This window comes from Elephas maximus, chromosome 22, assembly GCF_024166365.1.
Source record: "Elephas maximus indicus isolate mEleMax1 chromosome 22, mEleMax1 primary haplotype, whole genome shotgun sequence".
NCBI lineage: Eukaryota > Metazoa > Chordata > Mammalia > Proboscidea > Elephantidae > Elephas > Elephas maximus.
The window spans coordinates 46,561,535-46,705,713 of NC_064840.1; the positions used below are offsets into that span (position 1 = coordinate 46,561,535).

The 144,179-nt window shown below is 40.7% G+C and overlaps 1 protein-coding gene and 1 non-coding gene across 4 annotated transcripts; both read left to right on the forward strand.

Moving 5' to 3' along the window:
* The first annotated feature begins 2,738 nt into the window (after positions 1-2,738).
* ADRA1A (adrenoceptor alpha 1A) lies at positions 2,739-119,128 on the forward strand. 3 transcript variants are annotated; one of them, XM_049866516.1, is made up of 4 exons: positions 2,739-2,980; positions 4,384-5,956; positions 112,648-113,177; positions 118,471-119,128. In XM_049866516.1, the coding sequence occupies exons 2-3, from the start codon at positions 5,074-5,076 to the stop codon at positions 113,163-113,165; spliced, it is 1,401 nt and encodes a 466-aa protein (XP_049722473.1). In that variant the 5' UTR covers positions 2,739-2,980; positions 4,384-5,073; the 3' UTR covers positions 113,166-113,177; positions 118,471-119,128. The 3 variants fall into 3 exon arrangements, with proteins under 3 accessions (XP_049722473.1, XP_049722475.1, XP_049722474.1); XM_049866518.1 differs by having other exon boundaries at positions 112,648-113,033; XM_049866517.1 differs by lacking the exon at positions 2,739-2,980 and having other exon boundaries at positions 4,290-5,956.
* Positions 26,914-27,046, forward strand: LOC126066181 (small nucleolar RNA SNORA13). The gene has a single exon (XR_007515033.1). It is a non-coding gene; the product is annotated as a small nucleolar RNA SNORA13 (small nucleolar RNA).
* Positions 119,129-144,179: the final 25,051 nt, after the last annotated feature.

Here is a 144,179-nt window from a genome sequence, read left to right on the forward strand (position 1 = left end):
GGGTGACTTGAGAACACAAAGTAAAGTATTATAATGTCATGTGCAAAAAGCTGGAGATAGAAAACCAAAAGAGAAGAACGTGCTTGGCGTTTCTCAAGCTGAAAGAACTGAATCAAAAATTCAAGTCTTGAGTTGCAATAGTGAAGGATTCTATGGGGAAAATACTAAATGACGCAGGAAGCATCAAAAGAAGATGGAAGGAATACACAGAGTCATTATGCCAAAAAGAATTAGTTGACGTTCAACCATTTCAAGATGTAGCATATGATCAGGAACCAATGGTGCTGAAGGAAGAAATCCAAGCTACACTGAAGGCATTGGTGAAAAACAAGGCTCCAGGAATTGATGGGATATCAACTGAGATGTTTCAACAAACGGATGCAGCGCTGGAAGTGCCCACTCACCTATGCCAAGAAATATGGAAGACAGCTTCCCGGCCACCTGACTGAGAGAGATCCATATTTATGCCTATTCCCAAGAAAGGTGATCCAACCTAATGCAGAAATTATAGAATATGACTAATATCACACACAAGCAAAATTTTACTGACGATCATTCAAAAGCAGCTGCAGCAGTGTATTGACAGGGAACTGCCAGAAATTCAGGCTGGATTTAGAAGAGGACATGGAACCAGGGATATCATTGCTGATGTCAGATGGATCCTGGTTGAATACCAGAAGGATGTTTACCTGTATTTCATTGACTATGCAAAGGCATTCGACTGTGTGAATCAAAAAAATTATAGATAACATTGTGAAGAATGCGAATTCCAGAACACTTAATTGTGCTCATGAGGAACCTGTACATAGATCAAGAGGCAGTTGTTCGGACAGAACAAGGAGATACTGAGTGGTTTAAAGTCAGGAAAGGTGTACTTCAGGATTGTATCCTTTCACCGTACTTATTTAATCTATATGCTGAGCAAATAATCCGAGAAGCTGGACTATATGAAGAAGAACAGGGCATCAGGATTGGAGGAAGGCTCATTAACAACCTGCGTTATGCAGATGACACAACCTTGCTTGCTGAAAGTGAAGAGGACTTGAAGCACTTACTGATGAAGTGCTTCAAGTATGGATTACACCTCAACATAAAGAAAACAAAAATCTTCACAGCTGGACCAATAAGCAACATCATGATAAACAGAGAAAAGATTGAGGTTGTCAAGGATTTCATTTTACTTGGACCTACAATCAACGCCCATGGAAGCAGCAGTCAAGAAATCAAAAGACACATTGCATCAGCTGCAAAGGACCTATTTAAAGTGTTGAAAAGCAAAGATGTCACCTTCAAGACTAGGGTGTGCCTGACCCAAACCATGGCATTTTCAATCACATCATATGCATGTGAAAGCTGGACAATGAATAAGGAAGACTGAAGAAGAATTGACACCTTTGAATTCTGGTGTTGGCAAAGAATATTGAATGGACTGCCAAAAGAAGGAACAAATCTGTCTTAGAAGAAGTACAACCAAAATACTCCTTAGAAGCAAGGATGGCGAGACTGCGTCTTACATACTTTGGACATATTGTCAGGAGGGATCAGTCCCTGGAGAAGGACATCATGCTTGGCAAAGTAGAGGGTCAGCAGAAAAGAGAAAGACCCTCAATGAGGTGGATTGACACAGTGGCTGCAATAATGAACTCAAGCATAGCAACGATTGTAAGGATGGTGCAGGACGGGGCAGTGTTTTGACGTTCTGTTGTGCATAGGGTCGCCATGAGTCAGAACCAACTCGACGGCACCTAACAACAATGAAAACAAATATTTGAAGAATAGAATATTGCATTTTATCTGAAGAAATAGAAATGAAAGATGACTTAGAAGGTGGGAATTAGATTAGAAAAAATTCTAGTATTTTCCCAAATATTCGGAAACGCATAGGCTTTGTTCAATTATAAGATAAACGTGGAATTTACCAGAAAAATTGCAAATAAGACTGGCTATTTCGGCTTTTAAGAATTCAGCTATTAATGAATTAAAGATAATTAAAGAGAAGCAACACTCTAAAGGATAAATTTTCTTATGAGAAGTGAAAAAGAGTATGTGGCACTTTAAATCATATAAGAAAGTACAGAGGGACTATAATGTCCTTTAATGCAGTTGTTTAAATACATGGAAAACAGATTATATTTAATAAGACTTAGACATGCTTACTTAATCTTGCTGGAAATGTAATTTTATTGCAATCAGGTTTATTGAATTTTATTGACTTCAATTTCTTCTTAAAACATTTGCAAATAATATAATTTACCTGAATATTTGGCATAACAGTTTGGTTTTTCTTGATTTTAACAGAATGTCATCCAAGTGTTAATGGAATCAAGCTGTTCAAAGTAATTTTATCAGACATTTCTTTGAGCATGCCGTAATCACAGTAACATCTGTCCAGCCAGGATGTCAATTTTTCTGTATTTTTAAAATCAGACGATTTAAAGACATTATTTACTATCAAAAAAAAAAAAAAACCATCCTCCCACCTTTTTCAAGTAAAGCGAGGACCCAGCCCACCCTGGGCAAGAGAAAAAAGAAAAATATACGGTGGTAGGCACCGATGTTTGTTGCGACAGAGAAATACGGTAACACCAGGAGATTACGGTACTGGCTGGAACTATTGCCGCCTGTGTTACGTCAGCGAGAGCTGCAAAGTTCTTTGCGGTTCTCTGCTGGTGTCTGAGAGCTGAATATTAAAAGGGTGGTTGTGGAGTTACTGGTTGGCTGTATTTTTTTTTCTTTGCTATTTTCATTGTTTTTTATTTTAAATTTTCCAGGTAAAGTGATAGCGAACCAGGAGCTTAAAGACATCCGTGGTGGAGGGGTGAGTCAGCTGGTGCAAAAGGACTAGGGAGGGTTTGGTTCTTCGGAGAGACTGTCACCTATTTCCCCCTTCCCAGAGGAGGTGGCAGAGCAGCGCCTGGGACCGAAGGCCGGTCCGCTCCTACCCGCGCGCCGCCGGTGGGGTTCCCCATCCGCGCCCCAGGTGAGTGAGCGGCGACGCTGGTCGCCGGGCGCCGACGTCAACCAGGGCTGGGTGGGCGAGGGCAGATCTCTCCCGGCCTGCAGGTGAGATGAAACCTCCACTTTTCCCAAGCCCCTCCCTCTTTTTTCACTCATTTTTATACCAGCACTCTCTTCCTTCCACCCAGTTCTTTCAAGTATTCTGCTAAGTTGTCTCCTAGTTAACAAGTGTCTTTTTAACCCCTTATTTACCACGCCAAGTAGGGAAAAACGGATTTCTCTAGTTGCTTGTTTTTAGGACAATCTGGGAGGTTTGGGGAGCCCTGGTGGTTCAGTGGTTAAGAGCTACGGATGCTAACCAAAAGGTCGGCAATTCCAATCCTCCAGTCGCACCTTGGAAACCCTATAGGGCAGTTCTACTCTGTCCTGTAGGGTCCGTTTGAGTCAGAATCGACTCGACGGCAAGGGGTTTGGTTTTGTTTTGGGGGGAGGTTTTGAGCTCGGGAATCACAGTAGCCTTTGCCGGGGGATTCCGCCTCAGGGAGGAACCCCGGAATCTTTAGAAGGCAAGGTAAACAGGTCCCTTGTTCACCCCACTCCAGCGCGATTCCCTCTGGTCGGTTTGCAAGTTGTGGAAAAAAAGGGTTCTTCCGCAGACTGTGGCCCCAGCACAGAAAATCTGCGAAGCCCCTGTCCGATGGTGCGCCGGCTTGATATTTATGCCTACAAAATCCGCAGTGACTGCCACTTACAAAGGCCCTTCTGCGGAGGGGTGCCCACCCCCAGCCCCACCCCCGCGTCTCCCCAGGAGCCCAGGTGAGGCATCTCGGCTAAAGCGCTATGGGGGATGCTGACCCTGTGGCTTGGTAGAGTCCTGGGTCGACCTGGGGTCGCGTTCAGCCCTGGGGACCCGCCTGACTTTGTTCGGGACCTGGCTTTAAGGCCGGCTTGGCTTGTCCACAAACCCGCGGGCTCCGCAGAGGCCAAGTGTGAATTCCTCCTGCGTGAGCGTGCGCAAGGCACTGTCCCTGCGGTCTCCAGGTCTCAGCGGTTCCTTCTCCCAGGCCGCCCCCTCCAGGTGACTGCGAGGTAACCTGTTCAAAGCGTAACACGATAGATCCTCCAGATTCCTCTGGCTCAGCGTGACACACGCCAGCCGCGTCCCGCCGCGGGGACTTCAGCGATTTTAATTTGGCGGTACTGGAGCTCGGAATCAGGCCGCAGGGCTCTGCAGCTGGGGAGGTTTGTTTCCTTCGAATCTTGAACCTGGCCTGAGGACGCTCGGCTGAGCGTGCGAAGGCAGCTTCCCCGCGACTAGGGAGCGGGAGGGGGCTCCTAGCCTGGGTACGACCGCCCGTCGAGCTGGGCAAGGTCACCCTCAGGGTTCCTAGCTCATACGCAGCCTTTCACTTTGGGCTGTTTCAGGAGGAAGCGGGCAAACGATGCTCAGTAGCCGCCTGGATCTTGGCAAACTTTTGACACCACGACCCTCAGCCGATTCGCCTAAATCTGGATCTAGCAGGAGCCCATTCCTCATCCTCTGCAGTGCCAGGACAGCCAGACTATCGGTGAATATGGCCGGGGAGCAGCACCCAGACGCCAAGAGTCCTCGCCTGTGAACTTCGCGGCAGACCTGGACTTGCCTGTGATTTGGGGAGGAGATAGGCGCTGGATTTTTGAGTTCCAGACTGCACAGAATGCTAACTCTTCTCCCCACCAGGATGGATTAGACAGTGCAGAAAAGCAGATTCCTGTAATTCTCTGATTGCATATTTACAAAGCGTTTCCTTGAGCTTCGCGCCAAGCCTCGGGTAGGAAGGGAGTTGGGGCTCTGGACCAGCTCAGCTGGTGGGGAGCGTCGGCGGGCAAACCCGCGGGTCCCTGGCCATGTCAGTTTTAACGCCTCGTCCCTTTACGTTGCCTTCTGGGGGTTTCCAGGGCTGGCTGGGGTTGCTTCCCACCCGCGCTTTCTCTCTCACCCCCAACCAAACCCAGCCGGCACGACTTCCCAGTGCCGAGACCTTTTGACTCTGCTCTCTCCCTCCGGCCTCCACCCCCGCCCCCGCCCGGGGGTGGCCCTCGAGAGCCGGACCTAGTCTGGCGCAGGCTAGGACCATGGTGTTTCTCTCCGGGAATGCCTCCGACAGCTCCAACTGCACTCACCCGCCCGCACCGGTGAACATTTCTAAGGCCATTCTGCTCGGGGTGATCTTAGGAGGCCTCATCATTTTCGGGGTGCTGGGAAACATCCTAGTGATCCTCTCCGTGGCCTGCCACCGGCATCTGCACTCGGTCACTCACTACTACATCGTCAACCTGGCCGTGGCGGACCTTCTGCTCACTTCCACGGTGCTGCCGTTCTCCGCGATCTTTGAGATCCTGGGTTACTGGGCCTTTGGCAGGGTCTTTTGCAATATCTGGGCAGCGGTGGACGTCCTGTGCTGCACCGCGTCCATCATGGGACTCTGCATCATCTCCATTGACCGCTACATCGGCGTGAGCTACCCGCTGCGATACCCCACCATCGTGACCCAGAGAAGGGGTGTCATGGCTCTGCTCTGCGTCTGGGCGTTCTCCCTGGTCATCTCCATAGGGCCTCTGTTCGGCTGGAGGCAGCCGGCCCCCGACGACGAGACCATCTGCCAGATCACGGAAGAGCCAGGCTATGTATTGTTCTCGGCTCTGGGCTCCTTCTACGTCCCGTTGGCCATTATCCTAGTCATGTACTGCCGGGTCTACGTGGTGGCCAAGAGGGAGAGTCGGGGCCTCAAGTCTGGCCTCAAGACCGACAAGTCGGACTCCGAGCAGGTGACGCTCCGCATCCATCGAAAAAATGTCCCCACAGGGAGCAGCGGAGCCTTCAGCGCCAAGAGTAAGACGCACTTCTCCGTGAGGCTCCTCAAGTTCTCCCGGGAGAAGAAAGCGGCCAAAACGCTGGGCATCGTGGTGGGCTGCTTCGTCCTCTGCTGGCTGCCTTTTTTCTTAGTGATGCCAATTGGTAAGTCTTTGCAACACCTCATCTTAGTTCTTAGGGTCTTCACCCTCTTCCCCTTCTGCTCCCCCAGATCACAGCCAGGGGTAGATTCTAGAAGAAGGATCTGCATTTCAAACAGCAAAGCTTCCCAGGGCAGTTTGAAAAGGCTCCCTGCTAAAAACGTGGGTTTGCATTCTCTCATTTATATTGTCCTAGGGCAATTTTTCAAATACTGTTGAGTGGCTTCCAGCTGATACAGATTAATTGGTCTCCTTAATAAGAATGTCAACTTTTCTTAATGCCTTCAGCATGTGTTGAATTTAAATACATCTGCCCTCTTTCAGGAAGCCCTGGTGGCATAGTGGTTAAGTGCTACGGCTGCTAACCAAAAGGTTGGCAGTTTGAATCCACCAGGCACTCCTTGGAAACTCTATGTGGCAGCTCTACTCTGTCCTGTAGGGTTGCTATGAGTCAAAATTGACTTGAGGGCAACAGGTTTGGTTTTTGTTTTGGCCTCTTTCAAAGGAGCCCTAGTGGCCCAGTGGTTAAGAGCTAGGCTGCTAAACCGAAAGGTCAGTGGTCGTATTCCACCTAGCTGCTTTGGGAGAAATGTGGCAGTCTGCTTCCAAAAAGATTTACAGCCTTGGAAACCCCATGGGGCAGTTCTCCCCTGTCCTGTAGGGTTCCTATGAGTTGGAATTGACTCAATGGCAATGGTTTGGCTTGGTTTTTGGTTGCCCTCTTTCAAGTCTTTCTCCATGTAGGGGCTGTGGAATGACACTTTAATGTCTGCCTTTGAGTTGCAAATTCTCTTGACTTGAAAATAATCAACATGCTTATTCTGGACAAACATGTAATATTAAATTAGATTATCTGGTAAGGGTTAGTTATGATGATCTGCTTATGCTCTATAGCTTGGTTAGTTTTATTTTCTGGATTCAATTGGAAGAAAGTATGGTGAGCCACAAATAGGGAAAAATAATAATTTTATGTCCAAACCAATTTAAGCCTTAAAGAAATCATCATATTTCCAATAAGTAGATACTTATTTCTTTATTTGAATAGTAAGTATTAAAACAAACACTACTCCTACCTGGAATCATTCCAACAGTTGCAGATGCCACTGTTTGAAAATAATACAATAATTTTACAAATCCAATTTTTACAGTTGCTAAATTAGCTGTTGTCAAAGCTAGTTAGCTCGTTTGGAGTATCAGCAAGCTGCTCCGCTTGGAATAGTCTATCTCTGAAAGACTTGAATGAGTCCTAAAATGGATGTTTGCTATTTTTAGTTTGTGAGCTCAAATATAGACCCACACATTGGTTATCTACTAACTATAGCAAACAAAAAGTCATGATAAAAATGAATAAAAGTTGGTTTCCAATGCCTTACATCCAAAGTTAAATGGCCTGTACTTGAACTATTTAAATTTGCAACTCTGTACAATAATAGCAACTATTATTTTTTTGAGTGCGGACTATGTTCCACACGTATTACCAGATACTTTATTGTTTCATTAGTCCTCTCAACAACTGGGTGAGGTAAGTGTCAGCAACCTGAAATCACAAATGGAAAGAGGACATTCTTCAGGCTCTAGAGCTGCAGTGTCTAATATCATAGCTGCCAGCCACATGTGGTTATTTAAATGCAAAGTAAAGTTAAAATTAAGTAAAATTTGAATTTACTTCCTCAGTCCACTTAGCCACCTTTCAAATGTATACTAGCCAGTTATGGCTAGTGGCTACTCTTTTACACCACAGACACAGAGAACATTTCCATCATTGCAGACATTTCTATTCAGCAGTGCTGCTCTGGAAATCCTTCTCAGTCCACTAGCTGACGTTCCATTGTGTCTGCTCGTCACCTTTGCTTACTCTACTCCCAGAATTATAGCACAGCTTTGAATTTATTTAAGTAAGGCTCTTTACCTGGGTCACTGCCTGTTTATCTACCTCCCCACATCTTATCCCTTACTCCCTCCTGAAGTTTGTGCATTTATTCATTCATCTACTCCCTAAACAAGTTTGTAAAGGGATAGAAAACTGGATCAGATTAGGGGACATACAGAGCCAGATGGTGGATGGTCCAGGTGGTGATAGATCGCCTGGTAGTCTGGCACTCTGATGGTGACTGAGCTAAACAGGGATATGAGGCACAACGGGTTGGGTCCTGATGTCCTCTAGAGGAAAGTGGGCCCTTGTTTCTAGTTATAGCCTCCCTCTTGGGACTGGTCTGTCAAGGAGTTAGTAATACTGAGGTGAGGATTTTATGGTGAAAGGGAGCTGTGGCAAAACAGCTTTCAGAATCAGTGAGTTTCCTTTAAATCCCAGTTAGGGTGGGGGTAACAGGACAGATATTGGAAACATGTAGTTAACAGTGTCCTACTAGGCTGCTGAGTAGGGCGAAAGATCCCTAAACTCACCCATCTGTGATCCACAGGTTCGTCTTAACACCAATGAGTCAGGAACCATTTCTTCCAGCATTTATTGACTGGATAATAAGTACCAGGCACCGTGTTAGACAGTGAGAATAAAAGGATGAAAAGATACAGTCCCTGGCCTCAGTGATCTCACAATCTAGTTAAGGAGAGAAACTGTGAACAATTACTATAAGCCTGTAAGATTGGTCCCTAAAGTGGTATTACAAGGTGCTGAAGAATGGAACAGTTATACCTGGGACTCTCTATGGAAGCTTCCAAAGGCACCAACATTGAGCAGGAATTTATGGAAAACCGCATTACTTCAGTTGGGCCATCAGTGGGTTGTTATTTAATTTTATTAACTATCTTATGCACATTTTTTCATGCAGAATGGGAACAGAAGATAAATGTGCCATTATATTAGCATCCACAAGGGACATGAGCTCTTAAGCATGACAAATACTCTCTTGGGAGGAAGAAGGTTATCAGTCTGCCCTAGGCTGCTGGAAAGCAGTGGCATTAGGTGCTGAAAGCGGGGGCCAAGATGAGTGTGGTATACAGAACTGAGAGGTGAAGCACCCTGTGCGGTAGCAACCCGCCAGAATTACCAGGGAATTACCACTCTATTTTAACACTGCACATCCCTCCTGTATTTTGTGAGAAGACTGCCTCCTTACTGCCCCCACACTTCCCTCCTCCCGACCAAAGCTGAGCTCGTTGCTGATTGAATAGTGTGATTGCAGGTAGGAATCTGGCTTGCCTGCTCCCAAGTCTAAATCCTGCTAACCTTGTTTCATTTTGTATCATATATGTTTGATTAAAATTCAGAATCCCTTGGGGAGGGTTGGGATCACGTTTAAAGTTGTTATCAGTCATTTACACTGTAGAGAGAATGTTTTTAAAAACAGGTTTTGATTGTGGAGATGAACAGAGAGAATACAAAGGTGTTAATCTTCAACGTCTGAAACAAGATGAAGGGTAAAAATTGTCTGTCCATGGCCTGAAGTGTGCACCTTCTTGGCCTAGTTCATCCTTTTGTCTGGATAGGACTCACTAGTCCCAGAGACAGAGAGTTGGAAGGAAAAAAAATGTTGACCTGAGATTCAAACCTAGAGTGTCATTTTAATAAAACAAGGGACATAATACATGTCCGCTGGCTAGCATAGTGCTTACCACAGTGCTTAACACACAGACTAGACGACAATAAATGTTAATTTTATCAGAATTCGTATGACTCACAGACCATTACTGACATATGTCAACAAAAGGATGTTGTTATGAAGGGTAGATACACTTAGAGATCTGAGAAAGACAGACCATCAGAAAAAAATAGGTGAAGGGATGCAACATTGATTGAACATATATATATATATATGTATGTATGTATTCTATACCCAATAACTTATTTGAATACAAAATATGGTATCATCGTTGGACCTAAGCCATTGCTGTTATCTCTAAATCAAAGGATGCAATGTTGGACTGAGATGGCGCTCCGGTGGATATAGCATATTTGAGAATTATGTGAGAAAAGGACAAGAGGCAACCCAGTGGTGGTGAGGGAGAAGGCATTCTAAGTGGGTTGTTTGGGGAAGGTAGAGCTGGCAAGGGGGTTATTAGGTAGGAACATTCAATTCATTCAGCAAAAATTTATTGAGCATCTACTATGTGCCAGGCAGCTAGACAATCACTGGAGATCCAGACACATCCCTGCCCTAATGGAACCTGAAAAAACTGAACAAATCAATACACAGCAGAATTTCAGATTGTGATATGTGAAACACAGCAAGGAAAAGGCAGCAAGTACACTGCTGACATAATGATGCTGACTCTTTGTAGATGCCCAAGATAACCAAAGGTTAAGTGTTGCCTTACTGCAGGCACAAAGGGATCAGGCCCCTGACTGTTACCAAAATGGTAGACCTCTTAGAGATAATGGTATGAAGAGAATCTAATAGTCATTATGATTGTAAGATAGAAGTCCAGTTTTTCAGTTACTCTTGCTGTACCACAAGCTTAATGCTGTACCAAAACTTAATGGTTTAAAGCAGCAACCATTTTATGGCTCATGATTCCATGAGTCAGGAATGAGTCAGGGCACAGCCTGCCAGGGCTGGCTGTCAGTCTTGGTGTCACACTCTCTTCCTCCTGTGGTCTAGACCCGCATTCTTACAGGGTGGCAGTTCTCTTCCAAGATAGCAAAGGCAGAAGCTACCGGGCCTTTTAAGAGCTTGACGACGTCACTTCCACTTCATCCTGTGGTCCAAGCAAGTGACAAGGCCATCTAGGTTCAAGAGGAGGGGACATAGGCTCACCTCTCCATGGAGGAGTAGCAGGGATGAGGAAATTGTGGTCATCTTGTAGAGTTCTTCCATTATCTATTGAGAACTTTCCATGTGTCGAGCTTTGTGCAATGCACTGAGTAAAAACAGTTGGGGTCCTTGCCTTCCTGGAGGCTTCTAATCTCCAGGGGGAGATAAACATTAATCAAATAACCACATAAAAAAATTGAAAACTGTGTAAAGTGCATTGAAGGGGATGTGGATGTTGCCTTGCAAACAAAGACTGTGGTAAGAGAGTTCCTACACAGGGAGCTCAGAAAACACTTGCTGGGAAACCAACTTTTGAACAGAGATCTGTAGAATGAGCATGTGTTTAGTAGTTAAGAGGGGAGTGAGGAGACAGAATGGGAAACACCTCCAGCAGGGTGGGCCTGATGTCCATGAGGATTTTCGAGAAGGCCATTGTGGCCAGAGCTAAGAGGCCAAGAGATAACTCATGTCCAATAAAGCTGGAGAGGGAGGAACGAGACCAAACAAGCCTTTATATTCATTTTATGGGTTTTTGCTTTTATCCTAAGCTGACTAGGAAGCAGGGATGACACGATCAAGTTTATATCTCAAAATATCAAAGGCTTAGTGAAACGAAGATGTGGATAGACCAGTCGGGAGACCTTTACATAGGACAGGTGAGATCCTGACAAGGGCAATCCTTCTAATACGCTGATTAAAATATTTATTTCCATGAACTATTGCATAGTTCTGGATGCCTCTTTTGTCATTCCCTCCAGAGCAGATTTACCAGAAAACATTTCTTGTGATTACGAATAGTGTAACCAGACTTGGCTGAAATAAATTTTGACCCCTGATGAGGATTTACCACATGTTCAAAAGAATGTGCTGCGGGCTCAGACGATAACGACAATGAGTTCTGACAACGTTTGGGACCATAGCTGACTTTTTCGAATCAGTCCATAGACAGACAAATTATTACTTTGAAGGCGACAACACTTAGTGACTAATGCATTCCTATGTTTTGTTGCTTTAGAGTTTCACGTTCTGATGTTTATAAAGAATTTTGAATGTAAAATATTTTAAAAAGACACTTTTCTAAGGTATTTTCCTTGTCTAGAAACTGTATTTTAACCCTGGTATTTTATTCGCCAATTTGACACTTGCACATTTCTTTAGAAGCTGAACATTTTTTACCATGTTTTTATTAGTTATTTTTATTTCTTCTTTTGTGGAATCGCACGTCTGTACTTTTTGGCCACTTTTTATAAAGTTGTTTTTCTATTTCTTTTTGACCTGTGCGCTTATTGCATGCACTAAAGATATCCATCACTTATTTATCAAAACGCCAGTTTTCTCATGTTGTGTTCAGATGTGTTGAGAAAATATTTTCTAAAACCTAATGTGATCTTTTTCGTGAACTTCCACAGAAACACACACACGCTTTTTGTTTAATCCTATAAACTCAGTTTGATCTGGTAATTTAAACAATGTCTTTATACGCTCAGTCTCTTTTGGATAACTCGGCCTTTTAGATGTCCTCCCCTCCTCCCTGACACTGTCTAAGGCGATGACCAGGCACAGGGGCTTACAGAACCTCACAGGAGCCGAGAAAGGGTAAAAAGTAAGGGACTTTGAGTCTCAGCTGACCCTTTGCTGTACTTTTTGCACTGTTCTCCCTGGATCAGTTGATTTAGTCTAGTGGCTGTCCCCTGGACTCTAGTCCCCAGCCACCCTGCAGTTATCCTGTGATGAATCCAAGGATGCCCACCCATAAACCCTTGTTCCCACCTGATGACCCAGCCCAATTCAGTCCTTGCTATGACTCCAGACCCTCAAGGACTATGACTTCCATTTGGTTCTGACTTGGGTGACACCCACTCTGTTGCCAGGGAGTCACTTTGCCCCTACAGCCCCCATGATCACCTTTGACAAGCTCCTCAGCCAAATTCTCAGCAATGCTTACATCCCTATCTCAGAGTATGGGGGAGCCCGGTGGGCTTCTTCCATGCCACAGGCATACCAGCTCAGGCTCTCCAGCTCTCCATGTCCAGCCATGCTGAATACCACTTCAACAGGTACGGGAACCCTCCCAGGGATGCAGAAAGGAAAGTGTGGCAAAAACCACTTCTGCTCCCACTTCTATCCCCAGAGTCTCTTAAATGCTTCTACCTTCCTGGTTGAGAAAGGAGCTCAGAACAAATGCCTGATTCCTTCCTACTACCTCCTCTCCTCTTTCCCCCTGCAGTCCCCCAGGAGAGACAGGGAAGGCTTTCCTCTTCCCTTTTCTGGCTAGATGGGACACTACTCTGTAGGATGTCCTTCTCCTTCTCAAGGTGGCTTCCACCTTGTATGGAATAACAATGGCAAATGGGATGCAGAGGGAGAGAGAGAGAAAGATGTACTAATAAGAGAATAAAAGTGAGTATTTAAAAATATTTTAATCTTTACACATGCACACATACATTAAGCAACCGTTTTTCCCATTAAGTTATGTCAAATGGCCATATATTCTTAAAAACCATAAAACATTGGGTTTTTTTGGTTTTTAAAAAATGTATAGACATTTTATGTTTTTATGTAGTGAAATATTTTAATCTTCTTATGGATTGTGCCTGTTCAGGAATGCTTGGAGAGACCTTCCCCAACGTAGGTCAGAAAACCTACATTTTCTTCTAGTTCTTTTAGAGCATCATTTGTAATCTGCCTGGAAATTTTTTTGTGTGTTTTGGTAGATGATGTCTAATTGTATTTATTTCAAAATCATTAGCTAGGTAACCTCAAATGATTTGTTGAATACTGGTTATCCATTCTTTCCTGTCTTATTCAAAAGACTACCTTTCTTATATTAAAAAGAATCTTGAATCTACTTAGAGATTCCCACTTCTGTACCATTTATTTGTCTCTCTACTCTGGCGTTGGTACCACATTATTTTAATTACTGCGGTTTCATAACATTTTAACATTTTCTGATTCAAGGCCCCTGGAAAAGGTTTTTCAAAGTTATCTTGTCTCTTCTTGCAAGTTTATTCTTCCAGGAAACTCAGGTCAGGACACATTTTGTCAAGTTACGCCTTGCTCCCACTGACACCACACACACACGCACTCACACACACAACACTCACACACACTCACACACACTCACATGCACATCCAGTCAGATGTTGATTATAGTTTTTAGAATGTACAGATTAATTTGAAAAGTCATGTCTTTACAACACTGAGATCTCCCCTTAGGAAATACGACATGTCTCTCCATTTGTTTCCCAAACTACCTTTAAACTGTTGTTTAATTAATTGAACACTTTGCTTTTAGTCACATGTATTAACATCTCCTGGAAAATTTATTCATAGAACAATGAAGCTGGAAAATGCTACTTTGGTATTTCAACATTATTTATTGGTTTTAAATCAATATATTTCATTATATTAAGGAAGTGTCTTCCTATAGTTTACAGAACAATTTTATCAAGAATGAATTTTTAATATTACCAAATGCTGCTTTTCTATTGACATTGATTTGAAAAATTTTATTTCACAATATTAACTTATTGATAAATTTTATTTTTGCAATATTAACCTACCCACATATTCTAGGATTAAATTCTACTTGATCAGAAGGTATTACTCTTTTTTATATTACTGCATTATACTAGGTATTTATTTCTGATTTGTAATTCTGTTTCTACGTAAAGTAAGTCTATAATTTTTCTGCGCTGTCTTTGTTACATAGTGGTTTCAGGTTTATAAAGTGAATTGTGACACTTTTCATTTTTTCTATGATCTCTAACAGTTTAAATAGCATAAGAATTATGTGTTCCTTGAGATTTGAGAGAACTTGTCCATAAAACATTTGGGCACAGCTCCTTTTATGGATACAATTCTGTGAGACTGGTTTCTATTTCTTCCATGAATTGTGGTCTATTCTGATTGTCAGATTTGATAACCTTTCTTTTCTTATTTTTCATTTTCTTTCCCACTGAGATGCAACTTTTTAGCATAGAATCTATGTGAAATTTTGTCATTTTTAATTCTTTTCTATCTGGTTATTTCTACTTTTCATTTCTAACATCATGTATTTTTTTTTTTTTTTCAAAGGACCCAGGTCTTGGATTTATTCATTTTTTTTTTTTTAAATCTGTTTCCCAGTGCATTCGTTTTATCTCTAGAAATTGCTTTCTTTTATTTTCCTGGCCTTATGTGTGTGTGTGTTTTAATTAGCTTGAGCAGAAGATTTATTTCCTGTCTTTTAATTCTTCCTTATTTAAGATTAAAAACAATCAAAGCCGTACATTTTCCCCTGAGTAATCTTTTTAATTCTCTCCTTTACATATTAGTAGGCAGTGCTTTCATCCTGTCAGTCTGTATTTCCACTTTCAATGTCTCCTTTGTTCCATGCAGACAGGAGAGGGTTGGCTTTGTTGTTGTTTGTTAATTGGAAAATAATTGGTATTTTTATCCCTCACTTTTTAAAAATTAATTTCTATAGTCAGGGAATATGAACCAAACAACTTCAAGCTTATGGAATTTATTGAGGTTTTTTTTTTATGTCTTAATATTGATCAACAATTAACGTATTTAATAGCATTCATACTTAATGGATATATATTAATTAAAATTTAATAGTGGTATTTTTTCAGATCCTCTTTATCTGTTATTCTGTTTTTCATGTACATTATATTTATCAAACATTGAGAGAGGTATGATAAATTTTTTCACTGCTACTGATGTTCTTCAAATTATTTCTCAAAATTGGAAGTCCTTTATGACTGAATAATATTCCAATTGCTTTATATATGTTGATGCTGTTGTTTGGTACTTAAAATTAATTATTTAATTACTTTTTCTTGGTTTATACATTTAAAAAATTAGTTATAAACTCTAATATATTTTTGTCTATACTTTTTAATATACCTTTGCCTATCTATTCATATATAACATTTTGTATCAGCTTATGTGTCTCACAAAGCCCTGGTGGTGCAGTGATTAAGAGCTCGGCTGCTAACCAAAGGTCAGCAGTTTGAATCCACCAGCCACTCCTTGGAAACCCCATCAGGAAGTTCTACTCTGTCCTATAGGGTCACTATGAGTCAAAATCAACTCAATGGCAATAAGTTTGGTTTTTATTTTATGTATCTCACGTCAAATGGATTTTTCATAAATGATCTATGTTTCTAATATAATAATTTGTCTTTTAATAAGGATGTAACTAATTTCCATTTACTGTAAATGATATATTTGGTTTGTTTGTTTTTCTTCTTGTTTTATGCTTTCTGGATTTGTGTTTCCTTTCTTTTCCTTCTTTTTCTGTCTCTTGCAAAATGGTCCATATATATTTATTTTTCTCTTTTTAATTGTGCAGTGCCTTGGAAAAGTTGTCTTCTATTTTAATTCCACTGGAATTAGCTTCGAACTTTTCAAAGTTGAGCTTTTTAAAAGCAGGTTTAACCTTTCTTTCCCTCTCACCACCACTCCACCAGCCTGCCTCTGCCCATGTAAAATAAGTTTAACATATTTTTATTGTCCCTTCTCTCTGAGACCCACATCTATGTCTTGTGAATAAAATCTTACATTTTAAATATAAACTATTTCTATTAAGTTTTTTGTATTACCGGTCCTGTCTTTTGTATCTTTCTATGATTTAATTTACCAATATTCTACTGCCCTCTTATATACTTTTATTCACTCTTTAGCACTTGATTTTACTTTATCTATCCTATAAAACAGAGGTCAGCAAACTATAACCCACACCCTGTTTTTGTAAAGTTTTACTGCAACGCCAAAACAAAAAACCAAACCCACTGCCATCTAGTTGATTTCAACTCAGTGATCCCATAGGGTTTTCAAAGCTGTAAATCTTTACAAAAGCAGACTGCCACATCTTTCACCCCCGGAGACACTAGTGGTTTCGAACTGCCGACCTTCTGGTTAACTGTCCAGGGCTTTAACCACTATGCGACCGTGCTTCCTTACCAGAACATAGCCATGCCCATTTCTTTATATATTGCCTCTGGCTGCTTTCAAACTACGCTGCAGAGTTGAGTAGTTGCTAAATAGACTGTATCACCCACAAAGCTTAAAATATTTACTATTATATTAAAGAAGAGTATAGAGATAAATAAAATTTTACCAATAAAGATATATGCAAAATACATTTTCTAAGCCCTTACATGCCTGAGTCGAAAAAGATGAAAGACAATTTGTCTGAACTCAGCTTGTATGTCTTTTTTGGGGGGGGGGGGAGGGTAAAATATACGTAACATAAAATTTGCCACTTTAACAATTTTAAGTGTACAAATTCAGTGACGTTAGTTGTATTCACAATGATGTGCAACTAACACAACTATTTGTTTCTAAAACTTTTTCATCACCCCAAACAGAATTTTGGGGGTTGTGTACCCATTAATTCCCCATTTTCTGTTCCTCCCCATCCCTAGTCCCTGGTAACCTTTCGCTTATTCTAGATATTTCATATAAGTGGGATCATACAATATTTGTCCTTTTGTGTCTGGCTCATTTTACTCAGCATGATATTTTCAAGGTTCATCTAGGTCATAGCACATACCAGAACTTGGTTCTTTCCTGTGACTGATCAGTGTTCCTTTGTATGTATTTACCACATTTACAACTTATTGACTTTTTATTTTTAGGCATTTGCTTTATTTATGGAATTATTTTTAAGCCAAGATGCTTATAAAATTTCCACGCTATCAAAATTCAAAATGTCTCATGGGGATTTCTAGCTGGGGGTGTCTTTTCATTAATACTGCCTGCGATCCAATGCACCCTTTTGCTCTGAAGCCAAAGATAGTAGTCTTTGATGATCGCCTCCTCTTTTTTTTTTTCTTTCTCCCAATAGTATTATTAGCCATAACTTGGATCTTCTATATTACCCCCTTGTCCTTTTGTTTTTCTCCCACATTAGTCATGTTTTTGCTATTTTGTCTTCCATTCAGATTCCTCAAGCTCATGTTCTTTTTTACTCGTTTTAGTCATTATTGCCCATCTCCACATTGCCTCCAGCGTACTCCTTTTTACTGGCTGATTGTTCCATCTTCGTTGTTGCCTACGCTTGTGTTGTAAACCAATAATTTCTTTATTTTCGTTTCAGTACAATTTAGAGATTTTCTTCCGTATCGTGGTTTAAAGGTGGACATTTGCCCTGATTCCTCAGGTTGATCTTCCCTACTGAATAGCTGAACCTTCCCATGAGAACAGCATTTTGCTCTTCATTTTTGTTTGACTTTACACAGGGTGATCTCGTATTAAAATTTAAAATGGATTCTCTTAGAAACTGGGTAGATCTCTGTTCAAATCTTCCAGACCCAGATCAAGGGCAGAAAGAGAAGAGTTGTATTTGTTGTGTTTAAGGTTTTCCAGAGTACAGAGCTATTTGTCTCTGGGGAGCAGAGGAGATAGATCTGAAAACAGCAGAAACACAGTTTCACTTCTGCACAGCAGCGTTTCTTCTTGTTTGCTTGGAATGGCAAGTGCAGTGACCTCTCCTCCAATTGGTGTGACTGGTCTTCTGGGAGTCACGCCTGCATAGCCCCCCTTGACTCACCTTCTGCCTAGGAAAGCCAAGTCACCTTCCCATTCTGCGTGGACCCCAGCATCTGTACGCTCCTCAAACAACTCCAGTACCATTGAAATTTGTCTTTGAAATGCCACCCCATAGCCTGATTGTGTCTCCAGCACCTGTTATTATAAGCCCTGGGGGATGTTTCTGAGAAGCAACTGGGAGCATTTACCTTTACTCTTTTTTCTTGAGGTGAACTGAGGACTCATCAGTCCTTCTTTCAGGCTGGTTCTTACCAAACTGTAGCGTCCAGAAATTTCTCAGAGATTCTGGCTTATGGATATTCTGTTGTGATCCATAGGGTTTTCACTGGCTAATTTTTGGAAGTGGATTGCCAGGCCTTTCTTCTTAGTCTCGCTTAGTCTGGAAACTCCACTGAAAACCTGTTCGCCACGTGTAACTGTGCTGATATTTGAAATACCAATGGCATAGCTTCCAGTGTCATTGTTGTTGTTGTTAGGTGCCATCGAGTTGATTCCAACTCATAGCGACCCCTATGCACAATGGAACAAAACACTGCCCAGTCCTGCACCATCCTCACAGTTTTTGCTATGCTTCTGCCCATTGTTGCAGCCACTGGGTCAATTCATTTCATTGAGGCTCTTCCTCTTTTTCACTGACCCTCTGCTTTACCAGCATGATGTTCTTCTCTGGTGACTGATCCCTCCTGATAACATGTCCAAAGTATATGAGACATAGTCTCACCATCCTTGCTTCTAAGAAGCATTCTGGTTGTACTTCTTCAGATTTGTTTGTTCTTTTGGCAGTCCAAGGTATATTCAATATTCTTCACCAAGACCACATTTCAAAGGCATCAATTTTTCTTCCATCTTCCTTATACATTGTCCAGCTTTTGCGTGCATATAAGGTGATTGAAAACACCGTGGCTTGGATCAGGCACACCTTAGTCCTCAAGCTGACATCTTTGCTTTTTAACAATTTAAAGAGGTCTTTTGTGGCCGATTTGCCCAATGCAATGCATCTTTTGATCTCTTGACTGTTGCTTCCATGGGTGTTGATTGTGGATCCAAGTAAAATGAAATCCTTGACAACTTCAATCTTTCCTCTGTTCATCCTTATGTTGCTTATTGGTCCAGTTGTGAGGATTTTTGTTTTCTTTATGTTGAAATGTAATCTATTCTGAAGGCTGTTGTCTTTGATCTTCGTCAGTAAGTGCTTCAAGTCCCCTTCACTCTCAGCAAGCAAGGTTTGTGTCATCTGCATAACTCAGGTTGTGAATGAGTTTTCATCTGATCCCCCATTCTTTTTCATATAGTACAGCTTCTTGGATTGTTTGCTCAGCATACATGTTGAAAAGGTATGGTGAGAGGATACAATCCTGGCACACACCTTTCCTGACTTTAAACCATGCAGTATCCCTTCGCCCTGTTCAAATGACTGCCTCTTGATCCACGTACAGATTCCTCATGAGCACAATTAATGCTCCAGAATTCACATTTTCCACAATTTGACCCATAATTTGTTATGGTCCACACAGTCAAATGCCTTAGCATAGTCAATAAAACACACGTAAACACCTTCTGGTATTCTCTGCTTTCAGCCGGGATCCCTCTGACTTTAGCAATGATATCCCTGGTTCCACGTCCTCTTCTAGATCCAGCTTGAATTTCTGGCAGTTTTCTGTCAATATACTGCTGCAGCTGCTTTTGAACGATCTTCAGCAAAACTTTGCCTGCATGTGATATTAATGATATTGTTTGATTTCTTGGGAATAAGCATAAGTATGGATCTCTTCCAGTCAGTTGGCCATGTAGCTGCCTTCCAAGTTTCTTGGTATGGACAAGTGAGCACTTCCAGCGCTGCATCCAATTATGATGTCCTTGATGTCTGGTCTTCGGTCACTAGTGTTCAACGTGTCCAATCTACTCTTGAGATGGCCTCTAAATTCAGGTGGGATATACTCAAGTCACACTTTGGCTCTCTAGCACAGACTTGTTCTAATTCTCTTCGGTTTCAGCTTGAACTTGTGTATGAATAATTGATGGTCTAATCTGTGGTCAGCCCCTGCTTGTTCTCACTGATGATATTGAGATTTCCCATTGTCTTTTTCCACAGATATAGTCTATTTGATTCCTGTGTATTCCATCTGGCAAGGTCCACGTGTATAGTCACCATTTATGTTGTTGAAAAGAGGTATTTGCAATGAAGAAGTAGTTGGTCTTGCAAAATTCAATCATGTGATCTCTGGCTTGGTTTCTATCACCAAGGCCACATTTTCCAGCTTTCACCTTCCAATCACCAGTAATTATCAGTGCATCCTGATTGCATGCTCGATCAATTTCAGACTGCAGAAGTTGGTAAAAATCTTTAGTTTCTTCATCTTTGGGCTTAGTGGCTGGTGCATAAATAGTCGTATTAACTGGTCTTCCTTGTAGACACATGGATATTATCCTATTACTTACAGCGTTGTACTTAAGGATAGATGTTGAAATGTTCTTTTTGATGATGAATGTAATGCCATTCCTCTTCAAGCTGTCATTCTCAGCATAGTAGACCATATGATTATCTGATTCAAAATGACCTATACTAGTCCATTTCAGCTCAAATGCTTAGGATATCAATGTTGATGCATTCCATTTCATTTTTGACAATTTCTAATTTTCCCAGATTCACACTTTGTAAATTTCCAGGTTCATAGCAACACACAAGCCACCACAGTATGACAAGCTGACAGACAGGTGGTAGTACTCAAGATACACAGTGGCAACAACAAGGGATTTGAACATACCAATGATCATGAAGATGGCGCAGGACTCAGCAGTGTTTCATTCTGTTGTACATGGGTTTGCCATGAGTTGGAGCTGACTCAATGGTAATTAACAACAGTGTTTCTATTGTGATGTAAAATTTCACCTATAAGAATATTCTTTTAGATTTGTTAACAACTTATAGAAAGAGAATAAGTTCAGCTTGATCTAAAAGTCACTGCCTCAGCTCAACCTCAGTTTCTCCATGATATCATACTGTGAAGCAAAAATAAGAATAACCTTAAGTATGATCATTTCCTTTGCTACTTTCGAAGTTTGTGGTTCAAAGCAAAGTATACCCCTCATTCTACAGCCTTTGCCTGTCTACACAGTTAGAACAAGATACCTTTGGGGTGTGATAGTGCCCAAGTCCCTGAATAGTTCAGTAAGCTGAACTTTTTCTTGTGGCACTGATCACAGGAAGATTAGGTGAAATCACATGAAGAGTTGGTAATCTCTTCCCAGGAAAAAGAAGCACAATACATATCTGGGGATATGTAGTGCTTATATACACCAGGCACCTCCTGCATGTAAATTCATCCCCAGAGCAAGTCTGCTTGCTCATGTTAGAGATGAGGGAACTGAGGCCCAGCAGGGATTAAGTGACATCCTGATGTAGCTCCTTAGCTGCCTTCCTTAGAATAGCAGACAGGGATCCAGCTGCACACCTGAAAGCCCTGGTCTCTAACCTGGCTCTGCCCCTCCTCTGAACTCCCATTTCCTTATCTGTAGTAATAGTGGCTCGTATTGGGCCAGTGGCTTTCAAACTTCTTAGCTGCAGAGCTCTTCGTTCAAACAAAATCATCCTCAGAAGCCCATGGTATAAGACGAATAAAAGTGGCCCTGTGACTGCTGGAACCCTCAGTCTGGATGCCCAGTCCTCCCCACTGCTGGCAGTGGCCACTCCAGAGCAGGTCGCTAACAGGATCTGATTCCAGACTCATTAAATGGTATCTGAAGAAATTCTGGAAGCAGTTTGGTTTGCATTTTCAAAAGAGAAGGAGGGGAAGTTGACAAACGGCACACTGGCTGTCATTATTCTGGAATGCTGGCAGAGAAGTAGTCTTTGCCCAAAAAGGGTTTGAAAACGGAACATTGCACACTTTTTTTTTTTTTAAATGTGCTATCCACATTTAGCTTATTGCCAGGGCATCTAGTTGCCAGTTAAAAACCCACTGTTTATAAGTTGCCCATGTAATTTGACCTCTTACAATGAAAATGTTCTTGCAGTTTACCCGTATCTGTAACACTATTGCTTTTTATTTTTTTTTTTTTTGATTTTGCTACCAGTGGGAAATAACTAAAGGAGAATCTCAGAAATGGATTTTGTAAAAGGAAACTCTAGGAGAGGGACGAAACCCCAGACTAGCAAACCATTCCTAAAGAATTTCTAGTGGTTCTCAACTAGGGGCAATTTGGCAATGTCTAGAGATGTTTTTGGTTGTCACAGTTGTACTGGGGACTGCTACTGGCACCTAGTGGGTAGAGGTCAGGGATTCTGCTATACATCCTGTAATGCATAGGACAGCCCCCACAACAAAGATTTATTGGGTTCAAAATAGCAATCATGCCTTTTGTAGTATAAACTCTGGTTTATACTATGCAAACTGTATGTATTCCTATACTATAAACCCTGGTTTAACTCCCCCCACCAAAAAAAAAAAAAAAAAACGCTGCCATTGAGTTGATTCCTACTCATAGTGACCTCATAGGGTTTCCAAGGGTGTAAAACCTTACAGAAGTAGACTACCACATCTTTCTCCCTTGGAGCCAACTTTTCAGTAGCAGTTGATCACTTTACCCATAGGAATTCCAAAAACTTACAAAATATTTAGAAACATCATGTTTAAAGGAGAACATTAATTTTTTTTTTTTTTACTATTATTCGGGCTTTTTAATAGTGATTCTAAAAATCTAAGGTCACCAAATGCCTCAAGGTCTCTAAAGAGGTAACAGTTTTCTACCTGCTACTTTTTACATTTCACAAAAACCTTAATGAAGATTGTGTTTTACTTTCAAAATATCACCTGTTTAAAAAAAAAGTATCAAAAATAATACATAGTACAGGCACACAATTCATTTCGAAATTCCTAAGTTTGAAAGCTCAGTAGACTGACGTTTCTACATTACTAATTTGGGGCCAGAATCTGACCTGAACAGAACTCATTTGGCAGCAAACCCACCTAAACTGTTGTGAGTCTACTTATAGATTTTATAGTTACATGAAGTATCTGTGTGTTTGATTATGGGATGCTGCAGTAAACTCCAATAGTGGTGGTGTACAGTATACAGTATATAAGCCATATTACCTTTCTAAAATCTGGAAAACTCCAAAGCACATCTTGCCCCACAGCTTTTGGGAAAGAAGGTGAGTAGACTGACACATGGTGACCCCATGTGTGTCAGAGTAGAACTGTGCAACTAACATTTGAGAAGGCAACTAACATTTATGTCATAACTGATCTGTGTTAGGCAATGTATTTCCTACTCTGTCTCATTTTAGACCTTTCAAAATGCAGGGTTTAAGGGGAGAAAATAATAGTGACCCTTTACAATGAGAAGTTGGGAGCACTTTTTCTGTGCCTGTTTTTATAAATACGAAGAAACAAAAAAAAAAAAAAAAGGAAAACTGTACTACAAACTCCTCATTGGTTTCTGTGGGTGGGAAACCAAAGGGAGATTCTCCCCTACCACCTGGTGGATGGTGCCAAGCTTGGCCTCTGTGTGGGGACCATTCCTTTCCCTTTACTGCTCTGTTCTGCCTTATTACTTGGTGCGACTCTTGAGAGGAAACCAACTTTAACCAAATCTCCTTTACCCCTCTGGGTTGTCCTCTGCAGCCATACAGGCTGTTTAGATTTCCAGACGATACTCTTCCTTGAGATTAGTTTATACAGTCTGGAATTTTGCACTTGGATCAGTTCTCTTGGTTTAAATATCACCCTTCTGGATCTTCCTTTAAAATGAAAATGCCCAGTGGCATCCTAAGATGTGTGTATTCTCCCTCTTATACATCCAGTCCTGTATCCTTACTCCATCCTTGAACATTCTTCAGGTGTCATTTTATTTCACCCCATAGTTACCCTTTAAGATTATGAACAGATGTTTTTATCCCCATTTTTAAAACCAAAAAAAAACAAGCCCTGGGCTGCGGAGTTGATTCAGACTCATGGCAATCCCAATCCCATGTGTTACAGAGCAGAACCAAGCTCCATGGCGTTTTCTTGGCTGTAATTTTTATGGAAGCAGATCGCTAGATCTTTCTTCTGCCGCTCCTCTGGGTGGGTTCCAACTGTCAATCTTTAGGTTAGTAGTTGAGAGCAAAGTGTTTATGCCACCCACAGACCTTATCCCCATTCTACCTGTCTAATAAATGAGGCTCACAGAGGTTAAATAGTTTACCCAGTGGCACAAAGTTACTAAGTGACAGGTCTGTTCATGAAGTGTTAACTTCTTCAATAGAACTGTGTTGATTACATGGCAAACAAGGCATTTGCTGTGTCCAGTGTCACCAGGAGAAAACAGGCAATCCTACACTCTATACCTCAACCCTGCCATGAGTAGCTCTGATGTGCTCCTGGACAAAAGGAAAAAAACCAAACCAAACCAGCTCCCGTCAAGTCAATTCCAACTCACAGCGACCCTACAGGACAGGGTAATACTGCCCCATAGGGTTTCCAAGGCTGTAATCTTTACGGAAGCAGACTGCCACATCTTTCTCTCGAGGAGCAGCTGGTGGGTTCAAACCACTAACTTTCTGTTAGCAGTCAAGTGCTTAACCACGGGGACTCCTGGACAGAGGGAAGAAGTAGAGTAATGAGAGGATGTGAAGCTGGAAAATGCCAGGGCAAATAGAGGGAGGAGCAGGGAAGTAGGGGGCGCAGGGAGTAAATTATTAACGATGTGAGTATAATGCTCAGAGTTCTCAAATGTTTTCATGTCCAGTTCTTATCCTGAGCTTGCTGATTAATCGAGATGTGCTTGTGAAGCACTGAGCATCCGCTGCACACTAAGTTGTGAGCTAAGTCCTATGCGGGACACTCGGGAGGAGACGTGGTCCCCCACTGCCTTCCAGTCTAATCTGGGAGAAAAGGATGGGACAACAACAGTCATTAGGACAAGATAACATTTGTTATAAAAATGAATTTATAAATTTGTTATAAATTAGGAATGCAGAGGCCTGATATATCAGGAAGTACTTGGCAATCTTTGTGGATGGAGTGAGTGTTCAACTGAAAGACAGGATTTGAAAAGCCAACAGAAGCCGCAAGGCAGGAGTAAGCATGGCATGTTCGTGGACAAGCGAGCTAAGCCCCCTTGTGAGAGTAGTTGAGTGTGTGTGAGTGTGAGTGTGTGTGTGCGTGTGTGTGTGAGTATGAGTATGAGTGGGGGTAGGGGTGAGTCATGGAAGACAACACTGACCAGGCCTGCGGGGCAACATTATCCTGGGTGTGTTTTTGAAAACAGATAAGAGTTTTGACCATGCATAAGAGGAAATAGGGAGCCACTGGGCGTTTGGACAAGTAAGTGACATGGTGGAGCAGTTTTAAAGTAAGATTAGATGGGCAATGATGGCAAGGTATGTTAGAGTGAGAGAGTCAGGCTGACATGAGGACTTGAACAGGTGTGGCAGTGAGATGCAGAGGATGGGGCAGATAGCAGAGACATTTCAAGGCAAAGTCAGTGGGAATCGGAGGCTGCTTATGAGGAATCAGAGAGGGAAGAACAAAGGATTCAAGTTTTGACTATGAGGTGGGCAGGTGGTACGTGGATAGAGAAGTTGGTAAGTGGAAGAAGCTCAGGAAGGCACTTCATGTTGACCATATTCAGCCTGAAATCATGGTGTTTAAGTGAAACTATCTAGAGTTGTGCTATCCATTATGGTAACTTCTAGTCATGTGTAGTGAATTAAATTTTAATTTAAATAAACTAAAATAGTCCTTGGGTGATGCAAATGGTTAACATACTCAACTGAAAACCAAAAACTTGGCGGTTTGCGTCCACCCACAGGTACCTTTGAAGAAAGGCCTGGCAATCTACGTCTGTAAAATCAGTCATTGAAAACCCTGTGGAACACAGTTCTACTCTGACACACATGAGGTGGCCATAAGTAGAAATTGAATTGACTGAAACAGGAAAAAAAAATTACATTAAATTAAAAATTCAGTTCCTCAGTCCCACTAACCATGTTTCAAATGCTCAGTAGCTACATGTGTCTAGTGGCCACCATATTGGACAGCACAGATATAGAACATTTTCACCATCTCAGAAGTTCCATTGTACAGGTCTGCTCTGGAGACAAGTGGCAAATATCAGTGTTTTGATGAAGAGAGAGCTCTTGAGATGGGAGTCATGGGGATGCAGAAATAGTGAAGCCAGACAATGGGTTGTCTCTTAAGGGAGAAGGCCTACGGCTGAATTTTAGGACACGTACAAAGTTAGGAGGAATAGGAAAAAGAAGAGCAAAAAAAAAAAACTTGCCTGAGGTTTTGGAAAAGTGGGAGACTCAGCAAAACGTAAAGTCCTGGCAACAAAAGTAGGAGAAAATTTCAATGAAGAGGTGGTGGTGCCAACGTCAAATGCAGTAGAGAAGTCAAGAAGAAAGAGGATAGGAAGGAAAAAAAATGTGTTTCGTAATCCGAGGTTATTTGTGACCTAGCAAACCTGATGTAGGAAGTGGGTATTGGAGGTGATGTAGTTAAAGATGAATGCCATTAGCTTTGTGTCAGGCCAGTGTAGGAGTTCAAGGTCGAGGAACAATTCCATTGAATGGTGGGGACTAGAGACTCATTAAGGACTTGTAGAGAAAGAAAGTGAAGAAAAGAAGCAGAGCCAACTGCTTGGAAAAGTTTGGGAAGGAAAGGAATGAGGGAGATTGAACTGTAACCACTGAGGACTTCATGGTCAAATTATTATTTTTTCAAGCCTTTGTGCTGTCCATTCACTTTTGGAAGCTTGCCGATGTGGTGTCAAAAAGGTGGAAATTAAACTCTTTGCTGCCATTTTCTGCCCTTGAATTTGGTGTCTTTGGTGTTGGGGCTGCATCAGATACAGCTTGTACCTTTAAGGTAGTTTGTTTACACAGCTGACTTTTAGTCTGCAAAAATTAAATGTATGGTTTTTCTTAAGTAGTTTAAAAAAAATTTTTTTTTCCTCAAGAAAAGTAAGGTGGGGAATAGAAGAAGAATTTCAGGGGTTGGCTGAGAGGATTCGAAGGAAGAGAGTAACTTGGAAAACCAGCTGCCATAACAGTTGGGATGGAATGAGAAAGGGCACAACGTAAGGAGTTGAGCTTTCAAGGGTGCTGTGGTGGGGGTGGGGAGCTGTAGGGGGCTTGGGGTAGCTGTCCTCTGAGATGGGAATAGTCTTAAAGCCAGAGAATATATCAGTTTGGTCTGCTTGCTTTTACTGTCCTGTCTTCCCCATTTCCCTTCCACTGGAGTCTTCCTTTTGATTTATTTTACTTTAGATTTTTATGTATTATGGGCTGTATTTTTTTTAGGTTAATACGTGCAAGCTTATTTCTTGCTCAGTGTTTCAGTTATTGATTTCTGCACTAGTGGCTTCAAACACCTAGTGGCTTAAACAATGAGCTGATAATAAACTCTTCATATGCATGATTTCTTTTAATCCTTGCACACACTTGGAGCACTTGGTATTTTTATTCTCATTCACAACTGAGGAAGTTGTGGCAGGCTGAGGTCACACAATAAGCCAGTGGCAGGTAGGAAGTGGCACCTGGTTCTCTCCGGTGGCATCCTCCCTGTTCTCAGTCCAGCATGCTAAAACCACCAGTCTGTTCCTGCTGTCGTGACTGATGTGGCCACAACTATGACTATGCCCACATAAGGATGTGTTTGCTGTCTGTGGCCATAATTCGCTTCTTGTTAGTAAGTTGTGGAAAAATGGTTATGTAGAAATAACACAAATAACACCTCCCGGTGTCAACCCAGCCCCCATGGGGGACAAGATGCTTAGCAACTCTTTCAAAGTATCCAAGACAAAATTTGACCTTTAAGCAGTTTCTCCATTTAGAGTTAAATTTGTCTTCAGAAAATATGGTTTGAATAAATCAAGACCTCCTGTTTTAGCTGTTTAACTGAGAAGGTAAATATTTTCAATCTGATTTTAAATTCTTCTTTTGCCAAATTCCACAGGGCAAGGGGGAAAAAAAAAGCACAACGCTAAAGTTCAGGATAAAAAAGAAACTTCCCAGGAAATGCATTGGTACAAGCCATAGCTGTGGTCATCATAAATACCACTTTTACTTTCCAAGCCAAAGGCTGGGCTTTCCACAGTAAGTCTTTTTACCCCCCTAGTTTGCATTATGATTTTTATATAGAAGCCAGGACTCAGATATGTCACAAAGTTCAGGTGTCAATATCAAATGGATCCCTTGGGACAGATACCAGCGAAAAAATAGTGCATGCAACACCCTCACCCAGCTGCTACCTTTCCAAACCGTAGCACTTTCCTGTGCTGACCAAGGGTCTTGAGCTTACCAAAGTCAGCCATCCTCTCAAACCGGTAGCTGCATCCAACTGTCACTTCTCTATAAGTCCAACTGTACGCATTTGAAGGGAATTACAGTTTTTAATTCTTTCTTGTGCTTTTAATTTGCTAATATTGCATCCATCAGGGTGCTATTGGGTAATAGTGTTTTATAAGGGTCAGAATGTAGATTTGACAGTCCAAGCCAAACGCAAACTTGAGAAATTGCATATTGCCTTCCTGTGACTCATCCCAGGCCTCCAGATGGAAATGATTTTCCAAGGTCACTACAAAGCACTGTACAAAGGTGTCTCATATGGAGAACATATGGCATGATGGCAGGCAAGTGAGTTTCACCAAGGGTCAGAGTGTCTTTCCCTATTCTCTCCCTTGACCTTGTCAACATTAGCCTGTCTCTGAGAGTGTCCCTTCAATTATGGGGGGATCACAGGGACAGTTTGTGCTTTTCTTCTCCTCCATGCCCTTTCCACCACCTTCACCCCAACCACTGCTCCTATTTTCCAGGCTTATAGAAGGAACCAAGGAAGAAGTGTGCCTCCTTCCATCAAATCATTTCCATTTCTTAAAATAAGCCCCAGCTTTCTTCTTTGGGAAAACTAAACAAAAAAAATCAAATCCATTGCCATCGAGTCATCTGACTCATAGCGACCCTATAGGACAGAATAAAGCTGCCTCATAGAGTTTCCAAGGCTGTTATCTTTACAGAAGCAGACTGCCACACCTTCCTCCCATGGAGCAGCTGGTGGGTTCAAACCACCAACCTTTTGGTTAGCAGCTGAGCACTTTAAAAACTGCACTATCAGGGATCCTTTTCTCTAGGAAACTAGGATCCCAAAATATCCTTTATTTACACTATCCAACAAACATTTGAGAGCTCCCTGGGTGCCAGACACAGAGAGACTCTGACTTTGAGGCAGACAGAGTCATTTAAAAAAAAAACCAAACCCATTGCCATCAAATCTCTTCCGACTCATAGTGACCCATAGGACAGAGTAGAACTGACCCATAAGGTTTCCAAGGAACACCTGGAGGACTTGAGCTGCCAACATTTTGGTTAGCAGCCGTAGTTCTTAACCACTACATCACCAGGGTTTCCAACAGAGTTATTATCCTGGTTTAAATATCTGAATTACTAGGTGGAGCTGAAAATGCAATGAGGTCCGTGGTGGCCTTGTGTCAGCCTTGAAAACTGAGAAAGATAAATCATAGGAAACACAGGGAGTTGCTTAAAGACCCAGGAGTTAGAGGTCACAAACTGGGGCCAAATTGGAACCACAATAAATGTGTACATTTATTCAACGCATACATTGTTCTTAAATGAATTCAAGAGTCGAATTTAAGTATTTTTTAAATGGTGATATATATTCTGCCACAGGCCCCACCTCTCTACCTATTGTCTTCATTCACTTATTTACCTTTCTGGACTTCAGGGATATTTGCATTTTTTATAGGAGATCTAGTGTTATAGCTCTAGGGAGCAGGTGGAGTCTGGGCCGCTTGAGTTTTCAATTGTATACTCTGTCCTCTCTCTTGGTCTGAGCCCAGGAAGAAGGCCCCAGAACTAAGGACATGTTTAGAGTGAGTAATTCAGAGGACCTTCCATCAGCTTTCTCTCAGCTCCCCCCATTTCCTAGGCTGTCCACCCACAGAGCTGGGTGAACCCAGAGTGCAGGCTCAGATAAAAAAAGTAAAGTGTCAAGGGAAAGAAAAAAATATTAGTGTTGAGTACTGGCTGGGTACCAAGCTCTCGCTTTACATGTACCTTTCATATGACTTCATTTATTCTCCTTCTCTTGAACCTCCATGGGATAGGTTTCCATACAGGGGCCTACCTATCAAACTGTCCTCATAAGGATGTGTAGATGGCTGGGGGACAGGAAAGAAGACACGGCATGAGGACAATAATTTGTGAATGCATTTTAGCAATAATACTAGGTAAAATTGTCTGTTGAGGGTTTGGGACCTGTGAAGGCAGCACCGTAACACTCTGGTGTCCAGAGTAAGTGACACGTAACACAACCTCAGATCATCCTTGTAAATTGTGATGCATCTCACAGTTGAGTACAACTTATTCTCTTCCTAGATGCCTAGCTCAGTGGTTTCTCTCTGCTAAAGGAACGTATGTGCATGTTATCAACAAATTTATGTCATAAACTTTAAAACTGCATCTTTGTTTTAAAATTGTTTCTGTTTTTTTTGGTTGTTGTTGTTAGTTGTCATAGAGTCAGTGCTGACTTATGTTGACCCCGTGCACAACAGAACGAAACGTTGCCCAATCTGGTGCCATCTTCAGTGATCGTTGATATGCTCGATTCCATTGTTGCTGCCACTGTTTTTAGTGTCTTCCATCCTAGGGGGGCTTATCTTCCAGCACTATACCGGACAGTATTCTGTTGTGATCCATAGGGTTTTAATTGGCTAATTTTTGGAAGTAGATCATCAAGCCTTTCTTCCTAGCCTGCCTTTGTCTGGAAGCTCCGCTGAAACCTGTCCATCATGGGCGACTCTGCTGGTTTTTGAAATACTGGTGGCATAGCTTCCACCATCACAGCAACATACAAGCCACCACAGTACAACAAACTGACAGATGGTTGGCGGTTCTGGTTTTACTCTCTTTAAATTTTGATGTCCCAGGCCCTAGTCTGGTTATGGGTCAGTTTGAAGGCAGAACCTTGGCAACTCTTTCGTCCTTAGCAGAGAAAACAAAACCACTTGCAAACTTCCAGAGCACAGAAGGTGTGAGTGAAGACCCCGCCATGAGTTGATGTGAGGTAGTGGTCCCTGTGCAGGCAGTGTGGAGGGAGGGGTTCCTTTCCTCTACAGCTGAGTGTGCCGTGTCCAGGTGGGGAAATGGATTGACACATAAGCCCAAAAGCTACAAAATAGGGCACTTGTACATCATACTTCTATTTTCTACCTTTTCTATAAACAACCAATTTCATGGGCCTTGGATAGTGATGGCAGTACATTCTTATCATGATTTCAAACTTCTGAATCACCCAGGGTCTGTCACTCACTCACTGTGTGACTTCAGGAAGATTCCTTCTTCTCCAGGCCTCAATTCTTCATCCCCAGAATGATGTGGCTGGCTTAAGTGACCATCTCTTAAGCTCCAAGTTGCATTCTGCAGACCTAATCTGAATCGGTCTTAATCAGCTTTGAATCCTCCGGGCCTAAGCAGGATAGTAAGTACTGTGTAAATGTTGAATTAAATAAAATAGACCTGAAGTCCAGTTCTACATGTCTAATGATAAAACCAGTCTTAATAAAGAGTGTGGAAGCTCTGATCAGCTGTGCTATATTTTGTATGAGCCCTTGCAGAACCCAGTGTTTGGGTTTTCTACCTGTCACAGAGACTCAGAAGGTGGTGTCAGTGGCTTGAATCTTTAAGTGGATCCAACATTGCTTCTCCAGATGTAAACTCAGACAAAGCCTGGGCCTAGGCCTTATACTGTTAAATATCTGGATGTAAAAGGGGAAAAAAATCAAGTATCCAAAGTTTTTAAACGTGGTCTAATAACTAAAGAAAGTCTCCAAGCAGCTTTCTGGTGCCTGGAAAAAAAAAAAACGCGGGGGCGGGGGTGGAGGCGAGGGTGTGAAACATCTGTGTGATTGAACGCCTGTCCTGGTTATACTCAGTTACTTGGCTTAACTTTACATGGCCTTGAGAAACGGGGCTTGTGTCCTGTGATCAGTACAGGTAGTCAAATGGAACGATGCAAGCCAGAAAAAGGAAATCTGAATTGTCCTGACTGCATGTTGTACCACTTACAGTAACTTAAAGAAGATTCTTTTTCTGTCTTCCATGCTGCCTTGATAGACACTTAATGTGTTGGGGCAGGAATCCAAGCCAGTAAAGTTGGCCACATTCTGAGCTATAGATGGATACATCTTCTACATCCATGTCAGCTCATCGAGGTGGCCATGAGAATAACTGCTGCAGAATTGTTTCCTAAAGCAAACCTTTTTTTTTCTCCCTGTGCTAGAAAATGTCTACATTGTGGACAGTAGTCAGTCCTCAGGCTGCCTAGCTGAAGACCCAGTGGCTATCATAGTACAGTGAAACTTGTGAGGGCCAGAACTGGATGGGACTGCCTTGTTTTTCTGGGTCTCACAAGTTTTCCGTCTTTGACAGGGTGCAGTCTTACCACTTTTCTATCGCTATTAGTGGAAGATATTTGAGTTTGCCTTCACAGACAGATTCCTGCCTTACACAGTTTCTGGCTTTCTCAGCTTTCCCCTTTTATTGATGTTTTTTCATGCATGTTCCTCTCCCCAGCTAAAAAAAAAAAAAAAATTTTTTTTTTAATTCCATGATATAAACAAAAGGAAAGTATAATCAATGCAAGGCAAGATAAACTTGAAAATCTTTTTTTGGAAGGGGCTGGAAAGATGCAGACAGATACCTGGCAAAGGAAGGTGAACACTATATGTTTTTTCCTATTCACAAGGACAGATCTTTTTCAGCACTTATATGCTAGCCATGTTACATATATTTTTGTTTAATAATCACGTTCTCTTAGGCAAAGTGAGATCAAGGTCCATTGCTCAATTAGTAAGCAGCGGCACTGGAATTAAACCCACGACCCTCTGGCTCTGGACTGAGGCCCTCCCCTGCACCATGCTGCCTTCTGGGCTAATCATTTGCTCCCCTCTCAGCAATTTGGGACTGCACTAACTACACACCTGATGAGACCTGAATACTCACTCCAAACACCACTGCTAGCCCGTCCTGAAGAAGACAGAGAAAAGCATCCTCGTCTGAACAATGAGCAGAGATTTTGTTTGAGTTTTCTGAGATCTCCTTGCAGTTTATATATGCAAACTTGCTATATAAGAGGCTATTTCTTTGCTTTAATGTGTTTTACTTATAATTTGGGAAAAAAGCTATCAGATGACAATGCTGCTTTGGTGATGGTCATAGCAATCTGCTACTCTTCTGAAAGAGTTTAGTGTTTTTAGTGACATTGCTGCAGTTTGGCTTTTGCTAGCGTTATTGAGAACCCTTGGTGCTAAGTGATAGATCCTGTGAAAGCAAGATCATCTAGATCACGTTTTTACTAAAGCTGTGCCCCAGTGGAAGAACAACACCATTAGCTCAAGAGCTTTGGGCTTTCTCTTTGGTGGGTTTTCTCTTCATGGACATGGGTAAAGAAAAATAGAAAGGGCCTTTTGCAGTTTTGGCACTTAAAATACTCTATCGGTCGAGGCCATAGAATTAGCCTCGTTTACTAATTCAGTTGCTCCAGCTCTTTGCCACGTAAGTGTCTCCATTAAGGAGTGGGAAGAGCCCGAGATCACCAATCTGAACACTAAAATGTGAGTTCCACCTTTGTCACTAATCACTTTGGGCACTTCTCGGATTGTCTCTGTGATCTGCTTTTCTTATCTGACAAATGGAGTTTGTAAAAAGCTGCCCCAGCTATCTCAGAATATTAATGTTGGAGAGTAACCCGAGGTTAAAGATTTGATTGCTATAAAAAGTTAAGTGTCACGAAGTGTAAGCTTGTATTGTTACCTAGACCACAGGATGCGAAGAATCCTTAGCTCCAGTTGTAGCCTGTCCCTCTGGATGAGGTATGTAACAGTGCAGTTGGTGGACCTGTGCCAGTTCATGAACCATTTGTTCCTGATCTGCCATTAAATTGTGTTTATAAACATTTATAGCAATATGACAGAGTAATTTTCTGTCTATTAAATCTCATAATAAAAAGTCGAGGCTTGTATTTTGTTGGAATTTTAAAAAATCTTTCTTTTTTAGTGATTTTTTTTTTCTTAAAATTTTTTTGCAAGTATTGGTACGTGATGGTTTGGGGGAAAAATATGGTTCTTCACACAAATAATTTGAGAAACCCTGGTATGTAAGACATCAAAAATCCAGGGGACAAGTGAAACATTGGAATTAGAGTCTGCATGTTTCACCTATCCAGCGAAAGGCTGAGAGGAAGTGCGAGACATCCTGAGTCCAGCTGGCTAGTTCCCTTCCTCCCATATGTCTGGTGTCCTGTCGACAGCACCAGAGAACATGTTCTGCTGTCCTAACATTGCAGACTCAGTATCATCAAAAGGAATAAAGGTCCAAAGTGTAGGGCTGCCACTGCTTTTCCTCCTATGGTGCCTGAGAACCCCTTGAGCTGGTGGCTCTTTTTCTGGGCTGATAGGACCTGGGTGGACATAGCCTAAATAATGTTCATGTAGGTCCATGGTCATCTGAGTAAAGAGAAAATGCTAATTTCCATGTCAGGAAACATCAGAAGTAGCTGAAGAAGCAGCAGAAAGCCTCTGGTTACTCCTCACTCAGACTTGTAAAGCTCTGAAGATGCTCTGAAGTCCAACCTGGAAGCTCTGGTACAGGCACTGTATCAAACAGATTGCTTGCCAAATGTTTGGTCTTTATTTGCTTAGGGTTCAGAATCATTTTTCCATAGAAACAATGATTCATTTTATTTCTCTACCCATTTTCTACCTTGACACACCATTGATGATGTTGATTTGGGATACACTCAATTCCAGGTATGCTATCTCTTTCTCTTCCTCTTAAGGAATCTATCATAATACAAGTGAGCAAGAGCAATGCCATTATAATCCATAAAAAGTCAAATTATGAACTTCCAAACTTTCACTGTTATTAGTAGTAAATTACTTTCAATGTACTTCACAGCCAGTTGCAACACACAAGTGTGCCCTGTACCACAGTTGAAAAATTTTGGTGGCTGGGTGTTAGGGCCTGATACCAACCCACAAAATCCATTTAAACCTATGATGTACTTGAATATGTTACTAACACTAAAACCAAACTTGTTGCCATCGAGTTGATTCTGGCTCATGGTGACCCCATGTGTTTCAGAGTAGAGCTGCTCAGTAGGGTTTTCATGGCTGTAATCTTTATGAAGCAGATCCATAGGCTTTCTTCTGCAGAGTCACTGGGTTGGATCAAATCCCAACCTTTAGGTTAGTACTTAAGTGCAAACCATTTGCGCCACTCAGCAACCTGTTACTAACACGACAGAAGATCTAATCACTGTGTGCTACAGTGCTTCTAGAATAAAGTACATGCAGAGTTCCCAGTGGGAGTGTGACAAAGACATTCCCCTAAATTGCCTTTCTTTGCCTTGGGATCGAGTAACCTTTTTCCTCCAAAAAATGAGGTCAGCGACTTTTCCAGCATCAAGTTCCTGATGCTGGGTCAGTTGGCCTGGAGCAGGAGAAACTGGGAAATCCTAGATGTGTGGGGAAGGGAGGTATAGGGAGTAGGAGAAAGGAGCTTAGGTGGATAAAAATGTGGCAAAGCGTCTTAGACATCTAAAAGGAATAGGTAAAGACCTGTTTTTGCACCTTGTCCTTCTCACTTTTGCCAGCACCTTGCATTGGGCTGGGGCACAGTCACAGGTAGAGAAGGGAGGAAGCAGAGGTGGGGATCCCAACTTACCAGTGTGTTGTAGAGTCCCCTCTTTTCCTTTTTTGTTGTTCCAGCCTATTCATTCCTCTATTTTGGTATCAATATTTGTAAATTAATGTAACTTCAAACTACATTTTAATATTGAGTAGAATAAGCCTCTGTCATTTTGGCTATTCATCCATATTTATTCCTCTAGATAAAATTTAGAATTGTTTTATCTAGCTCTAAATAAACATAGTTGGAATTTTGTTAATTTATATATTAGTATGGATAAAATTGATATTTTCACAATATAAAAACTTCCCACCTTCAGTAGACTTTTGAAGTTCCCTATTGTTTATTCTAAGGAGTCCTGGTGATGCAGTGGTTAAGCATTCGGCTGCTAACTGAAAGGTCCACAGTTTGAACCCACCAGCAGCTCCAGGGGAGACAGATGTGGCAGTTTGTTTCTGTAAAGATTACAGCCTTGAAAACCCTATGGGGCACTCCTACTCTGTTCTGTAAGGTCACTATGAATTGAACTGATTAAAAAGCAAAGGGTTGGGTTTAATTTTTTGCTCTATACATTTGCTGTTATAATTTATTCCTAGAAAGGGACATCGTGTTTGAAAAGTAGAGGGCTAACAGAAATGAAATTCTCAATGAGATGGATGGATACAATAGCCACAAGAATGGACTCAAACACCCCAGTGATCAGGAAGATGGTGCAGAACCAGGAGATATTTTTTTCTGTCATACATAGAATGGCCATGAGTTGGAGCCAACAATGTACATTTCTTGCTAAAATTATCCCTAGATAAGTTTGTATTTTTATTGCTCCTGTGAATGCAATATTTTTCTCCATTATATTTTAATTCTGTTTATCGTTGGCATATAAGAAAGCCGTTTATTTTAGATGCATGAGGAAATGCTCACAATCATTAGCCATTAGAGAAATGCAAATCAAAACTACAATGAGATTCCATCTCATTCCAGCAAGGCTGGCATTAATCCAAAAAACACAAAATAATAAATGTTGGAGAGGTAGTGGAGAGACTGGAACACTTATACACTACTGGTGGGAATGTAAGATGGTACAAACGCTTTGGAAATCAATTTGGCACTTCTTTAAAAACTAGAAATAGAATTACCATACAATCCAGCAATCCCACTCCTTGGAATGTATCCTAGAGAATTAAGAGCCTTTACACAAACAGATATATGCACGCCCATGTTCACTGCAGCCCTGTTTACAATAGCAAAAAGATGGAAGCAACCGAGGTGTCTATCAACAGACGAATGGATAAATAAATTATGGTATATTTACACAATGGAATACTACGCATCAATAAAGAACAATGATGAATCCGTTTAACATTTCATAACATGGAGGAACCTGGAAGGCAATATACTGAGTGAAATTAGTCACTTGCAAAAGGACAAATATTGTATAAGACCACTATTATAACAACTGGAGAAACAGTTTAAACAGAAGAAAATATTCTTTGATAGTTACGAGAGGCGGAGGAAGGGAGGGAGGGAGAGGGGTTTTCACTAATTAGATAGTAGATAAGAACTATTTTAGGTGAAAGGAAAGACAACACACAATACAGGAGATGTCAGCACAGCTGGACTAAACTAAAACCAAAGAAGTTTCCTGAATAAACTGAATGCTTCGAAGGCCAGCGTAGCAGGGGTGGGAGTTTGGCAGCCATGGTTTCAGGGGACATCTAAGTCAACTGGCATAATAAAATCTATTAAGAAAACATTCTGCATCCTACTTTGGAGAGTGGCTTCTGGGGTCTTAAACGCTAGCAAGAGGCCATCTAAAATGCATCAATGGGTCTCAACCCACCTGGAGCAAAGGAGAATGAAGAACACCAAAGACCAAAGAGAGAGAAAGGACTACATAAACCAGAGAGTACATCAGCCTAAGACCAGAAGAACTAGATGGTGCCTGGCTACAACCTATGACTGGCCTGACAGGGAACAAAACAGAGAACCCCTGAGGGAGCAAGAGAGTAGTGGGATGCAGACCCCAAATTCTCATAAAAAGACCAGACTTAGTGGTCTGACTGAGACTAGAAAGACCCCAGAGGTCATGGTCCCCAGACCTTCTGTTAACCCAAGACAGGAACCATTCCTAAACCTAACTCTTCGGACAGGGATTGGACTGGACTATGGGATAGAAAGTGACACTGGTGAAGAATGAGCTTCTTAGATCAAGCAGACACATGAGACTATGTTGGCATTTCCTGTCTGGAGGGGAGATGAGAGAACAAAGGAGGTCAGAAGCTGGCTGAATGAACATGACAATAGAGAGTGGAGGGAAAGAGTGTGGTGTCTCACTAAGAGGAGAGCAATTAGGAGTATATAGCGAGGTGTATATAAATTTTTGTATGAGACAGTGACTTGATTTGGAAACTTTCACTTAAAGCACAATAAAATTTTTTTTTAAAAGCTATATTTTAATACACTTAATTTTCAACCTGCTACTTTCCTGCCTACTATACTAATTTTTTTTTTCCAGCTAATCTTTTTGGGTTATTTGAGTGTAGAAAAATCGTCTACGTTTACTAATTCTGCTCCTCCTTTCCAATGTTTATAACTCACCATTTTCTTGTTTAATTGCGTTAGCCAGTATTCCCAGAAAAACGTTAACTAACTGAAGCTACCCTGATGAAACATGACAGGTTGCCAGACCCTTCTTTCTATACCAATGGAAACATGGTACTTTGCCAGCCTCCTCTTCCACTCCATAGTTCATCAAACACTTGCTTATAGGAATAAAATTTTGCTCAAATGACAGGGAAAGACAATAAAATCTTGTTCAAATGACTGTGAAAGGCAATCTTGGGAGAAATATGCAAGTTGGATACGTTGTCTCTTTGTCTTAGTCATATGGTGCAGGAACGGTAAGGTAGGATTTAGGGATTGATTATATGTTTAGTTATGAGGTCTTACATTTTTTATAGCGTCTGAATTGGTCTCAAGAGGGTACCTGACTGAGTCACTGCTGGACTTCCTATTTAGGGTTCGGTCAGAGCAATTGCCTTAATTTTGCAGTATCCTGTACATACCTCTTCCTCCTAAGAACACAGTGGGGTGTCCTTCTGAGGTCTTTAATTTGTATTTTATTCTTGGTTCCAATTTGAATCCACACTCAAGCAAAATGAACTCAAAATTTATCCCTTGGTTGTATTTCCAATCCATGCAAATCCAGGCAGTCAGTGTTCTCAGGTACTGACATTAACTCAGATAGGAAGCTCAGTGCCTGGTTTCCATTGCAGTAAGGTCAGAGGAAGTCATTGGGCCAGTATTACCACCACAGCTGACCAAGCTGTTGAATCTCATCTGTTTTCTATTGGTATGGAGTCAAGATAGGCCTTCAGACTTGCCAGTGTCAGAAATAAATTTTTCACTCAGAAAGTGAAAGAGGCACCTCTTGTCTTCTTCTTAATCTTTTTCTTTATACATGTATTCATACATATATATAATTTTACAAATATACATAAATGTCATCATGTACTCATGTAGTGGATGCTATGATGCACTTTCTGGATCTTTCCCTCCAGGACTGAAGTGCTCATTCCCCCAGCTGTTGGGATCGCTGACTGCTAACCCTTACAGTTGAGTCCCACCTTCTGGTGACTGCCGTCTGCTGATGAGCGCCACCTCCTTCCTGGGGACCAAACCAAACCAAAGCCATTTCCATCAAGTCAGTTCCAACATATATTACAGAGTAAAACTACTCCATAGGGTTTTCTTGTCTGTAAGTTTTATGGAAGCAGATCACCAGGCCTTTCTTCATGGCACTGCTGGGTAGATTCAAACCACCAACCTCTAGGTTTGTAGTCATGCATCAACAGTTTGTGCAACCCAAGGACCTCCTCCTGGGGACGGCTGTGCCCCAGGATGTCCTAACACAGGGCAACTGTGCAGGGCAGTCCCACTCCAGAGCTTCCCCTGAGTTGGCTGTTACTGCACTGCAGCCCAACTTCTGCCTCTGCCCAGTCCTATTTGCTTCCTCCCCAACAGGTATGATCCTGAAGGCACATTTCAATAAACCTTCTACAGGCAAATCTTCACCTGAGTCTACTCAGTGAACCTGACCTTGCTGTCTCCTTGAATTTTTTTTTTTAGGATTTTTACTGTGCTTTAAGTGAAAGTTTACAAAGCAAGTCAGTCTCTCAACACAAAACCCATATACACCTTGCTACACACTCTCAATTACTCTCCCCCCCAAAAAAAAAAAAAAATTTTTTTTTTTTTAATGAGACAGCCTGCTCTCTCCCTCCACTCTCTCTTTTCGTGTTCATTTCACCAGCTTCTAACCCCCTCCAGCTTCTCCTCTCCCCTCCAGACAGGAGATGCCAACATAGTCTCAAGTGTCCACCTAATCCAAGAAGCTCACTCCTCACCAGCATCCCTCTCCAACCCATTGTCCAGACCAATCCATGTCTGAAGTGTTGGCTTTGGGAATGGTTCCTGTCCTGGGCCAACAGAAGGTCTGGGAGCCATGACCACCAGGGTCCTTCTAGTCTCACTCAGACCATTAAGTCTGTTCTTATGAGAATTTGGGGTCTGCATCCCACTGCTGTCCTGCTCCCTCAGGGCTTCTCTGTTGTGTTCCCTGTCAGGGCAGTCATCAGTTGTAGCTGGACACCATCTATTTCCTCAGGATGATGTAGCCTCTGGTTCATGTGGCCCTTTCTGTCTCCTGGGCTCATAATCACCTTGTGTCCTTGGTGTTCTTCATTCTCCTTTGATCCAGGTGGGTTGAGACCAATTGATGCATCTTAGATGGCTGCTTGCTAGCATTTAAGACCCCAGACGCCACTCTCCAAAGTGTGCTGCAGAATGTTTTCTTAATAGATTTTATCATGCCAGTTGACTTAGATGTCCCCTGAAACCATGGTCCCCAGACCCCTTCCCCTGCTATGCTGGCCTTGGAAGCATTCAGTTTATTCAGGAAACTTTTTGCTTTTGGTTTAGTCCAATTGTGCTGACCTCCCCTGTATTGTGTACTGTCTTTCCCTTCACCTAAAATAGTTCTTATCTACTATCTAATCAGTGAATGCCCCCTTCCACCGTCCCTCCCTCCCCCACCTCGTAACTGCAAAAGGATGTTTTCTTCTCAGTTTAAATTATTTCTCAAGTTCTTATAATAGCGGTCTGAGGCAATATTTGTCCTTTTGCAACTGACTCATTTCACCAGCATAATGCCTTCCAGGTTCCTCCATGTCATGAAATGTTTCACAGATTCCTCACTGTTTTTTATCGATGTGTAGTATTCCGCTGTGTGAATATACCATAATTTATCCATTCATCCATTGATGGGCACCTTGGTTGCTTCCATGTTTTTGCTATTGTAAACAGTGCTGCAATAAACATGGGTGTGCATATATCTGTTCGTGTAAAGGCTCTTATTTCTCTAGGATATATTCCAAGGAGTGGGATTCCTGGGTCATATGGTAGCTCTATCTCTAGCTTTTTAAGGAAGCGCCAAATTGATTTCCAAAGTGGTTGTACCATTTGACATTCCCACCAGCAGTGTATAAGTGTTCCAATCTCTCCACAGCCTCTGCAACATTTATTATTTTGTGTTTTTTGGATTAACGCCAGCCTTGTCGGAGATGAAATCTCATTGTAGTTTTGATCTGCGTTTCTCTAATGGCTAATGATCGTGAACATCTCCTCAGATATCTGTTAGCTACCTGAATGTCTTCTTTAGTTAAGTGTCTATTCATATCTTTTGCCCATTTTTTAATTGGATTATTTGTCTTTTTGCAGTTGAGTTTTTGCAGTATCATGTAGATTTTACAGATCAAGTGCTGATCAGAAATGTCATAGCTAAAAACTTTTTCCCAGTCTGTAGGTAGTCTTTTTACTCTTTTGGTGAAGTCTTTGGATGAGCATAGGTGTTTGATTTATAGGAGCTCCCAGTTATCTAGTTTTTCTTCCACATTCTTAATAATGTCTCGTGTACTGTTTATGCCATGTATTAAGGCTCCTAACATTGTCCCTATTTTTTCTTCCATGATCTTTATCATTTTAGATTTTATATTTAGGTCTTTGATCCATTTTGAGTTAATTTTTGTGCATGGAGTGAGGTATGTGTCTTGTTTCATTTTTTCGCAGATGGATATCCAGTTATGCCAGCACCATTTGTTAAAAAGACTGTCTTTTCCCGCGTTTAACTGTTTTGGGGCCTTTGTCAAATATCAACTGCTCATATGTGGATGGATTTATGTCTGGATTCTCAATTTTGTTCCATTGGTCCACGTATCTGTTGTCGTACCGGTACCAGGCTGTTTTGACTTCTGTGGTGGTATAATAGGTTCTAAAATCAGGTAAAGTAAGGCCTCCCACTTTGTTCTTCTTTTTCAGTAATGTCTTATTTATCCGGGGCCTCTTTTCCTTCCATATGAAATTGGTGATTTGTTTCTCCATCTCTTTAAAGAATGTCCTTGGAATTTGGATCAGAATTGCATTAAACGTATAGATCACTTTTGGTAGAATAGACATTTTTATAATGTTAAGTCTTCCTATCCACGAGCAAGGTATGTTTTTCCACTTATGTAAGTCTCTTTTGGTTTCTTGCAGAAGTGTACTGAAGTTTTCTTCATATAAGTTTTTACATCTCTGGGAAGATTTATTCCTAAGTATTTTATCTTCTTGGGGGCTACTGTAAATGGCATTGATTTGGTGATTTCCTCTTCAATGTTCTTTTTGTTGGTGTAGAGGAATCCAACTGATATTTGTATGTTTATATTGTATCCCGATACTCTGCTGAACTTTTCTATTAGTTTCAGTAGTTTTCTGGAGGATTCCTTAGGGTTTTCTGTATATAAGATCATGTCACCTGCAAATAGAGATACTTTGACTTCTTCCTTGCCAATCTGGATTGCCCTTTATTTCTTTGTCTAGCCTAGTTGCTCTGGCTAGGACTTCCAGCACAATGTTGAATAAGAGTGGTGATAAAGGGCATCCTTGCCTGGTTCCCGATCTCAGTGGGAATGTTTTCAGGCTCTCTTCATTTAGGGTGATGTTGTATAAATGCCCTTTATTATGTTGAGAAATTTTCCTTCTATTCCTATTTTGCTGAGAGTTTTTATCATGAATGAGCGTTGAACTTTGTCAAATGCCTTTTCTGCATCAGTTGATAAAATCATGTGATTCTTGTCTTTTGTTTTATTTATGTGGTGGATTACATTAATTGTTTTTCTAATGTTGAACCATCCCTGCATACCTGGTATGAATCCCACTTGGTCATGGCGAAGTATTTTTTTGATATGTTGTTGAATTCTACTGGCTAGAATTTTGTTGAGGATTTTTGCATCTACATTCATGAGGGATATAGGTCTATAATTTTCTTTTTTTTCTGGTGTCTTCAAGTGGTTTTGGTATCAGGGATATGTTGGCTTCATAGAATGAGATTGGAAGTATTCCATCCTTTTCTATGCTCTGAAATACCTTTCGTAGTAGTGGTGTTAACTCTTCTCTGAACGTTTGGTAGAACTCTGCAGTGAAGCCGTCTGGACCAGAGTTTTTTTTGTTGTTGTTGGGAGTTTTTTGATTACCTTTTCAATCTCTTCTATTGTTATGGGTCTATTTAGTTGTTCTACCTCTGTTTGTGTTAGTTTAGGTAGGTAGTGTGTTTCTCGGAATTCATCCATTTCTTCTAGGTTTTCAAACTTGAGTATTGTTTTTCATAGTAATCTGATATGATTCTTTTAATTTCAGTTGGGTCTGTTGTAATATCGCCTGTCTCATTTCTTATTCGGGTTATTTGCTTCCTCTCTTGTTTTTCTTTTGTCAGTTTGGCCAGTGGTTTATCAATTTTGTTGAGTTTTTCCAAAAACCAGCTTTTGGTCTTGTTAATTCTTCAGTTGTTTTTCTGTTTTCTATTTCATTTAGTTCAGCTCTAATTTTTATTATTTGTTTTCTTCTGGTGCCTGTGGGTTTCTTTTGTTGCTCTCTTTCTATTTGTTCAAGTTGTAGGGATAATTCTTTGATTTTGGCCCTTCCTTCTTTTTGTGTGTGTTCATTTATTGATATAAATTGACCTCTGAGCACTGCTTTTGCTGTGTCCCAAAGGTTCCGATCCTCAAACCCAGTGCCCTCGAGTCGATTCTGACTCATAGCGACCCTATAGAACGGAGTAGAATTGCCCCATTGAGTTTCCAAGGAGCGCCTGTGATAGGAAGTGTTTTCTTTCTCATTGGATTCTCTGAATTTCTTTATTCCATCCTTAATGCCTTCTGTAATCCAGCCTTTTTTGAGCAGGGTATTGTTCAGTTTCCAAGTGTTTGATTTCTTTTCCCTGCTTTTCCTGTTATTGATTTCCACTTTTATGCCTTATGGTCAGAGAAGATGCTTTGTAATATTTCAATGTTTTAGATTCTGCTAAGGCTTGCTTTATGACCTATAATGTTCCATGTGCACTAGAAAAGAAAGTATACTTGGTTGCTGTTGGGTGTTCTGTATATGTCTACGAGGTCAGGTTGATTGATTGTGGCATTTAGATCTTCCGTGTCTTCATTGAGCTTCTTTCTAGATGTCCTGTCCTTCACCAAAAGTGGTGTGTTGAAGTCTCCTACTATTATTGTGGAGCTGTGTATCTCCCTTTTCAATGCTGATAGAGTTTGTTTTATGTATCTTGCAGTCCTGTCATTGGGTGCATAAATATTTAATATGGTTATATCTTCTTGGTGTATTGTCCCTTTAATCATTATACAGTGTCCTTCCTTATCCTTTGTGATGGATTTAACTTTAAAGTCTATTTTGTCAGAAATTAATATTGCCACTCCTGCTCTTTTATGATTGTTTTTTGCTTGATATATTTTTTTCCATCCTTTGAGTTTTATTTTGTTTGTGTCTCTAAGTCTAAGATGTGTCTCTTGTAGGCAGCATATAGACGGATCTTGTATTTTGGTACATTCTGCCACTCTCTGTCTCTTTATAGGTGCATTTGGTCCATTGACATTCAGGGTAATTATGGATAGGTATGAATTTCGTGCTATCATTTTGATGTCTTTTGTTGTGTGTTGACAGTTTCTTTTTCCCACTTGATTTTTTGTGCTGAGTAGATTTTCTTTATATATTGTCCTTTCGTTGTATTTATTGTTGTTGATTTTGTTTCTGCTGAGTCTCTATTTTTTTTCTTGTATTTTATTTTGATGAGTAGGATAGTTTGTCTCCTTTGTGGTTACCTTATTATTTACCCCTATTTTTATAAATTTAAAACTTACTTTTATTTCTTTGTATCACCGTATCTTCCTCTCCATATGGAAGGTGTATGATTACATCTCTTAGTCCCTCTTTATTTTAATGTTGTCTTCTTTTATATAATAACATCACCGTTACCCTGTGTTGGGCTTTTTTTTTAATCTTGCTTTGTTTTTTTGAATTTCCCTGTCTGGGTTGACTTCTGGTTGCTCTGCCCAGTGTTCTAGTCTTGGATTGATACCTGATATTATTGATTTTCTAACCAAAGAATTCTCTTTGGTATTTCCTGTCATTTTGGTTTGGTTTTTACAAATTCCCTAAACTTGTGTTTATCTGGGAATGTCTTAATTTCACCTTTATATTTAAAAGGCAGTTTTGATGGATATATGATTCTTGGCAGGCAATTTTTTTCCTTCAGTTTTTTAAATATGCCATCCCATTGCCTTCTTGCCTGCATGGTTTCTGCCAAGTAGTCCGTGCTTATTCTTATTGGCTCTGCTTTGTAGGTGACTTTTTGTTTATCCCTCGCTGTGCTTGTAATTCTCTCTTTATCTTTGGTTTTGGCAAGCTTGATTATGTGTTGGTGACTTTCTTTTAAGATCTACCTTATGTGGAGTTCGACGAGCATCTTGGGTAGATATCTTCTCATCTTTCACAATATCAGGGAAGTTTTCTGCCAACAAATCTTTAACAATTTTTTCCATATTTTCTGTTATACCTCCCTGTTCTGGTACTCCAATCACTCGTAGGTTATTTCTCTTGATAGAGTCCCACATGATTCTTAAGGTATCTTCATTTTTTAAAATTCTTTTATCTGATTTTTCTTCAAATATATTAGTGCCAAGTGATTTATCTTCGAGGTCAGAAATTCTAGCTTCTACTTGCTCAGTTCTGCTACTCTGACTTTCTATTGAGTTGTCTACTTTTGTAATTTTATTGTTAATCTGAATTTCTGATTGCTGTCTGCCTATGGATTTTTCCAGCTTATTAAACTTTTCATTATGTTCGTGAATAATCTTTCTAATTTCTTCAGTTGCTTTATCTGTGTTCCTTCACTTGTTCTGCGTATTGCCTCATTTCCTTCCTGATGTCTTGAAGGGCTCTGTATATTAAACTTTTGTATTCTGCATCTGGTAATTCCAGGAATACACTTTCATCTAGAAGATCCCTGGATTCTTTGTTTTGAGAGCCTGTTGAGGTAATCACGGTCTGTTTCTTTATGTGACTTGATATTGACTGTTGTCTCTGAGCCATCTAGAAGTTATTAGTTTATGCTTGCTTACTGTGTCATAGCTGCTTGCTTTGTTTCGTTTTGGTATACGCCTACAGATTGCTTGAGTGAGCTAGCTCGATTATTTTCACCTTTGGAGCTCTAGTGCCCTGTCCCCAGCTGGCTAGAGCTGTTATCAGGTATATCAGTCTAGGAGTCCATTCAGTTTTCTTGTGTGAATTCAGCTCAGGTGTCCAGGTAGCTGATACCACGTGTGTGGTACAGGCTCTGTCCTACAGTCTTAGAGGGGCAAGGGTGATTGGAGTATATATCAGTATCTGATTGTAGTAGGGGGTCACACTCTGAACAAGGCAGGGGACTGAGAACCAACCCCCTCTGAGGAAAACACGTCTCTGTTCCCTACAGCGTACTGGTGGGTGGGTTCTGCAGAGGGGCCATGGGCATCTAAAGTTTTTGGTTGTGAGGACTGGGAGGTACCAGTTATCTTTGGACCCCTGTTGCAGGTGGCTGGGTGACCTGAGTGGAGCTACCAGTCCTCAGGTCCCTGATGTGGGCAGGTAAGGACCTTGTTTAATAGGAAAAGCAATGTCAAATGTCAAATACCCACCTCTCCACTGCACAGCTGAAATGGTTGGAGTTTGCCAACAAGGGCCTATTCTCCCGAAATAGGCCAACACAGGTCCATGCAGAAGGGAAAGGTGCTCAAGGTCCACAGGCGGTTTATGCCTGGACAGGAGCCGCTTCTGTCCTGAGCTCCCCTTGTTAATGGAGATAGCAAATTAACTTTTCCCTCCAGTTGCAAATTTTTTCCTTCCCCTAGTCCGGGAGGATGGTTCTAGGTGCTCACCAAAGTATATCTCAGGCCCAGGGATTCAGCCGCTGAAGCCGGCTTGGGGAGGGGGTGTGGTAAAATATACGCAGGTACTTAGCTTTTGCCGAGAGCGCTGTTCTCCTCAGGTTCCGGAGGTGTGAGTGGGCTGTGCGGCTGGCTGCTTCTCCCTGAGGAAACTGCAGCCAAACGCTAGGACCAGCCCGCTGCCGCTGCCGCTGCCACCACCAGCGCTCTGGGAATGATGCCTGAGGGCTCCCCATGATTCAGGTCAGGTAACTCCTCTCCACTTCTGAACAGTCTCTTCCTCCCCCTGCCCCTCAGTTCGTTGTCTAAGCTTGCCTTTGATGCTCAGGGCTCCCTGCTTGTCACAAATATACTCGTTTCACTTGTTTTTTCAGGTCTTTGTTGTAAAGAGGGCTCGACAGAAGCGTCTGTCTATTCTGCCATCTTGGCTCCGCCTCCTTTCCTTGAATTTTTAAAGTGCCCTAATGTTCCTTTTTTATTATTACTTTTTGGCACACCCCTCCCCATCTCTTGTCCTGTATAACAATATTGGCCCTATGAACATCTCCGAAGAAAACACATGTCCACAATCTGGAAAATACCTGTCTTAATGTTTATATAGTTTTATACGAAAGCTACCAGTTGTCTCTTGTATTCATCCATTCCTCTGTTAATGAGCATTCACCTGTTTCCAGGCTTTTTCCTTGGTGAACAGTGTACATTTTTTATATAGGTCTTTATGTATAGAAGTGCTTTTACTTCTGTTGGATAGTAGAAGAGTGGTATTGCTGGTTTAAATTCAATAGAGGAGGACTGATTGCTGGTTTAAAAGGTATGCGTGTTTTTAGTTTTAAAAATTGACAGATAGCTTTCTTAAAAGTCTGTTATACTGTTTCACTAGCAATATAGGAGAGTACCCTGCTACCTACATTCCCACTTTTGGCATCCAGCCTGAAGATCCCACCTGAAGATCAAAGGGCTAATCCATGGGAAAGCCTTTAGCTCAGGCTATCATCATTCCTCACTGTAAATCCAACCTTGTCCCTTCCTAACTAGAAGGGAAGAAGAGTTCAGTGAGGGGAAGAGAAGACTGTTGGGTTTGAGGCAAAATTTCTAGGCCTTTAGTTGCTTCCTTATTCTAAATGGATGAGAGACATGGGACAAAGACTTGGCAGGGCCTCTTCCCCTGCATGGCCAGGCCTTTCCCAGGGAGCCCAGCTGGAGCACATGGCTGCCCAGGGCAGGGGAACACACACACAGGGCAACTCTGGGGAAAAGCTGGAGCAAGGATACATTTGGGAAGACACTGCCTGCAGCCTGTTTGTCCCTTTCTCAGGGCCCTAAAGGGTCATTGACTAGTTCCCTGTGAGTGATTTTACTCTCTCCTTGTCCATGCAAATAATAGGATGAGAACTGGGTTTGTTGCTAATCTTCCCAGACTAGAAGGGGGAAGATTGAGACAACTGTTCTTAAATTTATGAAAATTTCTTTAGGATATATGGGCACTGATGGCACCTCCTCCAATGTTCAAGATGTTGGATGTGAACTGGTACTTCTATGACTTCTACACCCTCTCCATGCTGGTCATCATAGTGGTGAGGTGTGTTCAGAAGACTGACACAGTAGCAGACCCAGAAGAGCTCCTTGTCAGGGCTGCATGTCTGTGCCTGAATGGGTGCTGGGCACAAGGCTATGCTGACTTCTGTCTCTCTCTGCCCACCATCAGCAGTATCCTCCACACACATACTTTTTTTGTGTATGATATTAAGTTGACCCTATAGGCTATTATGGAGCCCTGGTGGCACAGTTCCTAAGCACTCAGCTGCTAACCCAACAAGTCTGCAGTTCAAATCCACCAGCTGCTCTTTGGAAACCCATGGGACAGTTCTACTCTGTCTTATAGGGTCGCTATGAGTCGGGATTGACTAGATGGCAACAGGTTTGGTTTTGGTTTATATGCTATTATTGTGATGTATAATCATTATCCATAATAAGTGTGTCAGAACTCAATCTATTCTTGCCAATTGTTTCAAATCTTTCTTGTTAGCTATGTCAGGCATGCTATTATCTTAATCTTCTTAACATCCATGTGAGAGTTTGACAAGTCAGCAGGGGATCTTGCCTTAGCTGCCAAGGATCAGCTCCAGAGACTTATGCCCCCACACAGCTCATCACTCATGCATTTTTTTTTTTCAACCATAAAAAATCTATGTCTCCTGAAGGCTGGGAGGTAACAGTGGATCTGGGAGAACAAAACACATATACACACCAATATCCTGGGCTTTCATAAAATTATTTAATCTTGAGAAAGTAAGTAAATAAAGAGAAAAATATGTGTGTGAGAGAGAAAGAGAATGCAACCCCCAACTGACCCCATCTGGGAGGTGGTTGTAACAACCCAAAAAGTCAGTTCTGATGGGCTGTAGAAACATTTTAATATTCTAAAGGAGTTAACACAAAATCCAGAGGGAGTGGCTGACACTGTGGTAGAACTTGGATCACCTTTTTCCTAGAATCAACTCAGGGTAGGAAAATAATTTTGGTTTTTGGCAGCTGAGATTGCCGTGAGCAGAGGAGCTTATTTCTCAGTTAATTCCTTGAATAAACGATCGTCTCCTCTGCAAATTCTTGCCGAAATCACACTCATGAGAAGATTCGAGTGTGTTTTCTTTCTAGCCAAACCATCTTTGGTTTTACCCTCTTACTTCTTACCCTTTTTTTGTGTTAAAAGACTATTGTCTGGGCCCAGGGGGGTCATTCTTTCCTGGTCATTTCCTATGGTCCAGATGTGTGTAATTCTCACACTAAAGAACAGAGGAGTCTTGATGACTGAGTTAGGGGCTCTGGAGATAGCAGAATAAAATAAGGCTTCGGACCAGGTTGAAGAGAGTAAGATCTTAGGGACCACTATGATTTCAGCCAAGTTCCTCCAAGTCCTCCCTTCTCTTTGAAATAAGAGTATCCAAAACAGCTTCCAAGGTGCAGATGGAATAGACTGTGAAGCACTTTTTGCTAATAGTGGTCTTGACTGTCTACTCAGCCTTTAGCTTTCTCTGCAGGGGACTGAAGGACCTTACCCAACAACAGTCCGTTGATATCTGTCAGGGACAGCTCTTGGTGGAAGTGATTCTTGGGTGAGCAGAGGAATCACGTAGGAAACTTATTAAATGTATAGATGTCCAGCCTCACTTTCCAGAAATTCTCGTTCATTCGGGCTGGGGTGGGTCCCTGAAATTTCTGATACAGATGATTGAACTGAGTCCTGTAGAGGCTCAGGGCAATTCATCACTCTCACATACATCCGATGCTCTGTAAGCATTTGGCATTCCTTCTCCTGCAACACCTCACTCTTCCCACTCCCTCCCTCAACATTTTGGGGATTGAGGAATGTGGAGCTGCCATTTTCCTAATGAAATCATCTCTGCTTGCCTGCAACATGTGGGGTTTTCTGTAAGTGGAATGACATGTTATGGAATTACTGATCTTTTTTACACACATTAATTTTCTGTTAGGGTAATCTTCTGAATCCTGTTCCTACCACTTCGTCTGTGTTCATGATAAACTCTCACCAATTTAAACATAATAAACTCCACCTGGTGCAGGGAGAGCTATATATGTTCAGAAGTAGAATCAAGGATTGTGTCATTTCAGGCTGCATTTCTTTGATATGTGGTTAAGCATTTTATCATATTGCTTATTGTTCATTTTTTTTGTTGTTTCTTTTTCCATTTATTGAATCATCCATCTTTTCCTCATCATTTTGCCTTATGGGTTAACTTTATAGCATCATTTTAAGTGCCAAGGAGAACTCCACTAGAAGTACATTATATTTATTAAAAATATGGGATGAATTGGCATCTTTGCAATATTGTTTCTTTGCTTTAAAGAACTCTCAGATCTCTTCATCTTCTCACCACTTTTTGATGTTTCTCAAGAGCTGTCTTGTTTTTTGTTTGCTCCTTTTCCAGAGAAGCTGTTCTGGTTTCACTGATACCTCTATTATCCACTTCACTTTGTCTTGTTTGTGCTCATTTTTTGTCAGCCCTATATTTCCCCCTTTCTTGATATGTTCTTGAGTCAGACAAGATTTATCCAGACTCTGGCCTTGCCAGTAGGTGAGATAGGTAGGTTGCAGGGGGCTTTGTGGGTCAGTGCAGGTAATGAATGGTTTAATCCCCCACCCAAAGGAAAGCTGGAGGGCACTGCTCCCAGGTGTTTCTGAACTTCCAGCCATCACTTATCTAGGGTGGCTTTGCTATGCTGGAATGTGATACTTGTGCAGAATTATCATGTGCCAGACACTGTACACTCAACATACATTTCCTCTTGTCTTCCAACCCTCTAAGGTAGGCACTATTTTATTCAAATTATAGAAGAAATGGAGCAATCTCAAGATTAAGTAATTTGGTTCAATGAGCTGGTATTTTGATTGGAATCCAGATCCTTCACTCTGACCCAGGATGCCTTGCATGTGGTTATGATTTGTCCCTAGCAAATGGCAAGTGCTCACTAGGTGATAAGCATGATTGTTGTTCTCAGTGTTTAGGTCAAATGAATATAAGGCCACTGACCACAAAGACTTGAAAGAGTTGAAACATTCACTCTACAGCTTTATTTAGTAGATTTCTACAGAGAATGTAATTACTCTTAAACCAAAAGGACTTTGTCATATTGTGGCAATGATAGTATCACAGATAAAACAAAACAAACACACTAAACCTCAGTTTCCTCATCTATAGAATGGAGTGCAAGAACTGAATCCACCTCATGGTGCTGCTGTGAAGATGAAATTGGGTGATTCATGTAAAGTGTTGCTTAATACAGAAACCAAACTAATACACAATACCAAACCATAATACACAAGCCAAAAAAACATAGAAACAAAATTAGACCTCAGTGCCCCAGGCTTTTCACTGTGCTCTTAAATCCTCCCTACTTTCTCCAGCTGATAGAGCCTCCTCTCTGGAGACAACGAGCACATTTATGTTAAGGTGTTGATAACTGATGAAGGATTTAGATGTTACCCCTTTCAAGTGTATAGTGTTTATATTGTAACAGAGAAAAGAACAGGAGAAGGGAACTAACATTCTTGAACTTAGCTCCAAATCTCCTGATCTCTAAGGAGGATTTTGTGGCTTTGGAAACCACAAAGGAGTAGGAGGCATTAAGAAGACAATAATTGTCTTCCTCACCAGCCTGGTGACAGGGAGACCCAAAATAGTTTCTTAGGGAAGCCTTAGAGCTTTGGTACTTGTGAAACAAGTACTATTATTTGATTTTACAGATGAGAAAATGGAGTCTAGAGAGGTTAAATACACATATAGGTCTACCAGCTGGTGAGTGGCAGAGATGAGATTTAAATCCACATCTGTCTTATTTCAAAACCTTTCCATTCAACCTCAATATTTCCCATAGACAGGCTTTGCTTGCAATTAGTCATGAAAACTATTGCCATGGTATCATCCAGTGGAGTTTCTTTGAAAACCCACATATTCTATAAATATTAGTCATTGTTACATTATATTAAAATGATAAAAATTTAGCATTTATTTAGTGCTTACCATGTGCCAGATGGAAACCTTGGTGGCATAGTGGTTAAGAGCTATGGCTGCTAACTAAAAGATTAGCAGTTCAGATCCACCAGGTGCTCCTCAGAAACCCTATGGTGCGGTTTTCGTTTGGTATGTGCCAAATGCTGTATTAAGCAACACTTTACATGAATCATCCAATTTCATCTTCACAGCGGCACCATGAGGTGGATTCAGTTCTTGCACTCCATTTTACCGATGAGGAAACTGAGGTTTAGTGAGTCAAGGAACTTGCCCGGTAGTGCACAGCTGTGTCCTCAATACATTTTGAGTGCTAGCTCTAGGCAAGGCTCTGTTCAAGGTGCTGGAGAGATAGCAAAAGGCCTAAGACCCTGCTGTCTGTCTGGGAAGGCTGATACGTACAAGATTTTCACAGGCGCTCAGACCAGGAAGAGAAGTCCAGACTGACGCTATCAGAGAATGCTTCAGAAGGAAATGCAATTTGCTCTGGACCCTGACAGGCAGAGAACACTAGCTCAGCTGTAATGCATTCTGTTTCATTATCTCCTTAATGAAAATAAGCTCAGCTTGTAGGTGGGTTGGTCATCTCCTTAGGAAGAAGAGGCAAATACTACTCTGGACGGAATTTATGTTTCTGCCATGGCCAGTGCCCAGCTCAGTACTGGAACTTTGGAGGTATTCAGAAAGTGTGTTCTGTGTTGAATTGAACCACTGAACCATGTAAGGTTGTTTCTATGGCTTACCAAGCTCATGCCCTCGTGCAAACACCAGTATGCTCAACTCAGAAGTGGGCTTTCTGTTTTGAACAGAGATCATATAGGCAACGAGCCCTGTGTCTATCATTGTACTAGGACATCTGTGGAGGATATAAGAGAGATGAACCCTTCCCTTAAGGATCATTCAATCAGAATGGGTAGTCTAAATTAACAAGCATGATATAATTGAATATAATTATGAACTAAATTTCAGTTTTTTGTAAAGAAGTGACAAGAGCACTATAAGGGCTGAAGTAGTTAAGGAAGACTTTGGAGAAGGTAGAATTTGACCTGAGACTTCAGGAATACGTAGGATTTAAATGAGAAGGATTAGGAAATTTTGATAAGAATGACTGCTGGTCTGCAGTGAAATAAACATAGCCTTCAGGGGATGACCAGTAAAGAGTACTGTGGTCAGGACAGAAGTAGGAAATGAAAAACAACCACCCTAACTTTTGCATTGAATGGAAGGATAGTTAAAGGCAGAAAGGGAAGAAGAGAGAAGGGAAAGAAGCTGTAGTTAGAAAGAGGGAAACAAGCTGGGAGGTGGGGAGTGATGATTCACAGTAGCCCTTGATGAAGAGGCTTCCAAAACTCCGATCTAAAGGAGAAGCACTCTCTCCTTCCATTGAGTGCAGAAGAGGTGACTGAGGCCCCGGAAGGTACAGCAAGCTCAGGGTGGGGCCCTGCAGACCACTACAGCCAGGACTCTACCTTTAGAACATGAATCTTATCACCAGGATGTTGGCTTCTCTGAAGCCTGCAAGCATTATAGTTTAAAGCAATGCTTGAACCCAGAAAAATCAAATGCTTACAGAATACAGTTGGCACAGTGTTACACTGGTAATTCAGTTCCACACTATAGATCTGACAGCTAGCTTAAAAACAACTATTGATGCCACTGAAATCCAATTTTTAATTGGAAATGAAAGGTACCCTTTCTTTCTGTAAAGAATCAGAAGCAAGCATACTTGTGGATCTGAAAAGTGTTGCTGTCTTTTTTTTTTTTTTTTTTTCCAAAAATAAAGATGGGCTCATTTAACATGATTTCAACCTGTTCTGGTGATTAGTGTTTAAGTGACTTCTCTGGGTATTAGTCACTCCAAGGAAATGAAATGATGCCATGGTAATTGGCCATGTGGGTTTCTTCACTTCCCTGGGGATTACACTTGGCTCAGACAGCATTTTTTTACATGGGCCCTGTCTGCACTCTTTATTTAGCAAATTAGAGGGTTTATGGGAGAGGCTGGGATTGGGGGGTGAGGACGGAGAAGGGGAGAGACTGCATAATATAACAAAAGCACTTGATTGAAACAGTATCTGGCTTCTAGTCCAGACTAACAAATTTTCTCTTCTATTGAACTATAATTTTGGACAGCTATGTTACATACATCATCTCATTTAATCTCACAATAACTCTGTGGTGTTGGTGGCATGGCCCACTTTTCAAAGATGAAAAAAATAAAGCTGAAAAGGCTAAGTGACTTGATGAGGGTTTCCCACCTGGTAAGTGACAGACAGAGATAGGATTGGAACTCTAGGCTCTGTTGTCAATTATTAGTTTCTACTCACCTGTCGTGTGACCTGGCACAAATCACTGCATCTGTCTGTGCTCAGTTTCTTTAACTGTTCATGATTCTGTGAAGATACTGGCTGTCATGGAAGCTCGAAGTCTCTTTCTTTCTGAACAGATGGGAACTGTTAAACATCCCCTCTACCTTCTCGTTGCTGGCTCCCTACCTCTTTTGTTCCATTTTTCTTCTCTTTCCTACCACACCCAAACCAAAGCTCATGTAACTAGCAGGTGTGGGGTTTCAGCAAGGAAGGGCAGAGGAAGGAGAAAGCAGCAGTTCTATTAATTGTTGTTGTTGTTGTTAGCTGTCTTCAAGTTGGCCCCTGACTCATGGAAACCCCACGTACAACAGGATCTGTCTTGGTCAGCGTTTTCATTGGCTGATTTTCAGAAGAACACCAGGACTTTCTTCCTAGTCTTTCTTAGTCTGGAAGCACCATTGAAACCTGTTCATCATCATCAGAACACACAAGCCTCCACTGACAGATAGGTGGTAGCTCTGCTTAAGGTGCATTGGCTCAAAATAGAGCCCAGGTCTCCAGCATAGAAGGCAAGAATTCTACCACTGAACTACCACTGCCCTCTCTATTCATTAGATGCTCCATTTTTCAGCCCTGGACAACACTTTCTTCTAAACAAGTTCGCAGCAACACAGTGTGGGGCAAAGGCTCGCAGTCTGGTAGTTTGAAGATCTCAGTCTCAGTTCTTCCACTGTCTTATTGCAGGCCTTGACTGAGTTGCAGTTTTATGGCACGTACTATTCCTCATTGCTACAGCTGTAACTATAATATATAATACATCAGGCAGTGGCTGTCCCTTTGAAATGATAAAAATGTTGTACAAATGTCAGGTATAAATAATGGAATTATGGTCCTGGTGGGAGTCTTAAGTCACTAGTACTGATCCTCCATTTTACAGAGGAAGAAAGCAAGCCCTGAAGAAGGGAGGTGAATTTCCTGGTGCCACGCAGACAGTTGATAGCACACATATGTTGAGAAAGCAGGCAGCCTAATACCCGTTCAGAGTCAGTCTATTTGTCCTCACTTCCCGGACGAGGGAAGGTTCTTTTTCTTCATGGAATTCACCCCTTTCATGGTGGGATAATGAACTGTTTGTCAATGAACCTCCTCTACTTTTCCTTGCTAATTTTTTTTAGAGGAACCAGAGAGAGGACTCACTGGGGACTAGTGTTTCATGCCACAGCTCATTCCCATTGGTGACTTACCCTGACAATCAATTCTGTGAGGCGATGCTCTCTGAGAAAAGGGTAGAAATCACTGCTCCTTCCCACATCGGCACAGCTATCATGTAGGCAGAACTCCACAGGTGACAGAGTATGACGGTGGAAGCCACGCACCATGTGGAGGCCTGAAGGTATGTCAGAGAAGGGGCACAACTTAGGGAATGGTCAGCCACACTCTTACTTCCTGACACTGTCACCATTTCATTCATTTCTTGCTGGTATTTATTCTTTTATTCAGACTCTTCATTCCTACAACAAAAAATGTCAATTCTCCATTGGAAAGAAAGAAAAGCTTTCTTGGCCTGTATCCAAAGCTTCCCTGAGTTATTATATTAACTATAAACAACAACAGTTTAGGTCATATACCACAATGTCTTCAAAGCACTTGTCTACTTTTTCATTTATTTGGCATCAATGCTGGGAGGAGTATTGTTTTCCTCAGTTTATAATAATACAAATTTCTGCTTTTAATACAGTAGCCACTAGCCAGATATGGATACCTAAATTTAAATTACTTAAAACTGAATAAATTTAATTCCTCAGTTATATTAGCCACATTTCAAGCACTCAATAGCCACATGTATGTGTAATCTCTTAGCCCTCAAAACCATTGCTGAGATAAATACCTCTTTACAGATGAGGAAGTTAAATCTTGGAGAGATTTACTCACTTGCCAAGATCATATACAGCTGAAGAGTAGTGGATCTTGGTTAGTCTGGCTCCAAAATCTCCTCTTTAAACCACAGCACTGTACTGTATTCCTGATGGAGAAATAGCAACAAAAAGATATTTATAAAATGTGACTTCTGCTTGAGGGAAGATGGAGTAGAGATACTTTCACCTATTTCTCCTACTAATTACAACCTAAACTCCTGGATATTATGTATAAAGCAAAAATAAGAAGATTTAGAAGGGTGAAGAGAAGGCAGACCAGCCAAAGACCTTAGGACCCAAGGAAGGATGCAGTCTTGAACTCTCTGGGTTTTCTTTTTGCCTATCATATCCCAGACTTGGAGCTGAAGGAGCTAGCAACTTGGAAATACTAAAAGGCACAGACCAAAAGAGCCCCAACCAAAGTTTGATCTCTCTAGTGAAAGGACCAAGAAAGGGACAGGCAGAACAAAATAGAAAACATTCAGACAGAAATTGTTCTACTCCAGCAAACACTGCAGAAAAAACTGTGGCCCTACACCAGCAAAGGCCCAGTGGGGAGCCTAGACTTCCAGTTTCACCAGGCTGTAATGAGGCACTCAAACCTCCCCACTAAGTAGTTTCAGAGAACTCTGGATAGGTACGTTCATCTCCACTGAGTGGTAAGGAGAACCACACAACTCCACCACCACCCAGTCCCTGCCATGGTGTAGTGGAGACCATGTTCAAAGTCTGGATTCCATGCCTTCCTGGCAGTAACAAAGCACCCTTTCTTCTCCCTGCTGGGGTGGTGTCAGTGGTGGCCAACTAGGGACCAGTAATGAAGTAGGTTGTGTGTCATCTTGGCTGGGCCATGATTCTCAGTGGTTTGGGAGTCGTATGATGTTGTGATCACCTCCATTTTGGGATCTGCTGTAAGTAGCCGGTCAGTTGAAAGGGTGTTTCCTTGGGCGTGTGGCCTGCATCAAATATAGGTGGACATTCTGGCAAGGCTTGGGGGCTTTTGCTTGCTCTGGATACTGCAGCTGGCTCCTGTTAATCTGGCCTCCAGTTCTTGGGACTTGAGCTAGTGGCTTGCCTGCAGTCTTGCCTGCTGATCTTGGGATTCCTCGGTCTTCGCAGCCTGTGAGTGACAGCCCTGCTCTCTGATATACTGATCTTGGGTTCACCAGCCCCTGCAGCTGCGTGAATCAGAAGAGGCCTCCAGCCTGACCCACTGACTTGGGATGTTCCAGCCTCTACAACCATGTGAGCCATTTCCTTGATATAAATCTCTCTCTGTACATATTTATACGCTTTACTGGTTTTGCTTCTCTAGAGAACCCAGCCCAAGATGAGGTATTACCATTCCTCCCATCCAGGGGGAGATATCAGTGGAGGTCTAGTAAGGAATGGGAACTCCAGCTCCCACCCAGCAGTAATGAAGATTCTACACACACATAAACAAAAACAAACTGCCTAGGTGTCAGTAAAGGCTGAGCAAGAACCTGAATTTCTACTCCTACCTGGCAGTCACAAGTCAGCACCCCAACCCTCCCCTGCTGGAGCAGTGCCAGAGGAAGCCAGCTAAAACAGAAAGCTTAAATAAGATCTTGAGTCTTGTAATGTAATAGCAAAATATCCATGTTTCAATCAAAAATTGCTCATCATGCCAAGAACTGGGAAGATCTAAAACAGAGTGAAAAAAAGACAATCAATTGACTGTTAGGGATTGAGTTGTGTCCCCTCAAAAAGATATGTTTAATTCTAAACCTCTGGTATCTGTAATCATGGCCTTGCTTGGAAATAAAGTCTTTGAAGATGTTGTCAGCTAAGTTAAAATGAGGTCATACTGGAGTACGGAGGGCCCTAATCAAATCTGAGTGGTGTCCTTATAAAAGAGAAGAGGCACACAGAGACAGAGGAAGTGTGGCCATGTGAAGATGCATCTACAAACCAAGGAACTCCTGGGGCTAATAGAAGCTGGAGAGACAAGAAAGGATTTTCTCCTAGAGACTTCAGAGGAAACGTAGCCCAACTGACATGTTGATTTGGACCTTTAGTCTCTGGAACTGAGAAAATAAATCTATGTTGTTTAAAGCCACCTACTTTGTGTATTTTTTTACATCAGCCATAGGAAATTAATACAGATGCCAACATTGAAATGACAGAGATGTTATAATTATCTGACAGAGACTTTAAAGCAGCCATCATAAAAATGTTCCAATGAGCAATTATGAACATGCTTGAAACAAACGAGAAAATAGACTCTGCAAAGAAGAAAAGCTACAGCAAAAAGAAAAAGAAAGAAAGGAAGAACCAAATGGAAGTTTTAGAACTGAAAAGTGCAATAACAGAAATATAAAACTCAATGAATGGGCTCAAAAGCAGAAAGGAGGAGACAAAGAAAAGAGGCAGTGAACTGGAAGACAGAATAGAAATTGTTGCTGTTGTTAGATGCTGTCAAGTTGATTTTGACTCACAGCAACCCCATGTGATGTAGTAGAACTACCCCATAGGGTTTTTCTAGGCTGTGATTTTTATAAGAACAGATTGCCAACCCTTTTCTCCCATGGAGGCACTAGGTAGGCTTGAACCTCCAACTTTTCAGTTAGCAGCTGAGTGCTTAACCATTACACCACCAGGGCTCCTTTAAATAGAAATTACCCAATCTGAATAACAGAGAAGAAATAGACTAAAGAAAAAAAAAATGAGCAGAATCTCAGAGAGCTGTGAAACTATGACCAAAAAAAAAACAACGTTTTTGTCACCAAAGTCTCAGAAGGAGAAGACAAAGAAGATTGGGTTGAAAAAGTACACAAAGAAGTAATAGCTGAGATTTAGCAAAAGATGTAAACTTACAGATTCAAGATGCTAAATGAACCCCAAATAGGATAAGCCCAAAGAAATCCACACCAAGACATATCATAGTCAAACTTTTGAAAATTAAAGACAAAGGAAAAATCCTGAGAGCAGCCAGAGAGAAACAATGCATTACCTATAGCGGAAAAACAATTAGAATGACAGTGGATTTTTTTTTATCAGAAAACATTGAGGCCAGAAGGAAGTAGCACTTCATTTTCTAGTAACAAAAGGAAAGAACTTTCAACCAAGAATCCTATATCCAGAGAAAATATCCTTCAGGAATGATGGAAAAATCAAGCCATTCTCAGAAAAGAAAAACTAAGAGAATTTTTCACCATCAGACCTACCCTAAAAGAATGACTAAAGGAAGTTGTACAGAAAGAAAACAATAAAAGAAGGAACCTTGGAACATCAGAAAGGAGAAAAGAACATGGTAAGCAAAAATCTGGGTGAATACAATAGGCTTTCCTTCTCTGCTTGAGTTTTATAAATTATGTTTGATGGTTGCTGCAAAAGTTACAACACTGGCTAATGTGATTCTCAATGTATGGAGAGGAAATATTTAAAACTATATTATAAATGGAGGAGAGTGAAGGAACGTCAACGAGGTAAGCTTTCTACACTGAAATTAGTGAAATGTCAACACCAGTAGACTTTGATATGTTATGCATATATGATGTACTACCTACAGCAACCACAAAAAAGTGTACAAAGAGATATACTCAAAAAACACTACAGATCAATCAAAATAAAATTCTAAAAAAGTTTAGAGATTCATTATGTGATACCTCATTTTATCAAAATATTACTTATTTTGATACCTACTTTGACAGTAATATAACATTATTTTGATCAGTATTTGCATAGTATATCTTTCCACCATTTTACTTTTAACCTATCTATATCTTTATATTTAAAGACAGTGTGTAGTTAGGTCTCGCTTTTTATCCAGTCTGACAACCTCTGTCTTTTAATTGGTTTGTTTTTCATTTAATATAATTATTGATATTAAAAAAAAAAAAAAATTGCCATTGAGTTGATTCCAACTTATAGCAACCCTACAGGACAGAGTAGATTCGTTATTTTTTATTTCAGTTCATCTCCACTATTGACTTACCATTTATGCTTCATTTAAAAATTTTAATGTGTACTCTAGCATTTACAGTATACATGTTTGGCTAATCATAGTCTGTCCTCAAATAATATTATACCATTTAGGTATTATACCATTTACCTGTAGTGTAAGAATCTTACTAAAAAAAAAAAAAATACTTCCAACCCCTCCCTCCCATCCTTTCTTCTATTGTTGTTATATATTTTACTTCTATATATGGTATGAGCACATAATACATTGTGACTGTATTTGCTTTTATGGTTTTCTTTAGAGCAATTAAAAATTAATTTTATACATTTTTTCATTTCTAATGCTTTTTGATTTTTGCATATATTCAAATGTCGGCTTTTCATTGAGGATATAGCCCATTGAGAGTTCCAGCTTCCATGCAGAGATTTCATTTTGTATTTGCCTCAACATTATGCAGGCCTAAGACCTCATCTTCTGTCCCCGTATAGTTCATGAAACCCATGTCTCTTGATTATCAAGATCAATAAGTGCTCATAATACAGTTTTAGGTCAGTATTATATTAATACTCTGGTTTTCAGCTACCCCTTGTTTGGGGGCCTTTGGAGAAGTTTTTACTCTCTTTCAAGCTTAACTATGCCTTTAAGAGGGATCTTATTAAATTTTATCCATTATGTCTAAGTGTTCTGCTGCAGGAAGTTTGTCAGTATATCTAGCCTGTCTTGTTTCCAGAAATGGAAGTCTGCATATGATCTTTAAGTGTCTATTTGAGTGTGATTTTACTATCTTTTACCATAGAATTTAATCCAGTACATCTTGATGAGAATTTGATAGTGAACATTTTTTACATTCTGGCTCATGTGCCTAGATGTTCTTGATCAATAAAAGAAATAAAACCTATACCTTTCTAAAATTTTAAAATGAGTAAAATACATCAGGCTTGGTATTAGGGGAGGAGGCTATTCAACAATGGAACAGGTTTTTTAATTTTTCTTACAATCTGAAAAATGACATTTACTATTAATTTAGATTTCACTGAATCACATCTGTTACCTCCAAAATTATAAGTCTCTCTAAGAGCTCAGGTCAAGAGATAAAAGAAAAGAGATGTATTTGACTTTTAAAGGATTTTTTTTAAATGAGAAGTACTATTATGTTAAAATGATATGTGTTGAATACTAAAAATACAAGAAACTCAGAAAAATGCAAAAAGAAAGTTAAAGATCATAGAAAATCTCACCATCCAGAACTAATCAACTGTTAATCTTTGGCTGACACAAGTCTAAACATCTTGTGTTATTATAAATTATAAAATATAGTCTTTTTTGTTTTAAAGATGTATCAAATTTAATTTATTTAACATAAGACAAGAACACTAAACTGAAATAATAATTTTATTCCAGAAGTATTTTGTTACCATATGAGACAGTAATAACTAATGATACTCTTTTAAAGTTAAAAAAAGATCATTAATATCATTATCAAATACGTCAAATTTTATGTGAAATAGTCTAATTTGACAACTAATTCAGTATATTAAAAATATTGTTCTGAATGTTGCTGGTAAAACTGGATGTCCATCTGCAAAGAAATGAAACAAGACCCATACCTCACACCATATACAAAAACTAACTCAAAATGGATCAAAGACCTAAATGTAAAGCCAAAACTATGAAGTCCTTAGAAGAAAAAATAGGATCAATGCTAGAGGCCCTACTACATGGCACTAACAAGATACAAACCACAACCAACAATACACAAACTCCAGAAGATAAGCTAGATAACTAGGATCTTCTAAAAATAAAACACTTATGCTCATCAAAAGAATTCACCAAAAGAGTAAAAAGAAAACCTATAGACTGGGAAAAAAAAATTGGCTATTACAAATCAGACAAAGCTCTAATTTCTAAAACCTACAAGAAAATCCAATGCCTCTACAACAAAAAGACAAATGATTCAATGAAAAACTGGGCAAAGGAAATGAGCAGATGCTTCACCAAAGAAGACAATCAGGTGGTCAACAGACACAGGAGGAAGTGCTCTGGATCACTAGCCATTAGAGAAATGCAAACCAAAACTACAATGAGATACCATCTCACCCCCTGGCACAAATCAATAAAACAGGATATAACAAATGTTGGAGAGGCTATGGGGAGATTGGAACTCTTATGCACTGCTGGTGGGGATGCAAAATGATACAATCATTTTGGAAAACAATATGGTGCTTCCTTAGAAAGTTAGATATAGAAATACCGTGTGATCTAGCAATCCCACTCCTAGCAATATATCCTAGAGAAATAATGGTCGTCACATGAATAGATATATGCACACCTATGTTCATTGCAGCATTGTTCACAATAGCAAAAAGATGGAAAAAAAAATTTAGATTCCCATCAACAGGTGAATGGATAATCAAACTGTGGTATATATGCACAATGGAGTATTATACAGTGATAAAGAACAACGATGAATCCATGAAGCATCTAATAACATGGATGAAACTGGAGGACATTATGCTGTCAGAAGTGGGAACCCTGGTGGTACAGTACTTAACAGCTTGGCTGTTAACCAAAAGGTCAGCAGTTTAAAGCCACCACCTTGAAAACTCTTTGGGGCAGTTCTACTCTGTCCTGTAGGGTTGTTGTGAGTTGGAATTGGCTCGATAGCAACAATTTTTTTGTTGTTATTGTTGTTTGTTTTTGTCAAGAGTGAGTTGGCTGTTTGGCTTCTGTGAGTTCACCCCTCACTAAAAAGACTCGAGCATAGATTGCATGCCTAGAGTATGGAATCCTGTCCTGGGATCCAAGTTTCAATAGATGGATGATGGATGAATGGGTAAATGGATGGATGGATGGATGGATGGATGGATGGATGGATGGATGGATGGATGGATGGATGGATGGATGGATGGATGGATGATGATGATGATGATGATGGATGGATGGATGGATGGATGGATGGATGGATGGATGGATGGATGGATGGATGGATGGATGGATGGATGGATGGATGGATGGATGGATGGATGGATGGGTGGATGGGTGGATGGATGGATGATGGGTGGATGGATGGATGGATGGATGGATGGATGGATGGATGGATGGATGGATGGATGGATGGATGGGTGGATGGATGGATGGATGGGTGGATGGATGGTGGATGAACAGATGGATGGGTGGTGGGTGGGTGGATGGATCAATAGTGGGTAAACAGATGGATGGATGGTGGATGGATGGATAGATAGTTAAGATGCCTTTCAGTCACAAGCTTCTCTCCAGGTAGGGTCTTCATTTATTCACTTCGTTGTGAGAAGGAGGGGAAACAGTGAGGCAGAAATTTTAGGCAGTGGGACTGGGAGAGGAAAGACACAATGGTGCCAAGTAGTTGTTTATTTTCTTCCCAATATTGCCTAAAAAAGACTGTCCCTAGCATGTCACTGAAAATTATTTTACCTACTCCTTTGGTGTCTTGGGTTAGGTTGCCAACTATGGTTATAATTTTGTTGTTGTTGCTAGGTGCCATCAAGTCAGTTTCTACTCATAGCAACCCTGTGTACAACAGAATAAAACACTGCCCAGTCCTGCACCAGCCTCACAATTGTTGCTATGTTTGAGCCCATTGTTGCAGCCACTGTGTCAGTCCATCTCATTAAGGATCTTCCTCTTTTTCTCTGACCCTCTACTTTACCAAGCAATGGTTATAATAGAAAAGACAAATATTTATCAATTTGTTAGAGTCACTGGACAGCTTTAACTGCTCTGAAACTTTACCTGAACAGCTTTCTTTTAGTATGTCTTACTATTAGAATGTGTACAGCCATCCTTTGGTATCCATGGGACATGGGTTCCAGGATGCCTGTGGATACCAAAATCCCAGGGAGCTCAAGTCCCTTATACAAAATGGTGTAGGATTTGCATAAAACCTATGCACATCCTCCTGTATACTTTAAATCACCTCTAGATGACTTGTAATACTTAATACAGTGTAAATGCTGTGTAAATAGTTGTTTCATCACAATCGAAGACTTGCTCTGGGTGGTAACCTTTCTCTTCTCTAAGTTTCTTGAGCTCTTCTGGGAGCATTAATGCTGCCTGGGCATCCAGCAATGCCAATTCTCCCATGATCTTGAAATTCTTGAGGCTGTAGTGCTTTACAGAGCATTTTAAAATTTAGATGTTTTGTAATAAGGCAATTATTTTTTTGGATGCATCAAGAGTTGGTCTCACAAGAAAGAAGGTATGTTAGTTTATAATTTTCTGGTACTGAAAAAGTCTCTCCCCCACTCAAAAATAAGCTCCTGAACTGCACCAACTTCTAAATTTTCTCCATTAAAGATACATCACTTTTCATCACATTTATATGCACAGCGTCAGGAAAATGATATTTGGAGTTCCTGGGTGGTACAAATTATTAAGCTCCTTACCTACTAGCCAAATAGTTGGCAGTTTGAAACCATCAAGAGGCTCCTCAGAAGACAGTTCTGACAATCTGCTTTAGAAAGGTCACAGCTACGAAAGTCCTATGGAGCAGTTCTACTCTGCACGAGTGGGGTCACCATGAGTCAGAATCGACTTAATGTCAACAGCAATAACAATTATTTATTTAAACCTAGATAGTAGTTATTTGATCAATGAATAGATATTGGCAGGAGTATAGAGAGAGAATAGAAAAAGTGCCAGAAGAAAAATGGGTGAATAGGAGATGTCACTGCTGGGAGTGGCAGTAGAAGGGCAGGAAGAGGCAGACCTAGGAACATCAAAAACAGAAAAGACAAAATTTTGCAGTTACATCTGGATTCATCTGACTAGTGGGGTCCAGTTTTCTGAGCCTCCCATTTCAATGGATCCCATTGTCTTCCTTTTCCAAAGAGAAAATATATGAAATTAATTTATCAAATCAGACATTTTGGGTTAAAAAAAAGTAGGCTTATGTCAACTAAAAGATATGTATAAGAATATTCATAGCAGCTTCATTGTAATAGCCCAACAACCAGAAAGCTCAAATATCCGTCACCTGTTGAATGGGTAAACAAACTGTGTTATAGTCCTGTAGTGGAATGCTATACAACAGTAAAAAGGAATAAACTACTGGTGCATATAACGTGTGGATGATCACAAAGACACAACGTTAAGTGAACAAAGGCAGACAGAAAAGTATACATACTGCAAGATTCCATTTGTATGAAGTTCACAAGTAGGTAAACTAAGTTCTGCTGTTAGAGATCAGTATAGTAGTTACCTCTGTGGGGATTGTTGACTTGGAGGCCACGTGCGGGAGTCTTCTTAGGGGCTAGAAATGTTCGACCTGGGTAGTAGTTGTTAGGTGTATACACATATGTATATAAACCATTGAGTTGGGTACTTAAGATTTGTATACTTTACAAATATTAAGTTGTATTTCAACTTTTTAAAAATTGAAGATATTTGAGAGTGAATCTCCACTTACATGCTCCAAGGGACTGACGAAAGATTTTATGAATGGAATGTGAGTGGGCTGGAGTTTAGTGGCAGTGACTGTAGAGAGATTGGTATAAGACCCAATTTATCTTCATACCAGCTAGGTGGGGAGGCCCCTACAGCCCCTCCCAGAGCCTCCCGTGTAATGATAAACAAATGATGATAAACAAATGCACCCAGAGTCAATCTGTGCTTGTTAGTGGACTTAGTGTATGACATATAATGTCATAAGGAGTTAAAGTTATTTCCTTTAAATTTATCTATTCATATTAGCTAACTCCAAAAAAATGGGTGAGCACAGGAAGCTACATTTGAAGGAAATGGTTAAAGGATAAAATATCGTGCCAGGTGAGTCCTGAAATATTTGTGAAGTAATTGGTAATCATAGTTAAAGTTAAGACAGTTTTTTTTTATTCACTTTTAAACCATTTGAAGTCAGTTGTGTAGAAAGCATACTAGTTATGAACTATCACAAAACCTGACATGCAAGGAACAAAGATATGATGTCCATATATAATTCTATGGCAGTGGGCATATTGGGATTGGAGGATAGACCCAAAAATGAACGTTGTTCTCCTCTATAGCCTCCATGCCAAATCTCTAATAAACTAACAAGGAAAACCACAGGACATATTCTAGGCTGGAGCATGCCAGCCAGGTCCCCCTCATCAGTGTGACATAGGAGCAGGATGATAATAAGGACTTGCCTTCATATTTGAGATTTTCCCAGTTATACCAAAAATACTCAGTTACTTTTGGCCAAGCTTCTTGAAAGAATCTCCACCATATCATTCTTTGACACACTACAGAAGATTCTAGCAGACAGTTTCATTCAGGGTACACATGAGACCTCTCTCCCTAGTGAATAGAGCAGCTATTTTAAGTTTGATGCCTGTCACCAACTATTAAGATGGAGAGAGGAAAAATCCACAATCATGATTACATTTGGTAGAAACTGTAGTGGTAATTCAGAAATGCAGCGTGAAATTAACCCAAAGTGGAATTTGCCAAATTACTAGAGCTTGCATGACTAATTTTTTATAAAAATTGTTTGGTACTGGAGAGAACCACAGCTGGTCAAGACCTTGGTATTATTGACTTGACCTCTGAGTCTAAAGGATTAGTAGTCAGCAAACAAGGCTTGCACAAGCCAGTGGAACTGTGATTAAAGGAAGAGCAGGAAGTAATGCGGCAGCCAGTTTTCACAGAAGATCTCAGTCTTAGAACTAGAGTTCCTCTGCTGTAATAACAGTTGCAAGCTGAGACAAAGAATAGGGTGTAATAATCTAAGATGGAAGTTCCCTCAATGATCTAGGAAATACGAGGACCAAATTACCCAGGGGACTCTGCCAAATCCGTATAGCAAGCCATTTGAAGAGTTAAGCCGTCTCCAAGGTCATTCTTGCGTTTTTGTGTGAGTAGGTGACATCATTTTGCATTTCTCAAGGTTAAATCAGTGACCCTCTCTCTCAGCCTTTTGAGGGCAGATACCACGCCTGTAGCCCTTGTATAGCACAGCGCTTAGTGTATAGTAGAATAGAAGCTTAATGTTTATTTAGTTGAATTTAAGTGTACTATATACTTTATTGGCTGAAGCCCAGGTGGCAAAGTGGTTAAAAATTCAGCTGCTAACTAAAAGGTCAGCTGTTCAAATCCACCAGCTACTCCTTGGAAACCCTATAGGACAGTTCTAGTCTGTTCTGTAGGGTTGCTATGAGTCAGGACCAACTCGGCAGCACTTAACAACAGCAATATATACTTTATTCCACCACCCATCTGTCAGTCTGTCATATTGTGTTGGCTTGCGTGTTGCTCTGATGCTGGAAGCTATGCCACTAGTATTTCAGATATCAGGAGGATCACCCATGGTGGACAGGTTTCAGCAGAGTTTACAGACTAAGACAGACTAGGAAGAAAGGCCTGGCCATCTACTTCTGAAAATGAGCCAATGAAAACCTTATAAATCACAACAGAACATTGCCCAATTTGCTTGCTTTGGACACATCATGAAGAGAGATCATCACTGGAAGAGGACATCGTGTTTGGTAAAGTAGAGGGCCAGTGAGGGCAAGGGAGACTCTCAGTGTGATAAACTGACATGATAGCTACAATAGTGGACTCAAACGTGAAAATAAGTTCACCATGAGTCAGAGTCGGCAGCTTTTTATCAACTTTATTAAATTATATAAGATTTTTTTACTTTTACAAACGATTATCTGTTATTCCATGTTATCCTCACTATTCTCCAATAAAGTTGTAAGACAAGCAACTTTCTAGCCTTCAAGAACAGGATGCCATGACTCACTAGGAAATAAAGATGGGTAATTCCAGGTCTTACAGTCTTTAGACTCATGATTGCTGAGACACAGGATTCTGTTCCCGTTTCCTCTACTAAGTAAGGCACTTCTTTTTGGGCTGCAGTTTGTTTAGGATAATCAGACAGCAGGTCTCAGAAGTGCTGGGCTGTGAATACTGATTAAGTTTTTAGTATGTGGCCAGGGGTCATATAGGGAAAAAGAGAAGAACATTCTAGGCAGACAGACTGGCGTAATCAAAATTATGAAAGCTAAAAGACATATTTGGATACTAGTTCAAACTGGCTTTGGTACAAAACTTATTTTGGGGGGAATAATGGGAGTTAGGATTGGAACTACATATTGAAATTATTTGTAGAAACAAATCCAGGAGTTATTTATTTATTTTACCACAGTCCATATGCTCAGTATCATGCGAGGTGGTAGGGTTATGATGGTGAACAAGGCAGGACCCTACTCTTACAGAGCTCACAGATCAATGGAGAGACATGTAAGTCTCTGACTATGAACAGCAATTTAAACTTTCTTCACACAGTAGTAAGATACCCTGGATGGCAGGAAAATGATTCCATCAAAACTGTGGAGGTTTTTCCCCCAAAAGCTTTCTGATGACCTAGTGACTGTGTAAGAGAGAAATAGAAAAGTTGATTAGTGTATTGTTTAAAAAAAAAGTCCAGGTAAGGGTTAATAAGTGACCTTATCTTAGTTACCTAGTGTTGCTGTAACGGAAATACCATAAGTGGGTGGCTTTAAAGTACAGAAATTTATTTTCTCACTAAAATCTAAAGGAGGCTAAAAACCTAAATCCAGGTCTTGGTACCAGGCATTCCTTGGTACCTTAGAGATCTTCACATGGCATCTTTCTCCTCCCATGTGTCTACCCTTCTCTTTTTATAATTCAGAAGTGATTAGATTTAGAATTCGTCCTGCTCAGGTATGATCTAAATTAACATATCATAGAAAACTCTATTTCCAAACAGGATTATATCCACAGGTATAGGGGTTAGAATTCCAATACATTTGGTTGTAGTGGTGGTACAATTCAATCCATAACAGACCTGAACTAGATAGTGGCAACGGGAATTTTTAAAAAGGACACATGACCAAAATGCTGTGCAAGAAAAAAAAATTCAGTTTGTTGCTCTACAACAGACTTGTAGAGGCAAGGGCGGGGGGTGAAATCATAGGCAATAGAAGTCTCACTTCTTAGAAAGTGGGAGAGTTAGTATGGTATTTAAGTGTATACCTTTATACTACGAAAACCTAACAAGAAGAAGATGGTGGGAGGAGAAAATGAGGTCAATTTTAAGGGTTGTATTTGAGATGCTTGTGAGATAAGAACATTGTAATATTAAGCAGACAGCTGGAAACAGGGATGGGTAGCATATCAACAAGAGGACTTAGTCCTCAGCATTGAAGTGACCTGCAGAGACAGAATGACTGAGATCATCATCTTAGTTATCTAGTGCTGCTGTAACAGAAATGCAACACATGGATGGCTTTAACAAAGAGAAATATATTTTCTCACGTTTGGCAGGCTGGAAGCCCAAATTCAGGGTGCCAGCTCCAGAGGAAGGCTTTCTCTCTCGGTTGACTCTGGGGGAAGGTCCTTGTCATCTTCCCCTGGTCTAGGAGCTTCTCAGCACAGGAACCCTGGGTCCAAGGGACATGCTTTGCTCCTGGGTCTGCTTTCTAAGTGGTAGGAAGTCCTCTGTCTCTCTGTTCGCTTCTCTCTTTTATATCTCAAAAGAGATTGACTCAAGATATAAAATAACCTAATCTTGTAGATTGAGTCCTGCCTCATTAACATAACTGCTTCTAATCCTGCCTTATTAACCTTATAAACCAAAAAAAAAAAAAAAAAAAACCCATTGCCATTGAATTGATTCCAACTTATAGTGCCCCTTTTTTATAGGACAGAGTTGAGCTGCCCTGTAGGGTTTCCAAGAAGCACCTGGTGGATTTGAACTACCAACGTTTTGGTTAGCAGCCAAACTCTTAACCACTATGCCACCAGGGTTTCCTCATTAACATCATAGAGGTAGGATTTACAACACATAGGAAAATCACATAAGATGACAAAATGATGAACAATCACACAATACTGGGAATCATGGCCTAGCCAGGTTGACACACGTTTTGGGGGGGCACAATTCAATTCATAACAATTACTAAGGGAGAAAAGGAGATAAGAATCAAGTAAAAGACCAAGTTCAAAAAATACTCAGAAATTACTGTTGTTGTGTGCTGTCAAGTCTATTCCAACTCATAGCAGCCCTATATGAAAGAGTAGAACTGCCCCACAGGGTTTACTGGACTGTAATCTTCATAGGTACAGAGTCCCAGGTCTTTTTTCGTATGGCAAGTCTCAACACTGACCTTTTGGTTAGCAGCCAAGTGCTTAACTTTTGTGCTACCATGGCTCCTTATTTCCACAATGTACATAGTAGAAAAAATAGGGAGCAATCCAAGTATCCAACAATAGCAGAGTGGCTGAATAAATTCCTTAAATACACAATGGAATAATACATAGGTATAAGAAAAAAGAATGAAGAAGGCCTTTATATATTGATAGGAAGAAAGTACAAGGATGAATTACATGAAAAAAGAAAGGTACAGAAGTATATATAGCATGCTACCTTTTATTGACTATGCAAAGGCATTTGACTGCGTGGATCATAACAAACATGGATAATGTTGCGAAGAATGGGAATTCCAGAACACTTAGTTGTGCTCTTAAGGAACCTGTACATAGATCAAGAGGCAGTTGTTCAAACAGAACAAGGGGATATTGGGTGGTTTAAAGTCAGGAAAGGCATGCATCAAGGTTGTATCCTTTCATCATACCTATTCAATCTGTATGCTGAGGAAGTAATCCGGGAAGCTGGACTATATGAAGAAGAATGGGGCATCAGGATTGGAGGAAGGTTCATTAACAACCTGCGTTATGCAGATGACACAACCTGCTTGCTGAAAGTGAAGAAGACTTGAAGCACTTACTAATGAAGATCAAAGATCACAGCCTTCAGTATGGATTACACCTCAACATAAAGAAAACAAAAATCCTCACAACAGGACCAATAAGCAGCATCAGATAAATGGAGAAAAGATTGTAGTTGTCAAGGATTCCATTTTACTTGGATCTACAATCAACACCCATGGAAGCAGCAGCCAAGAAATCGAAAGACGTATTGCATTGGGCAAATCTACTGCAAAGGGCCTCTTTAAAGTGTTGAAAAGGAAAGATGTCACCTTGAAGACTAAGGTGTGCCTGACCCAAGCCATGGGTATTTTCAATCGCATCATATGCATGTGAAAGTTGGACAATGAATAAGGAAGACCGAAGAAGAATTGACGCCTTTGAACTGTGGTGTTGGCAAAGAATATTGAATATACCATGGACTGCCAAAAGAACAAACAAATCTGTCCTGGAAGAAGTACAACCAGGATGCTCCTTAGAAGCAAAGATGGCAAGACTGCATCTTGCATACTTTGGACATGTTGTCAGGAGGGATCAGTCCCTGGAGAAGGAAATCATGCTTGGTAAAGTACAGGGTCAGCGGAAAAGAGGAAGACCCTCAAAGAGGTAGATTGACACAGTGGCTGCAACAATGGGCTCAAGCATAACAAGGATTGTAAGGATGGTGCAGGACCGGGCAGTGTTTCGTTCTGTTGTACGTGGCATTGCTATGAGTCGGAACCGACTCAATGGCACCTAACAACAACAGCAACCTTTTGTGTAGGTAATGTAGGCAAGTAAGAATATACAGTTATACTTACTTGTATTTGCATAAAATAAAACACTGGAAGAATAAATGAAAAACTAATAAAAATGTTACCTTCAGGGGCAAAGGGAGTATATTAGTTTCCTAGGACTACTGTAACAAAGTACCTCACCCTGGGTGGCTTGAAACAATGAAAATTTATTCTATCACAGCTCTAGAGGCTAAATGTCTGAAATCAAGGAGTCAGCAGGGCCACACGCTCTCTGAAATCTCTAGGCGAGAATCTGTTCTATGCCTTTCCCTTAACTTCTAATGTGGCCACAAATCCTCGGCGTCTCTTGGCTTGTAGAGGCATCACTCCACTCTCTGGCTCTGTTATCATATGGCACTCTCCCAATGTGTCTGTGTCTGTGTATCTTCTTTTCAGGACACCAGTCAAATTGAATTAAGGGACTACCCTGCTCCAGTATGACTTCATCTTAACTCAGCTACATCCTGAAAGACCCTGTCAAAGTCATGTTCTAAGATTCCGATAAGGACATGAATTTTGGGGGTACATGTTCAACCCAACATATCGGGAATAGGGTAAATGGAGTCAAGGAATATGACATTTCAGATATACCTTATTGTATTATTCTAATTTTTGAACCAAGTAACTGTATTAGCTACTCAAAATATATACTTAAAGAAATAAAGAAATACAAAGGACCTAGCTTTATGTCTCACAAAGAGAATCAGAAACTACTGTTGTTTTTAAAGAGGTGAAAGAGTTAATAGAGAAAAGAATTAGCTATCATATGGGCCTTTCTCTCAAGTAGCAAAGTTTTCACAGAAAGTCTTGGGACCTTGAAAAAAAAGGAGAGAGCAGAGGTTACAGGTGAGGAACAATGTGTAGGGTCCTGGCGCCTTTGGCATATCTCTTGCTTAGTACTCCCCAACCCCTATTCTGTAGCCAGGTTGCTCACCCCTATCTTTTCCTAAACATTCTAAGTATGTTTCTTCTTTTGTTCATGCTGCATTTCTACCAGAGGGAATACCATTCCTAATGCTTCCTACCAATACAAATCTTCATTCACTCCTTTATTCAATAAACGTTCAAGTGTCTCCTGTTCATTAGACGCTATGGCTGGCCCCAGGCACAAAGACCTAAATGAGTCATAGCCCCTCTCTTTAAGAGGTTCACTGCCTATGAAGAGAGACAGACACTAAGATCAATAATGCAGTGTGGCATTCTGGAACAGCTACTCATATAGGTAAAACTCACTCTGAATATTAAAGATGAGTAAGAACTGACAAGGTCAGAGATTCCCTCCATTCAAGTCAGGAAGAATCAGAGTGATACAACTCTTTCTAACTTAATGGTAGACCGCCCAGGTGGTGTGATGGTGCGAATCATTTGTATTAGTTTAATTTCTTCAATTAATATTTTTGGCCATGTATGTGTTTGTCATCACCACCCCCACCCCCACCCCCGGGTTCTTCACATACATTGTTTTATTAATTGCCAAAACACGACCTGTGAAAATCAAGGTATGATTATCCTAATTGTAAGGATCTCTGAATGGCACAAATGGTTTGCACTTGATTACCAACATAAAGATTGACAGTTTGAACCCACCCAGCAGCATCTCAAAAGAAAGGCCTGGAGATCTGCTCCTGTAAGATTATAGCCAAGAAAACCCTATGGAGCAGTTCTGCTCAGTAGTACATGAGATTGCCATGAGTAAGACTTGACTTGACAGCAGCTGATTTGGGATTGTTTTACCCTCATTATATTAATAAAGAATGTGAGACTTGGAGAGGCTGGTGGCTTGCCCAAGGCCACAAAACTAATTCCTTTTAGGAGGCCATGCTTAATGGAAAAGGTTATGCCTGTGGACTGTAAGAAGGGAAATAATTTTTTCCTGTGAAAAGCATTACAAGGCTCCCTTTTCTTGTATAGATCCCACCTGGTAATAGGACTTTTGATGAGCCAAGAATTTCTAGAATTTTAGAACTAAGCTCACTAATTACACACATTTTTTATTTCTGTAGTATTTTCCAGCCACATCAGTTTGTTATTATTAAAAAAAAAAAAAAAAAAAACGCTGAGTTTGAGCTATGTAGGTCCCCAGTAAAGAAACAGTCTATTACATACCCCTGCCCAGCCTCCCCCCTTCATTTCTCTTGTCTCAATGCTGGCAGTTGCCTGCTCCCTCCCCATCCACACTGGTGGACTGATGTGGCAGCCTCTTCCGTGTTCCTCTGTTTACTTCTCCTAAATGGAGCCTAGAATGTCACTTATCCCTTCTGCAAGTACGTGATCTGTTCTGTCTCATTCTGCAGAACTTTCCCTCAGGCCACTTCTAGCTAAGGCCAACTGCACTTGCTCTTCCCTTCTACCTGTTTCACCATTCAAGAAATCTGGCTGTTTTATATAATAACTGAAATCTCAGTTAATTGAAAGAAGATAGACTTAGGGATGACATCTTCCCATTAATTAGTAGTGACCCTTCTTAGTGATGAGTCACTCTCTGGATTCCTGTAGACCATCTGGGAAAGAGCCTGGACACCGAAGTTTCTATTTTTACCAGGCTCTGGCATTGTACTCACATTCCATTAAAACTGAGCCAGAATTCACAGAAAACTTGAATTGCGCTCCTTTTTTTTCTACCTAGGGCCACTATCAGCTTGATAAATGGCTTTTTTGCTACCTTCTTATCTATTATGATATAAGGGAAGAGCAAAACAGAAGCCAGTTTTTAATTTAAATTAAAACACACACACACAAACACTTAAGCTTGAACTCTTAAGCTTGAAAACTCAGTTTCTGGGACCAGTTTCACTACATCCAAAGAAGGTTGGAAGGAAGATTATTTTGATACAAACACACTTAAGAGACTGAATGGATTGCAGCCCAGTTAAAAATACCCATTGCCATTGAGTCATTGAGTCTATTCCAACTCATAGCAACCTTGTAGAACAGAGTAGAGCTGCCAACCTTTGAGTTTGGAGTTCAGTGCTTAACCACTGTGCAACCAGGGCTCCGTCAGTTAAAAAATAAACCATAAAAACCAATCCCATTGCCGTGGAGTCTGTTCTGACTCATAGCAATCCTATAGGACAGAGCAGAACTGCCCTATAGGATTTCCAAGGCTGTAATCTTTTTTTTTTTTGTAATCTTTATGTAGAGGTTAAAATGATAACATAAAAGCTGGTGGTTTGAACCCACCAGCCACTCTGGGGAAGAAAGATGTGGCAGTCTTCTTCCGTAAAGATTACAGTCTTGGAAACCCTATGGGGAAGTTCTGCTCTGTCCTATGGGGTCACTGTCAGTCGAAGTCAACTTGATGGCAATGGGTTTGAGTTTTTGGTTTTAATATTTATGGAAGCATACTTCCAAATCTTTCTCCCCCAGAGTGGCTGGTGGGTTTGAACTGCTGACCTTTCGGTTAGCAGCCAGAGCAACTAAAACTCCTTCTGTTAAAGGTAGCACACACAATAATTCCTCAAAGTGGGTCATGCTTGGGGTGGGGGAGAATGGAAATGGGGTGAGGGTGAGGGTATGACAGGGACTTTCGTTATGCCCAAAACTTCAGTAAAAAAAAAAATGTTAGATCAACATACCAGCCTCATTCTCAGAGCAAAAAGTGGCTGCCAGTGATGAGATAGGTGGTGTCATGGTTAAGAGTATGGGTTCTGGAGCAAGATTGCTTGGGTTCACATTCCACTTCTTACATGGACTTGTTGAATGCCCTTAGTCAAGTTACTAAGTCTTTCTGTGCCTGTTTCCTAATCTGTAATACATATAATTTTTGTGTAGATTAAATGAAATACATGGAAAACGTTAAGTATCAGCATATCTAGAGCTTTCAGAAAAAGGTTAGGACTTCTTTTACCTAGAGTTTTGGCCTCCCTTCACTACAGCAATGTGAGAACCCAATAGACAGGTGATTTACCTCATCTTTAGTACCCACCTTGTAGATGCTAACCAGTAAATGTTAATTCAATATTAACTTATTGTCCAAACTATGACACATTTTTAAAAAAAAATTTATTTTGCTCTGAGAAAGTTTACAAACCAAGTCAGTCTCTCACACAAAAACTTATATACACCTTGCTATATACTCCTAGTTTATATACCCCTAGTTACTCTCCCTGTAATGAGACAGCACACTCCTTCCCTCCACTCTCTATTTTAGTGTCCATTCAGCCAGCTTCTGACCCCCTCTGCCCTATCATCTCCTCTCCAGACAGGAGCGGCCCACATAGTCTCATGTGTGTGTTGATCCAAGAAGCTCACTCTTCACCAGTATCATTTTCTATCCCATAGTCAAGTCCAATCCCTGTCCAAAGAGTTAGGTTTAGGAATGGTTCCTGTCTTGGGCTAACAGAAGGTCTGGGGACCATGACCTCTGGGGTCCTTCCAGTCTCAGTCAGACCATTAAGTCTGGTCTTTTTATGAGAATTTGAAGTCTGCATCCCACCGCTCTCCTGCTCCCTTGGGGGTTCTCTGTTGTGTTCCTCGTCAGGGTAGTCATCGGTGGTAGCAGGGCACCATCTAGTTCTTCTGGTCTCAGGCTGATGGAGCCTCTGGTTTATGTGGCTCTTTCTGTCTCTTGGGCTCATAATTACCTTATGTCTTTGGTGTTCTTCATTCTTCTTTGCTCCAGGTGGGTTGAGACCCACTGATGCATCTTAGATGGCCCCTTGCTAGCATTTAAGACCCCAGTCACCACTCTCCAAAGTGGGATGCAAAATGATTTCTTAATAGATTTTATTATGCCAATTGACTTAGATATCCCCTGAAACCATGGTCCCCAAGCCCCCGCCCCTGCTACACAGGCCCTCGAAGCATTCAGCTTATTCAGGAAATTTCTTTGCTTTTGGTTTAGTCCAGTTGTGCTGACCTCTCCTGTATTGTGTGTTGTCTTTCCCTTCAACTAAAATAGTCCTTATCTACCAATTTTTTTTTTTTACTATCTAATTAGTGAAAACCCTTCTCTCTCCCTCCTTCCCCACTCTCCTAACCATCAAAGAATATTTTCTTCTCTGTTTAAACTATTTTTTGAGTTCTTATAATAGTGGTCTCATACAATATTTGTCCTTTTGCAACTGACTAATTTGACTCAGCACAATGCCTTTCAGATTCCTCCATGTTATACAATGTTTCACGGATTCATCATTGTTCTTTATCCATGCATAGTATTCCATTCTGTGAATATACCATAATTTATTTATCCATTCATCCCCGATGGGCACCTTGGTTGCTTTCATCTTTTTGCTATTGTAAACAGTGCTGCAATGAACATGGGTGTGCATGTATCTGTTCATGTAAAGGCTCTTATTTCTCTAGGATATATTCCAAGGAGTAGGATTGCTGGATCATATGGTAGTTCAATTTCTATGTTTTAAGGAAGCGCCAAATCGATTTCCAAAGTGGTTGTATGATTTTACATTCCCACCAGCAGTGTGTAAATGTTCCAGTGTCTCCGCAACCTCTCCAACATTTATTATTTTGTGTTTTCTGGATTAACACTAGCCTTGTTGGAGTGAGATGGAATCTCATTGTAGTTTTGATTTGCATTTCTCTAACGGCTAATGATCGTGAGCATTGCCTCATGAATCTGTTAGCTACCTGAGTGTCTTCTTTAGTGAAGTGCCTGTTCATACCCTTTGCCCATTTTTTAATTGAGTTATTTGTCTTTTTGTAGTTGAGTTCTTGCAGTATCCTCTTGATTTTAGAGATCAGACTCTGATCAGAAATGTCATAGCTAAAACCTTTTTCCCAGTTGGTAGGTAATCTTTTTACTCTTTTGGTGAAGTCTTTGGATGACCATAGGTGTTTGACTTTTAGGAGCTCCCAGTTATCTAGTTTCTCTTCTACATTGTTAGTAATGTTTTGTATACTGTTTATGCCATGTATCAGGGCTCTTAGCGTTGTCCCTATTTTTTCTTCCATGATCTTTATCCTTTTAGATTTCATATTTAGGTCTTTGATCCATTTTGAGTTAGTTTTTGTGCATGGTGTGAGGTATGGGTCTTGTTTCAGTGTTTTGCAGATGGATATCTAGTCATGCCAGCACCATTTGTTAAAAAGACTGTCATTGCCCCCATTTAACTGTTTTGGGGCCTTTTTCAAATATCAACTGCTCATATGAGGATGGATTTATGTTTGGATTTTCAATTCTGTTCCACTGGTCTATGTGTCTGTTGTTGTACCAGTACCAGGCTGTTTTGACTACTGTGGCAGTATAATAGGTTCTAAAATCAGGTAGAGTGAGGCCTCCCACTTTTTTTTCCATTTCAGTAATGCTTTACTTATCTGGAGCCTCTTTCCCTTGCATATGAAGTTGGTGATTTGTTTCTCCATCTCATTAAAAAATGTCGTCAGAATTTGGATCGGAATTGCATTGTATCTATAGATGGCTTTTGGTAGAATAGACATTTTTACAATGTTGAGTCTTCCTATCCATGAGCAAGATATGCCAAACCATGACACTTTTGTGGAAAAAAAAAATCACTATTAAATAATTATGCTGAGGCATAAACTGAGATTGTCATGGATAAACTAGAAAGGTCACCTTAAATGAAGGGCCAGGCATATTTCCCTCATTTTCAATGGTTACAAAGAGTTAATATCTAACTGATCTTTCAAAATTTGATTTAATCTCAAGTGAGCATCTAAATGACCGGTGGCATTAGAAAAAATGTCAGTCATGTCCTAGTTCTCCTGAGTCAGCATCCATGGAATGTGCGTGTGCGTGTGTGTGTGTGTGTGTGTGTGTGTGTGTGCAACTCCACAGATGATTTTCATGCACAGGCATGGTTGATGCCCACTGATAAGCTATGGAATTTCAATTTCATGACTTTTCTCTAGCTGTTAACAACAAAGAATAAGAATAAACTCTATTTCTATCAGACCTTATAGTTACTATTATTTTTCATATGTGTCATATCATTTTAGGAGCTCTGGTGACACAGTGGCTAAGCACACAGCTGCTAACTAAAGGGTTGGCAGGTCGAACCCACCAGCCACTCCTTGGGAGAAAGATGTGGCAGTCTGCTTCTGTAAAGATTACAGCCTTGGAAACTCTATGGGGCAGTTCTACTCTACGCTACAGGGTCATTATGAGTTGGAATCGACTCAATGGCAATGGGTTTCATTTTGGTTTTTGTTTCGGTTTGGACATCTTATTTGTGCTATAACACAACCATCCTCTAAGGTATCAGATGTTCTGATCAGACATAGAAGTTACCTGGCTTGTTGGTGGTCATTCTGGAACTAAAAGTCAAACTTTTAGTTTAGAGAGTTTCCACTTCATAAGGTCATTTCATCGTTAAAGGAACAGTGATATATGTCAGAGTAATTCAGAGTGTGGACTCTGGAACCAGATTGTCTGGGTGTGATCTCTTACATTCTTGCTTATTAGCTTTGTGATCTTAGACAAGGCAATTAACTTTTTTGTGCCTCAGTTCCTCTTCAGTAAATGGGGTTGATAAAGCTATTACTCAGTCGTAGGGTGTTTGTGTGTGTGTGTGTGTGTGTGTTTGTTTGTTTTAAAGGATTAAATAAAGTGTCATGGGCAAAGTCGTTAGAACAATGCTTGGCACATAGCAAACACTATGTGTTAGCTATTATGATGATAATTGTTATTGCCCACCATGTGCTAGGCTGTTTGAGGACATAATGATGAATAAGACAAAAATATGATCTTTTCCCTTAGGGCGATATACAATTTATTTAAACAAGTAACTCTCTCCATTTCTGTCCCCAGGCAAACACCAATGTGTTTTCTGTCACTACAGATTTAGCTTGCAATTTCTAGAATTTTATTTGAATGGAATTACACAGTATGTATCCTTTTTTGCCTCTTTTTCCCCATTCACCGTAATGATTTTGAGATGCACCCATGTTGTGTGAGTACTCTGTACATTACAATTGGCTTACACACTTACATGTTGATGAACATTTTGGATCGTTTCCAGTTTTAGGCTATTACAAATAAAGCTGCTATGAGCATTCATGTACAAGTCTTTGTGTGGACATATGTTTTCCCTTCCCACCAACAGTGTATGGGAGTTCCCCTTTTTAGAACAGGCACAAATATGGACAGTTTTTTTGTTTTTGTTTTAAGTTTAGCCATTATAATAGACATGCAGAGGTATCTTATTGTGACTTTACTTTGTGTTTACCTAATGTCGATTATCTTTTCATGCACTTATTGGCCATTTATTTTGTTTTTAATGAAGTGTCTCTTGAAATCTTTTGTGCAGTTTTTATTGTCATGTTTGTTGTCTTCTTATTGAGTTGTAAGAGTTCTGGATACATGTTACGGATACAAGTCCTTTGTCTGAGATACCCATTGCAAATATTTTCTCCCTGTCTGTGCCATCTTTTTATTTTAACAGCATCTTCCAAAAGGAAAGTTTTTAAATTTGATAAAGTCCAACTTATCCATTTTTTTTTCCTATGTTTTGTGCTTCTGGCGTTCTGCCTAAGTAACCTGCCACAAGGTCACAAAGATTTTCTCTTGTTTTCTTCTGTAATTTAGGCCCATGATCTATTTTGAATTTTTGTGTATTGTGTGAGATAAGGGTCATTGTTTATTTTCCATGTAGCAACATTGTTTAAAGAAAAACTTTTCTTTTCCCATTGTATTAGTTTCTTATTGCTTCTGTGGATCCCTGATGGTACCGTGGTTAAGAGCTCGGCAGCTATCCAAAAAAAAGGTCAGCAGTTCCAGCCACTCCCTGGAAACCCTATGGGGCAGTTCTACTCTGCCCTATAGGGTCACTGTGAGTCAGAATCAACTTGATGGCAACAAGCTTGGTTTTGGATTGCTTCTGTAACAAATTACCACAAACTTAGTGGCCTAAAGAAGCACAAATTTATTGTTTTACAGTTGCAGATGTCAGAATTTCGAAATGGATCTTACTTAATTAACTAAAATCAAGATGTTAGCAGCATTGCGTTCCTTTAAGAGGCTCTAGGGACTAATCCATCCCCTGCCTTTTCAGCTTCTAGAGATTGCTTTTAATTTTTGCCTCATCGTCCTCTTTTCCCAGAGCCCTGGTGGTTCAGTGGTTAAGAGCTTGGCTGCTAACCAAAAGGCTGACAGTTTGAATCCACCAGTCCCCTTCCATCTATATAAAGGCAGCAATCACATCACCCTGACTTCTGATTCCATTGTCACATCGTCATATCTCACTCTGACTCTCCTGCCTCCCTCTTTCACTTATAGGGACCCTATGTTTACATTAGGTCCATTCAGATAATCCAGGGTAATCTTCCTATCTCAGTATTCTTAATTTAATAACATCTGTAAACAATTTTTTTTTCCACGTAAGGTAACGTATTCGTAGCTTCCAAACCTTGATATCTTTGGAAAGTCATTATTTTGCCTACCACAGATTGCCTTTGTATCTTTGTCAAAAGTCAAATGATTCGATAGACAGGCAGACAGATATATACATACATACATAGGTAGGTAGGTAGGTAGGTAGACTGAGTTGAGTTGAGTTGACTCTGACTCATGGAGACCTTATGGATAACAGAATGAAACATTGCCCAGCCTGGCATCATCCTCACAATTGCCAGCATGTTCAAGTCCTTTGCTTCTAGAAATGTGCCATCCATCTCACTGAGGGTCTCCCAGCCATCCATTTCACCAAACACAATCTCCTCCTCCAGTGATTGATCCTTCCTTGTGGCTTGTCCAAAACAAGCAAGTCACACAGTGTTCTATGGTGATCCATAAAGTTTTCACTGGATAATTTTCAGAAGTAGATCATCAGACCTTTCCTCCTAGTCTGTCTTAGTCTGAAAGCTCCATTAAAACTTGCCTACCATAGATTACCTTGGTATTTGAAATACCGGTGGCGTAGCTTCCAGCATCACAGCAACACGCAAGCCACCATCAAACAACAGACAGATGGTGGTGAATATATCCACCACTCATCTGTCAGTTTGCTGTACTGTGATGATTTGTGTGTTGCTGTGATGCTGGAAGCTATTCCACCAGTATTTCAAATACCAGCAGGGTCACCCATGATAGGTTTCAATGGAGCTTCTAGACTAAGACAGACTAAGAAGAAGGATCTGATGATCTACTTCAGAAAAAAATCAGACAGTAAAAATTTTATGGATAGCAGTAGAACATTGTCTGATATTGTGCAGGAAGATGAGCCGCTCAGGCTGGAAGGCACCCAAAATATGACTGGGGAAGAGCTACCTCCTTAAAGTAGTGTCAACCTCAATACTTTTGAAATCTTCACTTGCTGATGTGACATGACTCAAAATGAAAAGAAACAGTTGTAAACATCCATTAGTAATCAGAATGTGGAATATAGGAAGTATAAGGCTAGGAAAATTGGAAGTCATTAAAAATGAAATGGAATGCATAAAGATCCTGTGCATTAGTGAGTTGAAGTGCACTGGTATTGACCATTTTGAATCAGATAATTGTATGGTCTACTATCCTGGGAATGACAAATTGAAGAGGAATGGCATGGTATTTATCATCAAAAAGAACACTTAAAAATCTATCCTGAAGTACAATGCTGTCAGTGATAGGATAATACCCATACACCTACAAGGAAGACAAGTTAATACGACTATTATTCAAATTTATGCACGAACCACTAAGACTAAAGATGAAGAAACTGAAGATTTTTACCAGCTTCTGCAGTCTGAAATTGATCAAATATGCGATCAAGATGAATTGATAGTTACTGGTGATTGTAATGCAAAAATTGGAAACAAAGAAGAAAGATCAGTAGCTGGAAAGTATGGCCTTGGTGATAGAAACTACACCAGAGATTGCATGATAGAACTTTGCAAGCCCAATGACTTATTCATGGTAAATACCTTTATTCGACATCATAAACAGCAACTATACACATGGACCTTACCAGATGGAACAGACGTGAATCAAATTGACTACATCTGTGGAAAGAGACAAAGGAGAAGCTCAATATCATTGTTCAGAACCAGGCCAGGGGCCAACTGTGGAACAGACCATCACTTGCTTATATGCAAGTTTAAGTCAAAGCTGAAGAAAATTAAAACAAGTATATTGAGAGCCAAAGTACAACCTTAAGTATATCCCACTTGCATTTAGACACCATCTCAAGAATAAATTTGACACATTGAACTCTAATAACCAGAGACCACAGAAGTTATGGGATGACATCAAGGACATCATATATGAAGAAAGCAAAAGGTCATTAAAAAAAAACAGAAAAGACCAAAACGGATGTCAGAAGAGACTCTGAAACTTGCTCTTGAAAGTAGAGTAGCCAAAGCAAAAGGAAGAAACGATGAAGTAAAAGAGCTGAACAGAAGATTTCAAAGTGTGTTTCAAGAAGACAAAGTATTATAATGACATGTGCAAAGACCTGGAGTTAGAAAACCAAGAGGGAAGAATACGCTCGGCATTTCTCAAGCTGAAAAACTGAAGATAAGATTCAAGCCTCGAGTTGCGATATTGAAGGTTTCAACTGTAAAAAATCAAATAACAAAGGAAGCATCAAAAGAAGAAGTACACAGTGTCACTGTCCCAGAAAGAATTGGTTGACATTCAATCATTTCAGCTGGTTCCATGTAATCAAGAGCCAACAGTACTGAATGAAGAAGTCCAAAATGCACTGACAGCATTGGCAAAAAACAAGGCTCCAGGAATTGAAGGAATACCAACTGAGATGATTCAGCAAACCGATGCGATGCTGGAACCGCTCACACATCTATGCCAAGAAATTTGGAAGACAGCTACCTGACTGGAAATGATCCATATTTGTGCCCGTTCCAAAAAAGTGATCCCCGGGGACCATGGTTTCGGGGTGCATCTAGGTCAACTGGCATAACAGAGTTTATTAAGAAAATGTTCTGCATTCCACTTTGGTGAGTGGCATCTGAGGTCTTAAAAGCTTTCAAGCAGCCATCTAAGATGCATCAATTGGCCCCAACCCACTTGAAGCAAAGAAGAATGAACAACACTGAAGACACAAGGAAAATATTAGCCCAAGAGACAAAAGGATCACATAAACTAGAGACTCCATCAGCCTGAAACCAGAAGAACTAGATGGTGCCCGGCTACCACCAATGACCACCCTGGCAGGAAACACAACAGAGTCCCAGATGGAGCCGGAGAAAAGTGTGGTGCCGAACTCAAATTCATGTAAAAAGACCAGACTTAATGGTCTGATTGAGACTGGAGGAACCCTTGAAGCCATGGCCCCCAGACACTCTTTTAACCCAGAGCTAAAACCATTCCTGAAACCCACTCTTCAGACAAAGAATAGGCTGGAGTATAAAACATAAAATAATTCTTGTGAAGAGTGTGCTTCTTAGTTCAAGCAGATACACGAGACCAAATGGGCAGCTTCTGTTCTGAGGCAGGATGAGAAGGCAGAAAGGGAGAGGAGCTGGTTAGATAGACATGGGAAACCTGGGGTGGAAAGGGGGAGTGTGCTGTCACATTATATGGATTGCAATTAGTGTCATGTAACAATATGTGTATATATTTTTGTATGGGAAATTAACTGAGCTGTAAACTTTCATCTAAAAAAGCACAATTAAAAAAATAAAATAAAAAGGCAATCCAACAGAATGCGGAAATTATTGAACAACACCATTAATATCACACACAAGTAAAATTTTGCTGAAGATCATTCAAAAGCAGCTGCAACAGTATATCCACAGGGAACTGTCAGAAATTCAAGCCAGATTCAGAAGAGGACGTGGAACAAGGAATGTCATTGCTGATGTCAGATGGATCCTGACTGAAAGCAGAGAATACTAGAAAGATGTTTACCTGTGTTTTATTGACTATGCAAAGGCATTCAACTGTGTGGAACATAACAAATTATGGATGACACTGCAAAAAACAGGAATTCCAGAACACTTAATTGTGCTCATGGAGAACCTGACAAGCGGATGCTGTGTGGTTTAAAATCAGGAAAGGTGTGTGTCAGGGTTGTATCCTTTCACAATACTTATTCAATATGTATCCTGAGCAAATAATCCGAGAAGCTGGACTATATGCATGAGAAGTTGGCATCAGGATTAGAGGAAGACTCATAAACAACCTGCAACATGCAGATGACACAACCTTGCTTGCTGAAAGTGAAGAGGACTTGAAGCACTTACTGATGAAGTCCAAAGACCACAGCCTTCTGTATGGATTACACATCAAAATAAAGAAAACAAAAATCCTCACAACTGGACCGATAAGCAACACCATGATAAATGGAGAAAAGATTAATGTTGTCAAGGATTTCATTTTATTTAGATTCACAATCAATGCCCACGGAAGCAGCAGTCAAGAAATCAAAAGATACATTGCATCGGGCAAATCTACTGCAAAAGACCTCTTTAAAGTGTTAAAAAGCAAACATGTCACCTTGAAGACTAAGGTGAGCTTGACCCAAGCCACAGTGTTTTCAATCGCCTCATATGCGTGTGAAAGCTGGACAATGAACAAGGAAGACCAAAGGAGAATTGACGCCTTTGAACTGTGTGGTATTGGTGAAGAACATTGAGTATACTGTGGACTGCCAAAGAATGAACAAATCTGTCTTGGAAGAAGTACAACCAGAATGTTCCTTAAAAGAAGCAAGGATGGTTAGACTACGTCTCGCATGCTTTGGACACATTAACAGAAGGAATCGGTCCCTAGAGAAGAACATCATGCTTGGTAAAGTAGAAGGTCAGAGAAAAAGAGAAAGACCCTCAACGAGATGGATTGACAACAATGGGCTCAAGCATAACAATTGTGAGGATGGCACAAGACCAGGCAGTGTTTCATTCTGTCACACATAGGGTCTCTAGGAGTTGGAAATGACTCGATGGCACCTAACAACAACAACAATAATTTATCTATTGAGGAAATTCCCTACCATTCTTAGCTTACTTAGAGTTTTTGCCATTAAGAACTTTTTAATTTTGTCAAATAATTTTATTCTATGTATTGGAATGATCATATGGTTTTTCTCCTTTATTCTGTTAATATTGTGAATTATATCATTTGATTTTTTGAAAATTAACCAACTATGGGATAAATCCTATTTGGTCATAATGTATAATCCTTTTCATATGCTGTTGGATTTGGTTTGTTAATGTGCTAAGGATTTTTGCATCTGTATCTATAAGAAATATTGATTCATAATTTTCCTTTTTGGTAATGCTTTTGTCACATTTTGGTACCCGGATTATTATGACAGTTTCAACTTCTTAAGTAGATACATCAATAGCAGTTGCTATCTGTTGATTCTCACTTATGACAACCCCATGTCTATTTCTTCTTGTATCAGTTTGGTAAATTGTATTTTATGAGTTTGTCCAATTCATCTAAGTTGTCAAATTTGTCGACATAGAGTTGTTCATAATACACTTAGTATCTTTTTTAAAGTCTGTATAATATTTGGTGGTAATGCCATTCTCACTCATGATACTGGTGATTTCTATTCTTTTATCTTTTCCTTTGACGGTCATGTTTCCCTGGTTCTTTGTATTTTGCATAATTTAGATTATACTGTGGATATTTGTGAATGTTATGTTGTATAGACCGTAGGACCTGTTGTGATCCTCTAGAAATGTTGATTTTTTTTTTTTTTAACAGGCAATCAGATTAATTTTTTTGAGGCTTCAAATTCTGTCTTGCTTCTGTGGAAAGTCATTCAGTTCAGTTCTTTAAGGCTTTGCTGTTTTGGTTTAGGTCTGCCCCACACTTCATGATTAGGAGTTAGTCTGAGACTTTGGCAAATTTTTCAAATCTCATTTCAATTCCCTTAGGCTTTGCTAAGCTGGTTTGGATGTGTCTGGAACAGAGCAGCTCAGAGAAGAGAGCCTGAGACTTCTCTGAGTTCGTATACATAATTAGAGCATCCACTTCTTTAGCTCTCTCTGCTTTGGGATTGCCCCTTCATTCTAGCCCCAGGACTCCTTTTCATGTTTTCTCTGGCCAAAAGAATGAAGTTTTTCACATTTCATATCTAATTAATTTTTGTGTACAGTGTGAAGTACAATTCAAGGCTTGTATTTTTCCATATGAATATCCAATTATTCCTGCACCATTTGTTAAAGTGATCTTCCTTTCCCTATTGAATTGCTTTTGTACCTTTGTTGAAAATATATTGACTTTAAGTGTGTGAACTATTTCTAGAGTCTCTGTTCTCTTCCAATCATCTAATGGTTTATCATTACACTAATATAATGCTGCTTTGATTACTATAGCTTCTTAATAAGTCAGGAAGTCAGGTAGCATAACTCCTCCAACGTTGTTCTTCTTTTCGGAATTGTGTTGGGAATTCTAAAATCATATAAATCCATATAAATTGGTTTATTCGAATGCTCTATTTCTTCTTATTTCAGTTTGATGATTTCTGTATTACAGGATAGGTGTCTATATGATCTAAGTTGTTTAATTTGTTGACATAAAGCTCATAATATTTACTTATTATCCCTGAGGGCTCTGAGTTCAACAGAGATTCCAGAAGTCACACATGAGAGGACACATTGAAGGTGAAACCAGGTAGCTTGGAGACCTTGTTGAATACCGTGTACTCAGCTAAGATCCCAGGAAAGTATACTTCAGGAGTAAGACTATTCTCGAACTAAAAGCAATGACGACTCTAGACCCACCTTATCAAAGCCTAAAGCCAAACCTCAGCAGGATCAAGCAGATCTGCCTGCCTGGCTTTGCAGGGACTTACCCTATGCTTGCACAGCTAAATATTTGGCCATAGGTTCACGGGGACCAATCTCTTCTCTGGTACTTGCCTTATAAATTCCATCCATCTTGGTATCCCTGAGCAACAACCTGTTTCCTCCACCCAGCAAGACCTCAGCTTTCTGGATTGTACTTGTCCGTGCCACAGTTCAGCAAATATCACCAGGTAAAAAGCTAGCGTGAATGTGGAGCTCATCCCATGTGTTTTCTTCTGTCAAGGATCAAGGTGCTGAAATACCTGAAAACGGGTACTTCATATATTGTGCCCAATTCTATAATTTTTTACAGCAAATGTGTATGTGGGCAGCTCTACTCTGTCCTATAGCGTCACTATGAGTCAGAACCAACTCAACAACACTTAACAACAGTATATGGATACCTGTTATGCTGCTATTGCTGGAAGCCAGTGATAAACTTTTGAACAACTACATACATTAAACACTTGCAATGTCAATGACTTTCAGATTTTTTTTTTAGCTAATTAAATTCAACATCAGTTTATTGAATACTTGCTATATAGAAGGCACCATGTAGGCATTATTGGGTATGAAATATGAATAAAGCAAAATATCTGTTCTGAAATCTCCCCTAGAGCAGGGATATAAAATAGAAAGAAGCGTAACGAACTGCCATATACCAAAAAAAAAAAAGTGTAAATGTCCTAAAAAGAAAAGAAAGAAGTCCTCATAGAAGCACAGGGGGAATGCTTCATTTTGACATGGGGACAGTGCTGGGTGAGTTATGTTTTGGAAAACTTTCTTAAAGAAGTAATCATTCATTTGGATCTTGAGGAATGGTAACACACATAATCCCCCCCAAATCCTCCTTTTTTTAAACACTAGACTATCTTATAAGTGTCTTTTCTACAGGCAGGTACAATTCCAGTTCTGTTTGTCATTAGACTCTATCCAGATACCCAAATGAGTTGGCATTCCCTCCATACACATTAAATGACAACTTGTTGAGATAACTGAATTATTCTGTCTGGGAAAATAATTTGGGAGTGAAAAATGTCCTTCGAACAAAAGTAAATGAGAATAAGCAGGAGGTAGGTGAGAGCTGATAGCGCTTATGACTTGGGTAAGCAAAAGGATAAGTATATTTAGATCTACTGAATATATTAGGAATCCTTTTTAGAGCATGCAATTTCGACATGGATTAATAGAGCTGTGCTTTTCTGAGGGAGAGAGGTTTAAAACCTTACCTTTCCACTGGGCTGAAAGAGCAGACCACTTGGAGCAGCACTAGAAGTTACTCCAAACTGGCTTGTCAGTGCAGAGAGCAATTCGTGTGTGATGTAGCTATGAGTTGGAAATGACCCTACGGCATCGGGTTTGTGGGTAGAATCAGACACAGCCAGCTTGACACCCTCACAGTTTTTCCTATCCTTGGATATTGTAAGAGCTTAATGAGTACTTACAGAAGTAATCACCATGTCTTAACCAGTTTTTCTTTGAAATTCCTCTTGAATCCATTTTCTCCATATCCTCACTCAACACCCTAACACAGCAGTTCTCAGGCCTTTCAGTCTCAGGTCCCCTCTACCCTCTTAAAAATCATTGAGGACCTGAAAGAACTTTGGTTTACGTGAATTATATCTATTGATATTTATCATAAGACTGAGGAAATTTTTAAGTATTTATTAATTCATTTTATAATAATAATAAGCACATTGCATGTTAACAAAAAAAAATTTAAATAACATATTTTATGAAAAAACTATATTTTCCAAAAAAGAGAAAGTGAGAAGAGCAACATTGTTTTACATTTTTGCAAATCTCTTTAGTGTCTGACCATAAAAGAAAATTGGATTTTCCTATCTGCTTCTGCATCCAGTCTATTGCAATAACACACGTCATGTACTTTCATGAGAGAAAGAGAATGAAGATGTTAAATAATGTCTTAGTATTACTATGAAAATAGTTTTGACATTGCAGAGCCCTTGGAAGAGAAATTTAACAACGGATACTCTAATATGCCTCTCTTCATTTCACACGTGGACTACTGCTTCCTTAATTCTAGTCTCATCTCTATAAATATTCACTCAGTGAGTGAATAAATCTCTCCAAAAAAAAAAAAAACCCCAGTTGCAGTGGAGTTGATTTCAACTCATGGTGACTCAGTGTGTATCAGAGTAGAGCTGCGCTCCATGGGGTTTTCAATGCCTGTAAACTTTTGGAAATTGATTGCCAGGCCTTTCTTCCAAGGCACCTCTGGGTGGGTTTAGGGTGGTTTCAAACTCCCAACCTCTCAGTTAGTGGCTGAGCGCTTAACATTTGCTCTTCCCAGGGACTCTATCCTGAACATACGGCCTTAAAATCAAGGGTGTGCCCACAAGCTTTCTGTGATCCCATATCGCAAAGGCTGCCTGATTTCTGTGGTATCAAATCTAAACTCCTCTGCCTGATTTCAGGACCTCCTCTAATCTCCTTTTCTAATTCAGTAATGTTTTCATCCAGGTTCATTATGAGTCCCCTTTCACCTGGTTCCCTCCACTTGCAATGCCCTCGTTTACCTTCTCTCAATATATTCCATTCTCTGCGGCCACACTTAGGGTTCATTTTTTTCCTTGAAACGTTTCTTGTATGAATGCTTCCCTGCCGAATGACAGTCTCCTCGGATGTTTTTTGTGGCATTATATGCTGTGAATTACTATTGGATTTCTATTAGCCTTGGCTCATAATGGACTCTAAGAGATCAGGAATAAAGTTTTATTCCTTTGTGTCCCTCACCGTTCTGAATATATTGGATTTTCAAGAAGGACAAGTTAAAGAGCAAACTCACTCAAAAAAGATTTCTTTTGTGTTATATATATTTTTACAACCCTTTTTTTTAATTTAAAAAAGGCAACAGAAATCATAGGTAATAGGTGAATTATTTTTATAATTATAGGCTTTTATTCTTTTTTAATTTTTTATTATGGAAATTATCAATTATATATAAAAGGAGAGAGGATAGTACAATGAGGCTGATACAGCTGTCATTCAATTTTAGTCACTGTAAATGAATAGGCAATTTTGTTTTATTCAAATCCCCTTTCCCCATTTCCAGATAATTTTGAAGCAAATCCTAGACAGCATATATTTGTAAATGTTTTACTGTGTACCTCTAAATACTGTTTTTTGAAAAGCATAATCGTAATACCATTACATATCTAAATAAAAGTCAGCAATAGTTCCTTATTATCAAATACCTAGTCAGTGTTCACATTTCTTCAATTTTCTTATAGTATTTTTAGTTGTTTTTTTTTTTGGTTTGAATCAAGATCCAAATAAGAGCCATGTATTATGAGTGGTTTACATGCCTCTTAAGTCTTTTTTAATCTACAAATTCACCCTTTATCTTGTTTTTTTTTTCTTTCCCTTAGAATTTTTTATTGAAGAAACCAGATCATTTGAACAAAACAGTTTTCCGTAGTCTGGATTTTGCTGACTGCATCCCCTGGTGTCTTTTAACATGTTTCTCTTCCCCTCATGTTTCCTGTAAATTCATCATTATGCCTAGAAGGCTTTGCCAGATGTTTGTTTTGTTTGTTGTTTGCTTTGTAAAACTAATGCTTAGATAGTGTGTAAGCCAAATCTAAACCCTTTGCCTTTGATTAGATTCGGACTCATAGCAACCCTACAGGACAGAGTAGAACCTCCCCACAGGGTTTCCAAGGAGCGGCTAGCGGATTCAAACTGCCGACCTTTTGGTTAGCAGCCAAGCTCTTAACCACTGCACCACCAGGACTCCTTGTAAATTCTTACATAATGTTTCATTGTCTCTCTTTTTGAGATGCTAATAATGATAATCATTGCCTAAGTCCATTAATTTGCTCTATTTATTAGGGCTGTAAAATGGTATCATTCTATCTTCATTTAGTAGCAGGAAGACATCTGTAAGGAGGAAAATCCTCTCAGCAACTGTTTGGTTAAGGCAGGATAAATGCTTGGTTCTTTCACTATTTACCAGATTTTCAAAATAATAAGATAGTTATGTAGCTTCCTTCAAAGATGATCAGTGAACATTCCCCCTGATGTCTTTAAGAACTTAGAGATTGGAACTCGTGACTAATGAACTTATGTTGTGATTATTAATTCTTTTTGAATCCTTATTGAATCTCACATCATCTCATCCCATATAATCTCATAAACCAGTGGTAGCCTATTCAGGCTAGTTTCTGAGTCGTTTTAACATGCCTGTGGTCTCTCACCGCTGCCTCCTTCGTGGCTATGACAAGTTTTTTTTTTTTTTTTGTATGTTTGCTGCCCAGACCTGAAATTGGCCATTTCTCACTAAAAGGGACCTTGCCTTTTAGTGGGAAATGATATTCAGAGGACACATCTAGTGATGTGTTCATTGCAATTGCCTTGATCATTGTTTTTAGGTCTTTTTAGTGGTCAAAGCAAAAAATATGATTTTATTTTTTAAGATAAATGCACCATTTGATTTCCAGGTAACAAATCGTTAGTATACAGTCTAAAAATAACAATAAGTTGTCTTTTCAAGTATTTGTATCTCTTGTTCCTTTTCTTCTTTAATTGCATTGACTTAATCTTATAATTAATTAATCGTGGTAATTTTAAACATCTTTATCTTGTTCATAGTAAACATTCTTAATAAACGAGAGACATGAAAAATTCTCTTTTCTTAAGCAAATCCTCCTTCATGTGAAGGAGAGATTCTACTTCAGGTGTTGACAAACTATGACCCCTGGATCAAATCTGGCCCATGAGTTTTTTTTTAACTGGATAGCCCATGAGTTAAGAATGATTTTTACATTTTTAAAGAGTTGAAAAAAAGGCAGAAGAAGAAGATTTTGTGACACAAAATAATATGAAATTCAAATTTCAGTCACTGTAAATAAAGATATATTGGAACAGAGGCACACCCATTCATCTACATATTGTCTGTGACTGTTCACACTAGAATGGGAGGGTCGAGTAGTTGCTACAGAGACCATACAATACGGTTCACAGAGTCTAAAAATATTTACTCACTGGCTCTTTATAGAAAACATTTACTAACTCCTGCCCTACTTAGTCATGGTGTGTTTTCATTTAATAAACTTGTAGACTCAAAAGACGTGAAACTTTATTATATTTCAGCTCTTTTCCCAAGTGTTAGCAGTGTGTGGAGTTTTTGTTTGCTTTATAGTGGTGAAGAGGAGTTGTGATTTTTGTTTGTTTTGAATTGGGACTGTTTCTCAGTTTTGGCATCAGGCAGACTTTGAAGTGAATTGAAAGAAATTTTTTACATCTTTAAAGGCTCTGAAGATATATAACAAATTTAAACTACCTGGATCATGCACTTTTTGTCAATTTTTAGGTCTTCTATAATCATTACATATTGAGATATTCTATTTCTTCTTGAATAAAATTTGGCAATTAATATATCTTCAAAATTATCTAAGTTCTTCAAGTTATGTACATACCACTTTATAAGGTTTGTTCCTAAAGTTGCTTTTCATATCCTCAATATCTGTAAATATAATCCTTTCTCGTACTGATTTACAGCTGGTTTTTTCTCTTGCATTCTTGATCAGACTTGTCAGAAGCTTGTCTGATTTTTTTTCTTTTCAAAGAATCAGCTAGTTAATTCTAATATTTTTTCTATTTTCTAATCCATTAATTTTTGCTTTCTTTGCTTTATGGTTTTTGTTTCCCCCATATTTTTAAGTCTAATGTTCAGTTCATCTATTTACACCTTCCTTTTTTTGTGTATGTCTAATTATAGCCCACCTTGAGGAGTGTGACTTTGGCCTCTTGCATGAGGCTATTGTTTTCAGTATTTTCTAAGGTGGCTGGAAGCTGTCTGTAATCACAGTTTTGATTTGCTTTTCAACTGAAAAATTATTGATAGATATTTTGCTTTGTCTATATCTAAGTCATTCTACTTCAAGTATAATTTCATTTTTGCCTAAGAGCTTTTGTTTAATATACATACGTATATATGTATATGGCATAGTGGCTAAGTGCTATGGCTGCTAACGAAGAGGTCAGCAGTTCAAATCCGCCAGCCGCCCCTTGGAAACTCTATCTGGCAGTTCTACTCTGTCCTATAGGTTCGCTATGAGTCGGAATCGACTTGACGGCTGTGGGTTTTATATGCATACATGTATATTTAATATTTGATGCGTATATTTTTTAAATTTTTATTGTGTTTTAGGTGAAAATTTACAGTGCAAATTAGTTTTTCATTCAAAAATTTATACACAATTTGTTTTGTGGCATTGGTTGCAACCCCCATAATGTGTCAGCACTCTCCCCCTTTCCCTTTCCACTCTAAGTTCTCCGTGTCCTTTTGTCCAGTTTTCCTGTCACTTCCTACCTTCTTGTCTTTGCTTTTGAGCAGGTGTTGCCCATTTGATCTCATATACTTGACTGAACTAAGAAGCACATTTCTCACCCATGTTACTGTTTGTTTTATAGGCCTGTCTAATCTTTGGATGAAAGGTGGACTTCAGGAGTGGCTTCAGTTCTGAGTTAGCAAGGTGTCCAGAGGCCATAGTCTAGGTGGTTCCTCCAGTCTCTGTCAGACCAGTAAGACTGGCCTTTTCTTGTGAATTTGAATTTTGTTCTGCATTTTTCTCCTATTCTGTCTGGGATTCTCTACTGTGATCCCTGTCAGAGTGGTCAGTGGTAGTAGCCAGGCACCACATAGTTTTTCTGGGCTTAGGCTGGTGTAGGCTGTGGTTCATTAGTCCTTTGGACTAATATTTTCCTTGCGTCTTTTGTTTTCTTCATGCTTCTTTGTTCTGAACATGATGGGACCAATAGATGTATCTTAGATGGCTGCGCATGAGCTTTTAAGACCCCAGCCAATACTCACCAAGGTTGGACGTAGAACATTTTCTTTATGAACTATGTTATGCCAGTTGACCTAGATGTCCCCCAAGACCATGGTCCCCTGCCCTCAGTCCTAGTGACTGGGTCCCTCAAGTTGTTTGGATATGCCTAGGAAGCATTTATGGCTTTGCCTTGTTCAATTTGTGCTGACTTCCCCTATATTGTCTATTGACTTTCCCTTTATCAAAGTTAACATTTGTCTGCTATCTGTTAGTAATTTCTCATCCCCACCCTACTTCTCCCATGTAGCCATCAAAGATTGTTTTTTTCTGTATGTAAATCTTTTCTTGGGTTTTTATAAGAGTGGTCTCATACAGTATTTGCCATTTTGTGATTGACTTACTTCACTCAGCATAATGCCCTCCAGATTCATCCATGTTGTGAGATGTTTTGTAGATTCATCATTGTTCTTTATCCTTGTGTAATGTTCCATAGTGTGCATGTACCACAGTTTATCCACTCGTATGTTAATTGGCATCTAGGTTGTTTCACTTTTTGCTGTTGTGAACAATGCTGCAGCGAGCATGGGCATGCATATGTCTATTCATGTGATAGCTCTTATTCCGGTAGGATATATTTCTAGGACTGGGGTTGCTGGACGGTATGGTGTTTCTAGCTTTTTAAGGAGGCGCCATATTGTTTTCCATAGTCATTGTACCATTTTACATTCCCAGCAGCTGATGCCTAAAATTTAACAAATGTACCTGATGCACCTTTTAGCAATATAAAATAAGCCTCTTTCTCATGAAATGCTTTGAGCCTTGGATTCCGTTTTGTGTAATATTAATATTGCTGTCCCAGTTGTCTTTGCCTTTGCTTGGTATGTATTTCCAAATCTTATTATTCTTTTAATCATGCATAGTATTTTGTTTGGTATTTTGTGTCCTTCATAAACAGTGTATTTTTTTTTTTTTCAGGTCAGTCTGAGAGGCTTTTGTTTTAATACAGGATTTTCAGCCATTTACATTTATTTTTTACAATTTATATATTTGAACAGACTTGTAATTTATTTTATGCGTCCGAGAGTGAGCAGGAATATATTAAAAATATAAACAAAACTTAATCAATGGTTACAATTTTATTCTTTTCATTTTATGTTACCTAGTAATAATAATAATGATGACCAACATGTATGAGCTTACTATATGCCAGACATTGATCCAGGAGTGCTGCATGTATTAACTCATTCAATTCTTACAATATGAAGTAACCATTTACTATATGAGAAAACTGAAGCACAGAGAGTAAGTGAGAAAGAGCTGATTTAAATGTCTATGCCTTTAATATTTCTTTGTTAAATATTATGATACAGCTTGATAGGTATTCTTGATATTGCCAAGGGAATGTTCTTCTAGTCTTAGTGCATCAACAAGGATTGATGATGGATTTTACTAAATGACTTTCAATGTCTATCAAGTTAATCACATACTGTATTCTTCTTTTGTATCAATTATAATTAGCTTGCAAGGAGATATTTAACAGGCCTATGATGATACAGGAGCCCTGGTGGCATAGAGGTTAAGAGCTCAGCTGCTGATCAAAAGGCCAGCCGTTCGAATCTGTCAGCTGCTTCTTGGAAACCCTGGGGACAGTTCTACTCTGTCTTATAGGGTCACTATGAGTCAGAATTGACTGGATGGCAATGGGTTTAGATGATGATACATTTCACAAATAATGAGATATTTTGACCACCCCAATGGGAAAATGGGCAGAGGTAATTAACAGGCAATTTGCAAAGGAAGAAAAAGAAATGATTAATAAAATATTAAAATATCTGCCTATTAAGTTGGCAAAGAGAAAATAAATACCTACTGCTGCTGAGGGTAAGGGAGATGGACATTCTCTTTATGTTGCAGTGGTAAAAGCAAGGGTTTCAGAATCAGACCTGGGCTCTAATCCTGATGGCTCAGTTCTAGCTATTCTTTTATACAGGCATTCATTCACTCAGCCAGCAATCATGTATGGAGTTCCCACTGTTTACTAGGTCCTATTCTAGTACTCTATATCCTTAGAGAGATTATACTTAATAGATAGAAAAGGCAATTTAAAAAATGCTTCAGAAAGTGACATAAGATATTAAAGATACAAAATGGGTTGATGTGATAGGAAGACTGATGTGGGTAGAGAAGGTGGGAAGTAGGAATAGAGCTGAGGCTCCCTTAGTCAGTATGATCAAGAAAAAGCATCTCTGAGGAGGCGGCCTTAGAACTAAAAGGTAAAAGAAAAAGATCTAAACATACAAGCCCAAGGGTGTCTTTTGCAAAACAAACTTCATGGCCCATTCATCCTCAGATGGAAAGATTAAGTCAGTTGTTGCTTGCAAAGAGCTAGCAAAAGGTTTAGTGCATAGTAGGCACTTATCATTAGCTGTAATCATCATCATCATTAGCATCATTATTTTTCATTGCTGGTAGAAGTACAAATAGGTGTGTTCTCTCCAGAGAGTATTTAGCAATACGTATCAAAAACTTAGAAAATTTTATATCTTTGACCTAGAGTTCTTTTTCTAGGAATTTATCTTGAGAAAATATTCCAAAATGTGCCTCAAATTCTATCCACATGAATGTTTATTTCATAGTTATTTATAGTGGGGACAACTTGGAAAGAACCAAAATGTTCAAATTAGCAGGAATGGGTACATAAGCTATGTTATATTCATATGATGAAATACTAAGATGCCATGAAAATTATGTTCCAGAATAGCATAAAATAGAAAAGCGTTCATGATACATTAAGTGAAAAAAAGCTGGTCACAAAAATACATACTGTAAATATGACCCAAGTTGTTTAAAATACAATCTTATTTCTAGATTTTTGCATCATGTTTGATTCTGTTCTCTCTCTCTGTCTCTGTGTACGTGCACATGGTCACACAGCTTGCTTATATTATTATACACATTTGGCATGTATTAATTTTGTAACTAAAAAAACGATAATTTTTAACTTCCTTGCTCTTTTTCAAACTGTCTTGGTGCCTAAATAAGGATAAATTAACTCCAAAAAGAAACTTGCTCTTAATATCTATGTTAGAAAACTTCAAGCAATGTCTTCATGATTGATTCAATACTGCTTCATTATTGTTAAATACTGTTAGTTTTAATTTTCAGCTCTTCTATGATACTAACTACAGTCTTTGGATGGGCACTTGAATACCGTATTCTACTATCTAGTTATCCAGCAAAGTGTTCTACTCTAAGGCAATTTCAGCCTCCCCGGCCTGTGGGCTTTGTAAGTCATAATATAGAATTTGTCTTTCTTGTTGAATGCCATGAAAAGTCACTGAAATGATTTCATCAAGGGAAGGTTATAATCAGGTCTGTTTTCTCAGAGTCCCTCTGACTACAGTGTAGGAAACAGGTGGAAAGGAGGTAAGCCCAGAATCAGGAAGCCCAGTTAGAAAGCTGATGCAGTGATCCGGGTAGAGATGATGGTAGCTTGAACTAGGATAGATGGTGGCAAGGGGAATGAAGTTTCAATGGTCAGGACTGGGTGATTGGATAAAGTGGGGGAGGTGGGAAAGTGAGCAGTTGAGAATGACAATCAGTTTCTGGGTTGGGCAACTAAGGCGAAGGTATGTGCTAAGGTAGGGAACAGAGAAGAAACAGCAGATTTTGTGAGAGATGATGAGTTGAGTTTGATATGTTAAGAATAAGATGGTTTTGGAACATCCAATGAGAGAGATCTGGTAAACGGTCATGTAGGCAGGTCTGGAGCTACGGAGTGAGATATAGCCCGGAAATAGAGATATGAAAGTCATCTGGGCAGAGAAGGAAATTGAAGCCATGGAAACTGATGAGCTGCCCCAACCTTGAACTTCCCCTTGAAGGATCAGACAGTTCTCAGTTGAGACTGAAGATGGCTTGGTTAAGTTTGAAAAGTGAGGATGTCCCCTGTAAGAAAATGAGAATACCATACTCTATTGCCCTTTAAAATTAAAGTGCAAAGTGCCCCAATCCCTTTCTGCATTTTAAAATTGGTTTCCCCAGCTGTACTTAGAAGGCAGATAATAGCTTTCAAGAAGATATATTTGTTTTTAAAATAAAAACCATTAAAATGCCTATACATACCTATATCTGTCAGGTCAGTCTGAATACTCCCCACTCCTGATCGAGGTCAGGCAGTCTGCTTGTCTAATCTAGTTGAGATGAGGACTCTTTACCTAGGTAGTTGGTGAGAAATACAAGGAGTCCAGAGATAACCACCATCCTTGGCTTAACTTAGGCAGAGGCAGTGGGGTAAGCAAGAGCAAGGAGTAGAGACAAGGCATTATTTGTATTCTTACCTTAAACAGAGCTAGACAATGCTCCTAGAGGATGGCTACAAGTGTCAGGGACATGCCTCTGGGTGGCCCAGTGGTCAGGGGCAGTGAGAGTACCTAGTATGTTATTTCCATGTAGGAAATTGTCCAGACACCTCAGATCAGGCATCTTTACAGGCAGACCTGACCCAAAAATCCATTTGCCGACTCCCCTGCTCAACTTTTACTATGTAAGCATCAGCCAGCTAACCTAAGCCAACTAACCAAGAATCAGGAACTGAACCTGCCTGCACCATTAAACTGAATGCAAAGGAAAATCATCCTGAAAGCCCCTGCTTTCTCTCTGGGAGACTGATTTTGATTGTTGATGTCACTCCTGTGGGATTTGTGGTGTTTGGCCTTGGATTTGCTGCCCATAAACATGAAAGGCCGCTGACAACTATCACATATTAATTACAGGCTTCGACCTTTCTTAGGGGCCCCCATAAAATGTCTATAAATACTGGAAGTAATAATTTTATGAAGTGCCTACAACTTAGCTGTATAAAATTATTTGGAGAATGGTCTTGTTTTCATGTAGATATGAGTGTCTTAGAAATAGAGAAGATAAAGTTTGGAATGTGAGTTAAGACAGGCTTTATTTTTCCATTTAAGAGTTTTTTTTTTTTTTAGTTGGATCAGGAGTTTTATTCAAAATGTCATTTTCATCATCAACAAATACTATCCATTGACTCAATAAACACTTACTGATAGTTGTATTAATCACTGAGGGAGATATAAATGAAGGATAAGAAGTTGTACGTGTCTTTTCCCATTGCCATCGAGTCGATTCCAACTCATAGCGACCCTAGAGGACAGAGTAGAACAGCCCCATAAGGGTTTCCAGGGCTTGAAGCAGACTGCCACATCCTTCTCCCCTGGAGTGGCTGGTGGACTCAATCCGCCAACCTTTTGGTTAGCAGCCACCCTTTAGCCACAGAGCCACCAGGGCTCCTTGATGAGTCATTAGGGAAGGCTTTTATGTAAAGATGATGTTTAAAATGGCAGACTAATGACACAATGGTGACCTTAAGAGTGCTGGGAAAGTTTGGAAAATAAGCCCGTTTGTGAAAGTAGATCCTCTTTTAAGGAAATAGCACATAAAAGAACATTTTGGCTTAATTGCTAGCTTTTCCCTGAATGAAATGCTCTCTGATTAAATAAAGAAAAAAACAATCTTGCTATCTTTCGAGACTGTTTTCTTTGTTCAGTTTAAAAGGAAATATGAAACACAAGAAGCTCTTCTAGGGGAAATGCCAGCCATGGGTCTAGTGTGGTTGGGTCACACCTTACCCTCTCCTGAGTTACTGTCAGCATTTGGGCTGAAATGCTCCTTCTGGAAGACACACTCCCTGTTTCTGAGAGAAGGAATGCTACTTAGGGCTTTGTTAACTCGTGATAGAAATCATTTAAACAGTTTTATTTCAAGCAGCTTGGACTTATCCAGAAATTCCTGATTCTGCAGAGCTACTACACTTGGCCAGCCAGAAGGATCCTGGTAAAGTGTGTTTTATGTCCTACTTGCAGAAATATGAGTTCTGAGAAAATATCTCCCCAGGTGGCCCTTACTCTTGCCTGGGTTGGAAGGAGCGGTGATTCTTCATAATAGCTAGAAAGTCAGTTTACAGAGGCTAAAAAAATATTCTCTAAGCAATCATCGGCAGTGTACCCCAGGCCCTGGCAAAAATGAGACACGCTCCTATCCCCACACCATTCCCACAACTTCCTACATTACACAGGGGCTGAGTAAGCATTTGTCCAATAAAGTACCTTTTCCCCCACTTACTGCACTGTTATGGATTGAATTGTGTTCCCCCAAAAAATGTGTCAACTTAGCTAGGCCATGATTCCCAGTATTATGTAGTTTTCCTCCATTTTGTAATCTGATGTAATTTTCCCACGTGTTATAAATCCTAACCTCTGTGATGTTAATGAGTCAGGGTTAGAGGCAGTTATGTTAATAAGACAGGACATAAGCTATAGGATTAGGTTGTATCTGAGTCAATCTGTTTTGAGATATAAAAGAGAAAAGCAAGCAGAGAGGAGAAGGACCTCATTACCACCAAGCAAGAAGACCCATGGTCCCTTTGCTGAGAAGAACCTAGACAAGGGGAAGATTGATGAGCTGACAGGGGGAGAAATCCTTCCCCTGGAGCTGGTGCACTGAATTCAGACTTCTAGCCTCTTAAACTATGTGTGATTCCTCCCCAGCCTTATAGTCTTCATCTGCAAAGGAAGGGTTGGAAGTGATGGTCTCTAACTTCTTGCCAGTTTTTACATTCTAAGATTCTATGACTCCAGCTAATTAATGTCTATGATAACATGGTGCCTCTCAAAGTTATCATTATGATGTCAAATTTTGGGGTAGGTAAAAGAAAGCATAGACTCCATGAGGCTAGAACTTTCTGCTTTAATATTGAGTCACACTGATAATGAAAGGAACCATTGAACTGAAGAGGAACTCTATAATTATCAGTGCAGGGTTGAAATTTGAAAATTCCATGTTTGTTTTCACTAATTTTTAAAGTGAAGTTGAGCGCTAGTATAGCAAACTCAGACAGGAGACCAAAATTGGCAGAAAAATGGTTTTCTGTTATACTGGGGGCATTGACAGCAAACTTTGCTGTAACTAGTAGCTAAAATATGACTGCAGTGGCCATGCCTTTACCTGGACAGCTCCTAGTGTCCACCCTCACAAGCCTGACAGATGAGCCCAGGATTAGAAATGAAAACTCAAATGTTGTACAATGGGTAGGCACATCAAGTGAGAAGATATAAGAGGCATCATTTGAAGTCAGCTTCAATTTTCCCTTAGAATTCAGAGGACTCTATACGCAGGGTGGAACCCCTGGTGGCGAAGTGATTAAGGGCTATAGCCGCTAACCAAAAGGTCAGCAGTTCAAATCCACCAGGTGCTCCTTGGAAACCCCGTGAGGCAGTTCTACTCCGTCCTATAGGGTCACCATGTGTTGGAATTGACTTGATGGCAACAAGTTTGGCTTTTTGTTTGTTTGTTTACACATGGGGTAGGAGCCCTGATGGCTCAGTAGTTAAGAGCTACAGCTACTTACCAAAAGGTCGGCACTTTAAATCCACCACCTTTGAAACCCTATAGGGCAGTTCTATTCTGTCCTACAGGGTCACTGAGTCAGAATCAACTCAACGGCAATGGTTTTTTTTTTTTTTTACACATGGAGTAGGGTGCCTTAGTGGCATAATGGTTAAAGCACTCAGCTGCTAACCAAAAGGTCAATGGTTCAAACCCACCAGTGGCTTCACAAGAGAAAAGACCAGACGATCTGCAGCCATAAAGATTACGACCTAGGAAACACCATGGGGGAGTTCTACTCTGTCCTACAGGGTCACTATGAGTCAGAATTGACTCAACAGTAACAACAGATGAGATCACTGTGAGTAGGAATCAACTTAATGGCAACAGGTTTTTTTTTTTTTTTTTGGTTTTTATAGTGGGTATGAGTTTTCTGAATCTTCAGGGGTGAGAATGTTGATGGTGGTGTTTGGGAATAAACACTTGCTTTACTCCTCTCAATATGACCAATTTTTAGTTGGTCAGGGTGTTTGGAGAGTCCTGGAAAGAAAAAAAAATTCAGAAATTCCACAGCGGACCAAAGAGTGGAAGGAAATTCAGTGAAAGGAGAGTCTATGGGGATTTGGGGATTTTCCAAAGTCCAAGAATTACGCTGAGAAAATTCACATGCAGAAGATGGCTTGAGAAGGGGCAGTGCCAACAAGGTACCAAAGATAGATGCACCACACCATATCTCTGCAGCAAAGACCCAAAAAACTAAGTAAAACAGATACAAACATCAATCCTGGAACCCGAAGCATCAAATGAAGGGATAAAGAACAAGATCAAACACTGGATGGAAGAAGGCACTGACAGAAAACAGAGAACAAAGAGAGATACAGACTGGAGGTCCTCTGCCAACTACATGGCAAAGCATCACCATCTTGGAGAACAGCCAGCAACAATGTCGGACGGGGATACGGAAAGGCACAGAGCTCCTAATAGGAGATACAGCACCTAGTAACCAGAGAAACATGCTTTCCCACCACTCTTCCTTCTGACCCATACACCACCTCTATTCCTTCCCACCAGGCCATGCCCACTGCTTGGCTAGAGAGCCACTGGCCCCCCACAACCCTGAATCTGCCCCTTCCCCACCTGCTGGCTCCTGACACGCCATTTTGTAATTTTTTTCCCTCGCTTCCTTTTCTTTCTCCCTCCCATCTAGTCCCATGCACCACCACCGCCCTTTCCCATCAGGCCATGCTGTACCACTTGGGTAGAGAGCCACTGGCCCACCACCAGCCAGGTCTGCCCAGCCCCTACCCATTGGTTTTCAGCAAGCCGTTTTTTTCCCTTTCTTCCTTTTCTTTCTCCTTCTCTCCTAACCCAGTATGGCACCTCTCCCACTTCCTGCCAGGTCAGACACACCACTCAGCTAGAGAGCCATCCAGGTCCACCCTGGCCCCCACTGGTAGCTCCTGCCATGCCATTTTTTGTTTGTTTGTTTGTTTTCCCTTTTTTTTTTCTTTCTCCCGTCCACCTAGCACCATACGGTCAAATCCTCCCTTCCCACTGGGCCATGCTGCACCTCTGTAACTAGAGGCCTCTGGCCCACTGCCACCCTGGGTCTGTCCAGCACCCACCCACTGGTTCACACCCTTGCTGCCATTTTTTGTTTTTTGCTTCTTTTGTCTTTCTCTTCTTACTTTTCTTTCTCCCTCCCACCTAGCCCCGTATGTCACCTCCTCTCCCTTCCAACCAGCCCTTGGGTCAGTCCTGCCCCCATTCTCTGGCCCCACCATGCCACCAGTTTTTTTTTTTATCTTTTCTATATTTTATTATTATTTTCTCTCCTCTTTCTTCCTGTTCTTTCTACCTCCCATCTAGCCCCATACACCACCTCCCCCTGCTGCCATGGGACCCTACTACATTGCTGTGGCTAGAAGGCCACCAGCCCACCATGGCCCCAAGTCCACCCCACCCCCTACCTGTGGCTCCTGCGCACTGCCTTTTTCCTTCCTTCCTTCCTTCCTTCCTTCCTTCCTTCCTTCCTTCCTTCCTTCCTTCCTTCCTTCCTTCCTTCCTTCCTTCCTTCCTTCCTTCCTTCCTTCCTTCCTTCCTTCCTTCCTTCCTTCCTTCCTTCCTTCCTTCCTTCCTTCCTTCCTTCCTTCCTTCCTTCCTTCCTTCCTTCTTTCCTTCCTCCTCCCACCTAGCTCTGTAAGCAACATCTTCTCCTTACCCACTGGCTCTTGGGTGTGCCATGACCCTACTCAGAGGCCCCCACTACAAGGCCAATTTTTTCATTTTTTTCTTTCTTCCTTTTCTTTCCCCCTCCCACCTAGCCCTGTATGCCATCTTTCCCTCTTCCCCCAGACCCCACTGTGCTGCCACCTCAGATTGGCTCTGCCCTCACCCACAGGTGCCCACTGTGCCATCATTTTTTTCTCTTACTTTTCTTTCTCCCTCACACCTAGTCCCGTAGATGACCTCCTTCCCTTCCCTCTGACCCATGCTGAGCCACTCTGGATAGAGTGCCACCACCTGCTGCTGCCCGGCATCCAAACCACCACTACCCACAGGCTCTCCACCGCTCTGCCATTTATTTTATTCTTCTTTCTTTTTCTTTCTACCTCCCACATAGCCCCATATGCCACCTTCCCCATTTTCCCATGGCCTACAGATCTGCCCTGCCCCCATCTGCTGGCTACCTTTTTTTTCTCTGTCTCTTTTTTTATTCTCCCCCCAACATCTAGCTCCGTAGGCCACCCTACACTTGTGGCAGGCCCCCACCCTGCCACTGCAACTAGAGTGTGCCTGGTGCTCAGGCCTGTTGCTGCACTGGACCCTCACTGCCCCCCAACCACTCTACCAGCTGCTGAACAATAGGAAGCAAGCCTGGTACTCCCCATCTGACACCCTCATTTATCTGGTGAGAGGCTGTGAGCACTCCCACACTGCTGGACCAACATCAGGAGGCAAACAGTGCCCATCTAGTCCACCCTTAGTTGTTTATGTTGTTGAAAAAAGGTATTTGCAGTGAAGAAGTCTTTGGTCTTCCTAAATTCTATCATGCAATCTCCAGTATTGTTTTTATCACCAAGGCCATATTTTCCAACTACCAATCCTTCTTTATTTTCAACTTTTGCCTTGCCATCACCAGTAATTATCAATGTATCCTGATTGCATTTTTCATCAATTTCAGACTGTAGAAGTTGGTAAAAGTCTTCAATTTCCTTATCTTTGGCCTTTGTGGTTGGCACATGAATTTGAATAATATAGTCTTATTAACTGATCTTCCTTGTAGATGTATGGATAGTATACCATCAGTGACAGCACTGAACTTTAGATCTTTAAGCGTTCTTTTTGACGGTGAATGTGACACCATTCCTCTTCAATTTGTCATTCCCAGCATAGTAGACCATATGATTATCTGATTCAAAATGGTAAATACCAGTCCATTTTTTTTTTCAGCTTGCTAATGCATAGGATCTTTAGGCATTCCATTTAATTTCTGAAGACTTCTAATTTTCCTAGGTTTGTACTTCATACATTCCACATTCTGATTACTAATGAATATTTGCAACTGTTTCTTCTCATTTTGAGTCATGTCACATTAGCAAATGAAGATCCCAAAAGCTTTACTCCATCTATGTCATTAAGATTGACTCTACCTGGAGGAGGTTGCTCTTCCCCAGCTGCATTTTGGATGCCTTTCAACCTGAGGGGCTCATCTTCTGACTCTGTATCAGACAATGTTCTGCTGCTATTAATAAGATTTTCACTGGCTAATTCTTTTCAGAAGTAGGTCACCAGGTCCTTCTTCCTAGTCTATCTTAGTCTGGAACCTCAGCTTAAACCTGTCTGCCATGGGTGACCCTGCTGGTATTTGCATGCTGGTGGCATAGCTCCCACCATCATGGTAACACGCATGCTCCCACAGTATGACAAACTGACAGATGTATGGGGACCATTAGTGATTAGAGAAGTGCAAATCAAAACTACAATGAGATATTATCTCACCCCAACATTACTGGTACTAATAAAAAAGAAAATAACAAATATTGGAGAGTTTATGGGGAGACTGGAAATCTTACGCACTGCTGGTGGGAATGTAAAATGGTACAACTACTATGGAAAACAGCATGGCACATCCTTAAAAAAAAAAAAAAAGTCAGAATTAGAAATACCATTATTTCTACACAATTCCACTCCTAGGGGTATACCAAAAACCCATTGCTGTTGAGTCAATTCCAACTGATAGTGACACTGTAGTACAGAGTGGAACTGCCCCAACTGCCCCACAGGGTTTCCAAGGAGTGGTTGGTGGATTCGAACTGCTGACCTTTTGGTTAGCAGCTGAGCTCTTAACCACTTTGCCACCAGGGTTCCCCTAGGACTACATCCTAGAGAAAAAAGAGCCATCACATGAATAGACATATTCACACCCATGTTCATTGCAGCATTATTCACAATAGCAAAAAGATAGAAACAACCTAAGTGCCCATCAACAGATGAATGGATAAACAACTTATGGTACATATACACAATGGAATACTATGCAAGAATAAAAGAGCAATGATGAATCCACGAAACATCTTAACAACATGAATGAATCTGGAGAGCATTATGCTGGATGAAATAAGTCAATCACAGAAGGACAAATATTGTATGAGACCAACTCTTACAAAAACTCAAGAAAGGGTTTAAATACAGAAAAAAAAAAAAAACTTTGATGGTTGGGAGGGAGGAGGAGAAGTCACTAACTAGATCATAGACAAGGGTTAACTTTGGTGAAGGGAAAATCGACACACAATATAAGGGAAGTCAGCACAACTTGACCAAGCAAAGCCATAGAAACTTCCTAGACATATCCAAACACCTTGAGGGACCAAGTTACTGGGCCTAAGGCTGGGAACCATGGTCTCAGGGGACATCTAGGTCAATTGGCATAGCATAGTTCATAAAGAAAATGTTCTACATCCTACTTTGTAGAGTAGCATCTGGGGTCTGAAAAGTTTGAAATCATTGTTCTAAAATACGTCTATTGGTCCCATCATGTTCAGAGCAAAGGAAAATGAAGAAAACCAAAAACACAAGGAAATTATCAGTTCAAAGGATTAATGGACCACATGAACCACAGCCTCCACCAGCCTGAGCCCAGAAGAACTATATGGTGACTGGCTACCACCACCGACTATTCTGACAGGGATCACAATAGAGGATCCTGGACAGAGTAGGAGAAAAATGTAGAACAAAATTCAAATTCACACACAAAAAAGACCAGACTTACTGATCTGACAGACACTGTAGGATCTTCCAAGACTATGGCCCCTAGACACACTGGTAACACAGAACTGAAGCCACTCCTGAAGTCCACCTTTCAACCAGAGATTAGACAGATCTATAAAACAAACAATAACACACATAAGGAACGCACTTCTTAGTTCAATCAAGTATATGAGACCAAATGGGCAACACTTGCCCAAATCAAAGACAGCAGGAATGGACAGGAAAACTGGACAAATGGACATGGAAAACCCAGAGTGGAAGGGAAAGGGGAGAGTGCTGACACACTGTGGGGATTTCAGTTAATGTCACAGTACAACTTGTGTATAAATTTTTGAATGAAAAACTAATTTGCACTGTAAACTTTCACCTCAAAAACAATAAAATTAAAAAAAAAAAGATGGCTTCACCTGCAACATAAGACATTTGGGGAATTAGAGCCAAGAACTGTTTGCTCCCCTTGAGGCAGGATCTGGATAGAAGTTGTTAAGGAATGGAACATACCTATGATGACAAGAGAAGTCAGAGCCCCTATCCTCATGAAGGAGCTCTGATGGAGCAATAATTAAGTGCTTGGCTGCTAACAGAAAGGTTGGTGGTTCAAACCGACCCCACGCTACATTGGGGAAAGACCTGGCGATCTGCTCCCATAAAGATTACAACCAAGAAAACCCTATGGAGCTGGTCTACTCTGTCACATGGGTTCACTATGAAATCAGGACTGACACGACAGCACCCAACAACAACATCATCATGAGCGTAATTCAGAAATCTGCCTTTTCCCATGCAGAAAATAAGAAAAACTAGAGCGTTAGATACCAAATGATGTAGCAAGTTAAAAAAAAAAAAATAGTGAAATACCATCACAGAGAAAGCCTAAGGATTAAACGCAAACCATAAGCAAAACAGGGCAAGAGATAACACAAGAAAGGCAGGGACAGGAAGGGAAGTAAGGAGCTATGGCTGTCAGGCAGAGAAGAAAGCCAAGACACATCCTGAGGCTGAATCATGAAGAGGATAAGGGGACACACTCATTCATTCATTCAGTCATTCAGTCAGTCAGTCAGTCAGTTAGGGAGTTGCCCATTCATGCAGCAAAAACTGGGAGAACGCCTGGAGATGCCAGCATGGTGCTGGGCTCTGAAGGTCCATGAGTAACATGGTACCCGCTGAAATGGAGTTTACAACCTAGTGACTAAGCCAGAGGCGTCCTTTTCTAAACCAAGCTAGTTAGCCGGTGCTCGATGCCATGATGGGTGGAGGACTGGAAGAAGCATCCCCTCCACCTGTCTTCAATTTTAAAAAGCAGCAACAGTCATTAAAATGAAAGGGATCTGAGAAGAAATTGAGGTTAGGAACAGAGGTAGTGGGGAATTCAGAGACAATAGTGCCTGAGTGGGAAAGTTTGGAATACAGAGAGATAACAGGGTGAAGGGACCTAGATTGAGACCAGGCACCAGCAACTCTTTTCCAAGTCTGACTCCAGTTAACTCCCCTCTTCCCAGAAGAGGAAAAGTGAGGGATAGGAAGAGGTAAAAGGATAAGAATAATGGGAATAAGAAAAACAGTCCCATGGTGTCTTGTTTTACTCTTTGGAAAGTTCCTGAAGGAAGTACCTCCCCTAACCCCAGCCACTTAGCAACTACTGAAAAAGAATCACATGACTCCTACAAGGGTAGAAGAACACTACAATCATAAAAAATGGATCTCATGGCCTGCCCCTTGTGGAATTATAGATTGAGAGTGGGGAAATAGGTGCTAGGCTTAGACACATTTGGGTGCTTTCAAGTGATGTCATTTATGGGAAGGCCTCTGGCCTAGGAGTATCTCCCACTCACTGTCTGAAAAGCCAATATCTAGGAATTTCCTAGGATTAACAAGAAAATATTCCTGAAGGGTAAGTGTAGAGACTATCTGACATTCAAATCTTAGTGTAAATTCATTTTAACTAGCTCCCTCTCTCAAACTACACGCAAGCTTCAGTGAAGAAATAGGTGTTTTGAGCAGACCATGTAAAGGGAGAGGACCCATGTTCAACGTGGAAGCTGTGGGTGCAGCAGGGAGACTGGGATAACAGCCTGAGAGCTCAGCTCTGGGTTAGTTAGACATAGAATTAAGGGGGTCCTGAAGGAGGAAAGAAGGCATCAAAGAGATGAGAAGGGAGTGAGTAAAGGGAAATGCTGGAATCTGTGAATGCAAAACTGGGCTATGTAAGCAAAAAGAGTATCCTTGAAAGAGGTGGAGAAAATTACAAGGCTCATTCACATTCTAAGTTGATATTTCTTCTTTTTTTTTTTTAACTGAAGTTCTTCAAGCAAGGGAATAATACTCCAGACGAGGTGGCTTTTGATGCCCAGCTCATACTTTCTCACAGTCATTAAGCACTGGCCAAGTCATGTCTTCGTGAAGCAGTTTCCCTTAATCACATAGCTGTCTCTATTAGGAAGAAATATTGGACAATATGTAGGCATCATAATGAAGATGAATTTTTTTCTGGAGCTGACCTTGTTCACACAAAACTTCCATTCTTGATGGCATTGTCCACTTTCTCCACTTCTCAGATGAAGTTTCAAAAAGCATCTTTCCAATTCAGCTTCCCCCAACTGTATCCTTCATCACTCTCCATACACCATCCTCTTTCCTGGGAAATGGAATCCAGTATGTTTTAAGATTCCATAAAGGAACATAGGCCATAAAATCGAATGCTCAGTTTCAAATCCCATCTCTACCAGTAACCACCTACCTGAGTGATCTTAATTGCGTTATTTCATGTCATTCCACCTCAGTTGCCTCATTTGTAAAAAGGGGGCATTGATAGGAGTCCCACTTCTTAATTTTATTAATGATGATTAAATTGTATGTAAAGTGTTTAGCACAATGCCTAACTCAAACCGAGCATTCAATAATTCCATGATAATTGTAGAACAAGGTAAAAAAAAGCATTGGAACTAAAGAATAAAACTTTTTCACTCAATATGCTTCTCTTAAGTGAACATCCATCATGCGCATTTTTTTATCCTTTTATTAAATTCTGTGAGACAAATTGAACTTAACAGAAAGTCAGCTTCATAGGTTGAGAATGCTCCCAATGACCACCTCACCATTTTGTCTTCCTGGGTTCTGCAGTATTTAAGCTTCCTCATAGTTTATACTTATGAGACCCTCTACTAAATTTCAGAGCAATGTTTTCCAGAGTGGATTTTAAGTACATGCAGTTTTTCATGACTGACAGATCTTTTGGAGTGCAGCAAGAAAAAGAAAAACATTGAATTGAGACCTTAGGCTGAAGCAAAAGAAAAAAAAATTATGCAAGGACATTAAAAATTATCCATCCAACCTGCTCCTTTTTTCGGATAAGAAAACTGAGGCCTAATTCTAAAGCAACTCAGTCAAATATATCCAAAGATGTGACGAGATACCAGTAGACAAAGGAACAGAGGCTTGGAAGAGAAGAAAGACGTGAAAGTCAAGATGTTCATCTACAGCCTATCTACAAGGAGTGAGGAGGGACATTTAGGGTTTTGTAATTTATAAAGCACCTTTACTAAGTTCTACTGGAAGTCTGGGGAGCTGAGAATAAAAAGCACTGGACTAGGCGTTCTATATCCCTTTATCACTATAAGCCAAAAAAAAAAAAAAAACAAAACCCGTTGCCGTTGAGTCAATTCCAATTCATAGAGACCTTATAGGACAGAGTAGAGCTGCCCCATAGGGTTTCCAAGGAGCAACTGATGGATTCAAACTGCTGACCTTTTGTTTAGCAGCCAAACACTTAACTACTGAGCCACCAGGGCTCCCGTCTATCACTATAGCAGTACAGTATCATGTTATGACAACTCTTTTAATCCTTGTTATTTTTTATTTTGGAAATTGAGCCGTTGGTAAAATAACCCCTAAGATTGTTCTAGCTTTAAGATTCCACGAGTTTGTTCTTCTGCTCTGTAACAGTCACTGTACAAGATACAAGGCAGCCCAAAACCCAATTCCTGCCTTGTGTAAATCAACGGATAAGATTTGAGTAGGTAGAGAAGATGGAAAAGGGCGTTTTAGACATAGAGACACAACTTGAGAGGACAGAAATCAGATTACAAAATGAGCAATGACTTGCATAATTTTTTAGCTGAGTCTGGCTACAATAAAAAAAAACAATTAGCAATATTGTTAGAAAGCTAGATTAGACTGGGGAGTGTGGAGGCCCCTATGTCAAGCAATTAGGAACCCTTAGGGGAGATCAAGGAGCCCTAGTGACACAAATAGTTAAAGGTTGGGCTGCTAACCAAAAGGCTGGCAGTTCAAACCCACCTGACCTCTCCATCGGAGAAAGACCTGGTGATCTGCTTCCATCTGTGAAGATTGTAGCCTAAAAAACCTCTGGGACAGTCCTACTCTGTCACATGGGGTTGCAATGAGTTGAAATCAGCAGGGGAGTGTACTGTAATATCAAAAGGTATTATCAGGGACAAATGTCTCAGAATCACTGGCCAGAAGAAAATCAAATATTTTCTATATTTGAGATTCCCATTTACAATACACAATTCCAATATTCAAGAGGGAAGAACCCATTTACAATACACAATTCCAATATTCAAGAGGGAAGAAATTGTCACTTCATAACTATTGAGGCTGTGACTATATAACACTATATCAATAAATAAAGGAAATATTCAGGTAAACCAGTTTTAGTATGGATTATTTTAATGGATTACCATTTTTTTTTTTTTTTAATTCAGGCAAAAAAAGCTGCCCATTAGGCTTGGCCTAAATTTATTTATTTATTTATTTATTTATTTATTTATTTATTTATTTATTTATTTATTTATTTATTTATTTATTTATTTTTAAAGCTTCACAGCTGACACCAAAGTGATATTCTGACACAGGGCTGGTGCAACCCTACCTATTTGGCCACGTTTCATATATGGACCAAGTCAGAACGGAATTTGAGGATATTACAAATGGGTTTCATTCCCAGGGCCTAGTCGCTCAGTCAGATGTGAAAGATTCAAATGCATTTGTAATCATTCGAAAACTTTTTTAAAGATATAAAAAGGTGTTTTGTTTGTTTGTTTTCCTAGCTAACTGGCTTGCAAATAATAAGTATATATCTGTGTATTTTCTTCCAGGGTCTTTCTTCCCTGATTCCAAGCCCTCGGAAACCGTTTTTAAAATAGCGTTTTGGCTCGGCTACCTAAACAGCTGCATCAACCCCATCATATACCCCTGCTCGAGTCAAGAGTTTAAAAAGGCGTTTCAGAACGTCTTAAGAATCCAGTGTCTCCGCAGAAAGCAGTCTTCCAAACACGCTCTGGGCTATACCCTTCACGCGCCCAGCCAGGCCCTGGAGGGGCAGCACAAGGACATGGTGCGCATCCCAGTGGGATCAGGAGAGACCTTCTATAAGATCTCCAAGAAGGATGGGGTCTGTGAATGGAAATTTTTCTCTTCCATGCCCGGTGGATCTGCCAGGATTACAGTGCCCAAAGACCAATCAGCCTGCACCACAGCGCGGGTGAGAAGTAAAAGCTTTTTGCAGGTCTGCTGCTGTGTGGGGCCATCGACCCCCAGCCTCGGAGAGAACCATCAAGTTCCAACCATTAAGATCCACACCATCTCCCTCGGTGAAAATGGGGAGGAAGTCTAGAGGACAGGAAAGGTCAGAAGGGGGGATAATCTTAGGTAACCACTCCACTACCCACTCAGAAAGCCGGTTCAGTTTCCTGAATGACAAGACGGGACTGTCAGACCAGGTGACCATCTGGGAGTGGGGTGGGGGAGAAGCAGGGAGCAGGGCACAGGGAAGAGGGAGGATTGCCGCACAACCAACCAGTCCAACATGACGATGAACGGTACTTGTTGCTGCAGATCCTCTCTCGGTCGTCCTCTGAGCCCGCTTTTTATGCCTGGCCCTCTCAACGAAAAAACCATGGGAAACAGAATTTCATACACTATCCAAAAGACTATAAATATAAGATCATGATTTCATCATGAATATTTTGAGCCCACACGCTAAGTTTGGAGCTCTTTCTTGATGGAGTGAGGGGACTTTATTTTCAAGCTAAACTCACTGACAGCCACACTCAATATTTAAGGGGAGAGAGCCGGGAGAGGAAGAGTCTTCAGACGGCGGCTGATATTCAGGCACATTAATTTTCGAGCAAGTGTTCAAACTCCACCACTTCTGATACATCCAGTTTCTCGGCTTGGGTGAAACTTAATGAGATTTACATTCTTGCTGCACTTTCGCTTGCTACTGATCTTAATCCCTTAGGATGAGTGTGAAGGACACTTATTATGTCTCTGAATCTAAAGGATGCAGTGTCTCTACTTTTGGGTTCTGGAGAGTGTTGAAAGAGTCAGTCAGATGAAGTATGGCCTTTCCTGATAAAAGACAGTGGAGATGAGGGTCATAGTTTCAACTTAATTATTAGGAACAAAAATTCATTAAGTAGTTCCAAGATCAGATGCCTTCGTCTGTAGCATATTTAAAGATCAAGAGGTTGGGGTGGTTGGGGGGGGGTGGGAGGTGCTAATTTCATACCAGTACAGAAGCTGCCAAATTACAGCCTTTTTGATGTGAACTAGACAGGGCTTTTTTGGCAAATCACTTATCATTTCCAGAAGTCCCTTGTGAAAATCCAGAGTTGATGATATTTTGAAAGGTACAGCTTGACTTCCATTCTCTCATCTGCTTTACTGTTGCATAATGAATGAGCTTCCAGGTCCTGAATGCACCTTTGGCATGTTGGAACAAGCCATTTGTGATCCAGATAAATCCTTCCTGGACTTCCAAAGATCCTAGTGTTTAGCCTGGGACAGACCCTGACTGACCAACCAAAGAACTGTGTACAGCAGGAGTTCCCAAACCTTTTAACAGAAGTTCATTTAGTCTGGTGGAAGTTCCAACAGCCCACTCTCTTCATCTATTCCCACTTTCTACAAGAACTTGGGGAACATGCAATATTTTTTGCTTGTGTACACCAACTTTTGGTGAATCTTAATCCTTCAGGCTATTACTAATGATGAAGATGGTGACTACGTGTAAAATTTTAAAATATCCCTATCATTACACAATATGAATTTAAAACCTTATTTATATTTTTGAAATAATTCTTGACTAGAATCACTGGTCTAAAATTACTGACCATTTCCATGACACTGTACCCCAATTTGGGTAATTTCCTCTAAAAATTCCAAAACAGGTTGTAGCCCTGAGTAACCTTTACAGGAAGGATTGGTGGCCTCACCAGCCTTTCCTTCTTACGTCCCTTGAGCTAAAATAATAACTTTCTTAAATTCTTCTAAAAGGAAAATCTCTTTGCATGCTGCAATGCAGGGTATGTTTTTATTTCAATTTGGGTTTTGTTGGTTGCTTTGGGCCCTGGAATATTACTGCTTTCTGTACCTTTTCTGCAGAGTGTCTTCTTGTTGGCCAGGTAGATACTCTGCCTTGTGCTCATAACGTGGATTCTAGCACTGAGATATTGGCTGGATTTTTAGACTCATGTGAGATGGCAATGGCTTTAATTTTGGTTTTTGTGGTCTGTCTGCATGTTTCATAACAGCTCTCCCAGGTGTGGGTGTCCTGTCATGGAGGCAGGCTTCTAGAAAGGATTTGGATATGCAAACCTTGCTTGATAGGAGAGAAGTTTCACTGTTTAGAAGGGCTTCTTTCAGGATCTGAATAAGAAAACCATTCTCTGCCCTCCCTCTGGATATATGGGAAGAGCATTCCCATGGGAAGGATGGTAACAGCTCCTCTTCAGTGAAATATGGTTCCATTCTAGAGATGATTTTTAAACACCTTTATAGACAAATTTAAATTTTAGCTCTGGGAAAGCTTAGAAGCCCTGGAAAATTAGTATTAATGCCACTTTTAGTTAAAATAAACAGCTAGAAAATCTTTCAGTCATCAGATAAAAACAATGACCATTTTATCAGTGTAAAACTCTTCAGAAATAATTGGCTACTACACTCTTCTCCAGCCCTATTCCCTCCAGGGAGACAAACTTTGACCTTTTTTCCCTTTCCCATAACGATATTGGGCATAAACATACCGATTTTATAAGAAATTGATAATGTCACCCAAAACGTAGTCAAAGTGGAATAAACAATATCCAAGTTATTTTTATAGTCATACACAAAAATCCCTGTACCTTTAAGCATGCCAAAAACTATCTAAAATTGTTACAGTTATGCCAATGATTGTCATGTTTATACCCACATGCTTACTGTTTCTATTTGGAGTTTGAAGAATTTACCCACAGTAACAGTAGTTTAAATGCTCAATGGCAACCGGTTAATGTGTTTTAGAGAAGGACATCATGCTTGGTAAAGTAGAGTGTCAGTGAAAAAGAGGAAGATCCTCAACGTGATGGATTGACACAGGGGCTGCAACAATGGGCCAAAACATAGCAACAATCATGAGGACTACAAAGGTTCAGGCTGTGTTTCATTCTGTTATACATAGGGTCGCTATGAATCGGAACCGACTCAATGGCACCCAATAACAACAAATTGTTATAAAAGGAGGACTGGTGGAGCAGTGGTTAAGCACTGGGCTGCTAACCCAAAGGTCAGCGGTTCAAACCCACCAACCACTCTACAGGAGAATGATGTGGCAGTCTGCTTCCGTAAAGATTACAGCCTTAGAAACCCAATGGGGCAGGTTTACTCTGTCCTACAGGGTCGCTATGAGTTGGAATCGACTTGATGGCAATAAGAATACATTATAAAAAGCAATCGCTTTGGGATTGCCTAAGCATCAAAAAATCAACTTGGCATTATGGGCTAGGCAAAATTTGACTTTATTCAATAATTCAAATTGTATACATTAAAAGAGACCTTGAATCTCTTTATTTAAAGGTTTCCCCAGATTATTACAATTTAAAGGATTTTACTTGTCACAATCAACTTTTCTTCCTTTTGCCTCTCTCATTATCTCATCCAAAACTGCTTCTGCCTGTAATTATAGTGTACACTAACACTCTCCAAAACATTAAGTCATCTAACTCTCTCATCTACTCAGATTGCTCCATCCATGGTACACAGTAGTATGTAGATGTTAGTTGCCTAGTGCTGCTATAACAGAAATACCACAAGTGAGTGGCTTTAACAAACAGAAGTTTATTTTCTCACAGTTTAGGAGGCTACAAGTCGGAATTCAGGGCGCCGGCTCCAGGGGAAGTCTTTCTCTCTCTGTTTTCTCTGGGGAAAGGTCCTTGTTCCTTGGCTCCTTAGTGATCTTCATGTGGTGTGGCATCTATCTTACCCCATCTCTGCCTGCTTACTTGCTTGTCCAAATCCGCTCTTTTTGTATCTCAAAGGTGATTGCCTTAAAACACACTCTACACTGATAGGCCTCTTAACAAAGAAAACCCACTCCCAAATGGGATTAAAACCAAAGGTGTAGGGGTTAGGATTTACAACACATATTTTGGGGGGACACAGTTCAATCCATAGCATTGGGTAAATAAATATTCTGTGAAGGCTTTTCTGTTAGATCCTGCTTTTCTGTTACATCCAGGCACTGCAGGGCATTTTATATCCATTGTCTCTAAACTACACAGCAACTCTACTATTTCTATTTTAGAGACGAAATCAAGGCCAAGGAGGAACCATGACTCAGACCTTGGTCTCCCTTACTCTAAAGCCTGTACGTTTTCCACAGCACCCTTGCTTCACAAGCAGTAGGGGTAAGAGTCCTCCAGATGGGAGTTTGGTATGCTAAGGATATTAAACTATACCCAATTTTTTTAATGTTTTGCATCCTTGGAATTTACCTCTCAATGAATCTTGGTAAATATACTGCTAATCTCGATCCCAGCCAAACCTGAGGAACAGGTCATAATTGGAAAGGTTTAGTGTCTACAATTCTATATATTGGACAGCACCACATTTTTAGGGGATAATGGCCTGGCATGCCTAGAGCAGCAACACCCAGTTGTGGCTGTGGAACACATCATGTGGTGTGTTGAAGTCATTGATTATCAATTACAGCTAGTATGCTCACCACTCTTACAAGTACATCCCTTTTACATTACTTTCACTCACCTGTATTCCAACACATTTTGGGGGAACATTGGGGGAGGGGCAATTACAGGTATTTCACCAGGAACTGCATGTAACCCAGAGAGTTTGTCAAGCATGTGAATATTCACGTTTAGCACTACAGGAAAACTGTTCAGAGTGCTGACCTCCAAGTAGCCTGAGACCTACACAATCTTTGAAAATGATGAATTGGTTGGCAGTTGTGGCATCCACTTATTCCTGGATTTCCTTTCACAAATGGAACCTCCATGTCATGGGCATTCTGGTTCCCCATATACGACTTTCAAAATGAAACATTATGCAGATCTGGCCAGTAGGTTTCATGATTTTGGCCTGGGAATGAGAACATTTTAGAGGCTATTTGCTTGGACAGGTAATTGTCCATTCTTTAATCAGAGCTACTTAATCACAATTTGGCAAACATTCTGAATTGCTCTGGGGTTGGTTTTGCTCACATCGTCTTGCCAAAAATGATGCTGCCTCTTCATATGAATACTTGTTGACTGAATTAAGGAAAGAACTCTGCTCATTGGCAAAAGGGACCCAAGCAGATGGAAGATAAACTCTAAGAGCAAGATCGAGGTGCCTAAAAAGAAGGCACCAAAAAAAAAAAAAACTAGTTGCCATCAAATTGATTCCGACTCATGGTGACCCCATGTGTGTCAGGGTAGAACTGCGCTCTGTAGGGTTTTTAAAGGCTGATTTTTCAGAAGTAGATTGCCGGACCTTTCTTCTGAGGCATCTCTAGGTAGACTTAAACTGCCAACCTTTCAGTTAGCAACTGAGACCATTAACCAATTGCACCACCCGGGACCTCCAAAAAGAAGGCAGAGACGGCAAACACAGAGACATCAGAGAGTATGCTCACTTGTTACTCTGATCTCTTTTTACACTACTAGGACCTTTAACCATGAAACCATCTGCAAACAGCTCCGGTGGAGCCCAGTTGGAACACTATTTGCACCTGCTCCTTGTCTACAAACTGTGCTGTGGAATAGGCTGAGCCCAGGCTGCTGTGGTGTTCACCATCTTCAAAACACAATGACCAGCAGTGGCCTGCTGGCCCTTCAAAGTCCCTGCAAGATGAGTGAGTGGAGATGACTGTTGTGGGGATCGTCTGGAAAAGCAAGTGGCCCCAGTTAGGTTTTCAGAGGAGGACCCCTGACTCCTCCCTGATGCTTGGATCAGTATTATCTAAATCATACTTCATAGACCCAAATGCCATGTGGGTGGGGGATGAAGAGGGCCTTGGTGGAAACCGTTTATCTGTTCCATGCAGGAAAATGTCGTTTCTTCTCTGCTAATGCAGCATGAGTTACTGGTATTTCCAACTGGTATTTCCTTGTGGCTGGGAATTGAGGAGGAGAAGGGCTTACTCTACACCTTGCTCAAAGCAGGATGGTTTAATAATACTTTGCTTCATCAGATAAGCAAGGGAGTGCCCTAAAGCTGGTACTTATTCATTTCAAAGGACTAAGTAATTTTCTTTCCTTTGGTGTGGCTCAGGCGGTATGACATTACTTTTCCTTCATATTATTTCAGTGTAGCCACATTATAAGCTGGAAATGATTATTGCTAAACTATGGAAAATACAGACTTTATTAGGTAAAAAAAAATCTAAGATCTAAATTACACTGTATTTGGAAAAAAAAAATGAAGGTACTGGCCTATTAAAATGCCTTCATACAGTGAGTACATTCAAAGCTGGTAGAGAAGTTAAGCAGAAAATTCCAACATGAATTTAATATTCCCTTCCATTTATATAGCATTTTACACTTTTCAAAGTAAGCATGCCTATCTTAAGTCATTCCTGTGAAGTAAGAAGAGAAGGGTTTATTATTTTCATTCGGCATATGAAGAAACAGACTAGAAGTTTAAGGCTTTCTTGGAATATCCACAGACCCACATCCACTTCCTTTTTTCCATGACACCCTCAATGTCCTTGAAATCCACTGAGTTTCACCAGACCCCTACTTTCATGTTTCACTCATTCATCTCTGACCTGTAATCCCAGCTCTTTTTGAAATTTCCCTCCTGCTATACCTTTTTTTTTTATACCTTTGCCAGAGCCCTGCGTGGCACAAACAGTTAAGCATTCAACTACCAGCTGAAAGGTTGGCAGTTCGGAGCCACCTAGAGGCACCCCAAAAGACAGGCCTGGTGATCTGCTTCCAAAAGGTCACAGCCCTGAAAACCCATTGGAGCAGTTCTATTCTGATACATGGGGTCATCATAAGTCAGAATCGACTCGACGACAACTAACAGTAACAACTAACAATAACAACTAACAACAACATATCTATGCCAACATTCCTGGGCAGCACAGGAATGTTCTAGGGGCTGAGTGCATATTTGTCTATGCTTCTGTCATTGGCTAAGAGGCCAGCAAGTGTAGTTTTGTTCTTTTTCCCTCCATTCGCAACAGCGGAGCCAAGGAAACAGACAGGGCAGGACACTCTTGTTTACTCAAAGGGGTGACATGTAAGACAAAGGCAGCAGTAATGCTCACCTTAAAGACCTCTAGACCCCAAGGGCCCCAAAGGGAGTTGTGGGGGCACTACTCTTCTTGGCTGGCCTGAGCGCCATTTCATCACCGTCAGCAAACAGGCACAGCACTTGGCCCTGGAAATAACAGAGAGGCACAGACAGTCCTCAGATTATGAGCTGGGTGTATTCCAAGTTCACCTGTTTAGAAGTCGAGAATGCATTTTTCTTATAGAGTAAAAATAAGGCAACCAAAAAACAAAAAACCAAACCCATTGCTGTCGAGTCGATTCCGACTCATAGCGATCCTATTAGGACAGAGTAGAACTGCCCTGTAAGGTTTCCAAGGAGTGGTTGGTGGATTCGAACTGCCAAGTTTTTTGGTTAACAGCCAAATGCTTAACCACGCACCCGCAGGGCTCCATAAATGGGACAGAGGGGAGGATATTCCCAGATGAACCAAGAGATAAAAATCTATGTAATGTATACCAGAGGTTGGCAAACTTTTTCTATAAATGGCTAGATGGTAAATATTTTAGATTTGGGGGGCTGGGCAGTCTCTGTCACATCCTGTTCTTTGTTTTGACTTTGTTTGTTTGTTTTGTAACCCTTTTAAAATGTAGAAACCATTCTTAGCTCATGGGCTGTATAAAAAGAACAGGCCTCAGACCAGATTTAGCCCATCGCTGTAGTTTGCCAGCCCCTGATCTTTACCATCATAGCTTACAGTGGACTGCAAATAGTGCTAAACAGCGGGGTTTGGTGTTCAACATACAAGTCTCATTTTTTTTTTTTTTTTTTAATGTCATTGACATATGTCCACTAAGCTAAATTAATATTCCCAGTCTGGGTGAGTTACTAGGTAACAGTGACAAGTCCATATTCAGTGGTGGGCCTGATCTACATGAACTGCTTACCTAAAATCATAAAGCATATCATTGTGATTTTCTAAATAGGTATCAGGAAATGGGACAAGGGCCCACTGCCACCCCACTGTTGACTCCTGGCATGCTATGCAACAAGCAGGTCAGCAGAAGCCCAGGTACATCCATGGGGTCTTTCAGCTCCTCACCTTGTTGGCAAAAATGCCCTGGCACGATCTGGCTGGCACTGACAGCAGCAACAACAAATAGGAGCCACTTGACCAAGGCAGACCTGAACTCCTTCCCACACTCTTGAAGTAGATGGCCCAGATACCCCCATAGACTTTTGGGTCACACTTGACTCTTGGGAAGGCCTTCTTACCATGCACCCTGTACTAGGGTGTCTGAGGGCTCATCAAGAAGAGTTATGGTGTATAGAGAGAGTTATTTTCCAAAACACAAATTGTAATTTTTTCTCCTCTTCTTTCTTGTCCTTTTCATTCTTCTTTTCTTGTAAGTCTGAAATAGCCTAGCAAGAATAGAAATGATGTTACTATGGGGAAACGTATTTACCACCCCCACGAGGATGACAAAACCATGTTACGCTGAAGCTAGAGCTTTGTTGGAGGGGCTTCTTTCCATTTCCTCTCCCCAGTCCAGATGGGCAATGAGGAGGACAAAGGCGTTCCCAGTTGGAAACAAGACTTCCCATTTCCCATTCCCATTGCCTAAGGCAGAGTGTCCACAGTGCTGAGAGAGGAGAAAATACACAGGGCCCTGAGGTAGGGCATGGAATAGTGGTGGGTGCAGAATTGATAGGGGTCGATCTGGAAATGTGAGGCAATTAGTAATACTCCTGCCTACCCTGGATCCAAAGGAAGGCTTTGGCTAAAGCTATGTAGCAGCTTCTCTTCCCTTCCACTTTCCCCTGCTTGATCTTGACCCTTTGTCCTTTCTCCTTCCAGTTTCCATTCCTTATCCCTTCCTCTGACTTTAAATTTCCACCTTCCACTGCCTTGCTTAAAACTTACAAGCAATGGAAGATGTTGGGGTAGGTGCCTGTACTCCAGAGGGTACCATTTCCCACAGAATACAGTGTTCCATGCACAAGTCCAGGGTGACAAAATGGGGCTCCCTCAGCCCCTCATTCCTCTTCAGTGTCAGCCCCTACTGCCTCCAGTGAGCCTAGGGCAGGAGATGGGGCCTACACAGTGAGGAGCTGCTCAGGTCAGGGCATCCTCAAGGCTTCAGTCCTCAAGGACTTTTACTCCCTGCTTATATTGTTGTCTTTCTGTTTTTATACTATTAGTTCCAAATGAAGGGAACAGACAAAATGTGTGGCCATATTTTAGAAAAGAGCTGGTGGTCAGAGAGGTTTCAGTGGCATTTCTATCACTCCACCCATAGCCCTAAATGTACACTCTTTTTCCAGCTGCCTGTTTTGACTCCTTGATGATTCATGTCTTTACTGATCACTGCAAAGATGCCTTCTCTTCCTCTTCTTCATCTTTGCTCTCTTGCTTTGTTCTTTCTCTTTTACAGTGAAACCTGTGAGAGCCAGAGTTCAACGGGACTGCCTTGTTTTTCCAGGTCTCGCAAGTTTTCCACCTTTGACAGGGTGCACTCATACCACTTTTCTACATCTCTCTTATTAGTGGAAAATATTTGAGTTTTCCTTCTCTGACAGGTTTCTGCCTTACACAGGTTCCTACTTTCATAGGTTTTTATTTTTTTTATGATTTTTATTCTGCTTTAAGTGAAAGTTTACAAATCAAGTCACTCTCTCACACAAAAACCCATATACACCTTGCTACACACTCCCAGTTACTCTCCCCCAATGAGACAGCCACTCTCTCCCTCCACTCTCTCTTTTAGTGTCCAATTCGCCAGCTTCTAACCCGCTCCACCCTCTCATCTCCCCTCCAGGCAGGAGATGCCAACATAGTCTCAAGTGTCCACCTGATCCAAGAAGCTCACGCCTCACCAGCATCCCTCACCAACCCACTGTCCAGTCCAATCCATGTCTGAAGAGTTGGCTTCGGGAATGGCTCCTGTCCTGGGCCAACAGAAGGTCTGAGGGCCGTGACCACCGGAGTCCTTCTAGTCTCAGTCAGACCATTAAGCCTGGTCTTATGAAAATTTGGGATCTGCATTCCACTGCTCTCCTGCTCCCTCAGGGGTTCTCTGTTGTGTTCCCTGTCAAGGCAGTCATCGGTTGTAGCCAGGCACCATCTAGTTCTTCTGGTCTCAGAATGATGTAGTCTCTGGTTCCTGTGGCCCTTGCTGTCTCTTGGGCTCGTAATCACCTTGTGTCCTTGGTGTTCTTCATTCTCCTTTGATCCAGGTGGGTTGAGACCAACTGATGCATCTTAGATGGCTGCTTGCTAGCATTCAAGATCCCAGACGCCACTCTTCAAAGTGGGATGCAGAATGTTTTCTTAATAAATTTTATTATGCCAATTGACTTAGATGTCCCCTGAAACCATGGTCCCCAGATCCCTACCCCTGCTACGCTGGCCTTCGAAGCATTCAGTTTATTCAGGAAACATCTTTGCTTTTGGTTTAGTCCCATTATGCTGACCTTCCCTGTATTGTGTGCTGTCTTTCCCTTCACCTAAAGTAGTTCTTATCTACTATCTAATTAGTGAATGCCCCTCTCTCACCCTCCCTCCCTCCCCACCTTGTAACCACAAAAGAATGTTTTCTTCTCAGTTTACACTATTTCTCAAGTTCTTATAGTAGTGGTCTTATACAATATTTGTCCTTTTGCAACTGACAAATTGTACTCAGCATAACACCTTCCAGGTTCCTCCCTGTTATGAAATGTTTCACAGATTCCTCACTGTTCTTTACCGATGCGTAGCATTCCATTGTGTGAATATACAATAATTTATTTATCCATTCATCCATTGATAGGCACCTTGGTTGCTTCCATGTTTTTGCTATTGTAAACAGTGCTGCAGTAAACATGGGTGTGCATATATCTGTTCATGTAAAGGCTCTTTTTCTCTAGGATATATTCCAAGGAGCAGAATTGCTGGATCGTATGGTAGTTCAATTTCTACCTTTTTAAGGAAGCGCCAAATCGACTTCCTAAGTGGTTGTACCATTTGACTTTCCCATCAGCAGTATAGAAGTGTTCGAATCACTCCACAGCCTCTCCAACGTTTATTATTTTGTGTTTTTTGTATTAATGCCAGCCTTGTTAGAGTGAGATGAAATCTTATTGTAGTTTTGATCTGCGTTTCTCTGATGGCTAATGATCATGAACATTTCCTCATGTATCTGTTAGCTACCTGAATGTCTTCTTTAGTGAAGTGTCTATTCATATTTTTTGCCCATTATTTAATTGGGTTATTTGTCTTTTTGCAGTTGAGTTTTTGCAGTATCATGTAGATTTTAGAGATCAGGTACTGATTGGAAATGTCATAGCTAAAAACCTTTTTCCCAGTCTGTAGGTAGTCTTTTCACTCTTTTGGTGAAGTCTTTGGATGAGCATAGGTGCTTGATTTTTAGGAGCTTCCAGTTATCTAGTTTCTCTTCTACATTCTTTACAACGTTTTCTATACTGTTTAAGCCATGTACTAAGGCTCCTAACGTTGTCCGTATTTTTTCTTCCATGATTTTTACCATTTTAGATTTTATATTTAGGTCTTTGATCCATTTTGAGTTAGTTTTTGTGCATGGAGTGAGGTATGGGTCTTGTTTCATTTTTTTGCAGATGGATATCCAGTTATGCCAGCACCATTTGTTAAAAAGGCTGTCTTTTCCCCCATTTAACTGTTTTGGGGCCTTTGTCAAATATCAGCTGCTCATATGTGGATGGATTTATGCCTGGATTCTCAATTCTGTTCCATTGGTCCATGTATCTGTTGCTGTACCAGTACCAGGCTGTTTTGACTACTGTGGCGGTATAATAGGTTCCTGCTTTCATAGGTTTTATTGTACTTTCTCTCTTGCATGTGCCTGAGAGCCTACACAGCCTTGCTTGATCCCATAAAGTAAACTTGGCTGCATGTTGCATTAAGCAATGACTGATGAGTCCCTCAGGAGGTAAAAAACCATATGCCTTCAGCAAAACTGTCACCTAGGCCAAGGGTGTTCCTTCCTTGTTGGTGTTCCTGCTCCCTGCCCATCCCACCAGCCCATCAGCTAGTGGAACTTATTTATGAGGTCTCCCTGTTCTCTCATCATATCCTCAGACCAGGAACCTTTCTGCTCCAATCCAAGAGTCTTCTTCTATCCATGTGCTCTGGCTTTTTCTGACACATATAATTCCGTGCATTTACAGTCCCCCTGCCCACTATCTCCTCTCTATCCATGAACATTATCATTAATAATTCTTATCCAAGTCAGAAGTTCAAATTCAGCCTTCCTGAGCAACCCAATCCGTCTCCAAATTCCTATAGCAATTATCTAGAAAATGTATTTGATAACTGATTGTGTACTTTATGGTGATATTTCTATTGCCTTTTAAAATTTATGTCTATTTTTTCACTTTTAAGCTTTTTTACAATTTTACACCGTACCTGTTTATATAGGTTCTATCTTTTCAAGTAGATTAACACTCTCAGAGGGTGGGAACTGTCATACTGCTGAGTATACCCATGTCAGTACTCATTCACTACATGACCATATCTTAGGACTGGGATCCCTCCTAAGTAGAGAGGGGGAGAAAGGAACAAGGGACAATATCCAACTATACGCACTCCTCACTTACCGACTGTTCTCATTATCTGCTATTTCACATTTACAACAATAACAAAATAATCTACTGTCTGGCTGTTTTGCACATTAACAAAGTACATTTAGCAGTAACGAACACCGAAATGAAAGGTGAGAGTAATGCTGGTTGTGATGGTTAAGGTTATGTGTCAACTTGCCTGGGCCATGATTCTTAGTGGTTTGGTAGTTATGTAATGATGTAATTTAGCAATTATGTACTAATGTAGTCATCTTCCATTTTGTGATCTGATGTAGTCAGACTCTGTTTTTTGATCTGATGTGGTCGTCCATCATCCTCCATTTTCACATAACACCAGTTTTCACTTAACAACCTGGTCTTTGGAACCTAACCATATTGATAAGTGAGGAGTGGGTAGTTTCTGGCAGGGGCTGGGAGACCAGGTCCAGAGGGACTTGGAAATATCATATGAGCCACCCAGGAAGCTTCAGGTAAGTTTTGACACTGGGGTTGCTGAAAGTAGGATCCTTATCGGGTATGCAGAGCACAGCAGTGGAAAATTCCAAGCCACAGGCATCTTGAGTCAGGCCATCAGTCATCCTGGAGACTAATGCACCCAGGAAAGCAGAGCCTAGACCCTGACAGCAAGGTGAGATGGAGCAAGATGGGATCAAGAACCAATGGCAGAAGCCTAATCCTGGGAAGTAGGTCACTAAAGACCATATGGGAGTCCTGTGATTGCCACCGGGGGCCCCAATGTTGTCTACAAGTAGGCTCAGGCTTTTTTAGTGCTGTCTGCCCTACATCAGGATTGGATTGGGAAATGGGGTGCCACTGAAACTTCAGGTAGCTTCCTTTCCTCAACTCTGCCTCATAGCCTAAGAAAGATATTAGAGGAAGGGAAGCTACACTGACTTAATTTGATATGAGGATGCAGACAGCCACTGCCTGTTAAAAGGCATTTTAATTCAAACCTTCTGACATCGGTCTTCCACTATTACTGCCTAAGCCCTCAGTGACTATAATAACACAATTATAGCTGCTGCTGCTCCCCGCCCTTCAGGAGGAGCTGCCCATTTCTGCACAGCCTTAGAGCATCTTCGCATGCTCATCTTGCTAAATTCCATCCCATTTTTGTTTCATCAGTCCTTACTATAGACAAATTTATAGCCTTCGTAGTGCTTCCCTGACAGCCACTGAATGTTTTCTCTTCTGCCCTGGCCCCTGCTGAGAAGAGAAGAGCATGTATCCTGATTTGAAAATGCCGGAACTGCTCTAACTGCCTAGCATCTGCTGTCATGTTTTCTGGGTGGTAGACTATGCAGCTTTGGGCTTCCCATCCCCCTGCCCCTCCCCCTCCCAAGGAACTCTCAGACTGAAAGTGTTTCTGGTTCCACAATATTCATCACCAAGGAACACTCTTGTTGCTAAGAGTAATGTGATTCACCAGCTTCAGTGTCAACCTAGAAATTAGAGGTATTCAGCGTATATAAGCCCAAAACCATGCAAAAACATGTTTGAATGGTGTAGCAATGGCTTACTGATTTATCCCTAAGAAAATTTTCCTTCTTGCCCTCCCTGGTCTTCATTTCTCTTGCTAAACCCAGCCTTATCCTTCATAATGAAAAGATTTTCAGTTTTGCAGCTTGGCTAATTGAAGTCTCAAGGGCTGGGAGGCCCATGGCCCATTAATCAAAGCTTGAGCCTCAGGATAAATACCTCTCACCCACAGCACCTCCCCCCACCCAGCCCCATGTCATAGCAAGAGTGACAGCTGTTGTAAACAGCAGGGAAAGAGGGAGCATTGACAAATTAGTAGGCCAATGAGCAGTTTTAATCTACAAATAAGGATGCCCAGATTCAATTTGACAAGGAAGAAGGCTATTAAAAAGAAAGCCTATGAAATATTTTTAAGAGCAAAGCAAGTAAATATTACCAATATTTAAATAACAACTTATTGCTAGTTTTCTACAGGCTTTTCTAAGAATCTAACATCTATTAGAGAGTAATTTAATTTAAAAAGGGGGTCTCTTGCTTGCTTCTGCCCCCATTTCCAGCAGCTCACCTCACCCTCTGCCCTACCATTCAGAACAACGTCGCACACAATCCTGATACCTAAACTTCTACGAGTTCAAGCTGACTTTCTGCAACAGAAGTTTTGCTTCAGCAGTTAAAGCCTGAATCAAAACACATGCTTTCTTCATCAGCTGTGGAGGAAAACAGCTATTTTTATCTCTGGGTATAACAAGTCAGAGCAGTCCACTTACTTATCCCGATACCGCAGACAACAACATGGTTTTGTCCCATATAATGCATCTATGATGAATTGTGCAGAAATAAATTTTAAATAGTAAAAATGATATTTCCAGAGTGTCTACTATGTGCTGAGCACTTTGGTATGGTAAAGTCTAAGATCTTACAATCGCGCTACAAAAGCAGTATTTTCACAGAGATCCAATACACCAATATGGGTGTGGAAAAAATAAAAACATAAAGCCTGTAAGGAATTCAGGAAAAAGAAGTTCAGCCTCACATGTACTTTCTCCTGGACTTTGTGCTAATTTCTTCTCTTGCTGAACCCTTGGCCTGACCTTTTCAACTCCACCCCCAGGTTGTTCCTCCAATCATAGGAGGGCAACAAGAGGGTTTTTGAAAGTGATGTTGTGGGAAAAGCATTGTGCTGGGAATCACAGGCCTGAACTTAGTCCCATCTCTGCACCCTGAACAAGTGTGAACTCTCCTGGGCCCATTTCCCTCACCTGTGAAACGGGGTAGTCAAAAGTGCATGACAATGCCTCATGAACTGAGAAAACATTAGGAGACATAGTGCAAAAAAAGCCCCCCAATAAATGCTAGCACTCTTTCCGTCTTCATTGTCCCCTCTCAAATGCTATCTATTAAAACTATTAACAAGATGAGAGGTTTAGAGTAAAAGATCACTTTTACGTCATCTTCAAGCACAGAAAACTCCACTCAGGAAAAGATGGAGTAAGTCTTTCACTTTACTCTTTAGTCTTCATCCTAGTTCAGATTTCTGTATTTCCAGAAGTGATCACCACCATGTCAAAACGCTACCCTAACTAACCCATTGCCATCGAATTGATTCTGACTCATGGTGACCCTATAGGACAGAGTAGAACTGCCCCATAGGATTTCCAAGGCTGTAATCTTTATGGAAGCAGACTGTCGCATCTTTTTGCCACAGAGCAGCTGGTGGGTTTGAACGACTGACCTTTTGGTCGGCAACAGAGCGCTTAACCACTGCATCACCAGAGTCAAAACACTAGTTGCTCTTTAATTAGAAAGGAAGTCACAAAAATGGTGCTGCACCATTTCTCGGGTGCTATCATACCAAAATTCAGAGTGCTAGGCACCAAATTTCAACTTTCAGTTACCCTCCCACTAAGTTATTTGAGTTGGAAATACCCCACCAGGATTTTTTTTTTTTTTTTTTAAACCAGATGAAACGTACTACTTCGGAGCTTTCCATCAAGCTCTTTAGAGATTGTAGATGTTCTAGAACAAGTGTGCTAGTGCTAGTGTTTGTCATCTTTTTTACATTGGTTATTTATTTGGCAACAGTATTTTAAGTTGTTATAGTTCTACGAAAGATAATATATAAAGAATAGTCTTAGTAATAAAAGATGTGTGTATTTATATAACTGATGTTATGAGACAGAAGTAATTGTGACCACTGAAAGAAGGTAGAGCATTTGAAGGGAAACTTGAATTTAAAATCATCTAAGGAAACAGGCTGGACCCCACCTGGCCTGGGTGCCACCCTTGATTTCAGCTGGGATTGAAATCCAAGTACAGGCAGTCCCCTGGTCACAAATGAGATCTGTTCCCACTGTGTCTTTAAGCCCTTACATAAATTTGTAAGTAAGTCGGAACAGGTGCATACGGTTCTTGTTTAACCTTGTTTTAGTGCAAGAAAAGGCTCAAAGCCTTTCAATGATTTACAAGTTGTACGTGCAGCAAGTGAAGGTGATTGTGATAAAGAATTGGCTGTGGGTAGGGGTTGGTTCAATTGTTTCAAAGTGAGGGCAAATTTACATAACATTAAACGGCAAGTGCAATTTGTCCTTAAGTTGGACCCAGGGACTGCCTGCAGTCCTAGCTCTAATTTCAGGTTCTGCTTGAAAGCATCAAGGCATTTCTGTAGACCCCTTTGAATGAGCTCTAAACCTTTCTGGGCAGGTGGCTTGACAGGGAAGTTGACGTGACTCTGCCTGACTAGGACAGTCAGCCATACTCAGAAGCTGTATTTGGCAGGGACCTCCTGCCATCTCCCTGCGAAATGATCTCCTGTGTCTTGGAATCTCAAACTTGTTTTAAACTGAGGAAAAAAGGCACTTTCAGGGATGAAGTTCTTGGCCCAGCTCTGCTTAGTATAAACACAGTCTGTGGCTATTTTGGTCTTCTTGGTTTTGAGAAGCAGCTGCTGAGTTGTGGCAGAGGTGAACTAGTTGGTGTTGACCCAAATTAAAAAGAATTTTTCATTCCTTCAGTGCTGGGAGAAAGAAAGATAAAGGCACCACCTCATAGAGAGAAGAATGTGATTGGCTAGCTAACAAGTAAACAAGTGTGAACCTCAATTTAAGAAGAATCCGTCCTATCAAAGTCTGAACTTGTGAGAGCAGGTACATCGGATTTAGAGTAAGCATACTTTACTAAAGGATAAGCTTTTGATCATGTCAATGCATTTCAGGGGTCTCTAGCATATTACAAGTACAAGATAATTCATCAAAAAGAAATCTACCTTCTTTATACCCATTATAAAGCCAACTGTGTATCTGTCCATGACTACTGTCCTTACCACTCAAATGAAGAGGGGGTATAGAGCCTGGCCATTTTTGCTGCTACCCACTGTCTTTATAATTAATCTCATCAGCTGATGAGTTTTAACTGCCACGTGGATTTACTTCTTTATCAAACATTCATATCTGACTGAGGCACATAACTAACATATTATTGTTGTCAAAGCTGGTAAAGTGATTTAAGGTGTGCGCTGAATCTAAACAGAAGAAAACAATTTTGAGAGCCAAATAGCTCAATTTTTTTTGAGTCAACTTAATACAATTCCCCCTGTTGCATTCTTAAAAGTTAAACACTAAAGTTCCTTAAAACTAAACAGCAAACCTGTTGCCATCAAGTCCATTCCAACTCATGGTGACTCCATGTGTTGCACAGTAGTAAAACCGCTCCATGGGGTTTACAAGGCTGTGAGCTTTTGGAGGCAGATTTCCAGACCTGTTTTTCGAGGCACCGCTGGGTGTGTTTGAACTGCCAACCTTCCAATTAGAGTCAAGCACTTAACCATTTGCACCACCCAAATTCCTAGTGTCTCTCAAATCCTAGTACACATAGATAAGTAGAAGAAGCCCCACTGTAAACAAAATCACTAGCTTCCATAGGAAGCTGTCATTCATTGTACATGGCAGTTCTGTCATTCATTTATCCATTCTATAAATACTCAGTGATCCAGGTACAAGTCTAGAGAGTGGAGATGTAACAGCAGTAGAAACGTGCTCCTTTCCCTCAAGGAGCCTGTGGTCTATGGAGGGTACAAGCGAGTCAACCATTTATAGTAGAGTGTAGTAAGCACTGGAACAAGTATATTCACATGGAGCCGTAGAAGTATGGCGGACGGCATCTTGCCCAGCCTCAGGGTTAGGCTTCTCAAAAGTGGTGACCTCTAGGTTGGATCCTGAAGACCAAAATAGAGTGAGTGAGGAACAGGCCAAAGAAGGAACAAGCCCATACAAAGGCCCAGGGGCTAGCAAACCTCTTGGCATGTTCTAAGGTTGCCTCCTTCTTTAATCAGTCAGGGCATGTAGTAATCAGCTTTGCTTATCATGTGGCCACCAGGCTCTGCAAACCATCATTCACCAAGTCTTCCAAGGGCAATTCCGCTTCTCTTCTCACTCTTTTCAAGTCAAAGACAGACTCAAAGAGCCAGTAACTGGTGAGTCCAGGGGATTTCCTGACAGAGCTCCCGTGTTTAACGTGGCTGAAAATTGAAAGGCTTTGGTTTCTGGGTTTTCTGATTCTCTTTGTTCTGGAAGCTTAATACAACCTACAGTGGGTTGGCAAAACAGAAAAAAAAAAAGTCTATCTTTCTGTCTGAGCAAATAAACATTTGCTCAAGCATGAGGTGGCTAATTCATAAGAATAACCAAATGCTTTAGAAGTATTAACAAGCAAATCTTATATAATGAAATACAGTGTGATTAAAAATTGAGGAATTATTTTTAAAGCAAGAAAATGTGTGTGATAAGTTTTAAAAGAAACAGTTCTATAGAAGATGCAGAAAATAATTGGGTGACTACAGCACCCAGGGGGCTGGTTTTTCACATTGCCCTTGTATGGTCAGTATCTGATGCTATATCAGGGCACATAATTAGCTACGAGTGCCTGGTAGTTTATTACCAACAAAATACAGCAAAGGAACCCTGAGTGGTGGGGGAAACAGAAGGAAAAGGGAAGAACTTGGAGCTGCACTTTTACCATCAACTAGCAATTAGGAAGGGCTTTTTTTTTTTTTGACTTATGAGGGACTATTTTTTTTTTTTTTATGAGGGACTAAGGAAAACAAGTTTGGAGGTTCATTTTGTCTGTGGAATTAAAACGATTTCATTAAATAAAGCTGATGCCATTTAAACATGAACCTGAGACATTTTCTGGCTTGCTGCACCTTTTATGCTTGTCTCCTCGTTAGATCTGCTAACAATACAAACACGGCATTTCTATGTTGCCAGAGAATGTGTGGACCAGCTGGCTGATTTTAGCGGCTGTGGTTTTCCTAAAAGCTTTACAATTGTTGTGGCAAATAAGACCCCTGTAAGGTGAAATTTCCCACTCTGCCATGTTTGTGGACTGCACTCACCTTCTCCAGTTTTTGGTATTTGGTCAATTCAGTTAATGATCTCATTACTTTCCTGTAAGAAAAAAAAAATTCATCTGCATTGTGCTGAGAGTATGGTACGTGCTATGTACTATAAGAGGGAGAATTCTCTCTTTCTCTGTCATGGCAGATTAATGAGTCTGTGTGTGAATTGTGATACTTGAATTTGCTGCACGATTTTGTATTGATGCATTTATATGACACCCAAGCTGACTACAATAGCTTCTAAAGCTTTTAATTCATTTTGAATAGACTCAGCATCCTTGGAATGTGCTATTTAAGTGTTTCTGAATTTTCTACACAGCATTTTGCAAGTCCATTTGTTTATGATGTGATGTGGTAAATAATCACGTTGTAGTTTTTTTTTTTTAAGAAAACAAATGTATATATTACTAAGCAGATGAATAAATTATTGAAAAATATACTTTATGGATCATGCAGCCCACTGTTAAAAATGAATTTATTTGTTTGATAAGGTGACTGTTCAAATTATAAGCATTTTTATTGTCCTTATAAATATGGATGCCATTGTTCAGTATTGATGTATGTTCTCTAATAAAATATTTTGAACCTCTTCTTTAAATACGTAATGCCCCACTTTGGTCTTTAATCATAATATATTGTTAATATATCTGTTGAGAAGTGGGCTGGGCAACTCAGGGAAGGAGAGTTGGTGTCCTCAGTCAGTAAATGGGTCGATTATGCAGGGAAATACAGGAACAGATGACATGCAGGCTATAGTTGGCATCATTCAAGGCACAGGCAGAGCCAGAAAATGACTGTATCATCAGGTTTACAGGCAAGTGACCAAGGAAGGTGGTAGAGGAAGTCAGGCACACAAAAATGTTGAGTTTGTTTAAAATAGGACATATCAAGTGACCCAAAGACCAAGGTTAGGAGAGTCAGTGACCAGAGAAGGTCATGGAGAGTACAGTCGGAGGAGAGTACTTTGATGGAGACTCTTGTCTGACCATGGTCTCAGAACCTGGAAGTCCCAGGGCCACCATTCAGCCCCTTTGCCTCAGTGAGGCTCCTCAGCAGGGCTATGTAACTGTTGGGAAGATGAACTCTGAAGTCAGACTGTCTGGGAGCCCTAACCACTGGCGACTTATGTGATCTAAAATCAGTTATTCAGAGTCTCTAAATCTTGGTTCCTTCTTTTCAAAATGGGGGTAATTGCTGGACATACCTCATAGCATTGCTGGGGTAATAAAACAATACATTTAAAGTGTTCAGAAAAATACTAGATACACAGTTAGCAATCAGTGACTATAGGTTGTTCTTTTTCTCATTAGTTTCACTCTTTTTGTCATGGCTGTCATTTCTGGCTACCCACAAAGGTGAGCATCACCTTCACAATGACAGGAGATCGCTATTTTCTACTTAAAGCTCTTTGCATGCAAATCAAATGATAATGTCACATCTCCTGTACTGATGTGGGGTTTGCCCTCCTGGGTCAGAATCCAGGCTCAGTTGGCATCGCCCTGGTCTCATTTCCCAAATCCCCACAGAAGTGGGGCATGGTGGGCAGAGTGGGAGGGCATCCTAAGGTACACAAAAGTGCACAGTTGTAGGGCTTTGTTTTCAGGGAGCTTGAAAGTGGCATAACTGGTTTGTAGGCTAACATCATTGGATTATCCTGATGACTTCTCTTTTTAACTCACATATCATTTGCCCCACATATCATTTGACTACAGAAGAGAGACAAAGTAGAAGTGAAGTCAGCTTTGCCACTGGTTAGTTCCTATGAAGGTAGAGAAGTAGTTTGAAATGATGGCCATATCTCCTCTGTTCACTCTTCAGTGGTAGTAATAATTGCTAACATGTACTACGTAAGTACTAACTGGTTCAAATGTATCATCTCATTTAATCCTTACAGCAATTTTGTAAGGAAGTGCTAAGAATTAAGAAGGATACATTTGGCTGCAAGTAGCAGAATATGAATGAAAGTATCTCACACAATAAGGAGAATTTTAACATTATTATCAGTACTTTGTCATGAACACATGAGTATTTGCCAAAATGTTCTAAAGCTAAACTGTCTAGACTTGAATCCTATCTAGTGATGTGTCAGTAAATGTTTAGCAACCAGCTTGCCGGGGGAAAATAAAAAGCAAACAAACTAACAAAACACATGCTTTGCAGTATTGTCAATTTCTGTGATATAAATACTTCCACAGTGGCCTACTTCAAGCTACTAGCATGACATCACTGAACGTGGACTTGGGAAGAGATGCATAGAGTCAGCTCTCATAAGCCAGTACAAGCAGCTTCAGCACACCACCGAATCATCCTCGCCCCTTTTGAGTGTGTGGCCTAAGCCTGTGTGTTAATTTCTTCATCTGTAAGACGGGGATAATAACAGTACCTACCTTGTTGAATCGGTACGTGTAAAGGATTTCTGAGCTTAGTTCATAGTTAGCATCCCATGCATGTTAGGTATTATTCTACACTGGAACCGACTCGATGGCAATGGGTTGGGTTCTGCTTCATAGGCACAAAGCAGACACCATCTCAGAAGAGCAAAAGTGTTCCTCATATCTGATTTTTAGTAGAGCAAGTCTTCTGAAATATGTGTGACAATATCACTATTCTTTTTCAGATATTAGATGGTGCTGACTCCCCACCCACACCCACCTTGAATTTGTGAGTCTCTGCTTCAGGCTCCAAAGTTTTTGAATGACAGTTCTGCTCTTTGCATTTTTATTTTAACCAAAGCATTTAATGATTCCACGAAATAGTTTTCTCAGACAAAGAGCCTGTTAATACCAAATCATCCTGCCATTCAATTATTATTATCTCTCCTGTTTATAAATACAAGTTACCTACAAAAGAGGTTATGAAAAATAATTATTCTGTTGCATAGGTGAACAGAAAAATCACTACCCCCATGCTTATTACTCACTTGCCATTATGTTCTGACCCATACACTTTATTTCAAAAATAATACATGCATATAGTAAAATAAATATATAAAAGGACTACAGCATCATGGGGTTAGGGTGAGTTTTGGGTTCCACCAGATTGCACCAGTTCTCTTCTGAAGGATCTATACATAGAAGGTACAAGAGCGAAGTGGGAAATAAAATACAATTTTTATTTATTTACCAGGAAAGCTGAGTTCCAAAATCCGGAGCGTCTCTAGTGAGATGCTGTGGCCCACACAGGGTTTCCTACACCCAACATGGTTTGAATCAAAAATGCCCAAGTTTGAGGAACAAGCACCAATGCCCACATCCAACCAGCGCCAGAGCAAAGCACTGGCAAGAAGGCTGTACCAGAGAAGATGATTGTGGCCAGACATACTTCCAGGAGTGAGGCCTAGGTCATAATGCAATGGGGACAAGAAATGAACAAGGAAGAATGGCATCTTCAGTCCTGCTCACTAAAACTGCAAGGTCTGAGAACAACCAATCAGAATATGCATTTCTCCCTCATTGGGTACAAAAGGGGAGGCTCAAAAAGACAAAGGACAGATATTAAAAAAAAAAAAAAGACATGTTTCTTCCTCTCTGTGGGCAAAGGCAAAGGCACATGTGTAAAGAGAGAAGCAGAAATTCTTCCCACTCTCACCATAGAAATTCCGTATATGGATATAAGCTGAAAATAATTCCACAAGCTTCTAGTCCCACTCCCCAAAGGTAATCAGCTTCCAATTTCTTGTGAATTTATTCACTCAGTACATACCTACTGAGTACCCATTATGTACCAGGCATCACCTGGGAGTACAGTAATGAATAAAGCAGGGGGGAAAAAAACAACTTGCTCCATGAAGCTTACATTCTACAGCATCTTCCAGAAATGCTCTATGTACATGCAAATATGCGGATCTTTTAAATATCCCTTATACAGACAGCATGAGCCAATGTACTGATTGGTTATATTAGATACCTTCTTATAGGTCAGTGGTTGAGCAATTGGTCAGTTCCTGATTATCTTTGATCTCTGAGTTTTTGCTTTAACAAACACACACAAAGTTAATAAAGCAAAGCCCAGTCTTCTGAGCATTAGAAAGTTATATTTTGATAACACGAGCCCTACAAAAAGACTTTGAGAGTTTATTTTAGAGCTTCTAGCACTTTCAAGGGCCATAAATTTATTTCAACAGTGCTGTCACTTCCTAAAATATTTTTGAAACTCTTTTGAAATTGCCTTTGGAATAAATTTATGTGGTTAACCTCTCCCTTTCCCCTCCCATAAAAACAAAACGTCATTATTTAATGCTGTAAACAATACTATCCTTGACAAAGAAAGGCCATTCTTGGTCATAGGAGGCGAGCCTCTCCAACTGAGGGGACAGCTTCAGGGTCCCATCTGTTTGACCTGTGGGTGACTGGTGCCAATCAATGCTTTGGCCAGACTGCTCTGTCATCCTGTTGACCACATGCAAACCAAGAGTGTCAACCACTATAAAAAGCCATTCTGAATAAATTTAGGGGAAAAAATAGGTCAGTAGTTTTCAAACTTTTTTTTTTTTTTTTAACAATGCAGTCCTTTGGATGAGATCTTAGAAGCCCCCTATGCAAAACAAACAAAAGCAGAGCTGTTCGGGAATGATGTGGCGAGTGGGGTGAAGCCTCAGCCACTCACTTGTCTACCTCCACACGCTCACCCTCCATGGTGACCCCGGAGGCTTCTACAGGACCCTTAGGACTCCCGGAGCAGGTTTAAACATCATTGAACTTTACATTCTTCTGGAGCAGTGATTATCTTATCCTCCCATGGACCTGGGAACATTTTTGTTAGTTGCCATCAATTCAGCTTCAATTTATAGTGACTGTTTTTTTTTTTCTGTGTCTTAGTTATCTAGTTTTTTTTAGTTATCTAGTGCTGCTATAACAAGCGGATGGCTTTAACAAAGAGAAATTTATTTCCTCCCAGTAAAGTAGGCTGAAAGTCCAAATTCAGGGTGTCGGCTCCAGGGGAAGGCTTTCTCTCTCTGTTGGCTCTGGAGGAAGGTCCTTGTCCTTGATCTTCCGCTGGTCGAGGAGCTTCTCAGACACAGGGACCCCGTGTCCAAAGGATATGCTTTGCTCCTGGTGCTGCTTTCTTGGTGGTATGAGGTCCCTGACTCTCTGCTTGCTTCCCTTTCCTTTTATCTCTTGCGAGATAGAAAGTGGTACGGGCCACGCCCAGGGAAATTCCCTTTACCTTGGATCAGAGAGGTGACCTGAGTAAGCATAGTGTTACAATCCCACCCTAATCCTCTCAACATAAAATTACAATCACAAAATGGAAGACGGCCTCACAATACTGGGAATTAGGGTCTAACCAAGATGATACACACATTGGGGGGGGGACTTAATTCAATTCATGACAGTGACCCTATATTCAACAGAAGGAAATGGTGCCCAGTCCTGTACCATCTTCACAATCACTGGTATATTCAAGTCCATTGTCACAGCCACTGTATATTTTGAGAACATTCTAACACAGTGGGCTCATCTTCCAGCACTATATCAGACAGTGTTCTGCTGTGATCCCTAAGGTTTTTTACTGGCTAGTTTTTGGGATTAGATTGCCAGGCCTTTATTCCTAGTCAGTCTTAGTCTGGAAGCTTCACTGAAACCTGTCCATCACGGGTGGTCCTACTGGTATTTGAAATACCAGCAGCATAGCTTCCACCATCACAGCAACATATAAGCCACCACAGAAGTACACACTGACAGCACTTTTGGAGTCAGTCAGAAAATGTTTTCGAGATGAGCGAGGTGATCAAGCGAATGGCTGTTGGTGGGGGTGGGGGTTCACTCTAAGGAGCTCAGTTTTTAAAGAAACTTACTGCAGATAAATAGAGGTCCAATGACCAAAGTTAATTACTACACAGTGGCTCATATCTGCAAGAAGGATTTCCTGAAGATTGAAATCCAGAGCAAGAAGTTTATGAAGAAAGCTGAAGGAAACAAGAGTGATTAATTCTCTTTGAATAAAGAATATGAGCAGGCAGGTTGTAGGCCCACTACCTTGGGTGGATGGTGTAATAAAAACTGATGGCAAAGGAGGAGACAAATACTTAGTTTCCACTTTGCTCCCTTCTTTTCCAGCAGAGAGAATCACCTATTTAAGAACTAGAAAATCAGCACATATACATATTTAAGAAAGAATTCATGAGAACTACAGCTAAGGCAGGTGAGTTGTCAGAAGATGACCCGGCCCTGGGGCAGTGGCCGTGGGTTAAGGGAACCAGTGTAAGAGTCAAAACCAAACCAAATCAAATCCATTGCTGTCAAGACGATTCCAACTGATAGTGACCCTATAGGACAGAGTAGAACTGCCCCACAGGGTTTCTAAAGGAGCGCCTGGTGGATCCGAACTGCCAACCTCTTGGTTAGCAGCCATAGCTTTTATCCACTACAGCACCAGGGTTTCCAGTGGAAAGCAGGAACCAGTATTGGGTCTCTAAGAGGGCCCAATATCCACCATCTGCCTTCCCTGAGCAAGTTCTAAATAAATTAATAAACAAAACCAAGTTATTCAACAGCTTTGAAACTGTGCACAGGTACTTGCTTTCACTGTGCCTCAGTTTCCTCACCTATAAAAACAGCACGTTATGTACTTTAAAGTTTCCTGCACTGTACAAATGGTTAACGTGCTCAGCTGCTCACCAAAAGGTTGGAGGTTCTAGTCCACCCAGAGGTGCCTTGGAAGAAAGGCCTGGTGATCTACTTCTGAAAAACCAGCCATTGAAAACCCTATGGAGTGCAGTCCTACTCTGACACACGTGAGGTTGCCACGAGTTGAATTCGGCTCTACAGCAACTGGTACTGGGCATGGACTGGGAGGGAAAGAAGGAAAGATCAGGAGTGAAGAAGAGGCATCCCCTCTCACAGAGCACACAGGAAGCTCGGGAAGGCCAGGACGGCAGCAAGGCTCCGAGGTTAGGTAAGAAGGAAAATTTAAGACACTATACAGTCTCAGTGATAAAGCAAAGTGGAAGGCCGAATTCCTGCAAATGGTCTGAAACCCAGAAATTGGGATTAAAGTTTCTGCCAAAGGTAGAGCCAAGGACTGCACAAAGACTCAGCAACCTGGGCACTTATTATACAGCTTTAAACAACTTTATGGGTCAGGCGCTGTACATACATTATCTAACCAACTCTTCACAACCAGCTTTTAAAGTACATACTAGTACTAGTTCCCATCGAATAGATTAGACTAATGGCCACCCCACGTGTGTCAGAGTAGAACTGTGTCCATAGCACTTTCAGTAGTTGATTTTTCAGAAGTAGATCACCAGACCGTTCTCCCAAGGCACCTCAGGGTGGACTCAGACCTCCAATATTTTGTTAGTAGCTGAGCATGTTAACTGTTTCACTACCCAGAGACCTTTAAGGTACACCTTGTGCTCCTTTTACAGATGAGAAAACTGAGGCACAGTGAAAGTAGGCACGTGTGCACAGTTTCAAAGCTGCTGAACATCCATTTCGTGTTTCATCTCTCCCTCTAACCATCTCACTTTTTGGTAAAGCAGAAAGAGAAGCCTGTTGCAATGCAAAGTATGTAAAAACTACCCTAAAATAGAATACTACTTTAAAAATTCTCCACCACATTTAATAAAGCTTTTAATAAAATGTTTAATATTGTGTCTCCACAAAAGCACATTGGCTACCCACAGCTGACAATATTTTCTCATCCAAAAATTGGGACACACAGTTTCATAAATAAGGGAGGGTATTTAGACTTGGGGTATCCTTGGACGTAATGGTTGCCGTAACTACACTAGTCCCTGGTTCCCAAAGCAAACATCATCACTTTAACAGTCTCCTATGCTCAGCTGTATTAAGTAGCCCCTAAACAAATTTCATGATCTAATGAGCAAGCTGATACAATCTGATCTCCTGACTTGCTGATGAGAGAGCCAACGAAAGAACCAGCACCAATAAAACGTGGACATAAATCGAGGCTCTGAAAATTACTTTTCCTTTTGAAGCCACTTCCAGTTTTGCTGTTTGTACTTTTTTAGTACTCAGATCTTAAAATTCTCCATACAATAAATGTTGCTTCCAGAGGAATTTCCTCCCAGAATTTATCTCAGTAACACGCTTTTTAATTACTTGCAAAATGAGCCCCAGAGCTAATACCCTAGGTCCCAGTTAGTTGGCGACTGGGGATTGCTGATTTAATCAATCCTTGCTACCCACATGGTGGGGGAGCGGGGGAGTCCTGTCGCATTATGATAAATATTTAGTGAGGGAAGAAAGGCATTCTCCTTTCCGGACTCAGTGCTCTGCGGACAGCTGGAAATATCAAGGCGTGAGAAGAATTCACATCCTTATTTAGAAAAGACTTCTTCAAATTTTGCTCACTGCTGTAAACCTGGAGGAGAGAATACCAGAACAAAGCAGGAAAGGCAAGATCCTCATACCTCTGGCACAAGGTCCCTATGCTGTGCTTCAGACTGCAATTCTGTGAGAAATAATCAATAGAAAAGGAAGAAAAATTACACCAATTGACAAGCATCACTTATGGTTAAAAGCTGTCTGGGCTGGCAGTAGAGTCCTCTGGCCTGGGCAGGCCTGACCTTTAGAGGCATCACTTTGGATGTGGCAAGAAATCCATGAGGCCATGGAGACGCCTCTCCCCACTTAGAGACACATCCCAGTACTTAGACCCAAAATCCCTGCCCAGATGGCCCTTAGATGGCTGCCAGAGGCTGCACAGGCCCCTGCCCCACTCTGTCCACTTAAGCCCAGGGGGTGGCCTCCAAGGAATGATTCTTTTTTTTTTTTTTAAGAACAGAAATTTATTTTCTCAGTTTAGGAGACTAGAATTCCAAATTCAGGGCACGGGCTATAGGGGAAGGCTGTCCCTCTGTCAGCTCTAGGGGAAGATCCTTGTCTCAGCTTATATAGCCCTGGCATTCCCCAGTTCCTTGGCAATTTTCATGTGGTTCTGTCTTACCCCATTTGTGCTTTCTGTCTCTGTGTCTATGCTGCTCCTTATGACTCAGAAATGATTAGGTTTAGGACACACCATACACTGATATGACCTGATTAACATAAAAAAGGAACCCCTATTTCCAAACAGAATTACATCCACAGGTATAGAGGTTAGGATTCCAACACATATTTGGGAGGAACACAATTCAATTCATGATATTACATCCATTGCCCTCCCAATTCATATCCTTCCCCCATTCAGAACACGTTCACCCTATCGCATCATCCCAAAAGTCTTATCCATTCCAGCATCAACCCCAAACCCAACATCTCATCTTCTGAATCATCTCAGTCAAGTATTGGTAAACTCTGGGTATCTTCCATCCTGGGGCAAAATTTCTTTCCATCTGTGGACCAGTGAAAACTACAATACATGCTATCTGTTCCCAAAGCACAATGGTGGAACAGACACAGGGTAGACATTTCAAGGAGTGGTTTTTCACAGGGATTGTGGGGACGGCCTGGATCAGAAGCCCACGGTGTTCAGGTACAGAAGCACGGTAGAGCTGGATATGGAAAAGGAAACTTGACCCACAAGTTAGGGGTCAGCCTACCAGCCCAGCTCTCAGAGGAGTCCAATAATTTGAAACTTGAACCTCCCTTTCAGGTCATTCTGAAGGCACATTTGTCAAGGTAGGAGCTAGAACATATCAGATTTAAGATGATGGCATGTGGGCTTTCGTTGGCACACTTGCCCTGATCGAAAAGGTTGGGACTGGGCCTGTAGACAGGGAATAATATATTCTTCTATAAATGCAGCCTAGAATAAGTGCCTAACCAAATTAAAAATACTAATCTGCTGGGGTGATTTTAAAATGGTGTATCTACAGAGAAAAACAACATAACAGATCATTTGAATTTCAGAACTTTCATCCATAAAGAAGCAGAGTGAACTCTGGGGCCAGGCAGAGCCAGTGGGCAGTGAACGGCCAATGATAGACAAGCCTGACCTCCACTTAGACAACCAATTCGAAGGCCATTAGCGTGCTTGGAAACATCAAGAGAATCATCTTCACCTCCCTCGATATTTCCATGTTCTCCATCTCCTCCCTTATTCTAACTTCTTTCCTCGCCCAGCCTGGAGCCCATTCTCTTGTCCTCAGTCCCCTGGCCCAGTTATCCTTCTATTGCACACTCCAGCCAAACCGATGACTCCCTCAAAGATAACCCTTGCACTATCTATGGAATGCCCCAATGTGCCAGGGCAATGGTTGCTCAGTGGTAGCGTTCTCACCTTCCATGCAGGATCCCTGGGTTCAGTTACCAGCCAAGGCACCTCAGTTGCAGCCACCACTTATCTGTCGGTGGAGGCTTGTGCATTGTAGAATGCTGAGCAGGTTTCAGAAGAGCTCCAGTCTAAGACCGAGTAAGAAGAAAAGTCTGGTGTCCTACTTCTGAAAACCAGTCAATGGAAACCCAACAATCCAATCCACAATCAAGCATGAGAATGGTCAGGACTGGGCATCGCTTTATTCCATTGTGCACGGAGTTGCCATGAGTCTACGGCAGCTACCAACCACCACCTAATGTGCCAGGCAATATGCTGAATGTCTTACCTGCTCTATCATTTATGGCTTAGAGCAATACTATAAAAAATAGACAGCTATTATTAATCCACGTTACATAGTAGAGAATAGGTATTCAAAGAGGTTATGTAATTTACCCAAGTTCAAACAGCTAGTGAATCAACACTGTAAAACAATACATTGTTAAGATATCTAATTTTATTTGAGCCCTCAACAGCACTTGTCCTAGACAAGCATCACACCTCTCAGTTGCTATTCCAAACCTTTGACCTGCTCTGGGTCCCAGCCCAGCACTTCTCTCTCTGTGTAGAGACCCACACTTCTTTTTTTCAGCACTAGAGATTATAAGGCAAGCACTGCTTTTACTGTACCCTCCTCTCACCCTAAAGAGCCCTGGTTGTGCAATGGTTAAATGCTGGGCTGCTAACCAGAAGATTGGCTGTTAGAACACACCCAGGGGCTCTGTGGGAAAAGAAACCCGGCAATCTGCTCCTGTGAAGATTAACCCCATTGCCATCAAGTAGATTCTGACTCATAGCAACCCTATAGGACAGAGTAGAACTGCCCCGTAGGGTTTCCTAAGCTGTAAGAGCCCTTGTGGCAGTGATTAGGTGCTCAGCTGCTAACTGAAAGCTTGGCAGTTTGAAGCCACCAGTCACTCCAGGGGAGAAAGATATGGCTCCCAACAACAATAACCTGTCATCCTACAAAAGAATCTAAACTGCACCAGAAACAAAATAACATAATAACAGCTACAGTTTATTGATTGCCAGGGACTTTGCAAATTATGCTTTGTTACCTTTACAAAAATTCCTGCAAGGAAGAATTATGGTCCCATTTTACAAGCAAGGAAACTAGCTTCGTATGTTTTATTATTTGATATTACGAGTTCTCACATGTTATTTTTTTGTTTTTATAAAACTTCTGACTAGTGTTAACCATTTAATCTACCAGATACATTTTAGTAATATAGCGTTACTTTGCTGTGTTCAATGGGATATTGATTAAAATTGCATTACATTTATAAAATAATATGGGGGAAATTAGAGTCTTTATTATGGACCTTTCCTCCCAGGCAAGCCCAGACTGTGGATGGGAGCCAGGATGTGGTGTGGAGGGCAGGTCCAAGGATATGAGGCACATGTGTGGGAAGCCAGGGTGAAGAAGATGGCATATCTCTGGCTCTAAGGAGAGCTTTGAATATC

Excerpts from the sequence above, each read along its gene's own strand:
- ADRA1A (XM_049866516.1), top strand. The coding sequence starts at position 5,074 with ATGGTGTTTCTCTCCGGGAATGCCTCCGACAGCTCCAACTGCACTCAC. Across the intron at positions 5,957-112,647 it reads TTTCTTAGTGATGCCAATTG|GGTCTTTCTTCCCTGATTCC; the intron begins GTAAGTCTTTGC and ends ATTTTCTTCCAG.